Raw genomic sequence first — 144,179 nt, forward strand, 5'->3', positions numbered from 1 at the left:
TTTTATTAGAAGGAAAAGATATATGATTTCTCTTTTAGATTTTCTATCATTATATAAAGTTGAAAGCAAAAGAAGTTTTGAGCTTAAAGCAAAAACAAATAGAAGGCAAGTTTAATTTGAAGAATACCATTCCCTCTGTTCTCTTCCTAACCAAGTCTCTACAATTAAAAAACACTAATATCTAATTTCACAAGTTTTTTTATAATTTTTGAACTAAATTATGGAAATTTGAAAGGGATGTAATTAAAAGCCTTTTTTTAATTTTAAAATTACATCTTAAAAAATAAAAATTTATAAGTATTGGAACTCTTCCTTGCTAGGATATGTGAAATGCGTTTATACAAACTTTCATCCTACTACCTCATACTTTGTTCTCATTTATATTAAATGAATAAATATTTTTAATGAGGTGTACAGTTTTCAGAATCAGGAAAATTCAATGAACATTTATAATTGATCTCTTAGATATACCACAAGAAAATATTCTTGCTATATTAAAATTGACATCTGTTTAAATGACCTTAGCAAGAGTTCTTTTGAAAAGGAAACAGAAAAAAAGGAAGTTTCAAAAACTGTCACGCAAAGTCAGTTGCCATTATGGAAATAAATTTTGAAGCAGAGCATGACTGGGGTAAACAGCAAAATAATCAAGTCCCCCCAATTATTTACATGAGTATCATTATATCTCCTTTGTCAGAGTCCAAAAATATCCCAGGGTGATAAAATTGGTTTTGTTAAATGTGCCATGCAATTGGGTCAATGTTCCTATTCGGGTCAGTTGTGATGATGCTGATACTTGCTAAGGATACTGCAAAGTCATATGGTTTATTATAATGAGTAAAAACAATGTTTTTGTAAATAGATACATACACATATCTACCTACACATTTAACAAATGATTCCTTTTGTAGTACTGTAATGAATGTAAGGCAGCTTCATAAAAGACAGAAAGAAAATGGGGTTCTGACTGTGTAATCTCTCCCTTTTATGAATTCAAAATTTACATTCTGCAGGTACATTTTAGTAATGAATCTAAGGTAATGTCTGACTAAATACTAGCCCCTAAATAAAAACTATATGAAGTACACATACATACTTTTGTGCATATAAATAAATATTTTTACACAGAAAATATTAAAAATAGATTTAGTAATTCAATTAATATTTATTACACAGTTACCATGTGTCATGTGTTCTAGGTTCTGGTATTGCTGGTATTGTCTCATCTTTTAATGTTTGGTACCATTCATCAGTGAAGCCACTTGACTGGAGGTTTTCTGTGTGCAAATGTTTTTGACTACAAATTCAATTCTTCTCACGGATATAGGGTTTTTCAGATTATCCATTTCTTCTTTTTTTTTTATCTTTTGTCTTTTCTAGGGCCTCACCCTCGGCATGTGGAGGCTCCCAAGCTAGGGGTCTAATCAGAGCTGTAGCCTCCGGTCTATGCCAGAGCCACAGCAACATGGGATCTGAGACTCATCTGCAACCTACAGCACAGCTCACAGCAATGCCGGATCCTTAAACCACTGCGAAAGCCAGGGATCGAACCTGCAACCTCATGGTTCCTAGTCGGATTTGTTAACCGCTGAGCCATGATGGGAACTCCAATGGCCATTTCTTCTTGAGTGAGAGTTGGTAGTTTGTGTCTTTCAGGAAATCTGTTTCTATCATCTATGTTTTCAAACTGTTGGTATCAAGTTGTTTATAAAATTCCCTTTTTACCGTCTTCAGGTGTGTAGGATCCATAACGTTGTTCCTTTTCTCATCTTGGTATTGGTAACATGGTCTTCTTTTTTCCTGATCTGGCTAAAAGGTTTATAAAGTTCATTGATATTTTCAAAAAAATCAACTTTTAATTTCACTCATTTTTTTCACTATTGTTTTTCAGTTTTCCATTTTACTTATTTCTGTTTTATCTTTGGTATTGTTTTCTTCCTGTTTACTTTGGGTAAATTTACTTTCCCTAATGTCTTAAGAAGAAAGCTTAGGTCATCATCTGAGACTCATTTTTTTTAACTAATGTAAGTGTTTTAAGCTCTATATTTCTCTTATGCACTATTTTAACTGCATCCCAACAACTTTGATATGTCTTGTTTGCAATTTCATTCAGTCCAAATATGTTCTATTTTTCTTCAGTTGGAAAGATATACTGTGTTCTTGGATTGGAAGAATCAATGTTGTTAGAATAACCATATCACTCAAGGCAATCTACAGATTTAATATAACCCCTATCAAATTACCATCAGCATTTTTCAAAGAACTAGAACAAATAATTTTAAAATTCATATGGAAACACTTAAGACCTCAAATAGCCAAAAAAATACTCAGAAAGCATGGAACTGACTTCAGCCTATACTACAAACCTACTGCAATCAAAAGAGTATGGTATTGGCACAAAAAAAAAAAAAAAAAAAAACATAGATCAATGGAACAGGATAGAGAGCCCAGAAATAAACCCCTGTACTTATGGTCAATTACTCTATTAAAATAAGGCAAGAATGTACAATGGAGAAAAGACAGTCACTTCAATAAGTGGTGCGGGGAAAACTGGACAGTTACATGTTTAAAAAATGAAGTTATATGAACAACTATACGGCAACAAGTTTGACAATCTGGAAGAAATGGACAATTTTCTAGAATCTTACAGCCTGCCAAAACTGAATCAAGCAGAAACAGACCAACTGAACAGACCGATCACTAGAAATGAAATTGAAGAGGTCATAAAATCACTCCCTACAAATAAAAGTCCAGGACCAGATGGCTTCACAGGTGAATTTTATCAAACATATAAAGAGGAACTGGTGCCCATCCTCCTTAAACTCTTTCAAAAGGTTGAAGAAGAAGGAATACTCCCAAAGACATTCTATGAGGCCACCATCACCCTCATTCCAAAACCAGACAGAGATAACACCAAAACAGAAAACTATCGGCCAATATCATTGATGAACATAGATGCAAAAATTCTCAACAAAATCTTAGCCAACCGAATCAAACAACATATCAAAAAAATTATACACCATGACCAGGTTGGGTTCATCCCAGGTTCACAAGGATGGTTCAAATCAATCAGCATCATACACCACATTAACAAAAAAAAAGTCAAAAATCATATGATCATCTCAATAGACGCAGAAAAAGCATTTGACAAAGTTCAACATCCATTCATGATCAAGACCCTCGCCAAAGTGGGTATAGAGGGAACATTCCTGAATATAATCAAAGCCATTTATGATAAACCCACAGCAAATATAATCCTCAATGGGGAAAAACTGAAAGCCTTCTCACTCAAATCTGGAACAAGACAGGGATGCCCCCTCTCACCACTGCTCTTCAACATAGGTTTGGAAGTCTTAGCCACAGCAGTTAGACAAACAAAAGAAATAAAAGGCATCCATATAGGAAGAGAAGAGATCAAACTGTCACTGTATGCAGACGACATGATACTATACAGAGAAAACCCTAAGGACTCAACCCCAAAACTCCTTGAACTGATTAATAAATTCAGCAAAGTGGCAGGATATAAGATTAACATTCAGAAGTCAGTTGCATTTCTGTATACCAGCAATGAAATATTAGAAAAGGAATACAAAAATACGATACCTTTTAAAATTGTACCACACAAAATCAAATACCTCGGAATACACCTGACCAAGGAGGTAAAGGACCTATATGCCGAGAACTATAAAACCTTAATCAAAGAAATCAAAGAAGATGTAAAGAAATGGAAAGATATTCCATGTTCCTGGATTGGGAAAATCAATATTGGAAAAATGGCCATCCTACCCAAAGCAATCTACAGATTCAATGCAATCCCTATCAAATTACCCATGACATTTTTCACAGAACTAGAACAAACAATCCAAACATTTATATGGAACAATAAAAGACCCAGAATCGCCAAAGCAATCCTGAGGAACAAAAACCAAGCAGGAGGCATAACTCTCCCAGACTTCAAGAAATACTACAAAGCCACAGTCATCAAAACAGTGTGGTACTGGTACCAAAACAGACAGACAGACCAATGGAACAGAAGAGAGAATCCGGAAATAAACCCGGACACCTATGGTCAATTAATCTTTGACAAGGGAGGCAAGAACATCAAATGGGAAAAAGAAAGTCTATTCAGCAAGCACTGCTGGGAAACCTGGACAGCTGCATGCAAAGCAATGAAACTAGAACACACCCTCACACCATGCACAACAATAAACTCAAAATGGCTGAAAGACTTAAATATACGACAGGACACCATCAAACTCCTAGAAGAAAACATAGGCAAAACACTCTCTGACATCAACATCATGAATATTTTCTCAGGTCAGTCTCCCAAAGCAATAGAAATTAGAGCACAAATAAACCCATGGGACCTCATCAAACTGAAAAGCTTTTGCACAGCAAAGGAAACCAAAAAGAAAACAAAAAGACAACTTACAGAATGGGAGAAAATAGTTTCAAATGATGCAACGGACAAGGGCTTAATCTCTAGAATATATAAACAACTTATACAACCCAACAGCAAAAAAACCAATCACTCAATGAAAAAATGGGCAAAAGACCTGAATAGACATTTCTCCAAAGAAGATATACAGATGGCCAACAAACACATGAAAAAATGCTCAACATCGCTGATTATAAGAGAAATGCAAATCAAAACTACCATGAGATACCACCTCACACCAGTCAGAATGGCCATCATTAATAAATCCACAAATAACAAGTGCTGGAGGGGCTGTGGAGAAAAGGGAACCCTCCTGCCCTGTTGGTGGGAATGTCAACTGGTATAGCCACTATGGAGAACAGTTTGGAGATACCTTAGAAATCTATACATAGAACTACCATATGATCCAGCAACCCCACTCTTGGGCATATATTCGGACAAAACTTTCCTTAAAAAAGACGCATGTACCTGCATGTTCATTGCAGCTCTATTCACAATAGCCAAGACATGGAAACAACCCAAATGTCCATCAACAGATGATTGGATTAGGAAGATGTGGTATATATACACAATGGAATACTACTCAGCCATAAAAAAGGATGACATCATGCCATTTGCAGCAACATGGATGGAACTAGAGAATCTCATCCTGAGCGACATGAGCCAGAAAGACAAAGACAAATACCATATGATATCACTTATAACTGGAATCTAATATCCAGCACAAATGAACATCTCCTCAGAAAAGAAAATCATGGACTTGGAGAAGAGACTTGTGGCTGCCTGATGGGAGGGGGAGGGAGTGGGAGGGATCGGGAGCTTGGGCTTATCAGACACAACTTAGAATAGATTTACAAGGAGATCCTGCTGAATAGCATTGAGAACTTTGTCTAGATACTCATGTTGCAACAGAACAAAGGGTGGGGGAAAAAATGTAATTGTAATGCATACATGTAAGGATAACCTGACCCCCTTGCTGTACAGTGGGAAAATAAAAAAATTATATTAAAAAAAAATAAATAAATAAAAAATGAAGTTATAACATTCTCAAACACCTTATACAAAAATAAACTTTAAATTGATTAAAGACCTAAATGTAAGACCCAATACTATGAAACTAGCAGAAGAAAACATAGGCAGGGAACTCTTAGACATAATCACAGCAATATCATTTTGGGACCATCTACTAGAGTAAAGGAAAGAAAAGCAAAAATAAACAAATGGGACTTAATTAAACATAAGACCTTTTGCACAGCAAAGAAAACCATTGACAAAATGAAAACACAACTTACTAAATAAAAGAAAATATTTTCACATGACATGACCAAAAAGGGATTAATATTTCATATGTAAAAAGCTCATACAACTCAACATTAACAAAATAAACCACTAGATTAGAAAATAGGCATAAAAACTGAAGAGACCTTTTTCCAAAGAAGACATACAGATGGCCAATAAGCACATGAAAAGATATTCAACAATACTAATCATCAGGGAAATGCAAATCAAAACCACAAAGAGATACACCTCACACCTATCAGAATGGCTATTATCGAAAAGAACAAAAATAACAATGGTGGCAAGGATGTGGAGAAAAGGGCATACACCATTGGCAGGAACATAAATTGATACAACCACTATGGAAAATAGTATGATGCTTTCTCAAGAAACTAAAACTATAACTACTATATGACCTAGAAATTCCTGAGTGTGTATCCAAAAAAATAAAAATTTGAAAAGATACATGCACCCCAATATTCACAGCAGCATTATTTAAAATAGCCAAGATATGGAAGCAATCTAAGTGTTCATCAACAGATGAATGGATAAAGAAGATGAGGTGTGGGGGTGTATAGGGGAGTGTGTAATGGAATACTACTCAGCCATAAAAAAGAACAAAATTTCACCATTTGCAGCAACATGGATGGATTTAGGGGAGGGCATTATGCTAAGTAAACTAAGTCATACAGAGGAAGACAAAAACTGTATGATACAACTTGTATGTGGAATCTTAAAAATACGACAAACCAGTGGGTAAAACAAAAAAGAAGTAGACTCACAGCTATAGGAAATAGGCTAGTTGTTACCATTGGGGATGGGGAGGAGAATTACTAGGGCTGGGGAATGAGAAGTACAAACTATTGGGTGTAAGAAAAGCTCAAAAATGTATTGAAATAAAAAACATGAGGAATACAACCAATATTTTTAATTGAAAGTAAGTATTTATTAATTGAGTAATAAGTTATGGAGCAATTATTTAGTAATCCATTTTTCAATGGAAAGTAACTTAGGCCACTTTTTTATGGCCTTTTGGACATCCCTCTGTTGTATTTTACATGGATGTCAAAAACTAGATTCACCACATTTGTCCACATAGCTATTGTTCTTTCTCCTTTCCTCTTTCACATAGAGGTGGCATTATTTCTCACTGTTATTCAAACAGAAAAGTGAAATAGCATCAAATAAGCTTTTAGCTCATCTACATCTCTGCAAGCTGTCCTTTCTTCTCTATTAATCTCTCTCCCTAAGTTTGGGATTTCATAACCCCAGACAAATACTGCAGTCTCCCTGTTGGTTACTTGTCTCCCTTGACAGTCCATCCTGCATACTCTGGCGCTCAGGCTCTGTACAATGTCATCCACCCTACTGACTATAAGAGAAAGCCACTCAGAATCTATCCTTGTTGTCTCATCTCCCAAACATCCCACATGTAGATCCTCACTCTAGGAGCAAACCCATGAGATACTTGAATGTCCATCACCTCCTAATCCACCTGGCCCACAGATATTTGTCTTTATTTCTCAACTCCAACATTATCTTCTTCTAGAAGTCTCTGCAGACATTCCTTCTCTACCCATTTCCTCTAGCTGGGAGAGGAGAAAGGGCCCCCTATACTGTGTGCCTGTCCCAGCCTGATCCTACTTTAATACTGATGCTGAATTTTTACTGTTCTAAACATTTGTTTCCTTCCTTCTAAAACAACCTATCCCCAGGAGAGGTGATTTTGTTTGCTGTTTTTTTGTTTGTTTGTTTGTTTTATTGCCTATTTTGGGGTTCGTTATATAATAATGTTCAAAGTTACTGTTGAATAAATTGACTTTAGTGTGAAATTGGAAAGTTAAAATTGTGTGATTAAAATTGAAATATTTTCCTTGCTTTATTCATTTCTTTTGTGAGATTCATAAGCTTGTTATTTTATAAGGGAAAAATTTTATAGAAATATACAGCAAGTCATGTCATCAAAACTTGCATATGAAAAGTAAAAATTTCAATTCACGAGCCAGATGTTTTATCTATCTAATGCCAAACATCTGGATGTTTATATAATCAGCAATGATTGGTTAATTTGTTCTAATTTTTCATGGTGTTCAGTATCATGGAGCAACAACTTATATTTCTAATATCATACGGTTTATATACACACAAAAGAAAAATGTGTTTGTGTTTAATAAAATATCAGATGGTCCCATTTTCCTTTTAGTATTTTTAATTCAATAATTTTGACTTTTGAGATGTTATACATAAAGACATTCACGCCCGCCCACATACCAATAATTCTCATCCATATTCTATAAAGGAGGAGGCTAGGTACGTTGCCTTGGCACAGACAAGACTGTGGAGAGCTATGATTTGAAACCAGGTCTCTCTGACTTTAATATCCAAGGCATTAATATCCACATCATACTTAATTTTGGACTTATAACTCTCTATAAAGATCAAACTATTTTTTATTTATTCATTTTTTTTAATGGCTGCATCCTCAGCATATGGAATTCCCTGGGCCAGGGATTGAATCTGAGCTGCAGCTGTGACCTAGGCCTCAGCTGTGGCAATGCCAGATCATTTAACCCACTACACTGGGGTGAGGAATCAAACCCTGCCTCCACAGCAACCGGGGCCACTGCAGACAGATTCTTATTCCACTACACCACAGCAGGAACTCCCAGATTGCTTTTTAATACTGCACTTACTAATAAAGCATTTACAGAAAGTCCTTGACGTCAGCTCATGGTCATCTTCCTGACCCCCCTTTATATTTTAAAAAGTTTCATTTTTACATTCCCTAAATAAAATCTTCACTAAGTTGTGGTCTTATAGTTGGCATAATAGGTCCTAAGGAGCCTCTTCTCCATCAAGACATGATGACAGATCAGAAAAGCTACCGGGTGTGGCCTCTCACAATTAATTTTTGCTAATTTCATAACCAATTCAATTTACTCAACAATGATTTTGAACTTTACTGTATAGCAAATCCTGCATTAGTCAATATGGATTTAAAAAAAAAAAAGACTTTGAAATTTGGAACTAGAGGTATTTTACCTAATGATCCACAAGAGCCTTCACAATTTCTCATTTGATATTTGCTTATGCAAATTCCAAGTTCCCTAGGAAAATTTTAAGGCACATATGCTAGTCTTATTCCAAGTTCTGTATCCCCACATCCATTACTTCCAATTTGTAGCTGACTCCAGTATTTCTGTTAATACAACAGCCCAGATAAAATAAAGCTATTCTGGAGTTCCCATAGTGGCGCAGTGGTTAACAAATCTGACTAGGAACCATGAGGTTTCAGGTTTGATCCCTGCCCTTGCTCAGTGGGTTAAGGACCTGGCGTTGCCGTAAGCTGTGCTGTAAGTCGCAGACGTGGCTCAGATCCCACGTTGCTGTGGCTCTGATGTGGGCCAGCAGCTACAACTCCAATTAGACCCCTAGCCTGGGAACCTCCATATGCCACGGGAGTGGCCCTAGAAAAGGCAAAAAGACAAGAAAAAAAAAAATTAAGCTATTCAGACTATCATTCAAGTATTTAATTGATTTTTTCCTAAAACATCTCCTATTTATTTGCACTATCTTGGAGTCTCTATAAAAAGCAATATTCTTTTAATTTTTTATCTACAAAGTACTCAGGTGAAGACTCTACAGTCACACAGAAGAGGGTTTGGATTCTGTCTCTATTACTTACTAATTGTCGTGACCTTGGAAAAGTTCCACATTTCTCTATGTCTAATTCTCTTATTTCCACTTATACAACCCAAATTTACAGGATTGTTGTGAAGATTAAAGAGGATTTAAGTATGAAAAGTACAGGGCCCTGTGGAATAAATTCTCAATAAATCTTAGCCATTATGATGCTCATGATAGTGATGATGATGTAACCAACTTAAGTCAATATTGCTCGAAGAACTATTAGACTAGAATCAGTGATTTGCAAAATTTAGTATGTAGTAAAAAATTACCTGATGTGCTTATAGCTGGGGCTCACAATCCCCAGAGCCTGACTCAGGGAGAAGTGGTGATTCTGCCAGACAGACCTCAGACAACACTTTGAGAAACACAGGACTAGGAACTCCATGTCCATTGTGTATCTAACCCATTACGATTTTGAATTTACATAACCCCTAACCCTTGCTTACTTTGTCCTTGCTCTGAAGGTGAGGCAGACAGGGGAACTGCAGTTTAACCAGTGTCTCTAATGTCTGCTCTGGGAGCTGCAGCTTCTCAGAGCAGCACTCCTTGTCTCCTTCATTTTTTTTTTTTAGCACCAATTAGCTTATCTACATTCAGAGTGGCTCTGGTTGCTTATTAAGGAATACATTTCTTTGGGCCTGACTTATAAAGGGAGAAAAACAAAGGAATGAATAAAAACTACTTTCCAGATTGTAACAAAGCACTCACAAATAATATGACAGGAGCAAACCAAAACCAGAAATGTATTAAAATAGCAACTCTCATCTTAATTATTCAAAAGATCAAAATTATGTTATTGATCTAAGTGGACATAAAGTGGATACAAAGAAATAATTATAGCTACACATATATACATTATATAGGAATACATTTTAGAAATACATATATATATAATATATACAATAAAACTGTCTGTGTCTTATAAAACTCCAATTGATGTCAGTGCCTATATTGAGACAATTGTTTCAATTCCCCACTTTTGCTTAAGGAGTGGGTTGCCAGTGACAGAAAACACCACTTGATAAATTTGCCTGGAAAGAGAAAGCTGCCAAGGTACTATTTTGCAAATAGACTTTTATCCTAGCTTTTCTTTCATTTTTTTTTTTTTTTGACAAAAGTATTTTCCTGACAACTTCCTTTGAATTTTGATGAACTCCTTTAGGATCAGCTGTATTTTTTCCCTCCTATGTATTCAGAAGAAGAAAAATGTAGACATTGACAAAATGGCTGCCACAGGCAAAGACCCAAATGTGGAGTGTAAGACCTGGCTGATATTACCTCCTACAATTTCTTCTGTGAAGCTCAAGTCAGAGTCCAGCTGTGACAAGAACGGCAGTAAACCTATCCTCACCTTTGACAGCTATCCAAGAGAATGCAAGTCAACAGAGCCCACAGTCTCCTCAGTCTTAAGCCAGGTGGAGGTTAAAGCCCAGAGGGGGAAGAGACAGTCATTCTTCTCAGGGATAAACCAGAGCCTGTGAAGAAAAGATATGTGCCCCCTTAAAGGATAAATAATAATATCTTAATATCAGCATTGGTTATTAAGAATTATGATTTTTTAATGCTCTGTCTCACGATCTTCCCTGAGTAGTAAGAATTCATGTGTTCCCACAGATTGAGTGCCTTGTAAAAGAAAACACTAATTGAGCAGGTCTTGAGAGTCCAGTCATTTCACTGATAATTCCAAGAAGAAGAGCTATCATGACCCAGCAAACATGGAACATAGGAAGCTTATCAATTTCTTTTTTTTTTTTTTTTGGTCTTTTTAGGGCCATACCACAGCATATAAAAGTTTCCCAACTAGGGGTCTAATCAGACCTACAGCTCTCTGCTTATGCCACAGCCACAGCCACACCAGATCAGAGCTGCATCTACAATCTACACCACAGCTCATGGAAACACCAGATCCTTAACCCACTGAGCGAGACCAGGTATTGAATCCACATCCTCATGGATACTAGTCAGGTTCGTTGCCACTGAGCCACAAAGGAACTCCCAGGAATCTTATCAAATTTTTTTATGTGACAGAGATTATTTCTTATCAAAGACAACTTCCAGAATAAATTCAAATTATACACCTGCTCTATGGATTATGTAAAGCAGTCTGGCAATAAGAGCTGTAGGGACTTTGTACTGTTAGCTCAAATTGGGCTCATGTTTGACTCTAAAAGCCAGTTGCAGCTAAAGTTTAAGAGTTTCAGTATTAACGGTGATTTTTCCTAAATGAATCAGCTGTGAAACTCTGCCCCCAGAAAATATATACATCAAAGAAAGTAAGTCTTTCTGGTACAGTGGTTACTTTCTTCAATAGATCATCATTGTGTGGCAAAACAATGTTTCCCTGTGCACTCACAAATCTGATATTTTTCACATTCACATGCTAACTTCAAATCTGTCAGATCTCAATGCTGACTGCTAAGGCATCAAATAAAAGTGATTTGTTGGGAGAGAGCCTTTATTTCTAAGTTTATGAAATTTCAGGCACGTATTCTGAGAGATTGCTCAAACTCACGCACAACATCCCAGATTGTCCCTATGACTCAAATCAAAAGGTCTATATTTATATTAAGCAAGAAAATACATTTTGTGACCATTGCAAATTCATTTCAATTAGTACTTTATGAAAAGAGCTTTATTTTTATTTTGCATCTTTGCTGAATATTTTTCAGACAACTGCACATGTTGAGTAATAAGCAAAGCCTATTTTTCCTTGTAAAAAAACACTGCTTCCCTAATTGATTCTATAGTATGAGGCTTAGTTAAGGCACCTTTCAAGATGTTATCCAGGGTCCAGGTAGACTGCTGATATGCTTACAGAAATACTTAAAAACAAACAAGACTCTTGCATATCGTTTCTCACAGACTTTTAAAATAGACTCAGAAAACCCTAGTGTATCTACTTTGCACATTTTATATAGAGTATTTAAAAATCAAAATCTTCTAAATTAAGAAAACAGCTTAATCAATGAGGCCAGGGGCATCTTTCAGCCCTTTGCTTTGAATAAAATTATTAAATCAAAGTGTAGCACTGGGAGCTATATCTAGGCATTTATGATAGAGCATGATAATGTGAGAAAAAAAGAATGTATACATGTATGTGTAACTTGGTCACCATGTTATAGTACAGTAGAAAAAAAATAATGTATTGGGGAAATAAAAAAAATAAAATGAAACAAACACTAAATTTTTAAAAAATGATAGCATTTTTTATAAACAGACCTAGAAAGATACTATACTTTCTGTTTCAAGTGCCAAATTTTCCTCTCAAGATATTCTTCACAATTCCACAAACTGATACCTTGGGACAAAGTTATAAGTAAAAGAAACAGCAATATATGATATTTTTTAGTGACTCACAGAGGGACAAATGACAGCAAAAGGGATGGGGCTTCCAGAACAGTATCAGGCACAAGGGAAAGCTGAAATGATGACTCCCTCAATAGGTAAAGGTAATTGCAGAAGCACCAGAAAGAAACAAGTAGAAGCTGCCTAAATAGCTTTGGTACCTCTATTGAGGGAACTGAAAGAAATCAGTTTTTATACTTTTCCAATTTCAAATACAATAAAACTCTATTAGATAAATCTTGCTCTTCATTGGGAAGAATGTCCTCAGAAACATATAAAAAGCCTGCAGACAATTTAGAATTTTGAAACACATTTCCTGTAAAGACATACCTGAGGTAATGATAATTCCATAAATATTAATTCATCTCTAACAAAAAGTTCAGGATCCACTTTACTAAGACCACTTTTCCTGTTCATGTTAGTTTGCATGTGGATGTCATTTTGCGAAGAAAAAAAAAAAAGGTAGAAAATTTTCTAAAAGATAATCCTAACTCTAACAATGACAAAAAATTTTGGAAAGCTTCATAGACAAGTTGCATCTACATTATAATAGTATTGAAGTTTACCTTTAGAAATTCAGCTGGAGATAAAACTAATGACACTATATTTTAAAGTGGGGCAGGGCAGGGTTGTCATTTTTTTTTCTAAAAGAAATGCATAGGCTTACAGATATATAGTTAATAACTTGTGCAATGTCAACAGCTGCTACCCAATTTCTCAGTGTTTTTAATCACAGAAAAAAACAGGTCTTCACTTTCTATCACTGTGGAATTCATTGACATAGGATTCCCTTCATGAAAGTGCTCAAGCCATTGATAACCTTAGTCATTTTCTGAGGGTGTTTGTTATAATAATGAACTCATACTTATGACAATCCAACAGCAAATTCTGATCAACACTCAGAACTGTACTTAATGCTTGGATGGAAAAAAAATAGATATTTTATAGTTTTTGAAATTGAGTCATAGATAAATTGACTTACCCAAGAATTTATAATCATTGAGTAAGAGAAATAGAATTAAAATGCATATCTCCTGATTCTCAGGGTAAGACAGTGATAGACAGTCAATTCAAGATGAACAAGAGGGTTTTTTTTTTAAGTATAAAAGAATTTGATGATATCTGCCAAGCAATTATTCTGTTGAAGAAGTATGTCATAAATTTCTATTTGCACTTCAAAATTTTCTGTTAAAATGGCTCTAAAAATTGTCTGAGCTGTGTCATAAAGTGTTTGAAATACCACAAATAAAGTAGTGTTTGAAAAAATGAAACATGTTTTCATAAAAATATAAAAATCTATGGAAGGAGTGGGATGGATTGGGAGCTTGGGGTTAACAGATGCAAACTATTGACTTTGGAGTGGGATTAGCAATGAGATCCTGCTACGTAGCAATGGGAACTATGTCTAGTCACTTATGATGGAGCATGATAATGTTAGAAAAAAGAATGTATACATGTATGTGTAACTGGGTCATCGTGCTGTACAGTAGAAAAAAAATTGTATTGGGGAAATAACAATTTAAAAAATAAAAAAATAAAATAAAATTTTAGTGAAAAAATCTATTAAATGATTTTATATATGCTGAACTTATTTTTTGATTAATGCATCTGCAAAAATAATGACCTTGTTTCAATTGTCTTAATCCTTCCAAGTTTTCTCTCAGATCTTGCCTCTGATATACTATCATTCTAGATTATTAACTGGCACTTGCTGAGTGATCCAAAGAAATTCGGTCTTATATGTCTCAATATTCCAAGCTTTAGAAATAAAGGGCTACACTACATAATTTGTAAAAGCTCCTTCAGTTACATATAAATACAGTCATAAATGAATTGTGCCTAATATTTTAGAGTACCTACTATGTGCCAATCCATGGGCTAAGGACTTTATAAGCATTATCTCATGTAATTGACATAAGAATTTCATGATGTAGGTTGAGACATTATCTACTTTTCATATAATGAGTAACTGAGGCTTAGAAAGATTTAACAATTTAGCCACAGCAAAATAAAAGCGAAAGCTAGAAGTCAAACTCAGATCATCTGACATTAGAGCCCATGGTCTTAATCATTACATTTCATCATCCCTATTGGCCCCAAAATAGGAAGGTCAAATAGCTTACTATAAGAGCTATACACATAATAGCTATCACATAATAGAAACTCAAAGTATGGTCTTCATACCAGCAGCATCAGCATTTCCTGGGTGCTTGTTAGAAAGGCAGATCTCAGTTTCCACCACATAGGTTTGCTATCAGATTCTGCATTTTAACAAGATGCATACATGATTCACGTGCACATTAAGGTTTAGAAAGCACTGTCCTAAAGAACATTTAAGAAAGAACACAGACATGTAAGAAGGAAAATAGTCACGTGTTACCCAGTTTTTAAAAGTGGACAATATCATTCTTTAATGATATTTTTTTTTCCTTAAGCCTTCAATCTAATTGTATATGAGGTAAACAATGAAACTGCCAAATGTGAAATGAAAGCAGTAGCAAACCTCAAAGCATATAATCAACACTATAGGACTTCTGTCAAACTGGACTAATCATCCCATTGCCTAGAAATTATTTGTCTTTAAGCTGATTCTACTATTTAAATCACTGAAAACAGGGCCAAATTTTTAATAAATTTTAATCTGTGTTAATATAGTGTTCAGTATAGAAAAGGTAAAAATAAAAGCATAATTTCCAGTGAATATCTGAGTTATTATCACTTAGATAGCATTCTTCTTTTCCCATATTCAAATATCATGATTTCTAGCCACACAAAAAGGATCGCAAGTACAGGAAGTCTGCTACATTTATCACACTTTTATATGTCATGGGAAATCTAACAAGGGGAAATATAAACGTGTTTGTAAGTGTTGCAATGTTTAGCAATAGTACAACTACAGTAGTTTAATGAAATTCAGATTAAAATATCTGTATTTAGTTTATGACATGTAGAAACCAAGTACACTTTTACATTATTTTTGGAAAAAAAAAGTCAACTAGAAGCAATGAAAATGGTGTAAAGTCTCAGGTAAATCATTATCCTGCCAGTTCAACCATTTTTCCTTACCTTGAGAAGGCCTTATTTAACCTAAATGGATTCTTATAAAAGTTAGAGCTCCTTGCTAATATGTTTTGTTTTTTGTTTTTTTAAGGAATCTCCCTAATTTTCTTGTGGCAGGGTTTGATTCCAATTTAGTAGCAAATGTGCTCTTTCCAGTCAGCTCCAATGCTGCAAGTCTCCCTGATCAATACTCCTCAAGTTGGTTTATTTGTGCCCTTGGCTGTTAAAACTCACTCTTTAATGGGAATCAACTCTGCAAAATACAGTTCTTCTTAGTATAGGTAATATGTTTCTGTGCTTGGCATAAATAATACACTTCGTATTATTAAAGGTCATTTAAGAAAATAACCAAGGTATGATGCCAAAACAGACCTTTTATCTTCCCTTTTCTAATGACCAGAGTAAGGCATTTCCATAACAATGGAGTCCTGTGAAATAACAAAGTATCAAAGCAGCCCATGTGATTTCATCATGTGTTAAAAATATCATTTGAGTCCTCTGGGATTCTTGGCTGCAACGAGAAATCCAATCATCCTAAGTAATAATTCAAAACCAATTCATTGCTCACAAAATATATCAAACTATGACTAATATTTATCTCTGTTCCAAATTAAGATTCTTCTCAAATACTTAAAAATGTCACAAACCATAAAAAATTAGTTTGACTCACACTGTAATTATTGATTCCTTATACAAGTAATTCTCCCACCATGGGCTGTTGCACAATATATGTATTTGTTGTTGTGTAATTAATCCACTTTGAAACCAAAATGTTGGTCTGGGGCCTATCTAGGGAAGTAAAGGTCAGGCTAGGTGTAGATTAACTAAGGCAGCAGTATAACTCATTATTAACTTATAAAGGCTAATGAAAGTTAGGATGGAAATTGTTCAAGGTATAATAATGATTTCATAGATAAGTTTTGGCCTTGAGCACAGTAATGTTAAAGTTGGTTACAATTAGAAGGATGATGTTTAAGAGATATATTGTATCCAGAATACGGATACTGGTCAGCCCTTTGATGTAGAAAGGTCAGAAATAGAGTATCAGAACCATGGATAGCTCCCTGGAGAGCTCTGTAGAGGTAAGGCAACCAATCTTCAAAAATCAAGATGGCCTAAGAAAACCCTTGTTTGGTTGATGTCAGAGAATGTTTTACATACGTTCTCTTTTAGGAGTTTGATGGTGTCTTATCTTACGTTTAAGTCTTTAAGCCATTTTGAGTTTATTTTTTGTGCATGATGTAAGGATGTGTTTCCGTTTCATTGATTTACATGCAGCTGTCCAAGTTTCCCAGCACCACTTGCTGAAAAGACTGTCTTTTTCCCATCTTACATTCTTGCCTCCTTTGTTGAAGATTAACTGACTGTAGGTGTCTAGGTTTATTTCTGGGTTCTCTATTCTGTTCCATTGGTCTGTATGTCTGTTTTGGTACCAGTACCATACTGTCTTGATCTAACATACAGCATATATGAAACCTTCCACAGAAAAGAAACATAGAGACTTGGAGAACAGATTTGTGCTTGCCAAGGGGGGGCGGGGAGTGGGATGGACTGGGAGTTTGGTGTTAGTAGATGCAAACTACTACATTTGGAGTGGATAAGCAATGAGATCCTGCTGTATAGCACAGGGAACTATATCTGGTCACTTGTGAGGGAATATAATGGAGGATAATGTGAGAAAAACAATATATATATGGATATATATATGTATGTATTTCTGGATCACTTTACTGTACAGTAGAAATTGACAGAATGCTATAAATCAACTATAATGGAAAAAATAAAAATTGCATTAAAAAATCAAGATGGAGCACAGTAGCTACTCACCAGAAAATGTTCTTGTTTATAAAAATTTATCTTCCTTATAGTTCAATTATTAGAGCTCCACATCATAAAGGAGGTTCCCTTTAGCCTAACAGAGATCTCCAAAAATATGTCCAAATGCTCTCTAGGCTCACAAGACTGCCACACAATTTCTCAGCCTTCTTGTCTTCAGGTAATTCAGAATCCCTCTCTCTACTAGTCAGTGGACTGATACATGTTCAGTCACCAGTTCCACACAGTAACCCACAATAAGTAGTGTGATATAAATATCATACACTGAAGTTAGATAGAATGAAGAGTTTTTCAAATAAAGTTATAAACATAAATTTCCTTTGAATCCCTCAGAAGACTTTTAAGAGAAATGACTGTATCCCTATTTTACACATGCAGAACAAGGAGGCTAGAAAATTCAATAACTTGCCCAAATCACAAGCCAGTAAGAACAGAGTCAAAATCCAAATCTGACTATATTCTTTTAAACCCACTATTTGTATAAATTCTATTTTTATATGTAACATGTCTCATACTGTCTCATAAATTATGAGACCATATTGTCATAAAATGTCTCAAAAATTATGTTTATTACTAATCTAATTTTGGAAGTTTACTGTCTGTAGATTTCTAATATTTTTTTTTCTTTCTCTTCAGGGTAAATATCTTAAAATGTCTTCTGTCCAGTGGCACCTCAATTTAGTTCCTTCCCCAAACTACTATCAGAATCCCCAATTTAGGAGGCACATGGAGAAAAAAAAAATTCTAGGTTTATGCAGCAAGGAAGGATAAGTGGCCTACCACTTATTCACCCAAGATTTATGCTTCATTCTCTTTTTTTAGGTGGAATAATTGCTTGTAAATGGCAATTATTCCTATATAGAGACTATATTTCCCAGTTTACATTCATCTAAGTGATGCCAAAGACTACTTTTTTCAATGGAATATAAGCAGATAACAATGTGCATATCAATTTCTTCCCAAAGTAATTAAAAATAGGGCAGGGGTTTTTTTTCCTGATTTTTCCATTCACTGGATAGAAAGGACTCTAAGCTGCTAGAGCAAGATAGGTCTGTGAAATACACAAGGCTTATGTTCATTAATTACGTTACAGAAGTCCATCTGGCCAGGAATATCTGCATGTGATGGTAAAGTGAGCAGATGATAAACTTTTACTTTGTTGAGCCACTTGAGACTTGAGCAGTTAGACCATTATATTTAATGCAGTTTTAAAAATTATTCTTTTAGTATAGTGGTTCTCAACAAGGGGCATTGTGGGGAAATATTTTGCAAATATTTCAAAAGATATCAAGTAATGTCTAGTGATATTTTTGGTTGCCGTAACTAGGGTAGGGGAGAATTGTGTTCCTCAAATCTTGTATGTAAAAATCAGAGTTGCTGCTAAATAGCTTATAATGCCAAAGACAGTCCAATGTCCACTGCCCCAGAAAAGAACTCATGCCAAATGTCAAGGGTACCACTTTTGAGAAGCTCCATGTTAGTACATAGGAACAAATGGCAGAAAAGGGAGTGTAGGAGGGTACACAAAAGAGAAAGGTAAGAAAACCACCACAATGAGGATGCTAGATCTTGGTGGCTTTTAATTGGTTTCATCTTATCTGTGAAATGGAGGAGATATCCAGTAATAAACTTAAGATCAGAAGTAGCATGCCCTCCTTAAGGACATATGCTCCTTTTCCTCTTTTTGTCACTGAATTTTATTAAATCAACCCCCATGTCCTTAACTTTTCATTTCACAAGCATCAGATTTGAGCCTAAGAGCAATGATAGAACTGGCTGCTCATCAACAAGCCAGCCAGTTCCAAAGCTTTTTGCATTGCTTGCCCATGCACTTCCCTTCTGGAACCTGTCCAGGAAGCACACAGAAGACCTGTGTCTGTAGAGATACAAAAATAATGTAGAAAACAGAACAATGTTAAGTCATGTTCAGCAACTAGAATTACTTTAACAAATATTTCTCATTTACTGCCATCAAGTATGTTATTGTTTCAGCATTTGAGAGCATGGAAAATGCAGACAAAAGTCTGTATGAGACTTCAAATGCACCTCAGAGGTTTGTTTTTCTAAACTTAAGTGGATATTTTTGAAATATTTTAATTAATAAAGTGATTATAATCATTGATTTTTCTGTTTCTATTTATATATCTTTTATTTAAAGTGTCATAATTGAATAGAAAATTGTGAATGGCAAATGGGCTCGCAAGCCTAAAGTAAAAAGATATCTCATCATAAATGAGGAGACTGCCCAGGCTCACCTAGAGTTGTTTTGTGGCATTTTACATCAAACTCAGAACAAGGAGTATTAAATACCTTGACAGGAACTGAGAAATCTCTCAAGTGCATGGTAAAGAAGGAATATGATAGAGTCTTCAAGAACATTAATTTATTCCAAATAAATGTTCTGGACAAATAGAGTGCAGATATTTTTCAGGATGCATTGTCTCAAAGTGCAGTCCTCAAGAAAAGAGTAATAAATTAAGTAGTTTGGATAAATCACAAAGAGATAAATTGAACAAAGAATGATTTTCTCCCTTTATACTTGCCCATAAATAATATATTCAGATCAGAAATAAATTCAATAGGGAATAATTACATGCTAATAGCGTGTTTTCAGCTGGATACAAAATTATCATTGTATACTTTCTGAACATTTATAACAATACAGCAGCAACTATTTTCTAGAACCTAGACACCAAAGTTCTTATATTATTGAAGCATTCAGGATTTGATGCCATTTTTGGTGATTTTTGTAGGCAAAAGCCTGAGGGCTGAATTTGAAAGAAAACTAATTAATGAGAAGCATGATATGCCAATAAATGATGAAGCTCTGGACGTGGGTAGATATTTCTCTTATTCTTTGGGAGTAATGCAATGACTGGTTTTAGACTAGCAAGTGGCCTGTGGCACAGAAATGAGAGCTGATGCCTACAAATCAGAACAATAACAATTATACTAAGTGGTTATGGAAGTTAGAGAAGAGAGATACATTAGAGGGGAATGTGTGAATAAATTAATATGTGCTCAGGAATACAGTATTGACTTGAAGCTCCAAGGATCTGAAAACTGCAAATTAAATTTTTTTTATTGTCATTTCAGTTACTAGGGAAAATGATGTAATTTCTTAGACCTGCTATTTCTAGTTTAAGTACTGCACTGAGACCATTATAACAACAAAATCTCTGTTAGAAACAAAACACACCAGACCCAAACAAAGGAGCAATGCTGGCTCACTTCTTAACTAAAGCAATAAAAATCAACTCTTCAAAGCACGTAGTGTTTTGACTTTGAACAAGTAACCCCATGTTCTATTGCTCTATCCATGGCACTTGGCTGTTGTTTTTCTCATCTTTAAAGTAATAGCATTGACAAAAGAGAGATAGGTATGTAGGACACAGAAAGCTAGACAGGTAGATAAAATGTTTAGGTGAATAAACTATTTTGGGGTACTCAATATATGTAGAGTTATTACATAATAGATAACATAAAATTACATGATAGGTGCTTATGTAGTATAACTCTTCAGTTCCTTTTTTTTTTTTTTTGGCCACACCCATGGCATGTGGAATTTCCCAGGTCAGATATGTAACCCACACCACAGCAGTGACCCAAGCCACCTCACAAAAACACTAGATCCTTAACGAGCTACACCAGATACAAACTCCTAAATCTTTAGTTCTTAGACATTACTTCGCATTCACACAAACCATTAGAATATAGTCTTAATATTAAATTTTAATTAACTCTTTAATTCATTCCATAAAAATATGATGATTGCCAAAGAAGTATAAGAAATAGCTCTCAAGGAGTTCATGATTTAATCAGTAATTTATAATACAAACCTCTATAAAACATTATGGTAAATACAATCATAGAGGTATGTGCTAGGAAGTTAATAGTAACACAGCAGAGAAAATGATGAATTCTTCCGAGTGGATCAAGGTTAATAGAACACACTGAACTAAGGCTTGAAGAAAGATCAGAACTTTGCTACTCAAGTCAGAAAAAAAGTAGTGAAGGTATAAAGAGTAGATATATAGGTCTGAAGTATGAGATACTATATCAGCTGGAGTCAAAGCTTTTCTGGAGTCAAAGCTTAAGGCAAAAAGATATATGTTAACACTTTGTTGGTGAGAGAAATCCCAGGGAATCAGGAGGGAAGGAAATGGACAGTGAGGTATTGAAGGAAGGAGAGTAAGTAGGAAAGAAAGTATCATAGAGCTGGTCACTGCCTAAAAACCAGCACAACTGATTTTGCTTGATCTAGTAGGTCTGTCTCCTGAGAGGGCATATTCACTACCGCATTTTAAGAGAGCATGTCCAGGTGGAGAAGGGTTAAGAATATATTCACGATCTCCCACCTCTCCTCAGTCAAAAGTTCAAATTAAGGGTTGTATTAGCACATGCCAAGTGAAAATTCTATGACATTTTCCACTGCAGTGGAAACCAGGAATCCCCAGGTGAGAGACAAAATATGTAGAGTACAGGCATGAGAAAGGTGCCGTCATGTGAAGTTAGTCATCACAGCACCTGGGGTAAAAAAAGTGGCCATAGACTAGGGGTAGACGAGGTCACAAGCATTTGAAGGTGTCTGATATGTCTCATTCCTGCATCACTCAAATCCATTCATGCCTTCCCATTTTATCCAGTTCTCATTCTGCAAAATCACCCACCATTTTTAGGAAGATAAAAATGCCCTCACTTTTCCAAAAGGAAACAAAAGCAGAAACAATGTCTGAAAAGACTTCGGCAAGGAAGTTAATAAAACAAGCTCTGGTACTCACTGCTACAACTGGTCCACCACTGGCCTCTATAACTGGAAGATCATAATGCTGTTTCAGATATTCTCTATGTCAGTTTAGAACCCCCATTGAAAAGTCTGGGTAAGTAGCCTCTCTAGGGCACTGTAACCCTGACAAAGGCCACAGGTCTTGTGCTGAACAAAACAATGGACTGGTAAATATATACATATATATGATGTTGAAGACTTAGGACCTCCTTCAATCAATGAACTCTGAATTTGTGAACTGATTTGATTATGGAAATTGGTAGAACATGATTTTTCCATTTTAATGGTTGCTGTCACTGTCTTTATTCCTACAAATCAAGAATGCCAGAGTCTACTGCCAATCTATCTCACACTTGAGAATCTCATGATCTCTTAGCCTTTGTCACAGATCCCTATGACCTGGGCATACCGCTTATCATCCTGGCCATGAATGTCAATTACAGAAATTTCACCCACCCTACATCTGATGAGTGAGTGCTGTCACCTAGTCTCTGAATTTCTGGAATTTATCTTCCTCATATACATTAAGGAATCTAGTCTCATAAGAACCTTTCTCACCATCCTAGTCTGCAGATAATAACCACATCTAACTTTATCAAAAATTCTACTGCCTTCTCACTCTACCAACGACCCGTGTATTCCCTATTATCTAAGAGAGGAAAGTATGTCCTTTAGCAACATCTGGGGAGCCTATCAGATAGTGGTTTTTCAGACCTTTTCAGAAAGTCCATTATGGCTTTCTCATCTCTATTTACCTCTAACATCTGCTTAAGCTCTATACCTAATCTATTTTAGATCATCAATGTACCTAAGCTTCAGAGTCATCACAGCAAATAATTAGGGCTACCTGCTTATCATGACGTTTAATTCTGAGTCATGGATGAGAACCACCATGTAAATAAATTATATTTTTCCAGTATAATATCCTGCTTCCCAGGTCTGATATCCTCAATAATTACTTCTACACCCATTGTCTATGTTCCTGCCAATACATATATAGCTGCATCCTTCAATTCCTTTCATTGAGAGGATACTTTCTTAAAGATCAGGGACCTTACCTCTCTCCTAAGCATATGCTGAGAAACTTATCCCTGATAATTGACCTAAAAGGAATGAGTCTAAGTGGGAGCAGATCACAAGGAGACCAACTAAAACCTTACAAGGCACTTGTCTAGGTTGAAGTCAATACATCCTTTCTAGGTAAGGGAAGGCTGTGCTATTTTGCTGAAAGGGAAAGCATTGCTTTTAATGCTCTTGAGTATTCAGGGGAATTTGGGGATTTAATATTCTCAGGCTTATTCTCACAAATGTCCCCAATCTGGTTTTAGAGTCCTACTTATTATAATTATGGCTCTGAATATAACACAGGAGACATTGGGCCTATGAATTCAGTTTTCCTTTGCAACTTTGGCACCCTATAATCAGATCCTGGGCCTGATTTTCAGCACAAGGATTAGGAATGCCAAAAACTGTATGTTAAAGCTTTTTTTCCCAGTCACAGTGGGGTTATTATTATAATTTGTTTTCATACTTGTTTAAGAATACTCCCATTGAATCTTCCTCAGACATGTCCAGGGGTACCAGTAAACTCTAATTTCTAAAAGGTCAAGTTTGGTTCAGCTGAATCTCATTGTCCTTTCAAATTATCCTAATAATATCAAAGTCATAGATACAGTTTTAATCATGAATATGAAATTGCATTTCTGCCAGTTTTATAGCCAAAGGCTAATCTTCCAAAGAAAACCCTTCCCCTAACATTTGTGGCCTCCAGACAAGAGGGCAAATAGAAGCCTACACACCATATGTCTAAATATTTAATTTTTTTAAAAAAATCAAATAAATTGGTATGCCAAATACATTACATTTTCTTGCTTTGATAAATATATGTTCCAATATTCCACTAACCCATGTACCTGTTCATAATTCTTGAACTCCTCATTCTTCTGAAACATGGTGGGTTGGAAACCCCTGGATCCTGCTCCATTGTCTTAACATGCACAGCTCTCTCTATTCCACAGAATGAAAGCCCTACCAGGAATGCCTATAGAAATCTCAGCCTGCTCAGCCAAGTTCCCTCCACAACACCCTTGGCCAGCTGCCCTTTGGTCCTTCCTCCGTCTTTTGAGTCATTCATGCCAGCTACTCTAAGGGGGGCATACTCAGTGAAGAGGCCATCTAGTCTCTGAAGTGGAGAAGGAAATTCCAGGGTTCCAGTATAAAGAGACGGGCTAAGAAGAGGACTAGTAAGCTCCTATGGAGAGGAGTATGGCTGGAGAAAGTGCAGAACAATGGCCCCTAAATGGAGCCCAGGGCAGAGAGCCTCTCTAGCCTGGATCTAAGGACATTATTGTTTGAAAGTAGTAGTTGTTATATATAAAACTTCATATCCATGGAGCCTGACAAGACAATGTAGTACTCCAATGCATATATTTTAAAAGTGTGACAATGAAGATAATAAGAAGAGATGGCCAAGGGAATCTTAAAATATAGAAAGAGATAGAGTACAGGACACTTGGGCTGTAACACAGCTGTTCACAATATTGATTCTTTCACTAGGTTAATTTGGGCCACCAAAAGCCTTCCTATCTAAAGAAACAAGGTAATTTATTGAGCGATTTTTAAGGCCTGTTTCTAAAGTTCCATAGCTTATTTCAACTCATCCCCAGCACTAAAAAAAAGCACCTCAAAAGTAAAATTGCATGTATCTTTTTCTGTAAAACATGATAATAACATGAAGCCTATGAAAATAAAACATAAAACTTATAACTACATGTTTTTATTGGCTTGGGGTGAGTATGTTTGCTAAAGAATTGTCAGGTTTCACCTGAAATTATACACAGAAAAATCTTCAACAAATTTATACCAGTGGGGCATGAACAACAGGTAATTAAATAAATGTCACCTGTTAAAAAAATTTGATTCTGGTTAGGAACTAGGACTTAAAATCTGCTAATAACGGAGAGGACCCCCAGTAGAATCAGATTAAGAAACAGAAAGGCTAGAAACTTCATGACCATCAGTATAGGCAATGTGAACCATGGAAGCACTCTAGGAATTGCTGTATGAATAAAATGGTTCTTCTGTGCTATAGTTCTGCTAATGCTCACTTCCATTAATCACAGAGATCTCAGGATTATATGCTAAGACAGATGTTCCTAGTATAACACTATGAGCTAAGGTCCCAAGATTTTTAGGTTTTTTATTTCTGCTCATTTGTTTTGGACAGACCTAGAATTGCCAACTTTGTATGTTTCTGTGTAAAAATACTTTATAAAGCTCCTTCATTTACCTTCACCATTATCTCACATGGGATAGATCATTTAGCATTCAACATTTAAGATGGACATAGATGCAAAATAAAGTTCAGTTCGTTAGTACGTTTGGCCTGGGAAAAAATAATAAATCATTATGTTTTTACTTCCTGCCTTTAGACATCAACATTTGGAAACTTTTTCAACACTATAAAAAGGAATTATGTTTAAAAAGCATTTCTTTAGATGTTATTATTCTATTTGATATTGATACACTCTCCAGTGGAGTTTTCTTACAGGTTTTCTTGAGAGCTTAAACTGTTTACTAATTTATATTAAAATTCTCTTTGCTTATCCATTAAAAGGCAATAGTCTGCATCTATTAAGCCCAAGTTCCCAATCCATCCCACTCCCTCCCCCTCCCCCTTAGCAACCACAAGTCTATTCTCCAAGTCCATGATTTTCTTTTCTGTGGAAAGGTTCATTTGTGCTGTATATTAGATTCCAGATATAAGTGATATCATATGGTATTTGTCTTTTTCTGACTTACTTCACTTTGTATGAGAGTCTGGGTCATCTTGCTGTACAGTAGAAAACTGACAGAACACTGTAAACCAGCTATAATAGAAAAAAATAAAAATCATTATAAAATAAAAAAGAAAAGAAACCTAAAGGTTTAAAAACAAATTCTTATATTTCTATGATTGATCTTAGAGTCAGGGAGTAAGCAGGAAAAACGAGTGTCTGACGGTCTTACCAAGGAAGATGAGTGACTTTAAATTTTCAAATCTTTTAAAATGCATATGTGTGTGTGTGTGTGTGTATCCAAGTGTTTTGCTCATTTTTAAAACAGGTTATTTTGGATTTTGTGCTGCTGAGTTTGAGGAGTTCCTGATATATTTTGGAAATTAACTCCTTATCAGTTATATATTTATTTGCAAATATTTCTTTTACTCCGTAGGTTGTCTTTTCACTCTGTTGACTACATTTTTTTTTTTTTTGCAAGTAGCATTTGGATTTTTTTTAATGATTTTTATTTTTTCCATTATACGTGGTTTACAGTATTCTGTCAATTTTCTACTGTACAACAAAGTGACCCAGTCATACAAATATACATACATTCTTTTTCTATTATCCTCCATCATGTTCCACCACAAGTGACTAGATGTAGTTCCCTGTGAGATACAACAGGATCTCACTGCTTATTCACTTCAAATGCAACAGTTTGCATCTATTAACACCAAGCTCCCAGTCCATTCCACTCCCTCCCCTTTGGCCACCACAAGTCTGTAACAGATTACTTTGTTTTTAGTGCAGATGATTTTTAGTTTAATGTAGTCCCACTTGTCTACTTCGGCTTTTGTTGCCTATGCTTTTGTTGTTACCTCCAAGGAAATCACTGCTAAGACCAATGTCAAGAACATTTTACTTCTTACTCCTAAACTTTTTAGGAGTTTTATAGTCTTTTATTATCTTTAATCCATCTTGAATTAATTTTTGTGTATGGTGTAAGATATGGGTCCAATTTATTTTTATTTTTTCTCACATACAGATATGCAGTATTCCCAACACCATTTGTAAATTTCCTCACTGTGTATTTTCTCACCCTTGAAAAAGATCAATTGACTCTATAGGTGTGGGTTTTTTCTGTGTTCTTCATTTCATTTCATTGTTCTATATGTCAGCCTTTTAAATTTTATTGGAGCATTGCTGAGATATATATATATATATATATATATATATATAGTCTTTTTACCTTTTCTAGAGCCACATATGGAGGTTTTCAGGCTAGGGGTCCAATCGGAGCTATAGCCTCTGGCCTACGCCAGAGCCACAGCAACGCGGGATCTGAGCCGCGTCTGCAACCTACACCACAGCTCATGGCAACGTCAGGTCCTTAACCCACTGAGCAAGGGCAGGGATCGAACCTGAAACCTCATGGTTCCTAGTCAGATTCGTTAACCACTGCGCCACGACAAGAACTCCTGATTTATAATTTTGTAATAGTTTCAGGTATACAGCAAAGTGAATCAGGATGAGTGATGCCTCTAGATTTTGTCTTCTTTTTCAAGATTACTTTTGCTATTCTACATCATTTGCAGCTCTATGTGAATTTTAGGAATTTTTTCTATTTCTGGAAGACAAAAATATGACTGGAGTTTTTATGAGGATAGTTTAAATCTCTAGATTGCTTGGAGTAGTCTGGACATTTTAACAATATTAAGTCTTCAAGTCATGAATGTAGGATGTCTATTTATTTGTATCTCTTTTTATTTTTTCCATTTATGTTTTATAGTTTTCAGTGTACAAGTCTTTCACTTCCTTGGTTAAATTTATTCTTAAGTATTTATATTCTTTTTGATGCTATTGTAATTGAGATTATTTTCTTATGAAGTGAGAAATGGATCATTGTTAGTGTATATAAACACAACTGATTTTTGCATGTTGATGTTATACCCTTCGCCTCTACTTAATGTGCCTGTTAATTCTAAAAGAAATAGAAAATTGTGCAGCAGCTGTGGAAAACAAAATGGAGGTTCCTAAAGTTATATATTGAACACAGAATCATCATATGATCCAGCAATCCCACTTCTGGGTACAAACCAAAGGATTAACACCAGAGTTGGAAAGAGATATCTGTACTTCCATATTCATTTGTGACAACATAGATAAAGGACATTATACCAAGTGAAATAAGTCAGTAACAGAATGGAATACTGCCTGAAAGAAAAAGCCAAATACCATATGATATCATTTATATCTGGAATCTAATATACAGCACAAATGAACCTTTCCACAGAAAAGAAAATCATGGACTTGGAGAATAGTCTTGTGGTTGCCAAGGGGGAGGGGGAGGGAGTGGGGTGGTTGGGGAGCTTGGGGTTAATAGATACAAACTCTTCCCTTTGGAATGGATTAGTAATGAGATCCTGCTACGTAGCACTGGGAAGTACATCTAGTCACTTATGATAGAGCATGATGATGTGAGAAAAAAGAATCTATACATGTACATGTAACTGGATCACCATGCTATACAATAGAAAATTGACAAAATACTGTAAACCACCTATAATGAAAAAAATAAAAATCATTGTTATTTAAAAAATAAATATTTGAATTACCAAAAATAAAAATACTGCCTGATTCCATTTATATGAGCTATCTAAAATAGTCAAACTCATAGAGGCAGAGAATACAAGAGTGATCACCATGGACTGAGGGTTAGAGGAAATGGGGTGCTGTTTTTCACAAAGTATGAAGTGTCAGATATCCTAGATACATAAGCTCTAGTTCTGACAAAATAGTATCTACAGTTAATAATATAATTAAACTTCAGATCTGTTAAGAGAATAGATCCCATGTTAATAGTTCTTTCTACAAAAAATAAACAAAAACAGAAGAAAAAAAAAAAGGAAACAAAGGGACACAAGGAAATTTTGGGAGGTGTTTGATATATCTGTTCCCTGCTTATCATGATGACATCCTGGGTGTTTGCACATATGCAAACTCATCAAACTGAACACAATAAATACATGCATTTTTGTATATCAACTCTATCTCAATAAAGCTGTTTTAAAAATTAAAAATATACCAGAGACTAAGATCTAGGGAAGACCTAATTTCTTATTGTTTACTCTCCTCTGTCTCACTTTCTGAATATCCTCTTCTTTCTTGAAATCCATCCCAGTTTCTCTGTCAAATATAATGTCCCTGATTAACCATACAATTCACACTCTCCACAAAATGCTATCACATGAGGCCAATCCATTTGCAAGCCAACCCTCCCTCAAGTTTCACTCCTACTTCATTTAAACCAAAAAGATAAAAAGTCATCAACTACTCGGATTGAAGTTTGAATTGGCAATTGTTGTTTGCTTTCCTTTAATCGTGGTTTCACACATAGGGTTTCATTGTCCATTTGTAGGTTCTGAGTTAAATATGGCAACCTGTCCAGTTTTATTATTTCTTTCCAGATTATATTTTGAAAATAGGGTTTCCACTAAGAATTTCTTTTTAACAAGGATTATTGCTAATATACTCTCATCCTCTTGTTTTTTTTTTTTAATTCAAGGTATATTAAATTGATTCAAAATTGTTTTCTATATGATGTGATCAGTTCCAAACACAATCATAAGAATGGTAGAAAGGAAAGATGAGGGTTCTGGTGGGGAGAGACAGAGTGAATTGAAGTAGAAGAAGATGTAAACAAGGAATTACCTGAGTTCTACAGGAGAAAGCGTTTAAAGCTATTGCAAAATTCCCAGAAATAGCTGATGCAACCACAGTAACTACCACTTCCAACTAGTAATAAGCATATTGCCTCCTGATATTTTCCTTCAATATTTACATTATAATTTTAAAAGTACCCCTCATATGTCACTATATTTTGAAGATGCTAAGTTTCTTAAAACTTTTTTCTTTTTCACAAGAGAAGAGAACTGTGATTTTTAAATATTTTATAGACGACATGAAATATTAAGTTACTTCTTCTAACATTAGTCTTTTCCAAGTGAGGTAACTTCTATAGAATTTAATTTTTAATGTATATTTGCCACATTTTAATTTATAATTTGATTTTATGTCTGAATATTCAGCACTTTGGTGCAATATGCTTTTGCTAATGAGGATATTTGAAAACAATACAAGTTTAATTAAGCATCCTCAAGAATAATAGCAAAAGCAACTTTGGAACTTCAAAGTCTCTGAGAAAATAAAAGGAGGGTTCACCTTATGTTTACAGACATAGGTTTAATTAACTAGTGTGTGAAAGTAGAGATCACACATTTAATTAAACATGTTCAATGACAGCAGAGATTTTTACCATCAAACAACAACCAAAACTCAAAAGCAATACGTAAATTATCCTATCCACCACATAATAAGTATACAATATCAAAGAAAATACCCTGAGATTGAAGGTCCCAGCTTTAAAATTCGTTTTCTTAACTGTTAAGACATACTTTTTTTTTCTTTTACATACTATTTATTGAAATATGTGTATATAATGTTCACTTATAAAGATGCAAAGAAGGAGTTCCCGTCGTGGCGCAGTGGCTAACGAATCCGACTAGGAACTACGCGGTTGCAGGTTCGATCCAGCGTTGCCATAAGCCTCGGTGTAGGTCGCAGACACGGCTCGGTTCCTGAGTTGCTGTGGCTCTGGCATAGGCCGGTAGCTACAGCTCCGATTGGACCCCTAGCCTGGGTACCTCCATATGCCATGGGAGCGGCCCTAGAAAAGGCAAAAAAAAAAGACAAATAAATAAATAAATAAAGATGCAAAGAAGATATTTCATTCAATTGGCAAATATTAACCACCAAATAGATGTGAGGCATTGCATTATTTATTGCTGCATAACAAACTGCCATAAACTTATAGCCTTAAACTATGCATATTTATTATCTAACAATTTCTGTAGATAAGGAATCCCAACATGGCTTACCTGGATCCCCTGCTTCAGTGTTTCTCACAAGGCCACATTCAAGGCACTGACCAGTTATGGGGTCTCATCTGAGGCTTGACTGGAGAAGGATCTGCTGCTTCCACACTTATGAGTTATCAGCAGGCTGCAATGCTTATAAGCTATCAAAGGCCTTAATCAAGTTGTTGGCTATCAGCCAAAGATCCCCTTTATTTCCCTGACATGTGGATCTATCCATATGGCACATACTGCATAAAAGTCAGAAAGGGAAAGAGTCAGTAGTCAAAGTCTGCTAGCAAGATGGCAGTTACAATCTTCTATAATAGCATCGTGGAAATGACATTCTACCACCTTGCCATACTATGTTGGTTGGAAGCAAGTCACAAGTCCTATCCACAGTTAAGGAGAGCAGATCAAGACACCATGAGGCAGGAGAACCATCTTAGAGCCTGTCCATGAGAGCACTGTTCCAGGTGCTGGGGATAAAGCAGTGAACAAGACAGACAAGATACCTGTTCTTATGACAGACATAAAATACAGCAAAAAATGCCATCGGTACATTAATAATATTTCTTTATCACAAATCTTTTCTGCTGACAATAACTATGTATAATATATATATGTGTGTGTGTGTATATATATATATACAGATTCTGCTGCCTGAGTTTGTATGATGAATTGAAAGGGATGGAAAAATTAACTACAAACTAGTAAAATCATCCAAACAATGGAGCAATAAAATTCCACTTTAGCCTAAGAACTGCAGAATAGAAAGGAATTAGCAATTGCAGAAGATATTGGTGCCTGGCTGCTCTTAGAAAAAAGAAAAAAAAGAGAGAGGCAGAAATGATGGCTTCAAAGCTTCTTAGCAACTGGGAGAATAATGATGTCCATAAGCATACTTTGAAAGGAAGTTTATTTGGGGATAAAGATAAAGAATTTGTTTTGCATGTAATAGGTTGAAAGTACAGTAAAAACTTCAGATGAAACTGATCTTTGAAAAGTAAGAGGCAGAACGTTAACTCTCAAAGAGAGATCAGAGCTGCAGAAATAGGAATCTGCTCACCAAAAATAGTTATGCTTTGGTTGAGTAAAAAAAAAAATCTGTTCCATCAAGCCTGAAGAGTACATAATGGGAATGATATTCCTTTTAAAAGGAATAATATATTTTGATGTTAGCAGAGTCCTTAAGAGTGAACTTGGTTTTATCTGCTTCAAATCCAAAACATGAAAAACCTGAGATCTTGAGATTCCTTTATATCCTGTATCTTTCCAACTCTGTGCCTTTGTCACTGTTGGCTCTCTTGGCTCACGTTCCCCTCCTATTGCCCTGCCTAAATACTGAGTGTGGGTCCAACACCTTCATTCTAGCTCTGGTACTAATCATCATCAGTCATGAAACACAGTCAACTTGTTTTATCCCTCCTTGTCTCATGTTATTCCTACTAATGAGGATAATCATATGCATCCCACTAAGCTACTAAGTTTTCACTAATGCCAATGGCCTATTGATATGTATGGTTGTAATCCATTAAAATATAATAAAATTAAATTGTTATTATTATAGATTCTGATAACTATGCTATTCTCTTTTTTCCTTTTATATTTGTTACAAATGTCACAAAGTGTGTTGGTTTTCTAGTTGTTTCACATTTAGCTTAAGTTTAGTTAAGACAGACTTGGAGTTTTAAAGGAAAAGGAATTGATTGGGTTGATTTCAACTGTCAAAAGCACGTTTCTTTTCACCAAGCAGAAGCTGTGGGTAGTAAAAAAAATAAAAAAGGAAAAAATAAGCCACAACTAATACCCAATAGTAAAAGAAGATAAATGGAGTTTGAAAGTCTCTGAAAATGTTATATCAAAGAAGTTGCTATGTTTTATATGTTTCCTCTTTGGCTATCATCACAGATCTTGCCCAGTGTAGACTTAAGCATAGGCTATCATGGATTAATTTTCTCAACAAATATTTAATGAGGACCTATTACAAAGCAAACACTGCGCTCACACATTTTTTATCACCATGCTTGGACTCCATGAGATTATGCATTAATAGTGAAAAATATATTAACATAGTGATATAATATATGACTGGTTCATTTTTCAAATTAATTTATACACAAAGGAAAAGGTGTTGGATTTTCAAACCAAATACATAATAGGTAATGAAGATAATTTTTTGTAAATATGTTAAGTGCCTTTTAACATCCCCTTTTATCATGGCTACCTTGCAACCTTCCACTTAAATGAATCATATTGTTCTCAAGTAGTAGAGTCAGTACTTCACCTCTTTGGCACACAGATAGGCAGATAGCCAGGCTTCTTAAAGAAAGAAATTACTTCATTCCTTTAGTTATCATTTAACAAATCAGGGGGTAAGATGAGAAGACATAGAATTATCACTATAAGGTGGATGAAATTCTAATCATCATTTAGGTTCAGTAATGAGACTGGAGTTTAGTGCAAGGAAAAGCCTGCAGTTGATTCCTGGTGTTATGGGAGGAGGATGGAAAAGGGCAGGCAGGAGAAAAAATAAAGGAACATGTCTCCATTTCTCCTCTTCAGTCTTCAGCTGAGAAAGGGAGAGTTAATGAGGCAAGCAATAACGATACCGAGGGTATCCACTCTTTTTCTTGGAATTCTGAGAAGATAATGTCTCGCCACAGCTGCAAAAAATAATCCTGGTGGCTCGAAATAGTCACTAAAAGGCATTGCAGTTCCATGATCACGAGTTCCCAGATACCCATATGGCATAGCCAGGACCCAGAAATAGCTGGGAATCTGGTTAGGGATCCTATGGGAGACCTCAAGAATGGGATAAAATGGCTTGGATGAGAACTGCAGTTCAGACTCCTGGCTGTTACAGTCAGATCTAAAAGGGGTCTATAGACCAAGCTGGGGCCCAGGGAAAGCTGAATGAGCCAGGACTGGAACGGAGAGAGGACTGTGAGTTATATATCAGCTATGCTATCCAGCCAGGGTTACCAGAGGAGCAATCTGCAACCAGAGAGGAAAGAAGGCCTTGTGCTTGAGACTGAGAAATCAAACAACATTATCCCCAAGTTTTTAATTCTTTCACTCCTCCATGACATCCTAAGTCATATTTCTAACCCTAGACACTTAGCCACCAACTTGGAGGGAAGCTTTACCTGCAAGAAAGAACTAAAATCTGAAAGCCTAAGCATTCTTTCCTAGGTGTGTTGAACAAAATCTGTAGACACTGTATGCATAAACTGTGGGAACAGATAATAACTGAAATAGGAAGTAAGCCCCTCCCCATCCTGCCACACTCCAACTAAACAATGGATTGTTATCGAGAAGAAAAACAAATTATTAATAAAAGAAACTACAATTTCTCCAAACATCATAGCCATATTATTAGTCAGATTTAGAGAAATAGGTATAAATATGGGTTTTAGCTAACACAATAAAGAATGTCATGAGGTTGCCTGTTTGTTTTCTCCCCAGACACATTTTAAGACAGTAAACGAAAGAAAAATTGCCTTTTTGAAATCCTCCACTAGCAGAAGAGAGCTTAACTCAAAGTGGATTTAAGGTCACAGCTGCTTTGATTTGAAGAGTCTCAGAAAGTTCCTTCCACTTTTTTTTTCTTTTCCTCCCCTTTCCTTTGAACTAAATTTGCATCTATTTTTTTCCAGTTACAGGGACAGAAATTCCACTCCTAGATTCAGGTCTTGAATATTAAAGGGAAGAGAAGTGAAATAAGAATTACAGTGATTTTAATATATTCTAAGCTCTCTTATGGGTGATTTAAATGGAAGAACACAACAGTTGGGGTTATTTATGGAGCCCTTACTTGGTGCCATGCATTGTGTACAATACATACATTATCTCATTTTATCTTCATATTTCACACCAACCTAGAAGGCATTTATCTACATTTTATAGATGGAGACAACCTGAGACAAGATAAATGACTTACAAAAAAACAAACTTCTATTAAGTGATAAAATAGAGATAAAAATCCCATCTGTCTTACCCCAAAGCTAATGTCCTCATCTATTCAACTGAATTCATAGCATTATTTTAAATTGCAAAAACCCTTAAAAGGTATACCTCCAGAATTTCTTACCAATAATAACTTATTAAATTCTGGATGAACACAACAAAATCAAAATTCTTGAAGCAAACCATCTGAGAGGAAGGGGACCAGAAGGGGAGAATTGGGACCAAAAAAAAGTTGCTACAAAGTATCGCCTAGCTCTTGATCAATTTACACTGCCTAGAGCAGTACCAGCAGTATAGTAAATACTAAAATAAATTCTTGTTATTCAACAGATTTTACTTCTCTAGTGTTTCCATCCTCATTTGCCCAACTCCACATTTTCCATGCAATTAACTTAACCAGATTTCAAACATGGCCTTGCTCTCTATCCAGAAATGATTATAAAAGAAATGACAGTCTTTTTCCCATTTTATGGTCTTGCCTCCTTTGTCAAAGATTTATTGACCATAGGTGTCTGGGTTTATTTCAAGGTTCTCTATTCTGTTCTATTGGTCTGTATGTCTGTTTTGGTACCAGTACCACACTGTCTTGATGACCGTGGCTTGGTAATATTGCCTTAAGTCTGGGAGAGTTATGCCTCCTGCTTGGTTTTTTTTTTCCTCAGAATTGCTTTGGCAATTCTGGGTCTTTTGTGGTTCCATATAAATTTCTTGATTGTTGGCTCTAGTTCTGTGAAAAATGTGATGGGTAATTTGATAGAGATTGCACTGAATCTGTAGATTACTTTGGGTAGTATGGCCATTTTTACAGTATTAATTTTTCAAGTCCAGGAGCATGGAATATCATTCATTTCTTTACATCTCCTTTAATTTCCTTGATTAATGTTTTATAGTTCTTGACATACAGGTCCTTTGCCTCCTTGGTCAGGTGATTCCAGGTGTTTGATTTTTTGGGGTGCAATTTTAAAGGGTATTGTATTTTTGTATTCATTTTCTAAAGTTTCATTGTTAGTATACAGAAATGTGACTGATTTCTGAACATTAATCTTATATCCTACTACTTTGCAAGAACATAAAATGGCAAAAAAAAAGACAGTCTATTCAGCAAGAATTGCTGGGAAACCTGGAATGCAAATCAAGGAAACTAGAACACACCCTCATACCATGCACAAAAATAAACTCAAAATGGATGAAATACCTAAATATAAGACAAGACACCATCAAACTCCTGGAAGAGAGCATAGGCCAAACATTCTCTGACATCAACCTTACAAATTTTCCTCAGGTCAGTCACCCAAAGTAACAGAAATAAAAGCAAAAATAAAACAATGGGACCTAATCAAACTCACAAACTTTTGCACAGCAAAGGAAATGAAAAGGAAAACAAAAAGAAAACTTACAGAGTGGGAGAAAATAGTTTCAAATGATGCAACTGACAAGGGCTTAATCTCTAAAATATGGAAACAACTTATACAACTCAACAGCAAAAAAACCAACAACCCAATGGAAAAATGGGCAAAAGACCTGAAGAGACATTTCTCCAAGCAAGATGAACAGATGGCCAACAAGCACATGAAACAATGCTCAACATCCCTCATTATTAGAGAAATGCAAATCAAAACTACCATGAGATACCACCTCACACCAGTCACAATGGCCATCATTCATAAGTCCACAAATAACAAATGCTGGAGGGAGTGTGGAGAAAAGGGAACCCTCCTGCCCTGTTGGTGGGAATGTAAGCTGGTACAACCACTATGGAGAACAGTATGGAGTTACCTTAGAAATCTATACATAGAACTACCATATGATCCAGCAGCCCCACTCTTGGGCATATATTCGGACAAAACTTTCCTTAAAAAAGACGCATGTACCTGCATGTTCATTGCAGCTCTATTCACAACAGCCAAGACATGGAAACAACCCAAATGTCCATTAACGGATGATTGGATTAGAAAGATGTGGTATATATACACAATCGAATACTACTCAGCCATAAAAAAGAATGACATAATGCCATTTGCAGCAACATGGATGGAACTAGAGACTCTCATACTGAGTGAGGTAAGTCAGAAAGACAAAGACAAATATCATATGATATCACATATCTGGTATCTAATATACAGCACAAATGAACCTTTCCACAGAAAAGAAAATCATGGACTTGGAGAATAGACCTGTGGTTGCACAGGGGGAGGGGGAGGGAGTGGGATGGATTGGGAACTTGGGGTTAATGGATGCAAACTATTTATTGCTTTTAGAATGGATTAACAATGAAATCCTGCTGTGTAGCACTGAGAACTATGTCTAGATACTTAAAATGGAACATGACAATGGGAGAAAAAAGTATGTATACATGTATGTGTAACTGGTCCCCATTCTGTACAGTGGAAAATAAAATTGCGTTGGGGAAATAACAATAAAAAAATTGAAAAAGAGAAATGACACGTACTGACAGTGCCAATACCAATTTACATGAAAGAAAAGAGGTTCTGGAATTTACATCTCAATTCCTACTCTTGGACCCTTGCCCATTTGGTTCTGTATTTTATTAGATACATGTTTCCTGAGGATTTTATCTCCCATCTACCTTCAGTCACTATGATAAAAATTAGGATAATTAGATGCATGTTCACCTTGGATAGACACTGTGAAATACTTTCCCTGGAAGAATTTAACTTCAAAAGATTTTATTCTATTGAAAATTGTCATGTGTAAAAGTTTGTGCAGGATGCCTACAAGACAAGGCAAGTTCAAACACTAGCCTCAAGCAACTAAACTGATAAAAGGAGGTATATAAACTGAAAACAGTTTAAAGGAAAGGAAAGGAAAAGATTACAATAAACCTGTAGCAAGGACGTGTAAGTTTTCTTGGTGGAACAGTTCTGATTAGACAAGGCAGATGAGGAATTGTGATATAAATTATGAAGCACCAGGGCTTGCCTTGGGTTTCTCCAGCTTTCTTTGCAGTGACTCTCTCCATCTCTGATCCAAGCGCATGCTCACTATCACATACCCGTAGTCACTTTGCCTGCATCCCACTGTCCAGGGCCTGGCTCAAATCTCATACTCTTGTATTTTCAGCCAAGAAAGGCTTAAGGGGTGAGTGTCTCAGGAGCACTTGCATACTGAAGAATCGCTTAAATTGTTGAGTGTTTTAATGATTTAAATGGGTAAATTAACTTTAGAATTCCCAATAGATTAAATATAGGGAGAGAGATGAGAAGAAAGTGATAGAAATCAAGGGAAGGCTAAATTACCCTATTTTTGTTTTTGTTTTTGTTTTGGCTACACCCACAGCATGTGGAAGTTCCCACGCCAGGGAGTAGACCTCTGGCATTGCAGTGACCAGAGCCACAGCAGTGACAACACTGGATACTTTAACTGCTAGGAAACTCCCAAATTACCCTATTTGGTTAGGGAGCATTGGCTAAGAAACATTAGATCTAAATAAAATGAAGATCAAATCTTGTCCCCAGAACTCAGTGACTGCATAGCTTTGGGCAACATCAATAAATGAGCAAAAATTGCCTGGCACATAGTTGGCTACTACGCATTATAACTATAGTTATTGTGCCATGTGATTAAACAGTATCATTAAAATATGTGGCAGTGCCTGGCATGAAGTTTTTGCTCAGTAAATGTTAGTTTAATCAGAATCTGTATTCCATTCAACAAACTCTTGGGAGCATCCCTGGTGCCTAATTATTTAGTAAAAGAAAATGCACCACTTGTGCAATGTGACAGAGTAAGACTTTGTTCTTTTCCCTCTGTGAAAGAAGTTTGATTAAATTTTTCATAAATTGCTCCATTTAGTGCTGCAGTGATGGAATTTTTTGTGAAAGACAAGTCTGGGAAAAGACAAGTACCAAACCTCAACTGCTAAACTTTCTTCTGATAAGTGTTAACATAAGAAGCTGAAAACTTTAATTTTGTATAACCATATATGGAAGCCAGGTGGATGGAAGAAAACTGAGTATTTTTTTTGTCTCCAGTTCTGATTTCCCTAAATCTAGCGACTTTTTTTTTTGTCTTTTGTCTTTTTAGGGCCATGCCCATAGCATATGGAAGTTCCCAGGATAGGGGTCTAATCGGAGCTGTAGGCCAGCCTATGCCAGAGCCATAGTAACACCAGATCCAAGCCGCATCTGCGACCTACACCATAGCTCACAGCAATGCCGGATCCTTAACCCATTGAGCGAGACCAGGGATCAAACCCACGACCTCATGGTTCCTAGTCAGATTTGTTTCTGCTGCACCAGCTGCACCAAGACAGGAACTCCAACTTTTTATCTTTTAAAGACAGAGTGGAGCCCTGGGAGCCCTTTCACATAGTATGCCCATCTATGACAAGAAAGCTTGAATTTTTGTAGTGGGAACAGCTGACAAATCTTCCAAAGGCTCTTGATATCTCTACATAGTCTATGAGATACTGCAGAGGTGGCAGGAGGATAGGAATTATGCTCTGCTGAAGGGAATCCCTTACCACATTACAGTAGATTGTTGAAGAATATTTCAAACCACAAATATTTGAGAGGAGTGATCAGTTCAAATCAAATAGATACCTATATTGCAACTATTAAAAAATAACTCTATAGGAAGAGAGAAATTTTTCCTATTATACCTGTCAAGTAAAAAAATGAGGAGTGAACAATCAGGCAAAAGTAAAACCAGCCTCACAAGACACAGCACTGAATCCTCATGAGAAAGCAAACTTTGAATACATATTGGCTTGAATGTCAAAGATGGTTACATGATCAAAGGCTTTTAAAACTATGAAACTCACTAAAGAGAAGACAAATTCCCAATATTTCTCATTTAATCTTATGTATGTATGTATTTTCTTCACAGTGAAAAAGGAATGTAACCTCATGAGGAGTATGGATGCCAAACCATCCTATGCAGAAGATGCCTTGTCAGATCTTCACCAATAATTTTCCTTAACACCGTAACCACGTGATCACTCTCTCCTCACCACCACTGTAAGAGCAGTAATAATAGTAATAGCAGGAGTTCCCGTGTGGCTCAGTAGTTAACGAATCCAACTAGGAACCATGAGGTTGGGGGTCCGATCCCTGGCCTTGCTCAGCGGGTTAAGGATCCAGCGCTGCCATGAGCTGTCATGTAGGTTGCAGATGCAGCTCAGATCCCGCGTTGCTGTGGCTCTGGCATAGGCCGGCGGCTATGGCTCCGATTAGACCCCTAGCCTGGGAATCTCCATATGCCATGGGAGCAGCCCAAGAAATGGCAAAAAGACAAAAATAAATAAATAAATAAATAAATAGTAATAGCAATAATCAATGCTATAATGCTTCCAGTTAAAGACAAGAGGCCTCAATATTAACCCCAAAGCAGCTATTTGCTTCTCAGCCAGGTGGGTGATATGAAATCCCTTAAGAATTCAAAGTCTTCCTCTCTTGTCTGAGGTTCCCTTGATGGGACAAATCTATAATTAGGGGTAAAGATAAAAATATTGGGGGTGTTAGATGATGTGGTCGATACTGAATTTCAGGTAAATTTGGATTGAAGCTATTGGAGCTTTTATTTTTAGATTGGGGCTAGGGAGATTGCAGCATTTGAAAGAATGATGATAAATAATACCTGGAATCCAATAGAGGAGTGGGATGACCCTGAGAGAGAAAAGGAGGCAACATGGTTCCTGTAAGTACAATTGATGCTATAGGGACTGAAATCAAGAACAAATGATCTTCTAGTTCAACCTTAGACTGGCTGGCTTTGTGCTGGAATAAAGATGGATACATACAAGGTTGCTTTAGGACCTCCACACCCCAAAGATGTGGTCCTGGTATGTGTGTATGTGTGTGTGTGTGTGTTTCTTTGAGAGAGAGAAGTATCAAAAGAGAGCAGCATCAATCTACCAGGTTGGAGACAATCCCCAGTGTACCTTCAGGGACCTCCTACCTGTGTTTCAAATCATAGTATATATTCCAGTTTGACATGATAATCTGATTTCTTTGTCTTTGGGTCTTCAGTCTTCATACCTGGTAGACCTGCTGTTAAACCTAGAGCTCTTGGAACTTCCCAGTCTTTCGGGGCATAACCACTTAAGGAAATCATCTACCTAATTAAAACTCATTTTAATTAATGAGTTTGTGATATTCTTTTTAAAAGTATATATTCTTTGCTTCCTAGTCTTTTAAATGTAATATACTGAACATAAGCTAAGTCTGTTTTGATGACTGAGTCATTGAAATGAGCACCCATTATAGTACTGTAGGTTCTTGAGAGATGTAGAATGATTAGCCCCTGCATTAAATTCGTTGTACATTGCTTTTTTAATCTGTTTTATAACTGCCTTTTTTCTCAATATTAGTCTGTAATTTGTCATTGTGTCAAGTCATTTCACAGTGAGTCATTGTAACTAGTTATTTAAATGCCTTATGAGCTGAGAAAAAAAGACAATCAAACTTTCCAAAAGTACATGTTGAAAAAGAGTCAATAAAATCTAATGAGAATCTGAAGATCTCTTTGTAGAATTCAGTGCTAGGAATTCAATGTATACATTTTATGGCATGATGGATAAAGCATGGTATAACAACTGAGATTCTGCATGAGGTTGTAGAAAATCTAAGAAAACAAATTTAGCATTAGTTCAGCAATATATTGTCCAAAGCAATTTGCTTAAATACACCAAGAAAAAAAGCCCCACTTTCCCCAAGATGTGATTATTTCAATACGATCCAGAGATACTTTTTACTCTTACTCCTTTCAGGATATTTTTTCTTTTATTTGAAAGAGCGGTGGATGAATCTAGGGATGATTCGGAATTAAGGTAGGGGCAACCAAGATAATTCCATGGTTGTGTTCCTTTTGGGTAGGTAGTAGTAAGAAGTCTAAATATGGTTCATTCAAGAAAAAAAAAAAAGGTGAACTTGAACATTACCAAGATTAGCACTAACATTGAAAGTGGGTATGGCAGGAGAAAGAGAAATTTTCTCAAGTTTCGGAGAAGGACCCAGTAGCAAGAATTCTAACAAATGAATTAAATTTAATATGTATGTATGACAAATGTACGGTGGGTACTCTTCTAGGTGCTAGAAAAGTAGTAGTGAACAACTAGACAAATATTCATTCCCTTGTGAAACTTACAGGTGAATGGGCAATACTCAAAGATGGATAGACCCCAACTATGTTGCAGAGCAACCACACTTAGCTTTTGGAGGTAGAATAAAAACAGTCTAGCAACCCTGAAATCTAGGAGTGAAAACAGAAGGCTGGGTTTAAGGCAGTGTTCTGGTACTAGAGCTGGAGTAGAATATCTTACCATATACATCAATTTCCTAGAGCTGTCATAACAAATTACCACAAACTTGACAGCTTAAAACCATCTAAATCTATTATTTCTCAGTTCTGGAGGCCAGAAGTCTAAAAGCGCAGTGTTGTAAGGGCTATGTTCCTTCCAAATTTTATAGGAGAGAACCCCATCCTTGCCTCTTCCACCTCTGGTAGCTCTAACATTCCTTAGCTTGTGGCAGCATAACGCCAGTCTTCTCCTCCATCTTCAAATGCTTCCACCCATCTCCCCGTGTCTCTCCTCCAGGCATCATTTATAAGTACACTTGCCATTGGATTTAGGGTCCACTCTAAATCTAGGATAATCTTTCAAAATCCTTACTTAGACCTGTAAAGACCCTATTTCTACATTAGGTCATGTTCACAGGTTCCAGATGGATTTATCTTTTGTGGGAAACCTCTATTCAAAACACTGTACTGCATTAATGAAATGCCCACTGGGACCCCAAAATTCTTTGTAAATATCTAATTCTCTCAGTGCATTATTACTATTTATATTTCTACCTCCTTCATTTGTCTCAGCTCCTGACAAGTAAAGATGATATTTATAACTTTTCATCCCCAAATACTAGCTCAGTCCTTGACACATATAGATACTTAACTTACTGGTTATGTCAATAAGTTTGTGAGTTTCCCCACTTAAGTTCTTCCATTGGAGCTCTTTTTTTTTAATTACTCAATGGATTTATTACATTTATAGTTGTACACTGATCATCACAATCCAGTTTTATAGCATTTTCATCCATTGGAGCTCTTTGATTGCAAGCAAACAAAATTGATTCTATCTACTAGGAAAAGGAGGAAATTATTATAACAAATTGGATTGAGGTAACTCAGAATCAAAGAAATAGCAAAAGAATCAGGTTCAAAAAATAGAAAGAGCCATATTGTCTGGAAATCCAGATAATATGTGCCAGTGCATGATTTCTTCAGGGAGCTCTGCTAGGAGCTAATACAAAAAATGTGGTTATATAAATTTTAATTAAAACTAAATAAAACTAAAAATTCAGTTATTGAATTACACTAGCCACACTTCAATGATCAGTAGTCTCATGTGGCTAGGGGCAATTGTATTAGATAGCACAGATGTATACTCTTTCCATGTCTGCATAAATATCTATTGGATAACACTGTGTTAAAAAGAGTCAGCCTCTTATATGAATCAACGCCATTCATTTTTCCATCCTGGGTCATTCCACTGAAGATTAAAAATCTGGAATTTCTTTGGCTGAGCCTGAGTTATGCACCAACCATTTACCATGGTTGTATAGAGCACATCAATGGAGAGTAATACCCAGACTACATAAAATGCAGAAATATAATTTCACCAAAGGGAATTACAGTTCAAATATTAGAAGAAGCAGAAGCAGAATCTGGGTGGATGAATAAATACAAATGATTACTACATATACCTATTCTTGTATGTTCATATATTCACTGTAATTTTAAAATGAAAATGAAGATGGCATTGCCAGATACACTTCATTTATCAGCCAGTTAATTGAAAGAGAAGGCAACATCTTTAAAATATCTGTTCCCTCAACAGGCATCTGGGTGGAGGTATGCAGGGCTGTTTGATGCCATGCCAAAAATCCTGGCAGGTAGGGCAAAAACAGAAAGAGCCCTGGAAGCATTTGCCTGGTCTCTTTATGTCTGAACTGTACTTTCCTTTAAGCCTAGTCTGGTGATAAAAGGAATTAAATATTCTTATCAATTTGGGAAGGCTAGCATTGCTGGCTTCAAAGGGTCACTTTTTATTAAGTAGCAGCCTTCAGCTTCAGCAAGGAAGGGTAAGGGAAAAAAGAGGTTTTTGTTAGTGCATAGCAACACAATACATTCATTTTCACGACACAAATTGCCTTTGTTAAATATCTCTAGCTTGATTTATGATTGCCGATCATATCTCACAGTTCCTTGTGGTCTCATAGTAGCGTGTGTGCAGGAAAAAAAATATCTAAACCTTAAATTGGTTGCAGCATGAATTTCTCAGTCAACCTGCCAAGAACTCAGCACATCTTTTTTTTTACAATGGTTTGAACAAGAAAAAGTAGTCATCCAACGCTTGAAAATAAGAGTTAGAAATGGTGACTAGGCTGATAATTAAGAGCCTTGGACTTTGGTTCTAGCTCTGAGCCTCAGATTTTCCTTGCATAAAAGAAAAGAGTTGGATTACATGACCTTCAGGGTCTTTTTGACCACCAAAATTCTTTTTCTGACTGTGTTGGTACATAACCCTTCCGTCTGTCACCTCATCCCACTAAACCATTCTCCCTATCTCTCCTGTCAGTCAGGTTCATAGTACTGGGCCATTTTAGCTTGACACTTTTAAATGCCTTAATATGAATTTTTTGGGGAGCTTTATTTTTCCTTTCCCCTCTCCTCCTATAAGGTAGCCAGGCCCTTAAATTTTTCTTGCCTTTGAGACTTTTTTTCCGGATCTAATAACATCAGAAGCAATGTGAAGTCAAGAGCTATTCCTTTATTTGTCAATACATAAGCTCAATGAGAGGATTATTCTGTATATCTCCAAAGAGAAGGTATAAAAGAAAATTATTTCTAGAAGTCTACAAGAGAGAGAAGAGGAAGTTTTTCCAGATTTGGAAAGTGAGAAAGGATTAATTATTTGACAACATATGGGTCCTGTATTTTTGAAGAGAAGGGTATGACTTGTCATAGCAGTACTGGACATTCAGCAGCAGTATTCCCAGACTCGGAAAATACCCCTGTTTCTTTTTCCTAGGTACAAAAGCAAGTCAGAGAACCCAAGGGATGTATGTGAGCTCAGATGAAGGATGCCATGTGGCTCCATGGTAGTAAATATAGTGGAACAATGACTCCCTGATACAGGGCCTTTCCCCAAAGAAGCCAACCATCCCCTTGAAAGCAAGTTTACCACAGTGAACTTCTTCCCTGGAAGAGAGTGATTCACTTGGCTGAGAGTGATTCACTTGGCTGAAGCAGACATATTCCGTAAAAAAAAAATCCCTTTTTTGCTACCATCAGGTGTTCTGCGTGCACTACCATCAAAGGGTTTACAAAGCATTTTATCCACTGACACAGAATCCCATGTAACATCATCTTAGACAAAAGAACATACTTTACAGCAGAGGAAGTGGGCAGTGGGCACATCACTATGAGATCAGTGGTCCTATCAAAAGCTTACCAACTCGAAGCTGCCAGTCTGACATGGAAATAGAAGGGACTCTTGAAGGCATGGCTGACATACCAGCTGAAAGATCAAGCTCTGAAGATGGGATGCCATCCTCCAGGATTCATTATATACTCTAAACAGTGGCCATCATATGGTGCCATGCCTTTAGGAGATAGAATACACAGGCTCACGGACAACAGAGTGGCACACTTGAGAAATATGTATTTCTCTTCCCTCCAAGTCTATTCACTGCTGGTTTAGAGCAAGTGTTAAATTTAAGATATGGCTGCTAAATAGGCCCTTCAAGATCCTTATTTTGCCAAAGGAACAGAGGGTGAGAAGTGTCATTGTTCTAACAGATTTTATTGAACATTAAAAGAAGATAAGACCGGGTTATGCAATGGGGGAAAGGGAAAAATATATCTGACACTCAGGCCATCCTCTTAGGACTCTCTAAGTAATTACTTGTCCCATTTTGATGTTAATAGAAAAGTGTAGCAGCCATGGCCTAAGAAGGGCTTGGTGACCAGAAGCTCAGATCCCTCAGAAAGGAGATTCTGAGTCACATGGGCAGGTATGCTATTGAGACCAACACAGGTTCTGGCTTGAGGCGGAGGTGAAGACTGAGTGCATAACAGAGGAAAAAGATGATGAAGCCTAGTTCTGATCTCAAGAAAAGCTACTGCAGCAGAATCTGTAGTTATCTCACTGTTTCCTATGCAACTTTTCACAGGAAAGGAGGTGAATGAATATCCAGGACCAGCTGTTCTCAGATATACAGGAAGAAGCATATCTGATGGAGGGCAGACTGGAGTGGGCACTGGACTGCACCCACTGACCCGCCCTCTGGTAATAAAGGCCTGTTTTCCTCGTTGCTGAGAAGCCTGCACTCTGATGGCCCTCAGTTGTCCACCCTGTCCAGGAATTCCCCTCAGCTAAAGGTTATACCCACCTTCAAAGGGTAGCCTGCAAGTCTGCTCCATGTGAGGATGCTCAGGTAAACCCCAAAAATCTGTTCTAGTTTCTGAGATCCCAGTAGATTCAGTTGAATCTTTTGCCATGAATGTATCACATAGCACACTTCTCTTTCTGCCTAATCCTTCTTCTTGCCCTTCTCCTGTACATGTTAATCCCAAGACCATTTTCTAATAATATTTCTGCATACATATCTGTCTCAGAGTCTGTTTCCTAAATGCCTGACCTCAAAGCCTCATAGATAGGATATCATTTTTTCCTCATTAGAAATGACTTTGTGCTTGATTTATACTTTCAGGCTCATTCATCCATTCAATATTTATGCGAAAGCACTAAGTGACAGGCATTGTGATAAGCCTTGGTAACTCCATAACTGTATAAAACACATGTTTACTTCTCCCTTACATGTGTTATAATTTTTGTGTTCCTATGCTAAGTTCTTCTGGTCTAACCTATTTGAAAGGCTTTCCATTTTTTCTTTTTTTTGGACTGGCATCAGTTTCAGTTCAAGGACAGAAAAAATATCATATTTGCATCATTTCCAGAATTATTAAGGAAAAACAGATCAAAAGGCAAAGGAAATTAACTAGTGTTGTAACACTCTTTGCTATGTAGTTTTAAGTAGATCACTTAATCCAGTTAAGAAAAGTATGTTACAATGTTTATTTCTTCTTTTTATACATGAAGAACCCTAGGCATAGAGTACTATATAACTTTCCAAAACCAAAAAGAAAAAAATAAAGGAGAGTCAGGTTTGGGTTCCAGAACTACCTGGCTCTGCAATTTGTGTTTTTTGCAATAAACTCCTCTGTGCATTACACAAAAGAACACTTAAGAGACCTCAGTTAATATCTGATGAATGAGGGAATAAATGGGACAATAAATAAATGGGCAGTTATCTGTAGGTCACCAAGTCAGATGCTAAATCTCTTAGTTTGTGTTTTCTATGCTAGTTTTGGATATTTTTCTGTCTAGGAGAGGGTCACATTTTCTTGTCATTTGTGGCTATTATGATGTGCTCTTCATCAGTGTTACAGAGTGGAAATATCTACTCTATATTTGGCTCTATGAAACTTCAGCTCCAGGGGACAGGCCTAAAATTAGCATTAGAAAATCACCCCTGAATTCAGTAGAACTAATAAAGATGTCTGCTTTCAGGGGACACCACAGCCAGAGGAAAAGCATTCTTGCACAAAGAAATAAATAGCAGTCTATTGCTGAGGATAACTTAAGGGCAAAATCAAAAAATCAAAGAAAAAAGGACCCACATCTACCGGGCTGCAGAGAACCAGAGAAGGGTGCTCCTGACAAGAAATCACTATTCTTCCCAATCCCCCCACACACCACACTCTATCTCCCACTTAAAGGCAAGGGAGTTTACAAAAGAGTGTTTAGCAAGGATTTACTGCACAAAGGAATATGAGGTCCAAACTCCATTGTCAGGTTGGCAGATGGTTGATTTCTAACCCAGACCTTAAATGGGTTTCACTACCAGTCTCCTTCCATATGGTCTCCATGAACCAGCTATAGCATAAAGAGAAAATAGGCATCATTTTTTTTTTCTCTTACCTGCCAAAGTTAGAATTCTTTTTTTTTTCCCCACTGTACAGCAAGGGGATCAAGTTATCCTTACATGTATACATTTTTTCCCCACCCTTTGTTCTGTTGCAACATGAGTATCTAGACATAGTTCTCGATGCTACTCAGCAGGATCTCCTTGTAAATCTATTCTAAGTTGTGTCTGATAAGCCCAAGCTCCCAATCCCTCCCACTCCCTCCCCCTCCTATCCAGCAGCCACAAGTCTATTCTGCAAGTCCATGATTTTCTTTTCTGTGGAGATGTTCATTTGTGCTGGATATTAGATTCCAGTTATAAGTGATATCATATGGTATTTGTCTTTGTCTTTCTGACTCATTTCACTCAGTATGAGATTCTCTAGTTCCATCCATGTTGCTGCAAACGGCATTATGTCATTCTTTTTTATGGCTGAGTAGTATTCCATTGTGGTATATATACCACATCTTCCTAATCCAATCATCTGTTGATGGACATTTGGGTTGTTTCCATGTCCTGGCTATTGTGAATACTGCTGCAATGAACATGCGGGTGCATGTGTCTCTTTTAAGTGGAGTTTTGTCCAGATATAAGGCATCATTTCTTATATTTCACAACAAACTCTTCCTAGCCAGATCTGGAAATATATAATTGATTCCAAGATAAAATAGCTTTTGCAGCCCAGCCCCAGCACCCCTGGCTCAGTCCAGGACATTGTAGAGTGAAATGATTTCACTTTCTAACATTTTCATTATCTTGTATTTATTTTTATTATTTTGATTTTTCTTCATTACATTCATTGTGGTAGCTGCCTTGGCCTATTATGAAATCCCAAAGACACATAAAGAGCCTCTTCTTCATTATATATGCCTCAAAGGTAAATCCATTAAAAATGAGTTTTAACAAGGAATCCTCATCCTGACAAATAGTTCTCTCTTCTTGTTACCAAGAAAGATAGACTACAGTAGAGGAAATCTAAATAGGATGTTAAAATGGGATGTTTCTGATTGCCTACTCTGGGGAACTACTCAAAGTACATTTTGGAAATGTGCCTTCATTATGGAAAGTGGCAGTGAGCCTTACTGACTGTTGAAAATTCTTTAGCTTTCACTGTCTTTGACACATGCTGGTGACAGAAACCATGACTTCCATATTACACTGGCTTAGCTCTCTCTGCTTCCAATGTTTCCAATAAGAAGTTAGCAAAGATAAAGTGTGCAGTAGTTTATCACTGTTTTGCTGGCTATCTTTAAGAAACATAAAAATAGATTATTTCAGTTAAATAAATAAGAAAAAAAAGCAATGGCAAGTCATTTCCACATGTAAGTGGAAAGAGGAAAGAAGAGTAGACAGGAAAATCAAAGCTAATTGCCTACTGGATCAGGTAGTTTACCTGTCTTTTCTTTCATCCTCATAGCAACTATTAAACCCATTTGACAAACAAGATTTCTGAGGTTCCAAAAGGTTAAGTCACTTACTATACACTATAACTAGTATGATTATTACAATAGGCTTTTCACAATCTTTGCTGCCTAAAATTCAGGAAAATGTAATTCTGAGTGGACTTTCTGGCAGACTGAATATGGGGATTAAGGAAAAGGATGTTAGAGAAGGATTCAGGGCAGCATTTTCCAAGGAGTCTCATGTTGTTAGGCTGCTGGTGGGTATTTCTGTCTTTCTGTCCCTCTCTTATACACACACACACAAACACAAAGGGAAGAGTGTCTTCAAATCAGTGTGAAACATCATCAGGATTTCTTGGGATTTAAATGCTAATGTAACTGAGATTCTCCAAGAAAGTGATGGAAGGTGAAGTTTCAAAACTTATATGATCTTGGATTGCAGAGCATCTCAAAGGTTCTTATACAGTTCTCACTGATAATTTCTGCCCTGCGTTGCCAATAAATTACTCTCATTTAAAACATAGACAAAGCAAACAACTCATATATAAACTTTTGGTAAAAGTAAATTTATTGTTTATTTAAAACAGAAATATGTCTAACTTTTTATTAGTTTTTCAATTTTGACTTTTAACAACTATGACAGTAATTAGTCGAAATAGTCTCTCTCTTTCTGGACACATGGAAGTACATATCTCCTCTCACCTGAGCTAGGTGTAACTGTATATCTATTTTAACCAATGACATGGACACATGAGTACTGTGTGCCACTTAAGGCAGAAACTTTCAAAATGTATGAGCTTTGTCATACTTTTTTTCCCTCTGTCATGATGACCAGCCATGTACAAGATCAGGGTTCCTTTGTTGGCTTGGTGTTTTGGATCTAAGAAAGCACAGAGCAGAGCCTGCAGCTGGCACTTGATGGGCAAGTGTGATGCAGATAGACAGTGTTCCTTCTAAGTCATTGAAATTTAGTGTATCCTGACTAATATAGTAACTTAGGTAGCATGCATGGTGTAATGTGCAAAACATAGAGAAACAACAAATAACATTTCTCATCTGTTACTTGCCAGCTTGGTAAAAAGTTGTACAATTCATTCAACCTCTTCAGAGTTTCTGTTTGGGAAAAATAATAAGTGCCCTCCTGGCAGAATTGTTCTGAATATCAAATAAGACTATCTGAGGATTGTATTACAAATTACAGTGTGATTTGTAAGCACACTGCACATGAAAGGTCTCATTCTTTTGTAAATTTTAGATATGACAAAAATCTATAAATGCCAATTAATAGCATATTATATTCTTCTGGTTTCTATCAATTTTAATACTGGTAGCCAGAGGACATAATTTACACCCTTATTTAGTTTACCTATATTTGATTTGTCTCAGAACTTAATAAGAATCAACTGTATTATTTAGTTACCTTTGATTATAACAAATATAAATGTCATTTATACTTATCTGACCTTATCTAGCTACTAATTGTTAAACTATAAAGGCACAAAATGATCATAAAAATAACTTTTATATTCCAAACACATCTTTATTTTTATTCTAAGTTGAATGTATTTTGTTAATTCCCACCACACACTGATCGTAAGTCAATTTCCCCCTAATAGCTGCATTCACTAAGAAACAAATTGCGATTTCAAGCTAGAGGTGAGGATTGGTAGGAAGTAGAAAACGCATTACTCTGAATCTCCAGGATAGCCACAAGGCTATCTAGTCAATGATTTACTGAAGTGGAAGAAGGAATAGACACTGATGATGAAGACGAGTATTTCTATTGAGAGGGCCTTACTGTCCTAAAGAACCCAATGTCACGTTTCCTCAGGATTGCCACCTTCGTGCTCTCTCCATCACTCCTCTAGTCTAGGTCTTCTGCATCACTTGCCTGGACCACTGTTAGTATGTCCTAATGAGGCTTTCTATCTTCAAGCATTTCCTTTACAAACATGCCCCATGCTTGTTCCAGTTATCTTTATGTTCCATTAAAAACATGAAGGTAACCATGCCACTTTCTTCCTCAAAAGAATTTAATGACCCCAAAGCATTAAATTGCAGATGAACTAGTACCTACCTACTCAGCCTAGCACAGTCTGGGTAAACAGTTGTGAAAGTAACTCCATTCCCATCTTACTTTTCTCTCTATTTCTTCTAAAGCACAGTTGATATTTCAAGGACATTAGACTAAGTTCTAGTTTCAAATCCAGCTTGGCCTCTCCTACTTAACACATTTTTTGCTTGCTCTCCCTCCTCTTGAATTGTCTAAACTGCATTCTCAAATTTGCCAGTCATTCCAGATAGAGCTCTGCCTCCCTCAAATTCATGTTAAAATCCCATATCTTTAATTTGTACAAACCTCAAGGATGACTAATGTTGACTTTCTCCCTAGTACAATGAATGGTGATTCAGATTTCAAATTTAACTTAATTATAGGAAATATTTATTGCAAATGAGAATTTGCAGACTGAAATTACTATTAATCACATATTATTTTATCTTTAAAACATTCCTGGTAAAATGTACATTATAATTTATATTTTACATAAAAGAAAACTGAGATTTTAGTAAAGCTAAATAACATTTTCCAAAAATATGCAGAAACTGCTTTTGAAATTGGTAATTTCCACAATTTAGTGACATTTATAAACAAGGCTAAATGAATAAATGCTCACATATGCAGTTGACTTTTATGAAAAATTTTAATGAAAAATTCTAAGCTTTTAGTCCCTAAGTAAGAATGTTCAAGTACGTAAATCTCATTACAGCATTGAATGAGTAGATAAGGTATTTGCAACATAATCCCAGATGCTTTGGTCAAATATCTTGATAGCACCTTAAAACATACAGTTTATTCTATACCCAAGCAATTTAGGATGGCTAATAAATCATAGATCAGACAGACAGACCAATTTAAGCTAATTTGTCAGTAATGATGAATGAAATATCAGGCAATCAGGTTTAAAAAATTAGCTTCATAAGCACCAGATGATGGAGATCTAAGTTAACTCCAGTTCACATGAGGAAAATATAAAGGTATGGGGTTTCAGCTAACTGTACACTTAATGTTATTAAGAATTGAGACATATTAGGGGCTGTGGCATAAAGGTACACCATCTAGGAGAAAATAGTTCCCATATTCTCTGCTCCAATTACTATGCATCTAGAACAGACACAAGTTCATCATTTTGAGTTCAACCTTGATAAAATATGATACATCCTAATGATGGTGAAGATGATGACAAAGCACCTGAAAACCAAGTATTAGAGAGAATTATTAAAAGAACTGAGGATTTTAGCCTGGTGATGGAGTGGGTAAGACCTAGAGAACCCCCACAGCTGAAGGACAGAAGACTCCACATAAAAAACAGTAAATGAAGGCTATGATGGTAGTCTTAACAATAAGAATAAAAAAACCCAATTGATTACCAGCACATGGAAACTGAAACAGCTATGCCTTCCCTGGACTCCCAAGACATTTTTTCCTGGCTCTCTCCCATTGCTAGAGGTGATGCTACTCAAAATGACGTCTTTCACAAGCTAAGAGCTTGCAGTAAACTGAGAATCTCATGCTGCCTCCTTCACACACAAAGTCTTGCTACATGTAAAATGCCTGCTGAAATAACTGGTGTTCTTAGTGACTAGTACATTGATATCCTGATGAAAGCTCTATCTCACAGATAAAACAAAAAGGAGACCTTCTGTAGATCACACCTCTGCCTTCTTGTAAGGTTCTGTGCTCCTTCCATACTTCCTATCCACAACCTCAAGTACAATCAATACAATCTTTGAAATGTATTCCTATCTATCATAACCAAATGTTAGTAAGAATCTGGAGAGAAGGGAACCCTAGTACACTGTCACTAGGATTGCAAATTGGTGGAGCCACTATGATAAACAGATGAAGTTTTCTCAAAAAAATAAAAATAGAACCATTATATAATCCAGCAATTCCACTTCTGGGTATATATCTCAAGAAAATGAAAACACCAATTTGAAAATATGCATGTACTCTAATGTCCACAGCAGCATTCATTACAATAGTCAAGATATGGAAGCAACCTAAGTGTCCATCAACAGATGAATGGGTAAAGAATATACTGCTTAGCCACAAAAAAGAATGAAGTTTTGCCATTCTCAACAACGAGGATGGACCTGGAGGCTATTATGCTTATGATCCAGACAGAAAAAGACAAACACTACATATTATCACTTATATGTGGGCTCTAACAATTAAAATGAATGAATATTAAAAAAAACAACAACAACAACAAAAAAAAAAACAGAAACAAACACATGGACATAGAGAACAAACTAGTATTTACCAGGGAGGAGAGCGCAGTGGGGAGGGGCAAGAAAAGGACGGGGGATTACGAAGTACAAACCACTATGTATAAAATAGATAAGTTAACAAGGATATATTGTACAGCACAGGGAGTACAGCCAATTTTTTTTTTCTTTGTAGGGCCCCACATGAGGCCTATGGAAGTACCTGGGTTAAGGGGTCAAATCAGAGCTACAGCTGCCGGCCTACACCACAGCCACAGCAACGCAGGATCTGAGCCACATCTGTGACCTTTACCACAGCTAATGGCAATGTATTGACTGAGGCTAGGGATTGAACCTGCATCTTCATGGATACTAGCCAGGTTCATTACGGCTGAGCCACAAGGGGAATTCCTCAATATTGTATAATAACTTAAACGAACTATAAAAATCTATAAAAATTTTGAATCACTATATACACTTGAAACTAATATAATATTGTAAATCTTATTAAGTATCCTAACTAGGATTCTATTTATAGAATATACACCAGGAGTATTCTACCCTGGTGAGAATATGCTTTCATTTTAATTTTTTAAAAAACCTTTCCAGTTTCAGTCATCAAAATATGAAAGAATTACATATGTGAGACTGTCCATGAAAGTTTGATCTTCATTTTCATTTACCAGAACATCAGTATTCTGAGCCCAAAGCCTAAAAACCCAAAAACCTAAAATTCAGATGATTCTCTCAGGTTACAAATATCACCATGTGAAGGCCTAACTAACTGACAAGGCAGCCTTCCCCAGATCTCAACTAGATTGGGTACTGAAATTTGGTCTTTCTGCATGTTACAAGATTTTCTAGAAATTCTGCAGATGAAATTTGCCCTATTGTACCCACAGGATAGTTTTGAGATTAAGTTGTATTGTACATATAAAAGCACCTTTTGAACTACCAAAGATAGCAATAAAAAACATAAAGAATTGTACTGACAATTTCCATCATTAACTTAAATCTCATCATTATCTTAGCTTGATAAATAATAATGTCTAATAAATGGGAATATTCCATGAAGAGTGGACTATTACCTCATTGATCTTATTAGAATTCACTTCAATTTTACTAAAGTATTAGGTCAGAAAACTAACTGTACATCAGGCCATCAACAAGGAAGAATATATTAAAGTCCAATTTGGGGTCCTAGGGAATGCAAGTAACTTAGCATGATATGTGAGCATTTATAAAGTTTGATAAGTTTCCTTGGAAAAAAAGATTATTACAGAAAAAGCAAATTATAAACATAATATACAAATCTACATCAATTAATTACAAAATTATAAATATTTATTGGTTACCTACAATGGTTCAAGTATTTGATAAGGCAACCAGAAGAAACATAGCAAATACAAAATTTACCTTCAAGCAGCTAAGTATAATAGCAATAAGCAAATATATATATAAATGATTATGCAGACAAATGAGAAGGGCAGCAATAAAAAAATACGTACAAGATATATAAGAAGTACAGAAAAGTCGGTGATTAATTCTGGTTTGGAAATTCAAGGAAGAAGCTTCAGAGGAAACAGTACCAGGTCATGATTTTGGTGAATTTATTGGTCTTCTCAGGTAGATAAGTAGTGGAGGGGGAAAGGGAATTCCAGATTGAAAAACAAACAAACAAACAAACAAAAAACAGGTATGCAGAGGCAGAAAAATATGAAATCATATGGAAACTTCAGGGAATTATAAGTAAATTTATATATTTGGAACAAAGTACATGTGCTGATATAAGCAAGATAAAGACATTGCAGGGGTCACAATATGAGCGGCCTAACATTTAAAGCTGGTAAATTTTTGTCTTTTACATTAAGGCAATCAGATGACTCAAGGTTTTAAAGTAGTAGAGCAATATAATCAGATTTGTATGTAAGTTGAAGAGGTAACTTTAATTACTATGTGGAGAATGGACTGGGGCAAAGAGTCATAAGGGGCAGTATAACCAGTTACATGTAACCAATACAATTTTTAAATATAACCCCAAGTTTCTCCTCCTACTAGGACACTTATGATCTCAAGCAACTGGGGAGCCAATGAGGGCCTACATGTTAAAGAGCAGAAATTTTGCCTCTCCAGAATTATCCTGCAGGGCTGAATTCCAGGCCCCTTCCTCCCTTATTCACTGCATCTTCCCATTAAACTTGGATTCATTTTCATTCCTCTGCTCTGAGGCAAAATCAAAGACATAATCTAGCGAAACGTCATTTCCAGGCATGTGGAACAGAAAAAACCCAACTAGGCACACCTAGCACTTTGGCATAAATCAGTTAAGTACAGGGAGAGGGCAGGAGACAGAGGGTGAACAGAAGTGACCTTGGAAAAAGCAACTGATGAAAGAAGCTGCATGTTTCATGATTTAGAATGAATAGCAAGAGTCCCTCATAGGCAAGGTTATTTGCATCCATAGCTACGCCCATGACATCTGGCACATAGTAGCACTTCAATGAATGTTGAAAGAAAGAATTTTGTTTGTTTGTTTTTTAGGGCTGCACCCACGCCACACGGAGGTTCCAGGCTAGGGGTCGAGTCAGAGCTACAGCTGCTGGCCTACACCACAACCACAGCAATGGAGAATCAGAGCCATGCCTGCAACCTACACTGCAGCTCACGGCAATGCCAGATCCTTAACCTACTGAAAGAGGCCAGGGAGAAACAATTTTTTAAATGAGAATGAGAGAGTGGGAAAGAAGGTAGGAAAGAAAAAAGGAAAGTGGGGAGAGAGGGAAGGAAGTAAAACAAAAGGAAAATTTCATTGTAAGGAAGATTTACATCTAGCAAAATTAACTAAATTCATGAAGAGACAAATTCAGAAACCTAAAAGATTTAAAGTGGCTTCATTTTACATATAAAATAAGGATTAAAATCACAGTATTTTTCTTAAGTAATACATTTCCCTGATGAACATAGATGTTGACAGTTTAGTCCTCAAGGGAAATTCAGGAAGCCAGGAATTGCTCACTCAGCTGTGACACCACTGACAAAGATCTAAAAAGAACAGAACATTTGGTGAAGGGAAAAAATCATTGGATTCATGAATGCTTTGATGTGATCAACAGTATTTTCTGATATGCAGAGAGCACATGTCAGGGAGATGGACAAGATCAGCTCCCAACAGGCTGAAGAAATCAGCTCTGAAATCTTCTGGCCACTTCACCTTGGCTTTCCTTGGCTGCTTGTTAGTGATCCCCAAGGGATAAATGCATTAAAGTTGATGGAAGCATAATTTGTACAGTGTATATGTTAAAGAAAATACCAAATGAATCACTTCCTCTTCGTTTCTGATTGCTGCATCAGCAGCAGAAGCCTTCTTTATCTGCCCTAAGTTTGAAAGATTTTAGCTTTGTTTGTATTTCTAATGAGCTTGGGGCCTTTGTGAAGAGAGTTAAAAGCATTTGAGTAAATGTCCCTAAATCTTATTGTCATTTTAAAATTCAATACATTGGGAAATCTGAGTTGTACAACATGTCAACTTGAGAGGAGCTAAATTTACGGCTCTCTAGTCAGCCAGTACAGTTCTTTTACAAGTCTACAAGTCTATTGTATCAAGCTCATTAACCTGTAGACAGTTTTAAAGCCTTCTGCAAAAAACCTCATTTATAATATTGAATGAGTTAGGTGTCAAACGCCCTGATCTTGTATGTCTGCCCATTGTCTGAGACTTAGAGGAGGATATTGATACTATTGTATGCAGTCCTCTCTAAACACAAATTTGAAGCAGGCAATTCTTATTCCTCTTTATGTTTCAATCCCATTTAACATGGGAAGTAATTTAGTGGAGGGTTTAAGCTTTGTAGTTGGAGAGCCTATGGTTGAACCCACGTTTGCCACTCACTAAACTGAACAATGTTGGTCAAGTTACTAAGCATATCTCTACTTTCAACAGCACAAATGGAAACATACTACCTACATAATTAAAAGCATCATTGGGAACACTGAGTTAACCCCTGGGACACGGTAAATACTCAAGAAACATCAGGTATAATAATAATACTTATTACTATTGCTATTAATATTCAAACCACTTTGCCAATCTTTGGCTGCTAATATCCCTATTTTCCATGCCATAAGTTACCTATTTGCTTCCAAATTTTCTTGACTCCATCCTAATTTATCTTCCATTTCCAAATATATTATGTATATATTTCAATGCAACGTGCATACGTACACACAATTCCTCTCTCACGCACGTGCACACATGCACACATAAAACAACTTTTCACAAAACAATACGTACCTTTAATTTGTATTATGACATTGATACGGTTTAGTCTGTTAAATAAAGAAATGCTAGTCATGACCCATTAAATTGATTTTAAAACCTAGAAATAGATTATGGCCCATAGTTTGAGAAACAACCGTCTTGAGGACAGGAGCTAATCAGACAAACTTCTATATCATTAAAGGATAATGTTAAGTAATAGGGTTAGTTCTAGGAGAACAGACATGCCCATTACCAGAGGCCTAAAATCACTTAACCTAAAATAAATATGCAGGAATGATTGATAGGTAGGAGGGATATTGCACTGAACCACTCACTTCTATTCCCTAAATCCATGTTAAATGTGATCCATTCCTGAGTCTGGAAAGTACTTCTATCAACAACTCTCTTTTCTGTATCTGCTCATGATTCTGAACTGGGCATTAAAGTAAGGGATATATGTCTATGAGCAGTCCACTAACAATTTAAAAGAAATATATCATTTGAGTAGTGCCTAGTTTCAGAAAAGGCTAACCAAAATCACTCACTTAAGAAAGAACTGACAATGCCAGCAAAGACTCCACTAGTGGTCTTGTGACTAAAAGTTGATAGCTTCTTATTTAGTTTTCTGAATATTCTGTTAGAGAAATTAAAAATAACACTGAATTTCTAGGATAAAATGAGACAATTGCTTAGCTGATTCTATTTAGAAATTAAGCTAATAAATGATTTGCTCCCATGACAGTCAAAAAAAAAAAAAAAGGAATTTTTAATATTGCCACCAATATAGGCTTACATTTTTTGGTGCAGTGAATATCTTTGGATGCTTAAAGAACTCTATGAACCCCTTTTCAGAATAATGTGTTTAAATATATAATATCAATATTATATATTTATATAATATTATATGGGATTAAAAAGGAACACATTTATAGTAAGGTATTGATCAATTTATGAGACTCCTGAAGAGCCCTGCAACCCAGATTAAGAACTATATGACTGTATATATATATGGAAAGAGAGGGAAGAGAGAGAGATTTTCCTATCCTGCTCAACTTCCTTGAAAAGGTAAATAAAAGAACTTACTGTGCAATAAATCAGATGTGGTCTACTAAACTTTAATCCAAGTTGCGTTTTTTTATTATCACTTTTTTCTTTTTTTGATGTAAGGGTAATATGGTCAGATTTGAAGACAAAACACATTTCTGCAGCATGCACTCCACTAGTACCACTACAAAACTAATCATGTTATTTGGATAAATCTATTCACTAAAATGTCAACATAAAATAATCTTTAAACATGTACACTTTTTATTTTTCCTAGCAATAAACTAAAGTCTTCAGAAGATATCCTTAAATAAAATATTTAAATCAATCCAAAAAAAAATAAAGAAAGAAAGAAAGAAAAGAAAAAAGAAGTCAGGTACCTAGCCTGTCTCAAAAAAAGTAAAAGAGGATGCAGGCTTGGACTGAGCCATTACTAAGAAACAACGAGGACTGAAATTGGAAGTACACCTGAACTCAGTTGAAATGAATGTTACTATTATTAGGGTTATTGCCTAACACTGTGACTCAGATGAATCCAGGAGATTTGAAGGCTTCTAAATTAGTCTTTTGCTTTTCTATGTTCAAATAAGCTTTCTTCCTCCTTCAGGGTATTTTTATTTTATCTTCATATTATTTTGATCTCTCATTGCTAGAAAATTTTATAACACTGTGACTGGTATGTTAAGGTCATCGTGTTTCTAAAGTATCAGTCAATCATAAATGTAGCTCAAATGAAGTTCTCGCTACTATTGATGAATCTTTCCTACGTGATCAGTCTTGCTAACTTACTGCAAACAGATGAATGACAGGTATTTCTGAGTGATGGAGACTGGAATTGAGATAAACAGAAGTAGATATTAAAACAGAAAAAAACAATAAAAATTTAAAACATTATTCAACTGCAGCTTCCAGTCACTGTATGTAGCAATCCAATCCATTCAGTTCTATAATATTCCCAGGGGAAATTATCCAATATGAAAGCATGATTTGTTTCAGATGAGAAAAATCAGCCTAACAATTCTCTCTACTTTCATCTTTACAGTCAATTACATGAAATATTCAAGCAGGAAATTACCCAGGATCTAAATCATCCATAAAAAATTCAAATTGTCATCATTTGCCAGATCCACTAAAAGTATCATTTTTATTTGTGAAACAATAGAGAATTTTAATATAGAAAAATATATGTATATAGAAATATACCCAGAGTATTTTACAATAAAGTCTATCATGCTCTTGTGTTCCTAACTGATGTTTCTGGTGCACAGGTTCAGAAACTGACCTTCTATTCAGAGCTAGTGATTAGCAGGTCAGAGGGGATACTTTACTTTTCATAAAGGCATCTAATAGAGGTTCAAATGCTAAATGGCATTTACAGTAATAATTTTACAATACTGTTCAAAAAAGAGAAAATAGTTTATTTTGAACATTAGGCTAATTGATTAATGTCTGGTTATAAAAATGATTTGAGTGCCTGATATCGACCTGTCACTCTATTTGGTGCTTTAGAGGAGAAAGGTGAGACAAAATAGAGTTCTTATCCCAAAGCCCCACTACATTTAAGGAGAGATGTACACTTTTTAAAATGAAATTTACATAAAACCATATGATGTACAGAAGCTTCCTCTGTAAATTATACCATAATTTACTGCCATGTTTCAAAATTCATCACTTCTTTTACTAAACTACTTGTAATCAAACCTTCCATTTTATAATTTTTCAATCTTTTTGCCTATCACTTTAAGTGGAAGAAAGAACAGAAATTAATTTGTCCTCAGGTCAAATATTTGGCATAGGCTGAAGCAGCCATTTATTTAGCTATAAGGTTTTAGTGGGAACTTCAACCAGATAAACGAAGTTTCCTCATGCCATACTGGATTATAGTTAATTAGACCAAAAAGCATAGAGAAGCTGGTTTCATAACCATATAGAGGCATACAAAATTAAGACTTGTAATTTATAATGATGAATTTATCTATTAAATATTGATAGTGAACTATGTGTTGGCATGTGTTCTATGCACTTATAATACAGAGATGAGTTAAAAATGCATGTTACAATGATAGATACAAACATAGGCATTAGTAAAAAAAAATAAGTATTATATTTGTTCTATTATTTTGGATGGTATTTTGAGAGTTGCAGGAAAGCACAAATAATCTTTGAGGGGTACAAGGTGAGCAAGAAATGAAAGGAGAGTTCATTGAGGTATCAATATTTGAGTGGGTTCTAAACAATAATTTAGAAACTGCATTCTAGAATAAGTCAAAAAGTATATTCAATGACACAGAGTAGAAACAACATGATAGGATATCAATTTTGGCTTCAGCATATAAAGAGCTTAGAAGTGTCATTACAGAATCATTGGCTTTTATTGGATCCACCAGAGAAGTGAAATCCCAGAGCAAACTTCCACTTCCATATCTAGAGAGACAGACACAAAAGTCTGAGTCAGAGCTAAGGTGTGCTTACCTGGAGAAGATGCTACTAGAGCCATAATTTAGTAGAAATGCTTAAATGGTCTTTTTGACGAATTGCTGGATGCTGAGGGTGGACCAGCTTTAGAGTAACAATCTCACACTTTGGTGGGGGGGCTTTACCTGAAGGATTCCTACTAGGTTCTCATAGTGAAGATTCAAGAAATAATCTTTTGGTAGTCTGACAGGGGGAGAAGAAGAGAATATTTGTGAAATAAGCTTAAAACCTCCTCTCCAGGCTTAATAAATGCTTACTCTCCATGTGAAAAGGTTTGATTAGAGTCTCATTTCAGCTGGGAGGAAAAAGTTTCTCCCAAATCAGAGAACTTCCTGCCTGTTATCTCAACCCCAACAGGTTGGGGAATGGTCAATAGGGCACAGGGTTTTAAGGAAATAAGGCTGGTTGCTATTCAAACTAATAGAATGTTGACAAAGGAGTGAGGGGGGATGAACAGAAGCTACACCCGTTGAGAAACACTTGTGAAGGTGACAGCCCTAGGACCCTACTAAACCCTGAGATAGAACAAAAAGATTATTTATACATTTCCCCTCCCCAACACTTCACTACCACATTAACAGAAATCCAGTATAACAATGGATTACAGCTGAAAGAAGAAAGTTACAGAATCTAAGGAGGAACTCTTTAAAAGGCCACAGTCAAAGAGATTAAAAACAAGAAAGCCAAAGCATCTAGCACTTATAGGTATAACAAATATTAAGTGCTGCCAAATTCGTAGCCAGATTATCCTAACTCTTCACACTAAAGGCCCATTTACCCCAGCTCCTATTATCTGATACAACATGTTCAGGTTCTAATAACAACAACCAAAGACAAAGCATACCAAAAGGTAAGAAAAACACAATCTAAATAAACTAAGAAATCACCAGAACAGAACCAGATATCACTTAGATGGTGTTATTATCAGAGAGAGAATTTAAAATGAATATTATTGAAGTGATAAGTCTAATAAAAAAGAAGACAAAATGCAAGAATAGATGGGTAAGCAGAGAGAGTGAAACTAAAAAAGAATCAAAGGAAATACTAGAAATAAAAACATTAACAAATATGAAGAATGCCTTTGATGGACTCATGAACAGACTTAACAGGAACAAGGGAAGAATCAGTGGTCTTGAAAACGAATCAACAGAAACTTTCCAAATTAAAATACAAAGGGAAAAATAATTTTAAAAAATAGAACAAAGGAGTTTCCATTGTGGCTCAGTGGAAACAAATCTGACTAGTAACCATAAGGTTGTGGGTTCGATCCCTGGCCTTGCCCAGTGGGTTAAGGATCCAGCAGTGCCATGAGCTGTGGTGTAGGTCACAGAAATGGCTCAGATCCTGCATCGCTGTGGCTGTGGTATAGTCTGGCAGCTATAGCTCCAATTCGACCCCTAGCCTGGGAACCTCCATATGCCATAGGTGTGGCCCTAAAAAAGAAAAAAAAAAAAAAAGGAACAAGGTATCCAAGAATTCAAAAGACAATACCAAAAATGTAGTATCTACATAACTGGAATGTCAGAAGGAGAATAAAGAGAAAATCAGCAGAAAAATATTTCAAGCAATAATGACCAAGAATTTTCCAAAATAAAAGACAGACTCCAAGCCAAAGATAAAGAAACCCAAAGAATACAAAGCAGTAAAAAACAAAAATGTCACCTGGCGTATCTTATTCAACTTGCAAAAAACAAAGACAAACAGAAAAACATGAAAGAAAGAAAAGAACCTTATCTCTAAAGGAACAAGAATAACAATTACAGTGGATACCTCTCATCAGCAACTATGGAAGCAAGAAGAAAATGTTGAAAGGAAAAAAAAAAAAAACCCTCATCAACGTAAAATTATATATCCAGTGGCAATATCCTGCAAAAATGAAGAAATAAAGACTTTCTCTGATGAACAGAAAGAATTTATTGACAACAGTCCTGCCTTGCAAGAAATATTGGAAGAAGTTCTTCAAGCAGAAAAAGAATAGAGATCAGAAAACTGAATCCATAAAACAAAATGAAGATGTAAAATAATGCTTTATATTTTTGTTACTCATAAATGACTTAAAATAATTGTTTTAAGCAATAATAGTAACAATGTATTCATTTATTAAAGCATTTAGATACATGAAGTGAATTACAGCAAGATTACAGGAATAGAAAATAGGAACTGGGACTACTCTTAAGAATAATATAAACACTGCACGTAAAGGGGTACAGGGTTATTTGAAAGTGGAATCAGGTTATAATTAAAATTGTGTGTTGTAAACTCTAAGTCTGCCAATTAGTTTGAAAAAGAAGTGTCATGAACATAGATGCAAAAATCCTCAATGAAATATTAGAAAATCAAAATCACAATGTATAAAAATAATCATACATCATAACCAAGTGAGACTTATTCCAGGTAATACAAACCTAGTTCAACATTTCAAAATCAGTGTAATCTATCAGAGTAACAGGTTAAAAGTGAAAAATTTTATGCTTTATGAACAGATTCAGAAAAAAGTATTTGACAAAAATCCAACGTCCATTCATGGAAAAAAAGTCTAAGCAAATTAGGAATAAAAGGAAACTTCCTCAAATTAACACATTTTTTGAAAATTAAAAACCCCTACAATTACCATCACGCTTAATGGTAAAAAACTAGAAACTGTCTCCTTAAGACTAGGAATAAGGCAAGAGTATTCCCTCACCACTCATATTCCTCATATTGTGCTGGAAGTCCTAGCCAATGGTGTAAGATCAAAAAAAAAAAAAAAAAAGAGAAAGGATATTGGGAAGAAATAAAATTTTATCTTTTTGCCCATGACATGACAGTCTATGTAGAAAATCAAAAAAAAATTAACAACAAAAATTACTGGAACTAATAAGCAATTATAGTAAGGTTGCAGAATACAAGGTTAGTAAACAAAAGTTAATTGCCTTTTCACATACTAGCAATGAACAAGTAAAATTTAACATTAAAAATATCATGTGGGAGTTCCCGTCGTGGCGCAGTGGTTAGCGAATCCGACTAGGAACCGTGAGGTTGCGGGTTCGGTCCCTGCCCTTGCTCAGCGGGTTAACGATCCGGCGTTGCCGTGAGCTGTGGTGTAGGTTGCAGACGCGGCTCGGATCCCGCGTTGCTGTGGCTCTGGCGTAGGCTGGCAGCTACAGCTCCGATAAGACCCCTAGCCTGGGAACCTCCATATGCCGCGGGAGCGGCCCAAGAAATAGCAACAACAACAACAAAGACAAAAGACCAAAAAAAAAAAAAAAAAAAATCATGTGCATTAGTACCAAAAATAATATTTAATTTAACTTGGGTATAAAGCTAACAATATATGTACAAGTTACATATGGGGGAGCTACAAAACTCTAATGAAAAAAATCAAAGAGAAAGGTCTAACTACAATGGGTAGATATTCTATTCTCATGGATAGGAAGACTTAATATTGTTAAATGTCATTTCTTCCCACATTAATCTATATAGTAAATGCAATCTAAATCAAAGTTTCAGGAAATGACTGATTCTCAAATTTATTAGAAAAGGCAAAAGACCCAGATTAGCCAATATAAGATTGAATAAGAATATGGTCAGAGGATTGACACTGACTGACTTCAACATTTACTATAAAGCTGCAGCAATAAAAACAATATGGTACTGAAAAAAGAACAGACAAATAGAATAATGGAACAGAATAGAGAGGCCAGAAGTATACCCACACAAATATAGACAATTGATCTTTGACAAAGCAGCACAGGCTATTCAACAAAGAAAGACTAAGTCTTTTCAAAAAATGGTACTGGAACAACTGGACATCTATACACCAAAAAACGGGGGAAAAAAGATTCAAGACTTTGACCTTACTCTTTTCACAAAAACTAACTCAAAACGTAACGTAGACTTAGAGTGACACATAAAACTAGAAAATAACATAGGAAAAAAATCTAGGTGAACTTGGTTTTAGCAATAGTTTTTTAGACAGAATAATGAAAACACAAGACATGAAAGAAATAATGATAAACCGGACTTCATTAAAATTAAAAACTGTTTCTTATACTTTTATAAGAATGAAAACACAAGTCAGAGGTGGGAAAAACTATTTGCGAAATACATCTGGAAGGAGTTGCTCATGTCCAAAATATTCAAAATATTCTTAAAAATTAGAAATAGGAAGACAAAAAACTCAGTGAAAAAGTGGGGCAAAAGTTCTGAATGGAAACCTGTCCAAAGAAGACATATGAATAACAAAATAAGCATACAAAAAGTTGTTCAGCAGCAAGTGTCATTAGAGAATTTCAAGTTAATACAACAATGATATAGCACTATATACCTATTAGAATGGCTAAAATCCATAGCATTAAAAACACCAGAAGCTGGCAAGGGTGTGGAGCCATAGGAACTCTCATTCATTGCTGATGGGAATGCAATACGGCACAACCACTTTGCAAGGAAGTTTGACAGTTTCTCGCAATACTAAACATACTCTTACCATACAATTCAGTAGTCACACCCCTTGATATTTACCCAAAGGAGATAAAAACATAGGCACACAAAAACCTGCACATGGAAGTCTATAGCTGCTTTATTCATAATTGTGAAAAATCAGAAGCAACCACAATGTCCTTTGTGGACAAGTGAATGGCTAAACAAACCATGACACATACATACAATGGAATATTAGGTACTGATTAAAAAGAAATCTGTCATCAAGCCACAAAAAGACATGGAGGAACCTCAGTTCATATTGCTAAGAGAAAGGATCCAGTATGAAAAGGCTACACACTATATGATTTCATGTATTACATTCCAGAAAACGCAAAATTCTAGAGACAGTAAAAAGACTAGTGGTTACGAGGAGTTCAGTTGTGTCAGAGGAAGAGAGAGGGGTAAGGAAGGGAGAAAAACAAGGGAGATATAAGTGGAGCACAGAGAATTTTTAAGGAAGGATACTAAAATGGTAGATACATAATATTCTGCATTTGTCAAAGTTCATAGAATGTGTGACAAGAGTGAACTTTAATGAAAATAGATTTCAGTCAGTAGTAATACATCAATATTGGTTAATCAGTTGTCACAAATATACTACACCAGTGCAAGATGTTAATGACAGGAGAAATGATGGGAGCAGGGGAAAAGGAGTATATGAAAACTCTGTGTATTTTTTGTTCAATTGTTCTGCAAATCTAAAACTGCTCTAAAAACTAAAGTACACTTATTTTAAAAATGGAGTTGATAAAGAGAGGAGATAAAATAGAATCATATAAAATACTCAGTGAAAACCAGAAAATATAGACATATAAGGGGGAAGAAACAAAAATAAATTTAATGAGTATTTATATGCATGATAGATAATGATCTAAGTATATCAATAAATCACTTTATATATGAAGGTCTGAACACACCAATTAAATGGCAGATAAAATCAGAACAGATTTTAAAAAAAAAGACCCAATTGTATGCCACCTATAAGAAATATACCTTAAATATAAAAGATTCAGATGAATAAAAAGTACAGGGATAGAGGGGAAACTTTGCTATACTAACACTAATCAAAAGTAAGCTGGAGTGATTACATTAATTTAAGACTAAGTAGGGATCATTAGGGACATCACAAAGACAAAGGGGCAGTTCTCTAAGACATAAAAATCCCAGATGCAAATGCACCTTATAAAAGAATGTCAAAATACATGAAGCAAAAACTGATAAAACTGCAAGGATAAATAGATGAATCCAGCATTAGTTGGACACTTCAACACATTTCTGCCAGTTACTGATAGATCAAGAAGGTGGAAAATCAGTAAGAATATACATGACCTGGATAGTATTATCAATCAACTTCATCTAGTTTATATTTGTAGAATAGTTTCATCCAACATCAGAATACACACTCTTCAATCTTACATGATATGTTCACCAGGAGAGACTACATTTGGGCCATAGCATACACCTTAGAAAACTTTAAAGAACAGAAATCATACTAAGTATATTCCCAGATCTCAGTGGAAGTAAACTAGAAATCAATAACAGAAAGGTAGCTGGGAAATCACCAAATATCTAGAAACTAAATAACATACTTATAAATAATCTATGAGTCAAAAAAGAAGTTCCAAGAGAAAAATTTTAAATGTCTGAAATAGCATGACAAGTGCACTGAATTCTAATGTAACTTGCTATGTGAGAGTGATAGAAAGCAGGACTAGAAAATGGACAGAATTCAGAATATTGAAGCCTTCCAGAGTATACTAAGTTTTTATTCCGTAAGTTAAAATGTACCACTGAAGTTACTGAGATCATCTATGCATTTTAGAACAATCTTTACCAGAGGTATAGACAAACAAACAGGAGATAAAAATAGGGTATGCCAAATATTTTCAACTAAGGCTGAAGCAGAAAGACTGGAAAAGGAAGAATGCCAAATGATACCCAGGAGGTCAAAGGCAAGATAAATAGAACTTCATGCTTCACTACAGGCTGGATGTAAAGAAAATGGAAGATGACTTTGCAGTATCTGGTGTGGGCAGCTAGACAGATGATGATGCATTTTGCTGAGCGAAGTGAAAATGTCTTTGTAATGGGTAGATGCTATTTTTTAACAATTTAAGTACAAATGGTCATTTTATTGACCAGCTGGTCACCAATTTGTTCTCATAGTAAAGATTCTAAAAGCCTTATTTTGAAACTTTTACTATTCTATAAAATACTAGAGTATAAAACTATAATTTTAAGTATATTTCTTTATTCAAAAAGCTTTATTGAGATATAATTTATATACCATAGCATTTACCCAACTAAAGTTTTCAACTCAATGTTTTTTAGTATATTCATAGAGCTGTGCTACCAACATTGCTCTCTAATTTTAGAAACATTCATTACCCCAAAAGAAGGCATATACCCGTTAGCAGTCACTCCACATTCCTCTCTCTCCCTAGCCCTAGGCAACCATTAATCTACTCTCTTCCTCAATTAGTTTGCCTATTCTAGCCATTCATATAAATGGAATTATATATGGTCTTTTGTGATTGCCTTCTTTCACGTAGTATATTTTCACATATATACATATATATAAAATGATTTTTTCCATTATAGCTGGTTTACAGTGTTCTGTTAGTTTTTTGACCCAGTTACATATACATGTATACATTAGTTTTTCTCACATTATTATGCTCCATCATAAGTGACTAGACAGTTCCCAGCACTACACAGTAGGATCTCATTGCTAATCCATTCCAAAGGCAACAGTCTCCATCTATTAACCCCAAGCTCCCAGTCCATCCCACTCCCTCCCCCACCCCCTTGACAACCACAAGTCTATTCTCCAAGTCCATGATTTTCTTTTCTGTGGAAAGGTTCATTTGTAGTTTTTGATTTTACAGATTTTGTTCATTCCTCAACTGATAGATACATGGATTGTTTCCAATTTTGGCCATTATGGATAGTGTTAATATGAATATTCATGTACAAACTTTTGTTTGCACATATGTTTTCATTTCCCTTGATTTTATAGCTAGGAATAGACTACCTAATTTTAAAATGGGCGAAAGGGAAGGGAGTTATCATGGCTCAGTGGTTAACGAATCCAATTAGGAACCATGAGGTTTTGGGTTCAATCCCTGGCCTCGCTCAGTGGGCTAAGGATCCGGCATTGCTGTGATCTGTGGTGTAGGTGGCAGACATGGCTCGGATCTGGCATTGCTGGGGCTCTGGCGTAGGCCAGCAGCTACAGCTCCGATTTGACCCCTACCCTGGGAACTTCCATATGCTGTGGGTGCAGCTCTAGAAAAGACAGAAAAAGGGGGGAGGGGGGCAAAAGGGAGTTCCCGCTGTGGTGCAGTGGGATCAGCATCATCTCTGCAGAGCCAGGATGCAGCTTTGTTCCCCTGCCTGGCACAGTAGGTTAAGGATCAGGCATTGCCACAGATGCAATGCAGGTCACAAACTGAGGCTCAGATCTGATCCCTGGCCCAGGAACTTAATATGCCTCAGGGCGACCAAAAAAAAAAGAAAAAAATGGGCAAAGGATTTCAATAGAAGATATCCAAATAGACAAAAAGCACCTAAAAATATGCTCAAAATAATGTTATTAGGAAAATGCAAATTCCAACCATGATAACTTTTCACGTCGACATTTTATAAACATACACACACATTCTTCTCTCACTATATGAATGCTCACTATAGCAAGTTTCTATCCCTTGACATTTGATTGAATATCTACCATAAGAAAACAATACTCAATTCTGCAATTGGTTTCATTATAGCAAGAACATTTTTTTCCTACCTATAAAAAAATATTCTAGTTAACATATAAAAACATATCATTTTACTTTTTAATATTTTGTTTATGTAAATTAACAATGCTAAAATTATCTTTTAAAATATAATCTCAAAAAGTGTATCTATGCAAATAAGACTGTGCTTCTAGCAGAAAATTTGAAACTAAAACCCACATGTCTAACTGTACTTGTGATGTTCATGGTAAGTCTCCAAATGTCAGAGGCCATGATTTACCAGCCATGAAAATACCTCTTGAAACATATACAAAATCTGGAGCTCTGGAGAAAAGATTATTTTAGGGTTTTTTTTTTCCTTTAACTTTTAAACTTTTTAAAAACCACATTCTAGAAAAACAATACTACTAGACTAGAAATTAGTAATTCTGTAATATTATGCCCACTTTGCCTCGTCCTGAGAGCACATAGGCAAGTCATTTAACCCATCTGACTTCCAGTGTCCTTATAAGGAAAACAAAGGCATTGTGCTGAACTGCCTATAAAAATCAGTACTCTAAATAATATGATTCATCTATATTCTTATATTTGAGTATTCAAAGAATTTAAAAATATATGCATCAAAATAAAGGCTCTTCTCTTCTACAGGAGTATTTTCCATGATTCAGAGTACAAAGCTTCTATTCTAGATGATTTTCTGAAATAGATATTGGGAGAAAGGACCAGCAGAACGAATAAGAGCAATGAAAATTTATATCATGTACCTTCACGTGGTTTTTATTACTTTTTATTACTATTATACTATTCATTATTGTTGTTTTATTCACAAAAACCTAAAAATTCGGCCAGTTATAGAAGCTGTCCAATTGACTTAATTAGGCAATAAATGATTTTATGGCTGATAATTTTTAAGATCAGCACAAATATCACCAACTACAACAAGCTTGCTCCTGAAAAGCAGAGTAGAATCTTCTTACTTTGTTCAAGCTGCTGGAAAGCTGAAAAATGCCAATTAAGAAATCATTTCAATCTTTTAGTTACACAGTATATTAAAATACATGGCACTTGGAAACAAATGAGAGCATCAGTGAATAATAGAGTCGTGGATTATCCTAAAATGGGAAATACATTTACTAAAATAAGGACTATTCTTTATGAATCTAAACAATGAACAACAAGAAAATATAAAGCAAAGTGACAATAGAATGAAGTGGTTTAAGCTAAATTTTAACAATTAACCCTGTGTCTTACAAAATCAGAGCATTTTATAAATGTTAGTCACCAGTAATGAATCATGTCAAGTCACAGAAAAGCATTAAACTAATTTAAATCCTTGGCATTTGGCCCTTAACTGAATGTTTCATTTATTCATATGCCAATTAAGTGGCTTTAACTACCTCTCTGGGTATTATTCATCCTTTAATAATGATATTAAGAACAGCAGACTCAGGCAGAATCTTACCTGTAGGAATGAATATATGTACATACAGTGTCTTTCATTAGTGAAAGTCAGTAATAATGTTTGTTACTAATATAGGGTCTATAGTTAATGCTAATTTATAATAAATTTCACTTTGGTCAAAGATTTCCCAAATGTCCCTGGAGTGTCTATTCCTTGAGAGTAGAAATTGATTTTCATTCACACTAGTATTTTCAGCACCAAGCATAGAAAAGTAATCCATATATTGAAACTACTGTCAGAGTCAGAACACAGACAATGAATCCTATAACAGAATGATGTTTCTGTAAAAAGTCTCAGCTTTGGCTATTTGCTAGGAATTTGATCAAGCACAAATAAACAGTGCTATGACAAACTGTATATAACTTTGGGTTATAAATGTGAGAATGAACTGTTCTGCCTACGTTGTGACTTCCTACCATGGCTGAAGACAAATAACAACTTTTTAAAGAGCTCACATCCAAAACTAGCAGGAAATGAAACGACCACGATACAATATGCAGCAAGTTCTGATCAATTAACAGTATCCACAGAAGTCATGCTGGGTTAAAAGTGCCTGTAATACACATTTTTCACCTGAGTTCTTATCAGTAGTGAAAGCCTTGCACATCGCCCTGTTTAGGGCCCTTTCCAGTATATAGATCAGCACATTCTGCAATCTCCAACCAGCATCTTTAGGCAACATCCCTTCCCTAACAGGTGATTCTCAGCTGTAAACACTCTTTCATTCCAATCAGCATTTCTATAGTCCAAAGCCCATATTGTCCATTAGAAGGATCAAATTATAGATTTTTCCTAAACCACCTCATGCCAGCTGCTTCAGTATAAACTGTGAATAAGCCACCTGAAGGATCTACTTCTTTAAATTGAAAAATGTAACTTGGACACTTCAGAAGGAGGCAAGCCATGTCAGAAAATTTCTTCTGTAGGACTCTGTAGCAAAAGCTCAAGGATGCACTTATTAGGATATACAGTGCATCAAGGCATGTTGCAAGAAACGTAAATTGTAAATATTAAAATCACAATCAACATCGCCTTTCCCACAGGTATTTTATAGCAATAGAACTCATGTCATTGTTCACGAGAAGGTTCATGGCAAAAGCATCAGAACAATCCTTGCACCAGCCTTTCCCTGAACTTTCACTTTCAAGTTGTCTCACAGATATCCATTCTACTTCCTAAATGGTTTTCAGATTCACTATTTTCTTCTGTCTGCTACTGCAATGGGGAACAAAAGAGTCATTGGCATCTCACACCTCCTTCTATCTACTCTGACCCATTGTGCACACAGTAACAAGTATAACCTTTTATATGTTTATATGTTTAAAATAACAAAATAAAAATACTTACAGATCATTTACCACGCATGCCTCAGATAAGCAGATGACAGATAGATGATGACTGGCAAGTAAATAGATGATAGATATATGGAAGATGTATAGATGACAGATGATAGATAGGATAATTGTGAAATATTTAAGCCATACAAAATCATAGAAATCATATAATAAATATCCATATAACAGACTCTCAGCTTAAGAAATAAAATATTTCAAACAACTGAAGCCTCAGTTGCTTCATGAATTTCTCCCCCATCCCTGTCCTGTCTTTCCCCCCAGAGATAACACTGTCTTAAATCTGGCATTCATCATTCCCATGCACATTTTTATCTATGACTACTTGTGCATGCATGAATAAACATTATATAAAAGGATTGTTCTTATTTTCATACTTTACAAAAATGGTGTAACTTGCACAACATTGAGAAACATGATTTTTCTGCTGAGTGTCATGATTTTGAGGTGGAAATGTGTAGCCCTAGTTCATTCATTTGAGCAAAGTATAGTGTTCTGTGAGGTAACAGCATTCCTTTGTTCTCTTGTTAATAGATATTTAAGTCACTTTTAGTCTTCCTGTGACAAGCAATATTGCCAAGAACATCTTTTTTATCCTGTGTTATCAAAATCTTCTCTAGGATGTGAAAGTGGTATGAAGGGTGTGACCATCACTGGCATCATTGAATCGTGCTAAATTCTAGTCCAAAGCATTAGTGGACATTCCCACCAACATAAACGGGAGTTCATGTAGCTCTGTACCCTCATCAACTAACTGAATTTTTGAACTGGATTTTATTTTGCAAAATGGTATTTCCCAAATAATCAGTGATTTTGAAGATAGGCTTATGTGTGGGGGTTAGGCTCCCATTTCTGTCCCTGCTTCCTCTCCTTTGCCCATTCACCTGTAGCAGCATTACTATTTTCGTTTTAACTTTTTTTTTTCCCAAGGCAAATGGAGGTTCCCAGGCTAGGGGTCAAATCAGAGCTGAATCTGCAACCTACACCACAGCTCACGGCAATGTCGAATCCTTAATCCACTGAGCAGGGCTGGAGATTGAACTCACACCCTCATAGATACTAGTTGGGTTTATTACTGCTGAGCCGCAATAGGAATGCCACTATTTTCTTATTTATATGTAGGAATCCTTTCTTAATTACAGATCCCAATTCTGTTAGATATATTTCAAATATTTTTAGATATTTCAGATATTAGACCTCAATGTATGGCTTATATTTTTATTTTTATGCTGTCTCTTGAGGACCAGAAATTTTTTATTTCAATATGGTCAAGTTATTAATCTTTTTCTTTAGGATTTTATGCTGTTTTGTTACTTAGTAACTCATTTCTTAAGCTAAGAGCAAAAACCTAATTGTCTCATCCACCTAATTGTTTATGTAGGGTGAAATAAGAATCCAATTGTTTTCACTAGGAAAACTAATTTTCTCAGAACTATTTATATACTTGGTTTACTCCTTCCCTTTAATTTTAATGATACCTCCGGAAAATATTAAACTCCCACATAGGTCCTTCTGCTTCCCTAAAATTTCTCATATTCCTCAACTCAAGAAGCTACTACACTATAGAAGCGTAGTCATTATGCTATTAAATAAGTTTGGTAAAGTCTAGCCACCTTGCACTTTTTTAAAACTATTTTAGCTATTCTTGGTCCTTTGTAACTTCATACTAATTTATGAAGAGCTATTAACATCCCCAATAAGTCCTTTTAAAGTCTGAGCAGACATTACATAGAAAATATAGAATCTAGTATTAATTTGAGGTAAAATGTCTCTTTAAGGTAATGGATATGTACAGTAAAAGTAGACAGAAAATTGTAAATCAACTATAAAAAAACAAACAAAATGGAAAAAATAAAAATAAGTAATGCTGTCTTCCCAAAAAATAGCAGAAATAAATGGGTTATTTATTTTTTAAAAAACTGTATTGGAATACAGGTGACTTACAAAGTTGTGTTGATTTCAGGCGTAGAGTGAAGTCAATCAGTTATATCCCATTGTTTGGAATAATATAATTTTTTTAGTTCTCTATTAAAAGCCATTTAAATTGTTTCCATTCATTTGCAAATACAAATAATGCTACAATGAAAACCTTGCACATAAGTCATTTTCTATGACAAATCAATCTGTAGGATAAAAAAGTATTACACTGGCCTGAAGGACTCAAGTTAAGCTAAATAAAGTCAAATTTTTTGTTTTACTTTTCTAACAACAAAAAACATAACAGATAATGAGTGATTCAATTCCAAAACTTTATCTTTTATTCAAGTCTTATGCACACCAGTAACATTTTGAAATTATTCCCTTTTTAAAAGTGTTACAAAATGCTATTAGATCTATTCCTGAGTACTTTATAATTTATTGTGTAGCATTTCTTTTTTATCGGTGGATAGTGTCTATGATTTTTTCAGTTGATCTTGAATCCAATAAACTTGCAAAATTCTATTATTAGTTCTGTTGTTTTTCTATGTATACTTTGCAGCTTTATATAAAAGCAATCATATCATTGGCAATTTTTTTCTTTTCCTTTTTAATTTGTTAATGTTATATCTCTATCTGATTAGGATCTGCAATATGTAATTATAGGAGTTCCCTTCATGGCACAGCGGAAACGAATCCGACTAGGAACCATGAGGTTGCGGGTTCGATCCTGGGCTCGCTCAGTGAGTTAAAGATTCGGTGTTGCCCTGAGCTGGATGTAGGTCGCAGATGCGGCTCGGATCTGGCATTGCTGTGGCTCTGGCATAGGCTGACGGCAACAGCTGTGATTAGACCCCTAGTCTGGGAACCTCCATGTGCCACAGGTGCGGCCCTAAAAGGACAAAAGCCAAAAAAAATAAATAAATAAATAAAATAAAGAAAGAAAGAAAAGAAAAGTAGGTAAGTCAGGCATCCTTTTTCATTTCTGAACATAGTGAGAGACTTCTAACCTTTTTTCAAATAGTATAATACTGGCTGAAGAATTTGAATAGATACCCTTTTCAAGTTAAGGAGGTTTGCTTCTTTATCAGTTAGGAATACTTCAGGCTGAAAGTAAAAATATATAACCTTGCAATTATTAAAAAAAAATGATAGTTAATATTGTCATACAGCAAGAAATTTGAAGATAAATGTAGGTAGTCCCAAGTTTGGGCAGCAGTTCACATATATCAGTGTACTGGATTAGGATCTTTGTCCTTCTCTTATGGTTTAATATCAAGCATCACATCCAGTTATAACCATGGTCATAGGGAAGAAATAGCAGGTAGCTAGGGTGAAAAAAAAAATTAGGACTGCCTACATTTTACCAGGGAGGACAGTCATTTCCAGAATCCCCCCATCAGAATCTCTCACTTCATTGTCCAAACTAGGTATATAGGCATCTGTACAAAAGAGAGACTAGGAAAGTGAGTAGTCAGATTTTTCATCTTGAGAACGAGAAGTGGATAAGGAAAAAGAGTCAGGAATGAGTACTAGGTAGACAAAAAAACAACAGATGCCACATATTTTGCCTTTAATCTGCTAAGAGATTTTATGTTTTCAGCTATGAAGCAGTTTTGAATTACATTTATTTTTGCTGTTTCTACAGAAATAATCATACAGATTTAATTTGGCACATTAATCATATAATTGTGATAGCTTTTCAAATACAGAAGCATTCTTTTCCTAGGGTCAACTGCACTTGGTCATGTTTCTTTTTTTACGTACTGGTGAAAATATATTAATACTTTTGGAGATGTTTTGCATTCATTCATAAGTGAGATTTTCTGTATTTTTCTTCTTTTTTTTTTTTTTTTTTTTGTCTTTCTATGCAATGGCGGCATATGGAGGTTCCCAAGTTAGGGTTCAAATCAGAGTTGTAGTCATAGGCCTATGCCATAGCTCACAGCAACACCAGATCCTTAACCCACTGAGCGAGGCCAGTAATCGAACCTGAGTCTTCATGGATAATACTCAGATTTGTTTCCACTGAGCCACGATGGGAACTGCCTGTGATTTTTTTAAGTTTTTATTGCCAAGTTCTCGGTATTATACGAGACTCATTAGAATGAATTTTCTAATTTCCTTCATCTGTTCCCTGGAGGGAAATTCCATAGATATTGTTGATTTGATATACTAATTCACCAATATATGCTTTCCTACCCTTTTTTTTTTTCTGGAATTTAGTTCCCATTAGTTTACAGGACCCAGGTTCTTATGCCACCACTGACAGTATCCTGTGTCAGACACAAGCAAGTTCATGGCTTCAGCTTCATCACTATTTGAGTTTCTGTTCTGTGTTTGGTCTGCAAAAATATTTTTTTTTCTGGTGCCCAACTATGTATTTTTTTTGCTGCTATTTTCATATATTATATATCATTACTATTTGTTTAAAATTGAAGAACTTGATATAAACTCATGTCTAATCTTGATCAAAAGCCCAAAAACATTCTTTGAAAATGGGGTCGGGATAGAGATAGGTCTTACCTATCTTTCCATCCTTGTCTCTCTATCCATTTTCAAAGAATGTTTTGAGAATAACTATATAGGTCTACATTTGGTTCCTAAATTGAACATCTTTCCAGCTTAAGAATATTTTTATATTTTCTAACCTAAGCTGGAATCCTCTCCCAACCACCCATACAGTCCTATCTATCAATATACCATACCATCTTACTAAACATCACTCAACTTCAATATACACCTCAAATCCCATGTCAGTTTCTTCCCCACCCATTCCTGCTTAGTTCTAATCCCCATTCACATGTCATTGCATCATCATATGCTTTCACGTTACAGAATCTAACACAATTGTAATTAAATAACTATTTGGTTATTGATGTCTACTTCCAAAACTAGACAGCAAGCCTGGTGAAGACAGGAATCCTATTTGTCTTGCTCATTTATTTGCAGCCCCTAGCATGTTGTCTACATAATGAGAACACAGTAAAAATTTATCAAATTAGTGAATGACTTAGTCTTATTTCCATTCATAAGTTTCATTATGAAATATTGATTTAAATCCTCACGTTAGATGGTTCTATAAAATTAAGGCTAAAATATATAGGGAATTTTAAAAAACAAAACAAAGAAGGACTACTGATAGGAAATAGAAAAAATGAATCATCACTTTCAGGCAAAGAAATAAGAGTTTATTTAAGAACTCGGCTTTCTATACATACTACAATTATATCATCATAGATTTAGAGCCATCATTTATACTTCTCATCAGATAATACGAGATAGAAGTAGGTTGCATGCTATTTTTTACCAAAAGTATGAAAATTATTAAATTATTTAAAAATGAATTAGAAAGATTAATGATTAGGAATAGTAAAATCACTCTCATTCATTTAAATTATAACACACATTTTTAAGTGGGAAAGAGATGGATACACAGCTTAAGAATGAACTGTTTCTACCATATGACCCAGCAATCCCACTCTTGGGCATATATCCGGACAAAACTTTCCTTGAAAAAGACACATGCAGCCATATGTTCATTGCAGCCCTATTCACAATAGCCAAGACATGGAAACAACCTAAATGTCCATCGACAGATGAATGGATTAAGATGTGGTATCTATACATAATGCAATACGACTCAGCCATAAAAAAGAACATGGATGGAACTAGAGATGCTCATACTGAGTGAAGTCAGAAAGAGAAAGACAAATACCATATGATATCACATATCTGGAATCTAATATACGGCACAATGAACCTTTCCTCAGAAAAGAAAATCATGGACATGGAGAACAGACTTGTGGTTGCCAAGGGGGAGAGGGAGGGAGAGTAATGGACTGGGAATTTGGGGTTAACAGATGCAAACTATTGTCTTTGGAATGGATAAGCAATGAGATCCTGCTGTATAGCACTGGGAACTATGCCTAGTCACTTATGATAGAGCATGATAATGTGAGAAAAAGGACTGTAATATGTATGTGTGACTGGGTCACCTTGCTGTATGGTAGAAAAACTGGCAGAACACTGTAAACCAGCTAAAATGGAAAAAATAAAAATCACTTAAAAAAAATAGGCTGTTTCTACAATGAGATAGAATGAATAAGAAGTTTCTACACACACAGCCAGAGCAGCGTGGGAACTGAGCTGCATCTGTGACCTGTGCTGCAGCTCACAGCAATGCCGGATCCTTAACCCACTGAGGCAGGCCAGGGATTGAACCCACATCCTCACGGATACTACTTGAGTGTGTTACCACTGAGCCACAGCAGAAACTCTGGATTTAGGTTTTTAAAAACTACTTCAGTACTGAGGACGGGGTTAAGATGGCAGAATAGAAGGACTGGAGCTCAACTTCTCTCCTAAAAACAACAAAATTCACAACTAAAGACTGAGCAATCTCCACTCAAATGGACCAGAAACCTTAAAAAAGATACCCTACTCCAGAAGAAAAAGAGGAGGCCATATCAAGAGGTAGGAGGGGCAAATTCACAATATAAACAACCCCATACCTCCTGGGTGGGAAGCGCCACAGACTGAAAACTAACTGGTTCACACAGACTCACCTACAGGAGTAAGAGTTCTGAGCCACACATCAAACTCTCACATGTGGGGATCTGGCACAGGGAGAAAGAGCCCCGGAGCATCTGGCATTGAAGGCCAGTGGGGCTTGTGCACAGGAGCTCCACAGGACTGGGGGAAACGAAGACCCCATTCTTAAAAGGCACACACAGACTTTCACGTGCACTGAGTCCTAGGGCAAAGCAAAGTCTCCATGGGAATCTGGGTCAAACCTGACTGCAGTTATTGGAGGACATCCTGGGAAAACAGGGGTGAATGTGGCTTGTTGTGAGGGAAGGACATTGAAAGCAAAGCTCTCGGGAATATTCAGCAGCAGTGCTTTCTCTGGAGGTGGCCATTTTGGGAAAATCTGGCCCCACCCATCAGCCAGCTGCTGAGAAGCCCCAGGGCAAACAACAACCCAGGTGGGATCACAGCCCTGCCCCTCAGTAAACAGGCTACCTAAAGACCCCTCGGGCACACAGCTGCCTCTAATCCCATCGAGAGACTAAGCCCCACCCACCAGAGGGATTAGAATCTAGAATCGGCTCCTCCTACCAGGGGGCAGGCATAAGCCCCTCCCATCAGGAAGCCTACAGCAAGCCTCCATACTGACTTCAGACACAGGGGGGCAGACATCAGAAGTAAGAGAGGCTACAACTCTATTACCTGTAAAAAGGTCACCACACCAAAAACCTATAAAAATGAAAAGACAGAGAACTATAACTCAGATGAGGGAGAAAGAAAAAACCCCAGAAAAACAGCTAAGCCATGAGGAGATTCTCAGCCTCCAGGAAAAAGACTTTAGACTGTTGATGCTGAAGATGATGCAAGACATTGGAAATAAACTGGAGGCAAAGATGGATAACTTCCAGGAAACACTGACCAAAGAGATACAAGATATAAAACTGAAACAAGAAGAGATGCAAAATACAATAACTGAAATAAAAAATTCACTAGAAGCAGCTAACAGCAGAATACAGGAGGCAGAAGAATGAATAAGCGAGGTGGAGGACAGATTAGTGGAAATTATGGATGCAGAACAGAAAAGAGAAAAAAGATTGAAAAAAAATGAAGAGAGTCTCAAAGAACTCTGGGACAATGTAAAATGCACCAATATCCGTATTATAGGGGTGCCAGAAGGAGAAGAGAGAGAGAAGGGGACAGAAAAAATATTCCAAGAGATAACTTGGAATAATAAAAATATTCCAAGAGGAATCACTCACTCAAATCCAGGAAGCACAACGAGTACCATATGAAATAAACCCAAGGAGGAACACCCCGAGACACATACTAATCGAACTGACCAAAATTAAAGACAAAGAGAAAATCTTGAAAGCACCTAGGGAAAAGAAACAAATAACATACAAGGGAACCCCGATAAGGCTATCGGCAGATTTTTTCAACAGAAACTCTCCAGGCCAGAAGGGAGTGGCATGATATACTCAATGTGATGAAAGGAAAAACCTCCAGCCAAGATTACTCTACCCAGCAAGGCTCTCGTTCAGATTTGAAGGAGAAATCAAAACCTTCACAGATTAAGCAAAAGCTGAGAGAATTCAGCAACACTAAACCAGCCTTACAACAAATACTAAAGGAACTTCCTAGGCAGAAAAGAACAAGAGAAGAAGGAAAGGAAAAAGAGCAGCAAAAACAAATCCAAAGTAATTAATAAAATAGCAATAAGAGCATACATATCAATAATTACTTTAAATGTGAATGGACTAAATGCCCCAACCAAAAGACATAGACTGGCTGTATGGATACAAAAACAAGACCCATATATATGCTGTCTTCAAGAGACCCACTTCACTTCTAGGGACATATACAAATTGAAAGTGAGAGGATGGAAGAAAATATTCCATGCAAACAGGGATCAAAAGAAAGCTGGAGTAGCAATACTCACATCAGACAAAATAGACTTTAAAATGAAGAATATTAAAACACGTGGAGACTCAACAACATGCTACTAAACAACCAATGGATCACTGAAGAAATCAAAAAGGCAATTAAAAAAATACATAGCAGCAAATGACAATGAAGATACAACACTCCAAAATCTATGGGATGCAGCAAAAGCCATTCTAAGAGGAAAGTTTAGAGCAATACAAGCCCACCTCAGTAAACAAGAAAAAGCCCATATAAACAAGCTAACTTTACATCTAAAGCACCTTGAGAAAGAGGAACAGACAAGACGTAAAGTTAGTAGAAGGAAAGAAATCATAAAGATCAGAGCAGAAATCAAGGAAATAGAAACAAAGAAAACCATAGAAAAGGTCAATGAAACAAAAAGCTGGTTCTTTGAAAAGATCAGCAAAATTGATAAACCCCTAGCCAGACTTATCAAGCAAAAAAGAGAGAGGACTCGAATCAATAAAATTAGAAATGAAAAAGGAGAAGTAACAACGGACACCACAGAAATAGAAAGGATCATAAGAGACTACTATATGCAACTATATGCCAATAAAATGGGAAACAGAGAAGAAATGGACAAATTCTTAGAAAAGTACAATGTTCCAAGACTAAACCAAGATTAAATAGAAAAGATGAATGGACCCACCACAAGAACTGAAATTGAAACTGTGATTAAAAACCTTCCAACAAACAAAAGTCCAGGACCAGATGGCTTCACAGGAGAATTCTATCAAACATTTAGAGAAGAGCTAACACCTCTCCTTCTGAAACTATTTCAAAAAATTGCAGAGGAAGGGATACTCCCAAATTCATTCTATGAGGCCACCTTCACCCTGATACCAAAACCAGAGAAAGATTCCACAAAAAAAGAAAACTACAGGCCAATGTCACTGACGAACATGGATGCAAAAATCCTCAACAAAATACTAGCAAACTGCATTCAACAATACATTAAAAGGACTGCACACCATGTCAGGTGGGATTTATCCAAGGGATGCAAGGGTTCTTCAATATCCGCAAATCCATCAGTGTGATACACCACATTAACAAACTGAAGAAGAAAAATCATATGATCCTCTCAATAGACGCAGAAAAAGCCTTTGACAAAATCCAACACCCATTTCTGATAAAAACCCTTCAGAAAGTGGGCATAACAGGAACCTACCTCAACATGATAAAGCCATATATGACAAACCCACAGCAAACATCATTCTCAATGGTGAAAAACTGAAAGAATTCTCGCTGAGATCAGGAACAAGACAAGGATGTCCACTCTCACCACTACTCTTCAACATAGTTTTGGAAGTCGTAGCCACAGCAATCAGAGAAGTAAAAGAAATAAAAAGAACCCAAACTGGAAAGGAAGAAGTAAATCTATCCCTATTTGGAGATGACATGATACTATACCTAGAGAATCCTAAAGACTCTACCAGAAAACTGTTAGAGCTCATCCATTAATTTGGCAAAGTCACAGGATACAAAATCAATACACAGAAATCGATAGCGTTTCTACATACTAACAATGAAAAAGCAGAAAAGGAAATTAGGGAAGCAATCCCATTTACCATCGCATCCAAAAGAATAAAATACCTAGGAGTAAACCTACCTAAAGAAACAAAAGACCTGTACTCTGAAAACTACAGGCCACTGATGAAAGAAATCAAAGATGACACAAATGGATTGAAAGATATACCATACTCCTGGTTTTGAAGAGTTAATATTATCAAAATGACTATACTACCCAAGGCAATCTACAGATTCAATGCAATCCCTATCAAATTACCAAGGACATTTTTCACAGAACTTGAGCAAAATATTTTAAAGTTTGTTTGGAAGTACAAAAGACCCAGAATAGCCAAAGACATCCTGAAAAAGAAAAATGGAGCTGGAGGAATCAGGCTCCCGGACTTCAGACTATACTACAAAGCAACAGTCATCACACCTGCATGGGAGTGGCACAAAGACAGAAATATAGATCAGTGGAACAGGATAGAAAGCCCAGAATTAAACCCATGCACTTACAGCCAACTAATCTATGACAAAGGAGGAAAGACTATACAATGGAGAAAGGGCAGCTTGTTCAATAAGTGGTGCTGGGAAAACTGGACAGCCACATGGAAAAGAATGAAATTAGAACACTCCCTAACACCATACACAAAAATAAACTCCAAATGGATTAAAGACCTAGACATAAGACCAGACACTATCAAACTCCTAGAGGAAAACATAGGCCAAACGCTCTCTGACATAAAAGACAGCAACATCTTCTCAGATCCACCTATCAGAGTATTGACAATAAAAAGAAAAATAAACAGATGGGACCTACTCAAACTTCAAAGTTACTGCACAGCAGAGGAAACCCTAAACAACACAAAAAGACAACCCACAGAATGGGAGAAAATCCCTGCAAGTGAATCGACTGACAAGGGATTAATCTCCAATATTTATAAACACCTTCTGCAGCTCAATACCAAAAAAAATGAAAAACCCCATCAAAAAATGGGCAGAAGATCTAAACAGACGATTCTCCAGAGAAGACATACAGATGGCCAAGAAACACATGAAAAGATGTTCAGCGTCACTCATTATTAGAGAAATGCAAATCAAAACCACAATGAGGTACCACCTTACACCAGCCAGAATGGCCATCATCAAAAAGTCTACAAACAATAAGTGCTGGAGAGGCTGTAGAGAAAAAGGAACTCTAGTACACTGTTGGTGGGATTGTAGATTGGTGCAACCACTGTGGAAAGCAGTATGGAGATTCCTCAGAAAACTAAACATAGAACTACCATTTGATCCAGCAATCCCACTCCTGGGCATCTATCCAGAGAAAACCATGACTCGCAAAGACACATGTACTCTGATGTTCATTGCAGCACTATTTTCAATAGCCAAGGCATGGAAACAACCTAAATGTCCATCAACAGAGGAGTGGATCAAGAAGTGTGTTACATATACGCAATGGAATATTACTCAGCGTTAAAAAGAACGAAATACCAGCATTTTTTAGCAACATGGATGGACCTAGAAATTATCATGCTAAGTGAAGTCAGCCATACAATGAGACACCAACATCAAATGCTTTCACTGACATGTGGAATCTGAAAAAAGGACAGAGGGAACTTCTTTGCAGAACAGATGCTGACTCACAGACATTGAAAAACTTATGGTCTCCAGAGGAGACAGTTTGGGGGGTGGGGGGATGTGCCTGGGCTGTGGGATGGAAATCCTGTGAAATTAGATTGTTATGATCATTATACAACTACAGATGTGATAAATTCATTTGAGTAATAATAAAAAAAAGAAGTTTCTACAATGAGATGTAACTTCACATCCATCAAAATGGCTACTATCAAAAATAAACAAAATAAATGTTGTTGGGGATGTGAAAAAATTAGAACTCTCGTGCACTCTTGGTGGGAATGTAAAGTGGTGTGGCCACTATGAGAACAGTCTGGAGGTTTATCGAAAAATTAAAGCCAGCATGAACATATGATCCACCAATTCCACTTCTGAGAACATATCCAAAAGAATTAGAAGCAGAGTCTTGAAAAAGTTTTATACACACATGTTCATAGTAGTATTATTCAAAATAACTAAAGGGTAAAAACAACCCAAGTGTTTATCAATGGATAAAAGAATAAATTAAATATGTTATATACATATGTTATGGACTAAATACTTGTATTTCCCCAAAACTCATATGTTGAAACTTTACCACACCAAAAAGAACTCAAATAATCCAATTTAAAAATAGAAAACCTAAATAGAGATTTTTCCAGTGAAGACATACAAATGGCCAATAGGTACATGAAAAGATGCTCAACATCACTAATCATCAAAGAACTGTAAATCAAAACTGCAATGACATAATCACTTCAACCTGTCAGATTGACTATCAAAAAGACCACAAACAGGAGTTCCTCCTGTTGTGGTGCAATAGAAACAAATCCAACTAGTATCCATGAGGATGCTGGTTTGATCCCTGGCCTCACTCACTGGGTCAGGGATCTGGTGTTACTGTGAGCTGTGGTACAAGTTTAAGACACGGCTCAGATCCCACATTGCTGTGGTTATGGTGTAAGCTAGCCACTATAACTCCAATTTGACCCCTGGCCTGAGAACTTCCATATACCATGGGTACAGCTATAAAAAGAAAAAAAAAAAAAAAAAAAAAAAAAAAAAACCACAAATAAAGGTTGGTGAGAATGTGAAAGGGAACCCGTTTACAATGGATATACATCTGAGGAAAATGAAAACAATACTTTGAAAAGATACATGTATCCTAATGTTCACAGCTGCATTCATTACAATAGCCAAGAAATGGAGGCAATTGAAGTGTTCATCAATAGATGAATGAATTTAGAAGATACGGTATGTCTGTGTATGTACATATATTACTTAGCCACGAAAAATAATATAATTCTGCCATTTTGTCAGACCTAGAAAGTATTACACTTAGCGAAATAAGTCAGTCAGAGAAAGACAAATACTTTATCACTTATAATGAGGAATCTAAAAAATTAAACAAATGAATGTATATAACAAAGCAGAAACAGACTCATATCTAGAGAATAAACTAGTGGCTACCAGTGGGAAAAGGGAAGGGGGATAGGCAAGATAGGGGTATGAGATTATGAGATACCAACTACTCGGTATAAAATAGATAAACAACAAGGATACATTGTACAACACAGGGAAATATAGCCATTATTTGGCAATAACTTTAAATGGGGTATTATCTATAAAAATATTGACTATGTTGTACATATGAAATTAATATTGTAAATCAAATATATTTAAATCAAAAAAAATTGGATGGTATTAGAAGGTGGAGCCTTTGGGAGATAAATAGGATTAGAGGAAATCATGAAGATAGATGGAGCCCTCATAAGTGTCACAAAAGAGCTTGCTTTCTCTCTGCTCTGTGCTATATGAAGATACAGTGAAAAGTCACCAGGCTGCAACCCAGAAGGACTCCCCTCACTGAAACTTGACCATGCCTGTACCCCGATATCAGACTGCTAGCCTATAGAAGTGCAAGAAATAAATGTCTGTTGTTTATTAGCCATTCAGTCAATGGTGTTTTTGATCTAACAGCCAAGTTGTCTAAGAAAGATATTGAAACCAAGAAGTGGATGTGCTGCTGTGACAAACACCTAAAGACATGGAAGTGGATTTGAAACTGGTAATAGTAAAAGCTGGAGAAGTTTTGAGGTACTTGCTAGAAAAAGCCTACATTGCCATGAATTAAGGGAGATTCTGGTAAGAGCTCAGAAAGAAAGGCTGAAGAGAAAGCTTCAATCTTTTTAGAGAATACTTAAGTAATCTCAAACAGAATACTGGAAGAAATATAAATGATGAAGGCCATTCTGATGTGGTTTTGGACAGAAATGTGAAACATGTTATTAGAAACAGGAGGAAAGGTAATCTTTGTTATAAAGTGTCAAAGACTTTTGTTGAAATGTATTTGTGTTCTGGTGTTTTGTGGAGGTAGAACTTGTGAAAGATGAAATTGGATAGTAAACTGAAACTATTTCTAAATAAAGAGTTGAAGGGCAGCCACAAGTGGGGAGAGGGAGGGAGTGGGAGGGATCGGGAGCGTGGGGTTAACAGATGCAAACTATTGCTCTTGGAATGGATTTACAATGAGATCCCGCCGTGTAGCATTGAGAACTATGTCTAGATACTTACATCACAACACAACAATGGGAGGAAAAATTATGTATACGTGTATGTGTAACTTTGTCCCCATTCTATACAGCTGAGGAAAAAAAAATTGAAAAAAAAAAAAGAGTTGAAGGGGAAAGCTTAGGTTCTCTTGACTGCTTATAATAAAATGTGAGAAAAGAGAAACGGATTAAAGATGGGATTGTTAAGCAAAAAGTAAAGCAGAAGTAGAAAAAATTCTCAGCTTATTCATGTTGCTAAATATGAAAACACTAAGAATGTAGGCAGCAATCTTTTAATAAGATTGGTATGAGTTTCCATTTCAACAGAAGTCAAGAGTTATTCCTCAGGACAATAGAAGAATGACCCCAAAAGTGAATCAGACATCAACAAAGCTGCTACTCATCACAAGCCTAGTGTGGAGAGGCCTGGAAGGATGGGGGTGGGGGGATGGGTGGATTTGGGAAGAATGGTTTCAAAGGAGGGGGTCATCAGGCAGGCCAGGATTTCCCCACCTAATGCCTCAAGGGTTGGGCCCCTGCAGAGAACTTAGCATGGGCTGTACTCAGCAGAGCCATGGACGGCATGGTTACCTTTACCTAGATTTCCAAGGATGGGGCCAGAGGCTCAGGACCCCAGTCTAGGAGAGCCATAGGCACATGGCCCACCCTAGAGAGCCATAAAGCCTAGGGGGTGAAAGCTGCTATGGGGCAGACCCCCTGCAGAAAGCCACTTAAGGCTGTCCCACAGAGTCATGAGGGTGACATTGCCACCTCAGTGGGATTGGAAGGCAGACCCTCAAGCCAAAGAGGATTACTCTTGAGCTTTGAGATTTAACCCTATTTTCTTTATAATGTTTTAGATTTACTTGGGACTCACTGCTCCTTACTTCTTTGCTATGTTCCCTTTGGTATGGGAATGTCTACCCTACGCCGATTCTACCGCTGAAACACATAATAGAGAAATTTGCCTCAGGATGACACATACCTTGAGTCTTACCCATATCTTGTTTAGATGATATTTAAGTGAGATTGTGGATTTTAGACTTTAGAGCTGATGCTGAAATGAGGTGAGACTTTAGGGGATGTTAATATGGCATTTTTGCATATGAAAAGGACACATATTTTGGCAGCCAGGGATGGAATATTATGGATTGCATGTTTTTGTGCTCCATAATGCATATATTATCATCCAATGGGATAGTATTAAGAGAACTTTTGGGAGGTAATTAGGATTAGAAGAGGTCATGAGGTGGAGCCAATATGAAGCTAATACTGAGAATTAGAGTCAAATGTCAAGGAAGCACTGATGTTGTCTAAATCCAGATTCCAGTTATCCCAGAGCCACTGCCGACACTTATTGATATTGGGCTATGTGACTCAAAACTTTTTTTAATCTATAATATCACTTGAATTAGAAGAATTAACAATTATGACTTCCTTTTTCCCTGTCTAGTGTCAGGGCTGGAAATGTTGCTGTGATGGTGGTCAAACAACTTACAAAGGGAAACTAGGGATTCTCCTCCCCACATTCACATCTGATGTGGTTCATTGCTACATTCTCTTAATTATTCAAACTATTAATGTGAAGTAATAAATGCACTTCATATCTATGATTCACTTTAGTTTTCAAATATATTTCATACTTATTCCCTAAAATACCCATAATAATCCTATAAACAGTTAAAATAGATTAATGAATCAAGACAAAAGGGTCTGAATTGAAATCCATTGTTTCTCCACCATCCATCCAATCTATCCATCCAAACATGCTTTTTCACAGAAGAATGCTTCTGATCACTGCTCTCCACAGAGATTCAGAACACTGATTTCTCAGTACATGTTCTTCAGGTTCATATAGACATATTTTATTTCTTGTATAACTCAAATATCAATAGCTTTCTTTAAATTCAAGCACACTTCTTTTCTTTTCAGTTGTGTAAACTTATTTATTTGGGCATTTTCAAAAATTTGATACATATTAAAGATAATATTAAATAGTGATACTTTTGTTCTCCTCCAAAGTTGGAAATAAAGGCTAAAATAAATTTAACCCAAAAGTTACTTTTTTGTTTGTTTGTTTTTTAGGGCTGCACCCACAGCATACAGCAGTTCCCAGACTAGGGATTTAATCCAAGCTGCAGCCGCTGTCCACAGCCACAGCAACACAGGATCCAAGACACGTCTGCGACCTACACCACAGCTCATGGAAACACCAGATCCTCAACCCACCAAGCAAGGCCAGGGATCAAACCAGCATCATCGTGGATCCTAGTCGGATTTGTTTTTGCTGTGCCACAATGGACCTCCCGCAAAAGATACTTAACATTTAGATAGTGAAACGACTTTTCAACTTCTCACGGAAACTAATCCCTTGGTTGCATTTAAACCACAGGCAATTAATTTGGCTGAAACAAATATTCTTTGATGACCATCAAGCATAAAGCAGAGTAATTTTGATATAATAGAATTATTATTGACTGGGGAATATTATGCAAAATTGGTATAGCCAAGTAAGATCAGAAAGGTTCTCTGATTATAAAACATCAAAGGTTTCAGGCAAGTCCTTCCTCAGAGACAGGTCTAAAATATTGGAAAACCCATTTATACCAATACATTAAGGAATGATTTTAATGAAGGTCCCCTTGAGATGATATACTGAGGTAAAACTTCTAAATTGCACACAATAAACTCCAGAAACTGCTTAGTTAGAGAAATGGTTTACACTAAGCATCTGTCACTCAAACATGTACACATTATTTTTAAATGTATGGCATTGGGAAAAGTATGATTTGTACTTAGTCCCAGTTTGGCCACTTACTAGACATCTAACCTCGAGTTATCCTCAATATTTCTGAACATTTTTCTCCTTTGTGATTACATTTTTATGAGAACTAAAGATACAGTAATATGAAGAAACTGTCTACATTTATAACTATAAATTTCTATACCAATGTTAGTTACTAATATCTGGGGTATTTTTTTCTGAAGTAACAGATAGGAACTACTTTCCAAAATCTCTTTATTGGAGTAAAACAAGTTGAAACAGTATTCTAGAACTTCATTTTAAACAATAATCAATAATTTCTGGAGTTCCCTTTGTGGCTCAGTGGTAACAAAGCCAATTAGTATCCATGAGGATGAGAGTTCTATCCCTGGCCTCGCTCAGTGGGTTGCTGTGAGCAATGGTACAGGTCACAGATGCGGCTGGGATCCTGTGTTGCTGTGGCATAGGTCAGCAGCTGTAGCAATGATTAGACCCCTAGCCTGGGAACTTCCATATGCCACAGATGCAGCCTTAAAAAAAAATTAATTAAAATAGTAATAATTTCTTTAAACACACACACATAGAATATTCAAACTAAACTTAATGTTCAAAGTAGAAAAAGCCCTGTTTACCATTTTAGTCTCTCCCTGTATAGCTATAGAAAATTATATTTTTGCCATTTAATTTCAAGTCAATATATATCTCCCACACAATTCTCCTAGTCTTATGTGAGGCCACCATATTTGAGAGAAGCACACAAGTACATTTGGTATTTATTAAAATCAGTGTGATATTGAAGGTAACTGTAACTAAATGGAAACCCTGTATCTAAATGGTAACTGCTGACTCCACCACACTGAGTCTTGTTAAGGAGCAAGGACAAGGATAAACAGGGTCAAATAGGACTTAATGCTTCTGTTTCTTATACCAAGTTCTATTTCTAATTATTGAGAAAGAAAAACAGATATAGATTAAAGTGGGTCAAGGTGTGGCATATTATGTAAGTAAACTATACCTACACACACATACATACATTTCTGTTTTATTTTGTAATAAAATGTACACACTGCATTAAGATATTGATATTTTCATTTGAATTCTCATTAGTAGATATGCTAGATGTTATAATTTATTAAAACACTGAAGAGAATATTGTTAACAAAATATGGCATAGTAATAAAATATAAAAGTCCATCCCACCATAAGATCAATAAAAACACTGGCGAAATCTATCAGAATTAGCATTTTTGGAATTCTGGAAAATAACCAGAAGCTTGAAACAACTAATGCTTAATCAAGAAATGATTACATTTGGAATGGATAAGCAATGAGGTCCTGCCTTATAGCACATGGAACTGTACCCAATCACTTGTGATAGAACATGATAGAAGATAATATGAGAAAAATAATGTGTGTGTATATATATATATATATACACACATATATATATATGACTGGGTCACTTTGCTGGACAGCAGAAATTGACAGAACATTGTAAATCAACTATAATAATTTTTAAAAAAGGAAAAGAAAAACTGGTGGGATTGGTAAAAACAGAGAGCATTCTGGTGTTTTTACTTACTTTTTGATCCCATTAACCAATACCAGGTTCAAATGTGGCCTTGACTTAACAGCTCACATGCCCAATACAGAGAGCACTACTAGAGGGACTAGACTAGCATTCATTCGCAGAGATGTGGTCGATCAGCAGAACTGTCTGGTGACTCCTTGGATCAAAGGGCTTGCCTTCATCTTGCCTAACCCAGAACTTGTCCAATACCATGGTGGCTACCTAAAGAGAGGTATTGGTCAAATTCACAAGGAAGGATATTACTCATGGTTGCCTAAGGGTAAGGGATGACAATTGGCATAAATAATAGACTAATCAAAATCTTGGGAAGAAAGAAAACAGAGTGAGATGATTTGTAGAATAATTTTGAAAAGCTCCAACATAGTTCTAGGAATCCAGAAGGCCATGTCTGCCTGTTCAGAAAAGACAGTCTGGCTGATCTTTAGTCTCTGCACAAGCAGGAAGTGAAGGCTAAGGCAGAGCCATAAACTGCCTGACTGAGTACTGAAGGTTTCCCCAAATTACACACAGAGCCCATGTGAAAACCAGGAAATTTTACTTAAGTTCCAGGCATTTAAGACAATCTTTGTCCAATCACCACCTATAATTAAGGCAATAGCATGGTAAATTCAGTGGCCAAGCATAATAAAGTGTACAGGTTTTACAAAATTAGTTCAAAACAGTCACTAAGTGTATAACAACAAGCAACAACAAACAGCTAAGGGGAGGATTTTCATAAGCATGATATTCAAAACGTCAAGTTTTCCACAAAAATTATAAGGCAATAAGGAAACAAGAAAGTATGACCCATACCAAGCCAAAAAAGAAATTAATAGAAACTCTCCTTGAGGAAACTCAGACACTGGAGTTACTAGACAAAAATTTTAAATTGCTATTATAAATATGTTCAAAAACTAAATGAAATCATACTCAATGAAAAGAAACCAGGAGAATGATTGATAACATCAACAAAAGGAAATAATTATAGAAGGGAACCAAGTAGTAATTAACTAACAATGAACAATCTGAAAGGAAATTAAGAAAATAATTCCATTACAGTTGCACAAAAGGATAAGATACTTAGTATCATCTAACCAAGATAATGAAAAACTTATACACTGAAAACTACAGAATTTTGCTCAAGCCAAAGACACAAATAATAAAAAGGCAGGTTGCACTCATGCATTGAAAACTTAATATTGTTAAGATGTCCAGACTACCCAAACTGACCTACAGATTCAATGAAATCATAATCAAAACCCTAATATATTTTTCACAAAAATAGAAATATGTATCCCATACTCACAAATGGCATGACCTTATATGAAAACCCTAAAGAATCCACAAATTAATTTTTAGAATTAATAAAAGACTCACCAAGATTATAGGATAAAAGATCAATATAAAAAGCAGTTGCATTGCTATATGCTAGCAGTGAGCAGTCTTAAAATGTAAACAACAATTTTATTTTCTAAGATATAAAAAATAAAATAAATAAATAAATTTAACCAAGTTGTTCAAGATTAATACACCAAAAATACAAAACATTGTTGAAAGAATTAAAGTAATGAAAAGATATCGAATATTTATAGATTGAAGATTTAATATCACAAGATGGCAATAATCCCCAAATTTATGCACAGATTCAATGCATTCCCTATTAAACATCTGACTTCCTTTTTCTGCAGAAATGGGCAAGCTAATTCTAAAACTCACATGGAACTGCAAGGAACTCACAGCAGCCAAAACAATTTTGATAATGAAAAACAAAGTTGAAGGACTCACACTTCCCAATTTTAACACTTTCTAAAAATTATTGGTATCCAAACAAGGTAGTACTGGCATAAGAACAGACATATAGATAAATACAACATAACTGAGAGTCCAGAAATAAACCCATATAACTTATTTACAATAAGGTAGCTAAATTTATTCAATAAGAGGGGGAAAAAAAGTTGTTTTTTTTTTCCATAACAGACCTACAGTAGTTGGATATCCACCTGCAAGAGAAAGAATTTAGACCCCTACATCATACAATGTACTAAAATCCATTCAAAATAAATGTGAGACCTAAATGTAAGAGTTAAAACTATAAAATTATTAATAGGAAACAGGTATAAATATTAATGAACTTGGATTAAATAATAGTTTCTTAATCATGACATCAAAAATAGAAGCAACCAAAACAAAACAAAAAAACAGATAAATTGGACTTCATCAAAATTTAAAAGTTTTGTGCATCAAAGGACACCAATTCAGTGAAAAGATAACTCACAAAATGGAATAAAATATTTGCAAATAATACATCTGATAAAGGTCTAGCATCCAGATTATCTAAATAACTCCTACAACTCAGTAACAAAAAGACAAATACCCCAAATTACAAAAGAGTCAAGTTTTTGAACAGACGGTTCCCCCAAAGAATACAAATGGTCAACATGAAGAGATGCTCAATATCTTTAGTCATTAGGAAAATGAAAATCAAACCACATTAAATTACTACTTCATATCCCACTCAAGGAATTAATCTGCCCTTTTTTTAAAGTTACCTATATATTAAAAATGCTGATTCTCTGTGAAATGTGAGGTTAAAATTGTTCCTACTGATGTTGTTCTTTAAATGAACTAGTCTAAGAATTTTAGCATTTCCTAACTCAGACACAGTTAATACGTGTAGCATTTTATTAGATGGCTTCCATTATTATTGTCACAAGACCTTCTAATATCACAAAATCATAAAATTTCTAGAAAAAGACTCTATATGATGAGAACTAAAGACATAAATACAGGCATACTTCAGAGATAATGTGGCTTCCATTCTAGACCACTTCAATAAAGTAAATAGAGCAATAAAGCAAGTCCTAAGAACCTTTTGTTTTCCCAATGCCTTTGACAATTACATTTACACCATACTGTACTCTAATGTATGCTACAGCATTATGTCTAAATAATAAACATTGTACATACCTTAATAAAAAAATTGCAAAAATCAATGCTAACCATCATCTGACAGTGCAGGGTTGCCACAAACCTTCAATTTGTAAAAACCACAATATTTGTGAATCACAATAAAATGAAGTGAGCACAAAATGAGTTATATCTCTACTTGCTTAATTAAGCGTAATCAATCATATGAATGGAATTTTTCCACTGCTAATAATGTCAAAGAACATCTTTTCAAATATTATTTCCCAAGGTCATTGCGATTCATACTGTAGACAGTGAACCTCTTCCTGGATTCTTAGACATATCCTATGAATATCATCTTTATCTTCCAAAAGAAATCATATGAGCAACTCAATTTATCTGTCAACAGATCCCTCTTTCTCCATAGCTTATCCAAAGGTACAATCAGCCTAGTTTCAATTATTTTACATTCTCAAGCAGAAGTTAAAACAGATGCTAATGTACACATAATTAGTCTTTGTGAAATATCTTGTGGCTTCTCTTTTTTGTCAGACTTCTTGCTCATTGCCTAACTCCCCAAACACATCAGGTGAATGATTGCTAGGCAACCAAGCAATACCATCCAGAGAATTCTCCTATCCACCTCAACAGATGCCATCTCATTTGGATACAAAGGGGTTTAAAGCTTCAGAATTTGTTAATATGACCCCATAAGCCAATGCTATTTGGTGGTGAATTTCTGATAAGTAAACTATAAAAGTGGATTCCATTGAAAATGCTCATATTGAGACACATTATTATCAACACTTTATGACTGTATGGTACCTGCTAATAATGAAAAATTTTGGAAAATAGGTAACCAAAATTTAACTAATTTTAAAACAGCACTTTATTTATCCCTGACACGAAAGCTAATACCATTTAGGTTCCACTTTACTTGTTTGGAATCAATGAATTGATAAATTAAGAAAATTGATAAATACTATGTTTTATAAGGCATAATGCACTGCATAAAAAATATTTTAAAACAAAACACTATCAGCATCAGAGACCTCAAAATAACTATTAATGCTTTTGTAAAATTGTGGTTTTTCCCAGCTGCTCTTAAATTTATCAAATTCAGCTGCTACCTCTAATATGATTCTACTCTTCGTGTAATCTGAGATTACCTTCTGTGAACAGTTAATCAACTCTTCTATAATTTTTTTGACATGTCAGGTCCCTTTATAGACATCAACTGATGTTCAGATCAAAGAGAATTCAATAAAAAATGTCTTTTGGTAGTATTCTTTTCATAAGTTATTTATAGCAATCCATTACAAAGATTGTTAAGATCTGTTAATATGTGGCAGAATCTTTTACCACATCAAATAAGCAACCATAAAATATTATATTAAATGATGCTATCCTAGTGAAAGATGACAAGCTTAATATTTAATTTTTCTCCCTCTGGCTTTGGGATTTCTTTTCCAAATCGGTACGGACTTTGTGTTTTTAAAGCAATTGGTTGTCTCAAACATTGGTTTCATTCAGCTCAACCAGAAGTTACTCAAGTAGATGACTGAAGCTTAAGAGTTTCCCAAAAAAAAGAGGACTAAATAAGCAGTGACCCATTATGAAGAGCTGACATTCAATTAAAATGGAATGAATTAGCCAGATCTGAAAAATCTTGCCAAGCAAGAAAAAAATTTGGATACTGAAAGAAAAGTGGAAATGTCTTTCTGGCTAAACAAAGTTTAAGTTAATAATTGTATGTTCATTATGAAAAATAACTATGATAACTAAAACTTTCATAATAAGGATACTTTGCAACATAATTTTTTATTTACTCAAAACATCCACATTATAAAGGCGCAGTTTTCTATTTTAGGAAAGAATAAAAGTTCAGAGAAGCATAGACCTTGGGATTAGAACCACAGCCATCTGACAAATCAGTGGCTTTTGCTTCCGTGCTTATATTCTATCAGAGAAGGGCATGCACTTTAGAGATTATTATGATTTAAATTATTTTTATTAAAAAAACTCTGAAGCATTTTCAATGTTTAACATAATCTGAGTGCTAAAGATATTAAATTGCATATTACAGCAGATATTGGACTCAATCAAGCAATCATCACCATATCCAACATATACTAAGATACTTTGGAAAGCAACAATTTGATCACATCAAGGGCTTCTTGCTTCTCTGTAAAGAGTCACTAAGGGAAAATCAAATTAGACATGCTCAAAATAAACTCCAACAGCCAAGCAGTTTCATAAGTCATAAACCTGACTATATACTTTTTGCTTGGGGATTTGTGCACTCCTATTCAAATGTCCTGCTGCAAACAAAAGTTATTTTTTGAATCTGAGGCTTATTCCTTTCCTGCCTTATGCCCCCATGTATATTACAGATTTTATGAAGTTTGTGTATAAAACCACCTGAATTTAGTCTCTTCTAGATAGATCCACCTTGAACTTAGAAAGTGTTTACACTGGCCTAAATATTCATGGAATTAATGTGCCCTTTTTTGAAAGTAATCTATATTTTTAAAATGCTGATTCTTTGGGAAAGGTAGGGTTAAAATTATTCCTGCTGAGGATGTTCTTTAAATGAACCAACCACTGGAAAGCCTATCCAAACAAATTTTTTTTTCTCCCTCATTCTACACAAAACATAATGTAAGCACTAACTAAAGTAGTGATGATCTGCATTGAACTGGGGAGGAAAAAAACGCTCAGCTGACTTTCTAAAAAGCGTTTTCTTACAATCAAAGAAAATCACCATCACATGATTTCACTTTTATACAGTTATACGGCTGCATCATAAATCTTCAGAGTCCTATTCATTCATACTGAATGCAGTTACTTCAGAATTTTGTATAGATTTCTAAGGTATCTCCAAACTGTTCTCCATAGTGGCTGTACCAGTTGACATTCCCACCAACAGTGCAGGAGGGTTCCCTTTTCTCCACAGCCCCTCCAGCACTTGTTATTTGTGGATTTATTAATGATGGCCATTCTGACTGGTGTGAGGTGGTATCTCATGGTAGTTTTGATTTGCATTTCTCTTATAATCAGCGATGTTGAGCATTTTTTCATGTGTTTGTTGGCCATCTGTATATCTTCCTTGGAGAACAGTCTATTCAGGTCTTTTGCCCATTTTTCCATTGATTGATTGGTTTTTTTGCTGTTGAGTTGTATAAGTTGCTTATATATTCTAGAGATTAAGCCCTTGTCAGTTGTATCATTTGAAACTATTTTCTCCCATTCTGTAAGTTGTCTTTTTGTTTTCTTTTTGGTTTCCTTTGCTGTGCAAAAGCTTTTCAGTTTGATGAGGTACCATGGGTTTATTTTTGCTCTAATTTCTATTGCTTTGGGAGATTGACCTGAGAAAATATTCATCATGTTAATGTCAGAGAGTGTTTTTCAGACACAACCTAGAATAGATTTACAAGGAGATCCTGCTGAATAGCATTGAGAACTATGTCTAGATACTCATGTTGCAACAGAAGAAAGAGTGGGGGAAAAACTGTAATTGCAATGTATACATGTAAGGATAACCTGACCCCCTTGCTGTACAGTGGGAAAATAAAAAAAAAAAAAAAAAAGAATTTTGTGAACCTCTAAAGTACCACAGGAGTTCCCATTGTGGCACAGCAGAAATGAATCTCACTAGGCACCCTGAGGCTGCAGATTCGATCCATGGCCTTGTTCAGTGGGTCAAGGATCCAGCATTGCTATGAGCTGTGGTGTAGGCTGCAGACGTGGCTCGGATCCCGCGTTGCTGTGGCTGTGGCATAGGCCAGCAGCTGTCACTCTGAATGGACCCCTAGCCTGGGAACCTCCACATGCCACAAGTTTGGCCCTAAAAAGCAAAAATAATAATAATAATAATTTTAAAAAATAAAAATAACAGATAAAAAAACTATCATGGAGAGGAACTTTAAAATAAAGGAAAAAATGAAATACAGTACAAGAACATGTATTGAAAAGCTATCGTTTTTAGTTACAGCCAGACATTTGTTATTTATAATATGGCTATTTGGCTCACAATTGATAGTTTTTTTTTTTTTGAAGTTTTTTATTTATTTATTTAGTTGGTCAAGTTCACAGCTATGTGGAAATTCCCAGGGTAGAAATCAAACCCACACCACAGCAGTGACAATGCCAGATCCTTGACCTACTGAGCCACAAGGAAACTCCCACATTTGATTGATATTAAAAATATTTTAATTGAATTCATTTGGCAAAAATTCAATCAAAGCCATCATTTTAATTCTGATGTATAAGTGGGTAGGTTAATTGGTTTATATATGCTAACAGGGGTTCAGTATGCATATTTTCCAAAAGAGCAAAATTTTAATCAGTACATTTTTTTTCAAATGTGTACAGGAAAAACACATTGAGTAAATTTACATAATTTTGGAATTTTCTATCAAATTTACAAGTAGGTTTTTCGGGGTTTTTTTGTTTGTTTGTTTTTTTGTCTTTTTAGGGCCTCACCCATGGCACATGGAGGTTCCCAGGATAGAGGCTAATTGGAGCTGTTTCCGCCAGCCAACGCCACAGCCACAGCAATGCCCAATCCAAGCTGCATCTGCGACCTACACCACAGCTCACGGCAACGCTGGATCCCCAACCCACTAAGCAAGGCCAGGGATGGAACCTGCAACCTCATGGTTCCTAGTTGGATTCGTTTCCACCACGCTATGAAGGGAACTCTTCAAGGAGATTGTTTAAAGGAGGAGATATACAAGAGAAGAGATAGAAGGTAGACTTTGAATATGGTAAAAACTCAGGATAAGCCCAAAGATTTTGTCTTTACCATTCTTTTAGCAATTAATCATGTACTGCCCACAATATTTCTAGATTGTTACAATGAACTATGATTTAGTCAATATGCTTTTTTTTACTTGTGAAACTTAGAGAGGAAACAGGCTACAGTGGCAAAGAGAACAAGAGCCAGCATAAGACTGGGTAGAAATTCCAGCCCCTTTACTAAATAACTGCATGATTTTGATTAAGCTTGTTAAAATATTTAGGACTTTGTTTTGTTGTTAAATTGAGGTGATAACTATATCTACTACAAAAGGTTTTGCAATAATTTAATTTTAACAATAGATATAAATTCCTTGGAACCGTGTCATACACATATATTAACGTATAATATTGTTGTCATTTGTCTCAAAATTAGGAACAATAATAGTGGTATTGCCTTGACATTAAACTATGAGAATACTGGAAGCAGGGACTCTTTCTAATCAATCTCCCCCAAATGTACTCTACATAGTAGGAACTCAAAAATACTGACTTACTGAGTCCGGGAATCTGCTATTGTAACTCTTCAGAAACAAGAATTATAAGCCCAGTCCATACAATATGAGGGCAAAAAGTATCTGCTTATGTAATATAATTTGTATACATCCAATATCAATCCACTCCTTAGCGAATTTTGGATCTTGATATGATGAAACCATGGGGTTAAATAGCTCCTATAAGCAACAGAAATTTTGGGGGTACTTTATCTTATTTTGTTCAATATTTCTTGCTTAAAGATTTCCCCACTGACCATGTTTCAGCACATTTTCAAAGAAATTTATAGTAGATACAATTTCAACATGGAATATAAATGTACAGAATTACATTTTATAAACAAAAGGCATTTTTCTATAGCTAAAGATTGGTAGCCAGTACAAATCTCTAACAATTTTTTTGAAGTTAAAAGATAAATCCTATGTACATAAAAGTCAGAAACATTTAAATCCACATACATCTATAGACCACATGTGGTACAATGTTAGAAAATCCAGACAAAGAATTCATTGATGAGTTTAATGCATTGAAAATAATTAAAATAATCAAAAATAAAGAGAAACCAAGAATTAAAATAGAACAAATATTGCAATGTATAATAACACGAAAACAAAAAACCAAAAAAAAAAAAAGATACTAACAACAAGGATTTATTGCAAACTTGTCTCATGAAAAGGATTGCACAAAATATATATTATATTTCATTTAATCACGGGCAACAAACAGTAAGAGCGTAAATTAGATAATGACTGACTCTTCTGGATAAACTTTACTTACAAGTGTTAATCTTATGGGCCTTGGTCATAGATGTAGGTAGGAATTTGGGGGCTTAAGGGATCATAGTTGTGTGCAGCATCCCACTCAGAGCAGTGGAAAGCAAAAGAAGGCAATGGCACAATTTAACCAAAGTCTTAAAATGGTACCTAGGGTCAAGATAAGGAAATCAAGATCAATCTCGAGTCAAAAATACAGGAGCATCTGTTTGTCCTTTGGAGAACTGCCTTTAGATCTTCTGATGAAACCTGAAACTAACACAACTTTGTAGCCAATTATACTCCAATAAAAAAATTTTAAAAGGTACAGGAGCATGACTGAAAATAAGAGCTACAGCCAATGAGGAGTGGGTCAAAGGATTCAATAGCAGTCTTTTGTGGACCCTTAGCCACAGGATGTAAGGTTGATGGAAGTGCAGCTAGAGAGTTATGACATTTCAGTACTTCCTGGAAATCTATTGTTTGTTTCTAGTTTAACTTCTCTAAGGTCTAAGAACAAATTTTGTATACTTTCTATTATTTTAAGTACGTTTTATTTCATAGCTCAGAATATGGTAAATTTGGTGATTATTCCTTGTGCATTTGTAAAAATGTGTATTCTGCTCTGTACGTGAATGAGTGAGTGTGGTGTGCGCATGTGTGTGTTTAGAGGAGAGTGGTCTATAAATGTCTATTAGATCAACTTGGTTGATATTATTTAGGTCATGTTTATTTTCTGTCATATCGGTTAATGAGAGGCATGATGAAATCTTTAACTAAAATTGTATATTTACTCTTTCCTCCTAAGTTCTGTCAGTTTTTGCCTTTTCTTTTAGGGCGTACTTATTTATAATTGATAAGCCTTCTTGGAGAATTGACCCATTTATGTCATGAAATACCTCTTGATTTCTAATACTATTTCTTGTTCTAAAGTCTTATTTATCTTATATTAGTACAGCTACTCTAGCTTTCTTTTTTTATTATTTGTATGGTATATATTTTTCAATCCTAATATTTTATCCTTCTTATTTTTCTATTTTTAAAGTGGGTTTCTTGTGGAGAGCATAGAATTGGGTCTTTTTGCATAGAGCACAGACTTGTGGTTGCTAAGGGGAAGGTGGATGGGGAGGGAAGCCTTGGGAATTTGAGAATAGCAGAGGCAAAATATTATATATAGGATAGATAAACAACAAGGTCCTACTGTTTAGCACAGGGACTATAGTAAATTTCTTAAAATAAAACATAATGGAAAAGAATATAAAAAAGAAAGAAATATGTATATATACATATATATATAGAACCACTTTGCTGTACAGCAGAAACTAATGCAACGTTGTAAATCAACTATATATCAATAAAATAAGTTTTAAAAACAAGACATTGTTTTTTGTTATATCCAATCTGACAAAATATGTCTTTTACTTGATAAGTTTAGAGCATTTACGTGATTATCAATACAGAGTATGTGTTTTAGTAAAGTCTGCAACTTTATAGATGTTTTTATTTGTTCCATCTATTTTTTATTTCCTTTTTGCTTTCTTTGACATTAACTGAGCATTCTTATGATTCTATCTCCCGTCTTACCATATCAATTACACATTTTTATTATTTTCAGTTTGTACAATTGTGAAAAAAGTTTTGCATGAACCATACCACCTTCTTTCAGTGATTATTCCAACAACTTTGACCCCCTAGTTGTTCTTTCATGTGGCAGGCATGTTCCTCTCTCGAGATTTTTCCACTTTGTGTTTCTTCTACTAAAATGTTCTTCTCCAGATTGACATGTTCCCCACCCTAGCTTCCTTTGTACAGATATTACCTTCTCAGTGAAGCCTTTCCAGACTACCTTATTGTAGAGTGAACTCATTAGTCCCTACCACCACCTGCTATATTACATATTTACTTATTCTTTAACTCCCTCCTCCACTCACCAGAATCTAACGTCCATGGAAGCATTTATCTATTTCAATCAATACAGTATCTCCAGTGCCTAGAAAAGAGCCTGTCATCAAACGGATTCTTAATAACTAGTTGTTGAATAAGCGAATATTTATAATGAGTGGTAGGGAAGAAAGTTAGGAGAATTTGTTAGGTTGATCCTATTTTCCTTCTGACATAGGGTCATTTGCTGAGATTTGGGCCAGATATATGAGTGGTGAAGGCCAGGGATTTAAAAGGTCCACATATAAAGAGCCAGGATCATCCTTGCATTGTCCCGAGTTACGTAAATTCCACTTAATGAGGAGTACGTACAAGTTTAAAAAACACTATCCATGAAGTGTTAAAGTAAAATTCTCAAATGATTGGCAATTTTATTTTCATTCTATCTATAACCTGAAAAATATGAAAAAAAATTAGTTTTGTGTTACTCAAGCCTTTAAGTAAAATCAAAGCTTTTCAAAGTTTTCAAGCTTAAACACTGTTTTAAGCAGCAAGTTTAGTTGCATTCTGTATACAGGTTTATCTACTTAAGTTTATCAACTATTTACTTTGCATTATCTATCCACCATCTTAAAATGTAAAATATAAATTCAGCTATTAATGGGAGGGAGAATGACAAATTAATTTAACTTCTTTGTTTCTGAATTCTCCATTTTTCATTAAAGATTGGATTTGGTCAAGGCTGGAACTGACATATCAAAATATCTCAAAATCAATAATTCTGCTTTCTTCCACTTTCAAATCATTCTAGAGCTGTCATATTGGTGCAGCTGGAGAATTTCTAGTTTTCTATGCCCCGCCGCAATACTTTTGGCAGGTGGACACAGAGATAACAGCACTTCCACTCTTAGAAGTATAGTATTAATATTCCTTGGCAATTATGAATGACTTCATCCTTCAGTCATGCCTGATTCTGCCACAGATATGCAGGCTCTGCCTTTGTATAGAATAAATCCATATGTGACTTAATGAGAAAAATATTAGTAAATCTTTGTTATATTTGATGTTTTCTCAAGAGGACATCAAGGAATCTGAGACCATTGGTCTTTCATTTATTAAATGCATATAAAATAAATGTGTCTGCATTTGAAGTTAAACAATAATGCTATAAAATAACCTGTGCAAATCATATTTCTCTTTACTATACCTGCTAACCAGAAAACCGATAGCATGGATTTCCTGACAGTTGAAATGGATAGATACATATTTACAAACCCTAAATCAAGCAGACATGTAGGCTAAAGTAAAGCATGCAGGCTCAGCATAAGAAGGATAAACTAATCAAGAAGAAATGAAGATATTTTGGTATTAGCAAACAACACAGACCCAGGAATATAATACATTCCATAAGAATAGAATCTGGTATCAGATAACAGACAAACTGAATAAAGTTTTGTCATCATAAGCCTCTAGCTGTGTGACTTAACAAGCCACTAAACCAGCCTAAGACTTTGTTCCCTCACCTGGTACATGAAGATAAGGGAACCTACTCAACATGACTGCTATGTGGATTAAATGAGATAAGTACATATAATAATAGTCTAACATCTATATTGTACACAGTATGTGTGCTTTGTCAACAAATATCAGTTGCCTTTTTAAGACTCAAAAACTTGGTTCAGATACCATCAATCATTTTCTGAACAGATATTTCACACTTATGTATTAAAACAAGACTTTCCTTGCATTATCTAGTAATAGAGTTCTGGATAAAACTTAGCATGACATGGGACAAATTATTATAATTTTATAGATAAAGACACTAAGTCAAGAGAAGTCCAGGAATTCACTGGAGGTCACAGAGGTAGTAAAGAGCAAAACTGGAATTTCTGACATTAAAATCAAAGGCTTAAGTTCAATACAATATCAGGAATAGACCAAACGTATCTTTTAGACTTGATTAATTTAGGCATGGCCTTCTTAGTCCCTAACAAATGAACAGTTGAGTAAGAAGCCTCAGGATCTTACTCCTCTTCACACCCAATACCATATGTGCCTCCAGTATATAAAATTAATCAGGCAGTGTAGTCTATAAGGCAAATCTCAATATGACCCAAGGTGCATAGACTAGCCTTTCAGAAACCATTAATTTCCTTATTAGCTACTATCACTATCTTCCTGAATATATGACCAAAATTTAGAAGGAATGACCATTCTCTTACTGTTAGGGAGGGTTTTTTTTACTGTTTCTTCTATTAAAATATCTAACAAAAATAAACCATCTAACCCTTAGGGGCTTCTGCTTTTTAAACCAAAAGTGAAGGATATCTGTTGAGTAGCAAAAATCACAGAACAAAGACTTAACCCTAACAAAACATTCCATCTGACATTAACCAAAAGTGCTCAAGACAAACATTGATTGAAATAGTGTGACTATTCCAGAAAAACACCTTAGTTGTCTATTGGTTAATGACAATAACCACCATTTGTAGTATAACTATTACTTGCCAGACACTGAAAAATAACTTGAAACGATGAAAAGAACACAACTACTAAGAGCGAGAACTGGGAATTGAAACTAATGCTGTACAACTCCAAAGCTGATGCTCTCCACAAGGCAATGCTGCCTGTATAATGATTCATCTGATGAACTCTACTCACCCACTCCTGACACTGCTACAGCTAACATCTATACAGATGGTTGATTTGGTTTGGTTTGTGAATAACTGCTATGATGATATTGTTATCATATACTGCCTCATTTCATCTGAAGTTACCCCAGTTCTCCATTTTAAGACAAAGCAATAAAGTATTTCTTTCTGGATCCTCCTCCACCAGACTGAAAGCACAGAGCCATGAAAATTAAACATAAAATGACATAAAATGCTGCAACTTTGGCACACATTCCATTCATTTTCCACATAACCAAATTACAACAATGTCTGCGAGGAAGCACCACCAATATTCACCAATCATTCATCTCTAGAAGAAATCCTCAAATTAAGTGAATGCATTCTAACCTAGGAAAGAAATTTACTAGAGCCTAAAGCAATTATTTGACTTGGAATTTGACCAGAATCCTCAGGTTAACTAGAATTCAATAAGGAATTTTATCCTTGCAAAATGACCTTGACTTTGCAATCATTTTGGTCTATATTTAAGAGTTTCTATGAAAACTCACTTAACATTTTTAAAAAGAATTCTGTAGTTTCTAATGTTCTGTAAGCATATTAGAAATAACCAAAACTAATCACCACTGGCATTTTTCAATCAAGAATTGTCATCCAAAATCTTCAATGAGGTTGGAAATTTTTTTTTTTTTAATTCAGGGCAATCTTCAAAAATTAAGTAATAGAAAAGAAAGAAAATCAACCAGCAGCAAGAAAGTAAAGCTCTATAACAATTATTTTGGTTGAAATATGGGTTTAATCTTTAAGTCAGATGAATAGAAAGCCTTATAAATAATTGTCACTGAAACAAAATTAGCTGCTTCACCATTTTTGTTATAAATTTGATGCACATCAATTTATATGACCCTGTGCTATCCCCATATGCACATCAATTTAAAGGACCTTGAGCTATCACTACTGGTCATTAAATCAAATTAAAACATTGAGAAATAAAAAAAAAGATTTAAAAAAGCAAATTAAATGAAAAAAATTAAAACACTGAATTAATTATGCTGTGGTCCATATGTTTTGAAAATGTTTATTCAGTCAGTCAGTCAGTAAGAATTTGGAGCCCTATTTTATGCAAATACTATTCTGGAGATACAGAATCAGATATGTTTAGAGCCTGCCCTCAAAGAACTCACAGCCTAAGGAGACACATACATAGGAATATAGCTCAACCTTCACTCTTCTAACCTGATTAGCTACATCTCATAAACACAAATAATAAAGTACATGAATTACAAGACATTTATTACCACCCACAAAACAATGTTCCCTTAGTCTGCACCAGGCACAGGTAGAAATGAAACCACTCATATTCTTTCCTTCCTTTGGTCTCAAGAATTTAAACAATATATTTTAAAAGAGTAAAATAATAGAGGACTATTTTAGACCTAGCACTCCATTGTCTACATCAAAGACCAAGCATTGCATTTACCTGTAACCAATCCTGTTGACATGATTCAAGCCCCTTTCTGGGGACAAAAGGCCATTCACAAATACAGACAACCTATGCTTAACATATCTAGTTCTAGCATCCAGCTGTAGTTAGGGGCAAAGAAATAAAACAGATTGAGATTCTGTTCAAAAAGTATGATAAATTTTGTATGATTATTATGTATGGCTTCACATGAAATCTGCAAAATGAAAGGATCAAGGACATTATTTTATATATATTGTATTACATGTTTAGGTAGAAAGAGAAGTGAAAGAGTTGTACTAAACATTTAAAATTATGAGCTTATGTATGTTTTTTAGGTGTAATGGAAAGTGGATAAGAAAATATGCTTGATATAGTATCTGTTTAAAAATTCTGCATGCTTCTGACCTTTCTCTTTTTCCTCCTTTTATTTCAGATCTCCCAGTCACTTAACTATGCATTTCTGGATTTTTCCAAAATGTGTCTGTTGACCATGTTCTTTCTGAAAAAAAAAAAATAAGTGGAGGGGTAGCCAAAATAGGAGACATAGGTCATCTTGAATGAGCCCAGGTACTTGCAGTCAGACAAACAGATGGACATATATCATAGTCTGCAAACTCTGGCTGCTAGGAAATCTAAAGGTCAACTAGAATACTCACCATGAAAACCCAGGAAATGTTGCTATGAACTGAACTGTATCCCCCTCAGTGTATATGTTAAAGCTCTAATTCCCAGTATAATGGTATTTGAAGATGAGGCCTTTGGGAAGTAATAATTAGGCTTAAGTGAGGTCATGAGGGCAGGGTCTTCGTTATGGAATCAGTGCTCTTATAAGAAGAGACACCAGAGAGCCTACTCTCTCTGCCTGGTGAAGACACAGAGAGATGTCCTTCTACAAGCCAGGAAAAGAGTCCTCATGAGATGATGATCGTATAACACCCTGATCTAGACTTTAAAACTCAGAAAATAAATCTCTTTTGTTGAAGCCACCTAGTCTATGGTATTTTATTATGGCAGCCCAAGTAGATGAAGATAGTTATCTAACTTTTTTCACATTGAACTTAGAAGTAAATAATAAGTATGCTATAAATTGCTGAACATAAATCTTTAAATTTATGTTTCTAGATGGGAGGTTATTTAAAAAGAATATAAGTATGTATTCAATCTATGCATATATACTTTCTGAACACTCAGCTTCCTAGATATCAACAAGAATAAAATCTTCTATATGTGCAATCAAATAAAAACATAGATCTTTACCCATGCCTAGGGAAACAAAGAAATGAATCTGAGACCACTTCACAAGTTACAAACATCATAAAGAATTTCAGTTATAGGGACATAATCATGATTACTTCAGAGAAATAACCTGCAATACTCCTAAATGTCTACAGAAGTACTGAATTTCCTAAAGAAATTCTATGGAATCTTAAGCTTTCTTCTACTCAATGATATTTGAAAGAATTTAATGGATGTACTGACATCCATTTGCCTAATTCCTTAAGATCCATTCCTGTATTAAACCATCAGACAATAAAGCACATTTACCACATTATCTCAGCCCTTCAAAGAACTGCTTTCACTAAGGCACAACTTAATGTAATGTTCTTTGCCTCTACTGAAGGTCAATATCAAAACCATTAGTTTGGGCAATGTATCTTTAGGTTTGAAGATTTTATTCCTAGTTGTTCTCTGTACAAAATCAAAGAAACAAATTTCCACATTTTTCGCAAGGAAAAAAATTTATACTCACATTTTCCTTTTGTCAAAACATACAAATAAAAGTAATTAAACCCTCTGCATTTCTATTTTTTCTTTTCCTGAACATCTGAAAATTTAAAGCCAAATCTAATTGCTGTTATCTTGTTTTTGCTTAACCCAGGATATGAAATCTATTTAATTAGGGTGCAAAAAAATATTCTACTTTGAGATATATAATACAACATACCTCTTAATGATATGGGTAAACATTTTTTTAAGAGACAAGATACAGTAGCTGAAATGAAGTAATTTCCTTTACCCAAGGGTTAAAACTTAATATATTTTACCACAGCTTTTCACTGATGCCTTTTGGAAATAATCGAAAATCAAATGCAACTATTTATTCCCACATGGCATTTCAAACACCATGTCATCTGAGAAGTACCTTGCACTTAACGGGCAGATATTGAGCTAAGCTGAGGAAAAGTACAAAATACACTATGGATTAAGCATAATCTAATTAATAAGGCCATTATCACTAAATTTATGATGGAAAGCATGTTGCAAAGTACCTGACAAGTAAGGCAATGTAATTCTTAAAGATAACTTGAATAGGAAAAATCTTCCATTTCAGTCATATATTAGAAAATTAGAAAAATACTCTGACCACTGCACACCTATTCCTCTCTACTCTTCTCCTACTACTCCTGCATTTCCTATCAATGCTATGTTGTGCCAGTGAGATGTAACCTGTTCTTTGAAACTTCTTTACTTAAAGGAATTATGTGGAAGAATACCCCCAAAATGGAAATAAATAAATTTAAAAAAACAGATACAATACAAAGACAAAGTAAATGAAAGAGCTAATTAGAGCACACAGGTATATCACCAAAGATGTAGATGATGAAAATAAGATCCGTCAGTGGCAACTGACCTAGCAGGGGAGACACCTGAAACCGATTCCAGCCAGAAAACCCCTAGAGACTCAGTAATTGGCTGCAGGTACATGTGTAAGCTGGTATATAGGCAGAAGTAGAGAATGGATCTGAAGAAGGGAGGATTTGTTTGAAGTCTTTATAAAGAGACTTTAGATCCTCAGACCTACTCCTCAAACCTGGAGTAAAATTTCTGAAAAATCTCAACTTAAGAACCTGTGGATTTGAGGCTGTATAAATGAGGACATGCACATCCTTAAAGAAGGTTTGCATGCCAGTTTTCATGTTCCCCTTCCAGAATACTACCAGCCATATTTATACCCCTCTCATGGACAATGGGTTAGAGTAGCCTCTCACAGGAACTCTGAGCAGAACTAGAAAACACCATATATATATATATATATATACACATCAAGTCATTATGTCATACACATTATACCCATAAAATATTATATGCCAATTATATCTCAATAAAACTGGAAAAAAACATATCTACAGATAAAGACTTTGGATTATTTCCCAATGAAATGGCAAAGTCCCTATCAATCAGTGCTATATAAAGATGAGGAACTATGTACAAAGAGCTTCCAATTACCAGTTAAGCACCCCTTCTTAAAAAGGAATAGATTAACATATCATTACAAGTTATTTGAGGAATGTCCCTTAATGAAAATTGAAAAGAAAATACCAAAACATGGAAAAAGCACCTTGCAGAAGCAGAAGAAAATACTAATATTTATCATTAATGGTCTCAGAGAGATGAGAAGTTATTAAAATAATGTTGTACAGGAATTCCCATTGTGGCTCAGCAGAAACAAATCTGACTAGCATCCATGAGGATGTAGGTTTGCTCCCTAGCCTCACTAGGTTAAAGATCTGGTGTTGCCTGAGCTGTAGGTCCCAGACATGGCTCAGATCTGACATTGCTACAGCTCTGATTTTACCCCAGCCTGGGAACCTCCATATGCCACAGGGGTGGCCCTAAAAAGCAAAAAAAATTAAAAATTAAAAAAATAAAATCATGTTGTACAGATTGCTATAAAATAGAAACAAAGAACAAAAAGAAAAATATAATTGGACAGCAGAAATAAGAAATTTGAGATAAGAGTTTGAAGATAAAATTGAAAGGAATTATCAGACACACAGAACCAAAAAGAAAATAATTAAAAAATAAAAGAGGAAAAAAAAAGAGAAAATATAGGATCAATCCAGGTATTCCAACATTCAACTAATTAGAGCACTAACATACAAAATCAAAGTATAGAAAAAGTAGAGAAGAGTAAATCAAAGAAACATTATATTGTAAATCAACAGTACTTCAATAAAATTATTTTAACTTTTTAAATGAGAAAAAAATAATTTTTTAAAAAGGAAATATTAAAAGAAAATTGTCCAAAAGAAATTGAGTTTCCAGATTGAAAATCTCCTCTAAGTGTTCAGCACAATGAATGAAAAAGATTCAAGCCAAGATGACTGTCATGAAATCTGAAAAACAGTAAAGATAAACAAAAGATGGTAAAGCAACCATAAAGGGGGGAAATGAGCATGAAAAATCAAGAATCAGAATAACATGTGGCTTCTCAGTAGCAACACTGAAATCCAGAAGACAACGAAGGAATAGTTTCCATACGTTAATCTAAGGGAATAGGATTTCCAACATAAAATTTATACAAAATCAAACCAAGTTTTATACAAGAACCCTTTCATCTTCTCCTGACTTCTTCCTGTTTCTTGCTTTGAGTGCAGATGTAATGCCAGAGACTCAGCAGACATTTTTGGACCATCAGAATTGTGCGTAAGCACGGTGTAACAGAAAAAGAGAAGAAGCCAGGAGCTCTGACAACTTCTGGCACTACCATAACTCCCCAGGACTAGCTCTCTACTACTTTCATATCAGCAAAAAATCAATTTATTGCTTCTGTAAGCCACTGTTGTTTTGGTGTCTTTTATGAGCAGCCAAGAGCAATTTATGACCAATATATACATATTCAGGAAATGCTATTTATCAGATTAGTGAGGAAAATGAAATTCTTAGTATGTCAAGGAGAAGTTGTAAGATGACAATAATATATCTGAGAGAGAAAGCAGTTCACACTGTAGGAGGAATATGGAGGTACCACCCAGAGAAAACTTAATTGACAGAGTAACGGTATCTTTGGCATATTAAGAGGTATCATGACTCTGTCAGTGAATTTACGTATATAATGAAGCAAAGACACACACAACGAGGTTATTAACTTCAATAAAAACAAAAGTTATATGATAGAACTGTAAAATAATTATATAACATTATTTCAGTAGTGAATAATACTTAATAGCAAGGGTCATCATTCACAAAATGAAATTAGTGGTTATCAACCAGAAGCAATTTTGTCCTCAGGAGCTATTTGGTAATGTCTGGAGGTATTTTTGGACATTACAACTAAAATGTGTTAAGATCTAGTGGACAGATGTGAGGGATACTGCTAAATATCCTATGGTACACACCCCTCACAATAAAGATCATCCAAATCAAATGTCGACAGGGCTAAGACTGAGAAACCTCAGGTAATAGTTTTGTATTAGGCACCAAGAAAAATGGTTTACACAAAAAATTATAATTTTAAGGAAATATAGATGTTCATTGCGTGTATGTGTGTGTGTTAACAGTGTTAAAAATCTAAAGCCTGCCTTTCTTAGCATAAAATTGACTTATAATACCTAAAATTTGAAGATCAAAAAGATAGATGTTTAAATACATTATTTAGAAGTATATAAGAAAATAACTGTTCCAATAAGTGAAAGTTATGAAGGTGGCTGCTTCTATACAGTGGGACGAAGGATGGGGAGGAAGAGGGCAGGGCAAACGGCTGTTTTCAGTTATAAGTTGCTTAGTATTACTTGAATTTTTTCCATATATTCACATACTTATAATTAATTAACATAAAGCAAAAGATGGAAAATATAGCAATAAGAATTATAGAGCCAGATTACTTGCTCTAAAGTAATGTAAATAAAATTTACACGTTTTAACCTGTCTCAATTAAAACAGCTTTTTGGGTGTGAAATTCATCTCTCCTTTTCTTCTGTTTTTCCTTGGCTTGATCATTAAATAAGTCACTCAGCTCATCTGTCATGTCTGTCTATTTTAGTGCCCTCCACTAAACAGAGCACTGGTCAATAAATAGTTTTATAATTGTGAAATTGAGGTTTTAATATTTTTATGCCTAAGGTGTATTCATAAATAAGAATAGATTGAAGACATCAAACAATAATATGGAAATTATATGATCAAACAATTCACAAATAAATGCATTTTTCCATAAAGATATGAAAGTTCAAAATTTTTTGCAACTATACACAATAAAACAAAAATTATGAGTTGCCATTGAGAGCAGTAAAGAGTAAAAACAGAAGGGTGACAGTGGCTGGAGAATTAATTTCATATATTGTAGGATAAAATAACCCTTTATGAAGGGTTATTTGATAATACCTACTAAAAGCTTTAAAGTGTTTATTTTAAAATTGGTAATCCCACTTGCAGAACATGCTTTAAAGTAATAGATGGACCAGATCTAAACATTTAAGTACATAAATATTTGTCTTGGAATTATTTATAGAAGCAAAAGCATCTTAGATATCTAAGAATGTGACATAAATTATAAATGAATATATTAAGGTATATTCATATACCAATGCAATGTAACCCTAGATATGCACTGGCATAGATTTATGTTCACAGTATATTAAATGGGAGATACATTTTAAAAGTGTATGTACATATACACAAACATTTATACATATACCACATACATATGCATATATACATTTAACATATACAAAATCACATACATATAAGTCTGAAAATTCAAAAGTACCATAGCAATTTTTCTCTGGATATAGGATTGTATGCAATTTTTATTCTCCCCTTTCTTTCATAAATTTTCTGATTTATATTTTCTAACAGAAATATATTTGTGTATAGTCTTTTAAAATGCAATTTGTCCTGACAGAATATAAAAATGTATATGCACCAGGGGACCCACCACCAAGTTTCCAGGCTGAGGGACTATTGATTCTTAACAAAATTGCAGCTCAGAGACCACTGACTAAAAAAAAAAAACCTAGTTTTTCCCACCTCCCCAGGCCTCCGCTGATTTCCTCTCTGCCTCTTCAGGACATTTGCAACAGCTCTGTAGAATTTTGCAACACTATAATAACTCACACATTCAAAAACAAAATTATGAGGGATGTTCTGATACAGAGGTAGTAAACAGTACTCAAAAATAATATTTTCACTGGTTAAAGGTGCCTTTACTATGAAATCATTACAAATTTAAATATTCACAAAAAAGTGCTTTCTCTTTACTTTGCAATTCTACATTATAAATTTATCTCAAACTACATAAGTGGACAAATGTTCAAGAATATATTCACACTAGATCCACTACCAAAATTTGCAAAACCCAAAGCAAGAACTCAAAGTCCATAAACCATTCTAAGTGTGTAAAAGTTATAAACCAAGTAACATATTGTTAAATAAAAATGTTTTCTTTTCCTTTGACAAATCTACTTTCAAGACTTTTTGAAATGAAAAACATTTATAAAACTATGTTTTTAATGTGACTAAAATTATCAATATATTGAAGATGATTGAATTTAGTAAATATTGCATATGTATGGACATTATCTTGTTGAGCTTGCAGTGTTTAGAGATGTAATAGACGAAGGCATACCTAATTCAGAATATATTCCAAAATATTTTTTTCCTTTATTTCATCAAAATCACAAATTATTTTTAAGCAATATTATGGTTTTTTTTCCTACTGACTGTAATGATCTAAGAATTAAAATTTTAAATGTTATTGTATTCAAAGCATCCAAATTTTGAATATATCTTCATTGAAAAACATAAACTTAAAAAACAAGTAATTTAAAAATCATTATAATGACATGGTTTGTTTAACATTACAAAAATAATTCTCAGCAGCCATGCAAGTGCTGCAAATTTTGTACTATTTTTGAGTGCCTCCAGAATCAGGAATTGGAACACAGAGGACCAGAGAATGGACATTCAGAGAAATACTGGGATGGTACTTCCTTATGAAAGAATCTATAACGTTCTTCTATATGGAAGGAAAAATTTGACTATTTAGTTAACAAGTTCTTTTTTTCTTTTACCTAAGCATTTTTGATGCTTAGGTCATTTCTGCACTTTGAAGGTATATCCATCCATTTGTAATCTTGACATTGGCCTGACACACAAATCTTCATGACATTCAGACACTGTTACTTTTTGTTTCAAGGACATGGTGCAAGGGATAAAAAGAAACATTTCCCTGAAGACTGAATGGTGTGTCACAAAAAAAGGATATTTAAGATCACTACATGTGTTATAAAAGCACTGTAGTCTAGATCCCTAATAACAGCACTACCTGTGTGTTCTTTAATAAATTTGTGAGTCAATGTGCTTGTGGTATGTGTGTCCTTTTATAATGCTGGTAGGGGCCACTCTTTCCCAGATGTAAGAGCAGTACTGATAAGGATGCCACATCTTCAACTCTTTACTTCCATCTCACCCCACTTACCTTCGATCCATCTGAATTCGGCTTGTACTTAATGAACCCACTGAAACTGCCATCTTGAAAATTATCAGTAGCATCCTAAATAATGAATCCAAGAGAATACTACCAAGACAAAATCCCTCTGTATCAATGCCCTGGATGCTCCCAGCTCCTTGAAATCCTTCCTTTCCTGTACTTTTATGTCAATACTCTATTTTCTTCTACTCTCTCTCTCATGATTACCTTTTATGTTTCTTTTACTGAAATGGGTTGATAATACTAGTTCATACTTATAAAGGTCAATAAACTTAACTATATGTATGCATGTAAGGATGGGGGGACCAATGGATCAACAGGTCAGTGGGCTGATAGATCAATGCATTGATGGATCGATAGATCAATGGATGGGTGAAACATGATAATGCTTTGAACTGAGACATCAGGTTTTGTTTCTTTGATTGACTCATTGACTGCTGGATGTGCATATTTGTGTGTGCTTGCATGTGTATATAAGTGCTTGTGTTTGATTATTTTTGGTGTAATTAACATTTTGGCTTTATATATCCCAAAAATAGAGTACATGAAAACTAGGGATTAAAATTCAGGAGCAAAATAAGTGAAAAGAATAAATTGACTATCTGATTAAATACTAGAATAACATAACTCTATTATTTCTCTGTCATGTAGAATACTATAACAGAACTAATATATCCAGTTTTGAAAAGGATAGTCACTTTATATTAAACACAACACACAGACACACATATATGAATGTCAACACTGCAATATTTTTACATCGTGAAAGCACTTCCCAAAATATTTTCTACATACTACTACACAAGGTTGATTCATTAGCTATTCAACAATTATTTTGTGGGCTATGAGTCCAGCACTACTCAAAACATTAGGGATGCAAAAGAGGAAAAAAGTAGACATTTATTTCATCCACAGATCTTAAATTTGCTCATATGACACATTTTTGTTGAGATTATTCCTAGAGTTTCATACTTTATCACTTCACTGTAATTTTTGGTCTTTTTTAAGGTTTATTATTGATAAAGCTATTTGATTTATAATATTTATTTTGCAAAGTCACTTTACCAAATGTTCTTAGTTCTAATATTTTTCACATTGATTTGATTTTCTTTGCTTCAGAGGCATTAACAGATATTAATATCATCTTCAAACAGCATTTGTAGATACTAAAAGCTTGCAAATGCACTTTTTACTTTACTGAGAAAAATGCTGTTCCTTGTCTTTTCATTACTTTCCAGCAATAAAAATTATTCCTAATGCAATATTTTAAAAATGGATATATTAGTTACTTCTATTCTCTCTCAGATATTTTGGGGTCAGAATTCAATACAAAACAAATTTTTACCACTTTTTAACATGCATGCATTTTTTTAAGTTAAATTTTTCTCTGCCCTGCCTATGCACTAATAAAGTGCATATAAAATACATTAATATTTAAATATTCATAACAAGTGAAAAAGAATTTTTAAGAATTCCCTTTTTCTTAGACAAAGGAATTATCTAATTACACACTGAACTTATAATACTAAGTTCAGATAATTTAATTAAGGTGCCAAACAAATTACAGTGTTATAAAGTATTTTATTTTAAACCTAGTTTTTATTACTTCATTTTACATTTAGGATTTTTCTAGTGCTTATTAAAAGACTTTATTATTCCACTATAAGCATCATAATACAATTTATACTATTCAGATAATATTATACTTATGATCCACTATAGAATTTCATGCTACTAAGACCCAGTTTTATAAGATTATAGTAAAACATGCAAACAGACACATACAACTTATTTATTGATGATACTGAAATTCTATATTCACCTTATCTTTTCTACTTTCTTTTTATTCTACTTCTAAATAACCAGACTTGGTAATTAGGAAGGATAGAAATGATTAAAAAATAGATATCTTTTCAGAGAAATATGTTTGACCTACCTTATCTCTGATTTTTGATCAGCACTTTTCTGTACCCTTGGGTTTCTTATTTTCTTTCAAGAATTGCATCCTGCCGTCAAAGGCATCAGTGACAACCTAGGAAATTTTTTAAGAATGGTAGGAACATTGTTAGATGAATCAGGCAACTGACTGATGACAGCTGGCTCCTCCCCACCCACCCTGTACAATCACATCTACTTTCAATTCTAGATCCCAAATACTTTATTCAAGAACCTAATGCAGTAAGTAATCTTGCCTACACAGTGACATAAGTCACTGTCTTGGGGTATTAACACATAGGAAGGAAGCTATTGAGGTTTTGCCTAAAAGTCACCAGTTTAAAGAAATATATCATTAATTAAATCAATTACTCATTTCCTCTTCTATGATTACAAATAATTGATCTGACTTTTGCTTGACTAAATTGACTGAATATCTCCAGGACACTGAAATATCAACTCATTCAAAAAAAAAAAAATTGGTCGTAGTCAAAAATTCATATTAAAATATAAGGCTATCAATTTTCACCCCCCCAAAAAATAAAATAAAATAAAGGCTAAACTAATTTAACAGACCAAAAACTCTGTACTCTTTTTTGTTTTTTTTTTTCTTGTCATTGTCTGAGAAAAGATCTCAGACTAACAATTTGCATTTAGGTATTTGGGGTACAGTTTAAGAGCCTTGAAAATTTCAAAATAACATTCACCTAAGTCTGGGCACATATGAGTCACACCTGCAAAAAAAAGTCAAAATTCACACCAAAAAATATATTTTTTTTAAATTTACTCTCCTTGCATTCCACAAACCTCTGTATCATTCTTTGACAAAGCTTCAAATCCATCTCAGGTTCATATGCATTCTTGTACATACAAAATAAATATAAATACTTATACTAATATGTTCAATTCATTAAAATAACTCATTCACCAAATAAAATTAGATCATTCTATCCTATACATAAAGAGAACATTAAATTGCATTCTCAATAATTATAATAGGAATAACTAATATCAATTAAACTTCTTACACTCAGTTCATCAAAGCAACACTAGGAAGTGGGCATATTTGTAATCTTAATTTTACAGTAAGGGAACTAAGGCACAGAGAATTTAAAAATTTCCGTGTATTAGTCTTCTCAGGACACTATACAAAAATACCATTGATTAGGTAGCTTAAAAGAGCAGAAATTTATTTTCCTACAGTTTTGGAATTTAGAAGCCCAAGATCAAAGTTCCAGCTGCCTTCACTTTCAGGTAGGGCTTCCTTCCTGACTTGCAGATAGCTGCCTTCTTGCTGCGTCCTCACCAGGTTTTGCTCTGTGTAGGGGAAGGAGAAGGGTGGAGAGGGTGAAGGGGAAATGGGAACTCTTTTTTTTTTTTTTTTTTAACGGCTGCACCTGTAGCACATGGAGGTTCCTGTTCCCAGGTTTGTGACAATACTGGATGCTTAACACAATGAGCGAGGCCAGGGATCAAACCCACATCCTCGTGGACACTATATCGGGTTCTGAACCTGCCGAGCCACAATGGGAACTCCAGGCATCTCTTACATAGACACCAACCCTACTGGAAAAGGATTCAACCTTATGATCTCGTTTAAATTTAATTACTTCCTTACAGGTCCCATCTTCAAACAGAGCCACACTAGGAGTTAGGGCTTCAACACACAACTTTTGAGGGGACAAGAACAGTCGGTCCATAATATTCCCTAAGGTCACATAGTTAATAAGTTGTAGAATCCTGACTGAAAACCCAGTGGTCATACTCCAGAGACTGAACTCTTAACTATATTACCCAATTTATATTGAGCACCTTACAGCTAAGCTTTCACTAAGGCACATTAAATAAATTAAAATTAACCATAAGTATTTCTCCTGAAATTATACATACAATTTACAACGATGGCTTCTTGTTCCATTAGGATCAAGGAAGAAACTGAGGAAATAAAAGTTGTTTGGAAAAATCCAGGCAGAGTTGTTTTGTATGTTACAAGGAGTACAAAGTTTGTAGCGAGATGTTAAAGTCCATCACACCCTCAGTCAGCCTCATACCTCAGCCTCAGACTTTGTCCTGGAACCCGGGCTGGAGAAGGCACCACGTTCATTCCTGCTTCTGGGGGTGTTGACGACTACTGAGCAATAGAGAACAAACAGAGCGACAGGGCCAGCAAGCCAGCGAAGACCTCGAGCTGCTTGCCGGGAATCACGCACATGGACTCTAACAGCCTCCTAACAAACTAGAGGTTGGAGACCAAATGGGAGGGTTGGAGCGCCAGCTGAGTACCAGGCACTTCCGGCCATGCATGCAGAAGGCCAACAGCCTCTCTAGCCCCGCCCATCCCACCTTCTCTCCGCACAGCCTAGCCTCTGACATCTAAAGTAAAAAGTGCCAGTGCAACTTCATCTTGTTCTTCTCTTTCTGAAACAGCATCTCAGATGAGACTTGAACCCACAATCTTCCAAGTGAAACCACACAACTCATCTTAGGACTTAGAGGCTCAGGTTCTTTAAGTCTTGGCGCTGAAGGAATTGAGTAAGAGGCAAAGTGATGGGTGGGTAGATATAGTAATACGAAACACTTGTGAAGGTTACAGGGGCACAGCCCTGAGGGCTCAGCCCTGAGAACTAAGTAGTCTACATTTTCATTATCAAAAGCGGTGGGGGGGGCGGGGCGGGCGAAAAAGAACACCTCATGTCCCAGAGACAGGCCCATAAGTGAAGGTCCTTGGCTTAGTGCAGGAAAGAATTCAAGAGTAAGCCATAGTAAAGCCATAGAAAGCAGGTTTATTTAGAGAGGTACATGTTCCATAGACAGAATGCAGTCTGTATCAAAAAGCTTGAGTGGCCTGGAAACATGGGGTGGTAAATTTTTATGGGCTGGTTAATTTCATAGGCCAACAAGTGGGAGGAATGTTCTTTCCTGGAGAAGAGGTGGAGATTTCCAGGAAGTGGAAACACTTTCGTCTTTCACGGTCAGCCTTGGAGCTAATGTATTACACAATGAGCAGAGAGTGAGGTTTCTAGATCCAGGGAAGTCAAATCTTCTGCCATGCTATAGTTGAGACTAATCAGTTTATCTTGTATCCTCAACAGCTGTGTTATTCTTTTAATAGCTGTGCCCTGCCCCCTTCCCTCCTGTCTCATTTGCAATTTTATTATACTAGGGAAGAGAATGTTCTTTTTTTCTTTAGGGGCACACCTGTGGCATATTGAAGTTCCCAGGTTAGGAGTCAAATTGGAGCTACAGCTGCCTGCTGGCCTCCACCACAGTCACAGCAGTGAGGGATCCAAGCCCTGTCTGTGACCTACAGCACAGCTCATGGCAAAACCAGATCCCTGACCCACTAAGCAAGGCCAGGGGTTGAACCTACATCCTCATGGATACTAGTCGGATTTATTTTCGCTGAACCACAGTCAGAACTCCCAGGAAGAGAATGTTCTATTACAATTTTGCCTAACTTGAAAACCTTCCCACTTTTTTCTTTAATAAATTCATAAATACTCTACAAGTGTTCACAATGAATCCACATTTCTCTATATCACTGGATATGTGCCATAGATAATACGAAACTGGACGTTTTGTGTTTTAAACATGGTGAACACTATATCATAGTTTCTCACACTGACTGAAATCATTATCATTGGACATAGAAGTACATAATTACCTTTATTTCTATCTACTCTTTCAGTCTTAAAACCTTACCTACTTCTACAATTAACACATGTCAATTCTCTCGTATGAGGAAAGCTTTTAACAACACATAAATAAGTTTATTTCCTGTACTGTTATTGAAAAATGCTAACATTCAGTGACTATTTTTGTATGGTTAAATCAAATTGCCCTTCATATTTCTGCAAATGTGATGGCTATCTTCATCTCCTTTGATGATTTTGGACATGTTCTCTAATGTAATTGGAACTGACATTAATTTCACAAATAGAACTATCTCATGTAAAGCAGTTGAAATACTAACATATTTTTGAGATCATTTTATTAGATCCTGTAAAACAAGCATATGGTTCTAGAGAAGGCAGTAGATTGGATTTCAGCAAGAAAAATTTAAAGTAAATATGATATTTCCTGATGGATGATGCTATTTTAAAATTTAAATTATAGAAGTTATAAAGTATCCTTTTACTGAAGTGTTAAAACTTTCCTTTTTCTTAGTACACAGCCATCTACATAGTGTGAACTGGGGGTATCAAAAGTAATACAGTATTTAAAGAGATGTATCACCAAAGTGGGCTGGTCTTCAACCATATATATGTGTGTGTGTGTGTGTGTAGTGAAAATACCTTAAAAACTCCTAAATGATATGGTTCAGAGAACTATGAGGTTGGTGAACACATCCAGATGTGCGAAGATATTGTGCCCAAAGATGGCGTGGGAGCTTTGTGCCCTCTTCCCTATAAATTTCCCTGTGCATCTCTTCCATTTGGCTGTGAAACTAAGTTCCCCTAATGAGTTTATAATTATAAATAACCTCTCTATCCAAAACTGTATTCTCTTTCTTGCCTTACCCCGTTCCCCTCAGGATTGAGGTATATCAAAGAAAAAGGGAAATTGAAAGAGAGCAAGACCTTATGGGATCCTCCCAGGTACAAAAGCCCTTCTGCGCCCCCTGTTTCTTGTTTGGAAAAAACAGCTTTAGTCTTCCAGACTTTCCTGAGTTCCAAATAGCAGACTCAAGTAGTTACTGATTCGGGAACTGAGGGAATGCAGAAAGAAAGAAGAACCAGTCAGGCAAGAAAAGTAATGACAGCTTAAACAATAGTTCAGAAATAAAACAGAGTCCTGGTTCCTCCTCAAGAGATATACATTATAATCTGATGCATATCTGTGAGTTGTTCTGCAGAAACTAAGACACCCCCCCCCACCCAGGTGGAGGATGGTTTCTTTATGCTGACCACAAGCATGTAGACCCCACACTGGTTTGAACCAGAAGGTTGATGACAAAGATCCCCAAAACATCACTGTTACCTGATTACCAACCAATCAAAAGAAAGTCCATGAATTGCAACCCTTACCACAATTGTTGTCTTTAAAAACCCTTCCCTGAAAGCTACCAGGCAGTTCAGGTTTTGGGGGCATGAGCTGCTTGTTCTCTTTGCTTGGCACCCTAAATTTATGCTATACTTTTCCTTCACTACAACCCAGTGTCACCAGATTGCCTTTGCTGCAAATGGGAGAGCTGTTCCTAGTTATATCCTTTATAATAAAACAGTTATAGAAAGTAAACTGTTTTCCTGAGTTCTATAAGCCATTTCAGCAAATTGTTGAACTTGCGGGTGGGGTTGGAAACCTCAATTTGCAGCCAAGTTGGACAGAGCAGGGGTAACCTGGGGACTCCATACTTGTGACTAGCATCTAAAGCGAAAACAGTCTTAGGGGTCTGGGCCCTTAAACCTGTAGCATCTGGTGCTAACTCTGAGAAGTTAGTACCAGAACTGAATTGAATTATAGGATATACTTGGTGTCCAGAGAATCAGAGAATTGGCTGTTGGTGTTAGAACTTTTAAACTTATTTTGAACACATATATCATGTGATGAGGTCGAAGTACCATTACAGCTACGCCAATCAAGGCCATGCTGGCCTAGGCCACCATCACCTTTCACTTCTCAACCCTCTGCTTTCGCAACTCTTTCTTCTCCCCAGAGCAGCAAAGGTGGTCATTTACAATCATAAACCACCTGCTCAAAATTCTCTCTCCATGACACTAAGAATACAATGAGCACCTTACCATGGCATAAAAGATCAGATATTCTCTACAATTTTAAACTAGTTTTTTTTTTTTTTTTTTAGTGCCTTTCCTCTTTCCTCCTAGTTAGCCACTCTAGACTCTTGTTTTTCCACCATAAATGCCTCCTCCTCAGGGTCTTTGTATTTACTGTTCCTGCAGCCTGGAAGTTTCCCCCTCAAACTGACTTCCTCCTCACACCCTTCAGGACTTTGCTCAAATATCTCACATGAGAGCCCTTTTCAGGTTACTGCTATGAAAACAATACCCCTCCACCAATATATCTCCTATTCTTGTCTTTCTTTTCTTCATAATGAAGATATAAGGTACAAAATAGTCTCTGCCTCCAACAAGAACACAAGGCCTGTGCTTGCATGTACTTTGTTTTGCCCCCTACCATCCCTCCAAATCCTGGACAGAGGCTATATTATCTGAGTGAATATCATTTGGAAAAAAATATTTGGCAAGTGTGAAGGTAGTGTATTTTGTTGCCCCTTTTTCATACGTTTAAACCCACCAGAGTTATATGTACAGTGACAATGTATTACAAGACCTAAGTCAGTGTTTCTCACTGGGGAGCAGCTACACACCACCTGAATCTGTAATTGTTAAGATCAAAATTCTAGTCTCTACCCCAGGTAGAAAAATCAGAACTGCAAATCAGGCCTGGGAAACTACATTTTAACAAACTTCAGTAAAAATGTAATAAATAGAAACATCAGTTAGAGTTGGGAGGCCAGACGGGGCTCTCTCATGCCCTGCAATGACAGCAGAGCCCATCAGGAAGAAGAGAGATGCCTCTTCTTTCCTGGCAAGGACTCAGCCAGTGGAAAGCCATGCACTTTCCTATACGAAATCCCCAGTCCTCCCTATAAAATTGTTCTTTTTCCTTGCCTGGAAGGACACATAGGAGCCTGGACATGGTTGCAGACTCCAAATTGTAATTCTCTACTGATCCCCAGTGAACCCATTTTTGCTGGAGAAATATCTGGCAGTTATTTGTGTCAGGTTCCACATTTCCTTGGAGATTGCTTGAAACTGCTGCCTTGGAGAGTGAGTTTCAGAAGCAAGGCCTTTTCAAGGCTCACTATGACCTAGTCTTAAATCCCATCTCCATTTTTCACTCGGGGCATACTCTTTGCTAAGTTCCTACAAAACCAACTCCATAATTTCCCTTGAAGAAATCCTACCACACACCCTTCCCTGAGCCCCTTCATTCACTTCAAATGTTATGCCTCAAAAATTTTCTAGACGCTGTTGAAATTCAAATTATCCTTAGCCAGATCAAATGCCCCCTTCTCCAAAAGAAGAAAGGAAGAATTCATCAGTGCTCTCACAACATTTTCGTTGTAGTTTTGTATAAGTTATTTATACAGTTAGTTACACCTCTTGGATATTATAATAAGTTCCTAGAAAGTAGAGACAGCTTCATTCATCAGTTAATAATTTTATTTTTATTATTTTTTTAAAAATCAATTATGCAGATTAAAGATTTATTCAGTAAATATTTGCTGAGTTAAAATTTATTGAGGCTATTTCTTTGGGTTTTTAAAAGATTTTCACTAGCACAATCCTGATATAAGCTTGTATGAAACCGTATGTGAGAAAATGTGACACTGAGAGTCAAACAATCTGGCTTATAAATTCTTCTCTATGCTTGAGTAGGTGTCTTTAGGCAAGGCATTTAACTTTTCCATGCCATAGTTTATTTTTATATCATTTAGAGATGCTAGTTCCTGACCATTCCATAGTCATCTCCTCAGGATAAAATTAAATAAGAATGTACAAGTGCTTCAAAAATATTATAGAGAACTGTACAAATTAGAGTTTTTACTACTTTGGTTAATTTCATCTGCAACTAAAAAATAATAATAATCCCTGATGATCCTTGATTGCAAATATCTGAAATCTATTCTAATTAAATGGAAAACAAATTTATAGAAGGATAATGGAAAGATGTAAAAAATGTGAAGAAATAAAGGAAACAAAAGTGTAGTCAGGCTAGCACATCTGAGCAGTCTGGATGGATGCTGTCATCTCTAATACCCACTTAACTATGAACACTGCTGCCCCTGAAAACTCACTGTAACAGCTCCAGGAGTAAGCTCAACCCCCTTGTCTTTGAATCATTCCCTTAATATTAAATGTTCTATTCATAGCATCAACCTAGCCAAGCCTCTGACACTTGCCTACACTTTAGCTTCCGGAAGTCAAAGAATTATCTACCCATTCCACTTCGGCAGTGAGAGGTAGGGCCCTACTTACCACCACTGTTAGGGTTATCCCATAGTAAGAAACACTCTTGAATCCTTGGATGCTGAGCAGCCAGAAACAATACATGTCCACTATAAGATTCATTTTCCCTATAGGAAATTTGAAATATTGTTAAATGTTCTATTTTGCTTGAAATGATTAGAACTTATTATTGAACTTTACCTAAGCACCTATCAGGTCCCCAATAAATGTACTTGAATGGAATAATGGAAATGTATTAAAGAGTAAATCTAAAAAATCTGATTACAGTAGTATGACAGAAATAGTTATTACACAGATTGATAGGCTGGACTATGTGGAGAAGTAATTTTAAATAACATAAAATCTGGAAATGTGTAATGAATAAATCTCCAATGTATCAGATATCAAATTAAAAACTTTTTTTTCACAATTGGAAGCTTGACTTAAATCCCTGTCCCAAACTGGGAATTTTATTTAGCTTAAACATAGGAGAGAGAAACATCAAAGATATTACTAGAAGTAAAAGATGATACCAACACAAAATTATTTTTTCTTGCAAATTTATGTATTATCTATGCTAAAGAGTGAGATATTTAATTTCATGTATTTTATAAGAAAATTCAAATTATTTAAATGGCTTTATATGGACCTGGGAAAAATTTAAAAGCCCTTTGTTAAATAGGGGTATGGCCTAGATTTTTTTCTTTCCAGCATCTTTGAAACTACGGAAAAGCATAAGTTGTCATGTCTTCATTGCAGTATTAAGGCACGGTTTCAGTATTTGTGAATACAAGGATAGAGAATATGCCACATCACCCAACACTGAGTTAATAAGTAAGCTTAGACACATATAACCAAGAATTTGCATCTTCTTCAAAATAATTTCTCTCTTTTTAAGAATTTTCCCCTGTGAAAAGTGAAACTTTTCTTCCAGTTCATACAATTCAGGTTTGCTTGCTTTCAAGTGAGCAAAAAGTAAAAATATTCAGTCTTTGAAGAAAAATGCTGCTAACACAAACCATTGGAAAGTTTAATAAGTATTGTCACTCTCACTTTTTCCCTGAAGAGATTCAACACAATTATTGCTAGAATTTGCCCTAGATTTTCAGTCAGCTGAAGCAAGAGGAAAATAATATGCCAATAGAGTTAATTAAAACTTGTGTTAATAAAATACAGCAGAGTTAAAAAAATGGCCAATAGTTTTCAGATATTTATCATTGGCAGCAATTACATTTATTTTAAACATGTGTAACCCAGGTGACACAATCCATAATTTTCGTATTGGCTTCGCTTTCCAAGAAAATCTTTTAACTTACTTCCTAATGTTCACAATATGTCAATCCAGACAGCCTAGGAAGATGGGCTATGTTAGGACCTAATAATGCTTCCTTAAATTATAACAGTTCTAGGTATTTTGCCCCTCAATTTCTTTTTATTAATTTCAAAAGTAGAATTCTGTTTTATTCCTCCTTTTTTCTGCTTCCTACTTTTTTCTCACTGTCTTAGTCTGCTAGGGCTGCCATAAAAAATGCCACAGATGAGTGGCTTAAATAACATTTATTTTCTCACATTTCTGGAGGCCACAAGTCCAACCTAGTTGAAGGCACCGCTTTCTGGTGAGAACTCTCTCCTTGGCTTGCAGACCCTCTCACTATGTCCTCACATGTCCTTTCTCCTGTGCAAGAGGAGAGGGAGAATGAACTCGGGTGTCACTTCCTCCTCTTCTAAGGGCACTGAAGCCCGATTAAGTTCCCATCCTTATCACCTTTAGGTTAACTTCATTGCCTTAAAAGGAAAATATAGTCACTTTGAGAGTTAGGGCTTCAACATATGAATTTCAAGGTTACACAAATCAATCTGTAATATGCGATTCTTAGATTTGTTGAAATTCTAGATTGAAATCTTAGGTTTGGTTGAAATTCTAGAAATGTTTTCCACATAACAAGAACCTTAAACAAGTTACATCTGAGCTTAAAAGTGTTCCTTTTATGAACCTCAGGAGTCTTCAGCAGAAACCTAATAATAGCACAGAATTGTGTGTTACTTTTCACACATCAAAACATTAGAATTTAGAAAGTTAAAAAAGTTACTTCCCAATACTCATGGTCATTTACATGACCAACATTTCAGAAAGCTGAGTTCTCTCCATTCTGAATTCTCTTTTCCAATATTAAAGCAGCTATTGATATGCATAGTAGAGGAGTTCCCGTCATGGCTCAGTGGTTAACGAATCTGACTAGGAACCACGAGGTTGCAGGTTTGATCCCTGGCCTTGCTCGGCGGGTTAAGGATCCGGCATTGCCATGAGCTGTGGTGTAGGTTGCAGACACGGCTCGGATCCTGCGTTGCTATGGCTCTGGCATAGGCCGGCAGCTACAGCTCTGATTAGGCCCCTAGCCTGGGAACCTCCAAATGTTGTGGGAGCAGCCCCAGAAGAGGCGAAAAGACAAAAAAAAAAAAAATGCATAGTAGAAAGGCAAGAAAACAACATTTGATAAATTCCCAGATATCTACAAAATTAAAGTCAAATCACTGTGCCCAAATCCAAGGTTGTCACAATTTTTTAAAATTTAATTTACTAAAGTATAGTTGACTTACAATGTTGTGTTTTCTACTGTACAGCAAAGTGATTGTTAATGCATATATATACAATCTTTTCATATTCTTTTCCATTATAGTTTATCATAACATATTGAATATAGTTCCCTGTGCTATACAGTAGGACCTTGTTTTTATCAATTCTATGAATAATAGTTTGCATCTACTAATCCCAAAATCCCTATTCATCCCTCCTCTATCCCCTCTCCTCCTTGGCAACCACAAATCTATTCTCTATGTCTGTTAGTCTGTTTCTTTTTCACAATTCATTTGTGTCACATTTTGTACTCCACCTATAAGTGGTATCATATGGTATTTGCCTTTCTCTTTCTGACTTACTTCACTTATTATGAGAATCTCTAGGTCCACCCCTATTGCTGCAAAGGGCATTTTTCATTTTTTATGCCTGAGTAGTATTCCATTGTATATATATATATATATATATATATATATATATATATACACACCACATCTTTTTCCATTCATCTGTCAATGGAAATTTAAGTTGTTTCCATGTCTTGGCTATTGTTAATAGTGCCAAGATGAACACCGAGGTGCATGTATTTTTTTTAATTAGAGTTTTGTCCATATCCATGTTGAGAAGTAGGATTGCTGGATCAGACGGCAACTCTAATTTTAGCTTTTTGAGAGGCCCCCAATCTGTTTTCCATAGTGAGGGCTACCACAGTTTTAATGTGTGCCATCTTACTTCCCATCCTGGGGGCTCAGGGTCAGATTTCCCAAGTTCAAATCCCAACCCTATTTACCCTATTTATTTTTAGCTGAACAACTGTGGAAAAGTTACCTGATTTCTAAATCTCCTTCTTGTCTCCAATTCGTATTTCTCCTCTCAGCCTCTATCATTTGCACTCATGACAGTATAGACGTTATACCTTTGCTCCTGTCACTTCCTTCCCAGAGTGTTTCCTCCTTCTACCCTACTCTACCAGCTTGTCATTCTGAAAGCACCAGTTAAAGTTACTCCATAGTCCTTGATTACTCCCAATTTTCTGTAAGCAATCTCTAAACATTTATTACCTACTAACCATAAATCTAGCTCTGTGACGTCCTCTCATCAAACTCTGATCACTTGTTTTGGTCCCTACCAGCTTAATTCTGTGTATAAATGTACCATCTCCCCAGTTAATTCATGGACTCCACATACTTTTTTTTTTTTTAATTACCTACAGCACCTAGAAGAGTATAATAGTACATAATAGATACTCAGTAAATATCTCATTATTCTGTATTGTGTTCGGCTTATGTATCCAAGTTATTTATTAATACTTTAACTAGCCTCCCTTTCCAGCTCTTGGTTTTCAGGAAACAAGAATATTCCATTTGTTGACATCTAGCATAGTGCCTTGGAAATAGCAAACACTCAAAGAAAATTGCAGAATGAAGATTTGCTCTTATCAGCACCTTAAGTGGCTCAGCAGACCAGGGAAAAAGAGAAAAGCTGTTCAGTGTTGTCTTGTCCACTTTAAAATGTGTACACAGAGTTCCTGGCATGGCTCAGCAGTTTAAGGAACCCAACTAGCATCCTTGAGGATGCAGGTTTGATACCTGGCCTCACTCAGTGGGTTAAGGATCTGGTGTTGCCGTGAGCTTGTCGTCTAGGTCACAGATGCAGCTCGGATCCCACATGCTGTGGCTGTGACATAGGCCGGTGGCTACAGCTCTGATTGGACCTGTGGCCTGGGAACCTCCATATCCCGCGAGCATGGCCCTAAAAAGACAAAAGACAAAAAAAGTAATAAAATGTGTGCAAATTCATGATTATGGCTCAATAGAGATAGGAGCAGTAGTTTCTCTGTTGAGGAAACTGGAGACTCCTCAACAGGAGGACTGACCAAAGGCTTCAAAGGAAGGTAGTGAGAAATCCTAGCATAGGTTTTGGGTTTCATGGTGTCTAGGCTCCTAAAAGGAAAAGGAAGTTGATGGCGCAATTGGAAAAAATATCTAATGAGAACAGAGTTGTAAATAGTTTAAGGAAAACTGTCACATTTAACTGACACTTTATGAATAATGACTTTCTCACCAATAGGACTAAGCCTATTGTACTTAATCTTACAATTTAAAAATGCATTTTTTGAGCTTATGTTTCTCATAGGCATTGATTTCTGGCATTTTTCCATTATATCCAGTGGCTCTAAGTGGTATAAGAGAATCATGAACCCCGTCTTTAAGTATAATTAGTCAGTTGGTATTTTCTGAGCATTGTATGTGCTACTGTCTTGTGAATGGCGAAGTCAAACATAAACAAGAGAAGTATTTAGAAGGATGTCTTCAAGCATAATTAAATATATATATATATATGCCCAAGTTCTTTGTGAGGGAAAAATTATCACAGTGCAGTCCAGTGCTAATTTAGCAATTATTCCCAGCCATCTATGAGGCTAATATTTAAATAATAGCCATAGCTCTAGTTACAAAGTTGATAGCCAGCTTTAAGTGTAAGTAGTGTAGAAAGGCCAGAGTACACATACATAAAATTGTCATCACAGCTGGCTTCTGAGTGCTCCAGACTCAGCCCATACCTCTCTATTTCTTCCAATTTTATAATACTTTTTTCCCTTCCATCTAGTGCATTCTTATTCTCTTTACTCTTCTATCCATCAAAAACTGCTCTTGGGAAAAGATTGTTTTAATACCTTAGTGTGAACTTGAATCAAAATGGCCCCTGCCCCCAAAGACATTTATATTTAATTCTCTTTTCTCATTACAGAAGAAAAGTTTTTCCCATATGAAAATTTGGAAAATTAATTTCTGCACCAGGGATGAGGTGGTGGTATTTTCTTTATACTTAGTAAGTAAATATGCATGTTAAGGCTTCAGAAGAAAAATGGGCATCCTTTCAAACACTGTTTGCTATGAAACTCTATCTCTCAACCCTCTTTCTCAGTAAAATCCTCCTAGAGAGCTTTAATCTGCTGAGATCTCTCAGCACACAAAGATTCTGTTAGTCTCTGAAAGAACAGAGTACTTTTAATAAAAACGGAAAATATAAGCCCTAGATCTGGTTTCCTCTTTCTCTGGGTCAGTGATGTTCTCAAGTATCAGGTATTTTGCTGAAACACTAACACCAGCAGGAAAAGTTAAGAAACTTTCTCAGGTCGCTAAAACTTTTAGGAGTCCTAGAAGTATTTTTGATCTCACCTCTCAGACTATGCCACAATCTCCTTTCTTAAATACAGTTTCCAAAATGCAAAGAAAATGGCCAAGTATATAAAATTCCCTTCACAGCATATCATTAGCTATTAGGTGACATAGACTAACTGGCTATTTCATTTTTCAGTGTGATGATTATTGCTTCTTAGAAAATGCATAACTAGGACTCATACCCTCTAAGAGGATATAAAAGAGACTTTGACAAAACAAACAAACAAACAAAAGATTTCTTTTCCCTTAATTTATTTTGATTTATTTTTCCATCAATGTCAACATCAAACTGTACCTGGAAAGAAAAAAAAATAGCATATTAAATGTTTACCTACTCTTCATGTATAAGAAATTTATGACTAAATCTGGTTTACAGGCAAAAGAATTGTGTTGTGAACATGAGTTTAAAACCATTGCAATTTTATCATTTCTTCACTTTGTTCAAGGACTTCCCATGCCCTTCTAGCCTCAATCGCAAGTTTAACTGTGAAAAGAACAATACAAATCCAGAGGCTAAGGGCTAATAAGGTAAGGCAGCATCTAATATAACATTTCTGTAGCAACATGCAAACATCTGTGTTGTCTTGAATATATACGTACACACATACACACATGTGCGCGCACATACATACAAAGCCCTGCATAAAGTCACAACGATGAGACTTTCACAAACAAAAAAGACAAATGGAAAAATGTATTCTCTAAGTACCCGAAGAGCATATAAGACATTAAACAAATCTGGCTTTCCTCCCTGCACGCTTTACAGATGTAATTGCTGTTTCAGTGCAAATCCTTTAAAAAGCCAGTTCAGAGTAAGGATCTCTGTATCTTAAAGATAAGCGTATAAATCATCTCTTAGAAAATAATACAGTCCACTCAAATATGTCAAGTTTATAGCACATCAAGTTGTGCAAATGTGATTTCCTTTCAGTTTCTCCACTGAGAAATGCCTGGAAGTGTACTGGCTTATAATTTCAGAGTAGAAAATGGTGTCATCTACTCCCAATATAGAAATACAGTTTCTATAGGGATATAGTTTCTATACAAGGGGAAAAGATTTTCAACACTTAGAATCTGATGGGGTGTTGTTGGTATTTCCAGTTAGTTTTATAGTAATTTACTTGCAAATGCATAAATGACATTTAAAGTGAAATGTTATATATTATTTAAAACTATATATATAATTTTACATTTTATGGAAACGAAAAGACATTAAATTAATTGGACCCATTAAATAAAGTTTCTTCTTCTTACCATTTGATTTGTCATTATTTAAATGTATAGTTTCACATAGCCATTTCAGATCACTGCCATAGGCTAAATGAGAGGAAAGTGGTTTAGAATCTAGAATTTAGAATTTTTTTAAACCAAAGTGTCTTTGGCAAAATGCATACCAAGAATGAACTCAGATTTAAAAGTAAATTTGTGTACAACACAGAAGTCATATAAACTACCTAAGAACAGTCTTCTCACAGAGTAGACTGTTTTGTAATAGCACACATTTGAGTGATAGCAGATTTCTTCTTCAGCAAAAATACTTCCTTTATGTTGTATGCATTCATGCATTTATACCCTTTCAACATAACATGTATTGACCCCTGTAATTATGTTATGTGTCTAGTGGAGGAAAAGTGACATAATAATCACAATATAATTTGATGAGTTTGATAATAATGTGTGAGATGTTATGGAGAAAGGAGAGAATGATGTAACCTGCCCAGGTTGGAAATAGAGGGAAAAGAGAAAAAACATCAAGGGGCTTTTTAAGATGGGTTATGAAAGATGAATAAGGATTTTCTGGTTAGAAAAGAAAAAGAAAGTATTATATGTGTAGACAACAGCATATGCAAAGACCAAAGCATAGGAAACTCTGGAAAGGGCAATACCGTGAATGTGAATATCTTGACTGCAAGGGCAAGAGATAAGGTTGGAAAGATAGTTGGTGAAAGATTGGGCAAATCTTTCATACCATGATAAGGAGTTTTCTGTTTATCCATTGGGGGAACAGAGAACTGTCAGGAGCTTTTTTACAGATGAATAATGATAAGATCTTTATTTAAATGTCATGGACTGGGCCACGTTGATATTGCAGTCAGAAGGACCAGGTCTTTGCAATTATCTGACTGAATAGCACCAGAACCATAAACAAAGCAGAAAGAAAACATAGACTGTGAATCTGGAGGTAAGTGATAAGGCTGAAATAATAAACTAAACAGCATTTGGGAACTTCTTAGAGAATATTAAGACAGGATTAAATGAAAGGTGATTCTAAGGTTTGTAAAAGAATAGGAAGATAAATATGATATTAATTGAGATGGAAGGCAGAAGAGATTTTTGAGCGTGATAAAATACTGCCTCCAATTTGTAATCTACAGTGTTTATGGTATTCCTGAAAGGACTTTGAGGCACTTGGATAAGCCAGTCCACAGGAAGAGATCGCGTACTTAATAGGTCTAATTATTTTTCTAGCAGGCAGTTGAGCTGATGGAAAGTCCTAGCTGATGGAGAGTCAATGGATGGGGAAGTATACCCAATCCTGAATGAATGTCATCAACAGGTAAGATGAAAGCCCTAAAGATACATTTTACCACTGTCACAATGCTCATCCGCAAAAAAAGTTTTACACAAATTTTTAAAGTACCTGTATTTTCAATTAGCCAAAACCAGAAACTATCCAACTGTCCTTCAAGTGATGAATGACAAACTATGACATTGCCATACACTGAATACTATTCAGCAATAAAATAGAATGAGATCCTAATATATGCAACAATATGTTTGATTCTCAAATGTTTTGTGTGAAGTGAAACAAGCCAAATGCAAAGGGCTAAATATTAAATATGGTTCCACTTAAATAAGATCAGTGGTAAGCACAAGAGAATTTTGGGCTGTGGTTGTAACATAGCTTCACGCATTTACAAATTACATCTCCATAAAAATGTGGGAAATGAAGTTTTAGATTAAAAATAATTACCATACCTTTACCCAAAAGCAACTATTATATAAGTATGTTAGAAAATTTTGTTTCATAGAAAAAAGATTCCCCGCATTATAAAAAAAATTATTAATGTAATTAATTTTGAAGCCTTGTCTATTTGATGACTCTAATACAGACCATTTAATATCAGCAGACTTCTATTTATTTCATACTAAGAGTACCTTAAATCTTTGAACTTCAGAGTAAAGAACGAGGCATTTTTCCAAGAAGGTGTATTTTTTGTTGGAGATTGACATTTAGAAACCAAGATGTGTTTGAGAAGTGTGCTCATTTGTGCTGGTGTGTCATTGCTTCTAGACCCTTTCAAGGACAGAGCTAAGAAATATATGAATACCGAACCCATGAATCATGAGTTTATCTGATTCCTCCAATTCTAATCTACTGAAGATGGCCCACCACTCACAGTGAGGCATTGTTATTCTCTTGTTGAACATAAACAACCTTATAGAATACAAATATCAGAAAAGATTACTCTGAGACCATGATAAAGTGAGATAAAACAAGACCATTTCATAAATTTTTCTTTACACCAGACAATAAAACAAGGTCACTGTGTCACCCCCCCCACACACAAAATACCAGATCTCCCTCTCTCATGGCTGAAATACACGGCTGCTACTTCTTTTCTAATCACAGATTTATTCCTACTCCAGTCTGCCTTCCCTAGAAATACAATTGAGATACCCAAAGATGGAATTGCTCTGTTTTCTGACAGCATCCAATCTAGAGTGTACCCCCACTTCCTTTAGACGTTCACTCAATCCACCTCCACCAAATGCCCAAATCCTATAATAGGTTCTTTCTCACATTCTCTGAGACACCCCCATGATTCCCTATTTAGTAAGTATTTTCCCTTACTGCAGCAAATAATAAACCAAACTTGTTAGTTACAGGAATGTTCCTAGTGTGGTCTTTGGCTGAAGGGATCTGACAGCAACAAGATTTATTCTAGCCTTCTCTCCTTAACAGGGAGAAATCTGGCTCTCATTATGTACAATACATTTGTTTTTTCACTTAAGTCTAGAATACACACCCAAGAGAGTTTCAGAATTGCTTACCTCTACATTTATATATTTCTACTAACTGGAGTTAAATATTTGTGCATAGTTCTTTTTCATTTCTAGCTTTTTTTTTTTTTTTTTTGCCTCTTCTAGGGCACACTCGCGGCATATGGAGGTTCCCAGGCTAGGGGTCTAATCAGAGCTGTAGCAGCCAGCCTACACCAGAGCCACAGCAACATGGGATCCGAGTCACGTCTGCAACCTACACCACAGCCCATGGCAATGCTGGATCCTTAACCCAGTATTAGATTCTGCTTTCTTTTTTTTTTTTTTTATCTTTATCTCTAGACTCAAAGTACATTTGTCCAATGCTGTGGTTTTAAGTTACTTAGGTTAAGGCTTTTCTTCCTGTTTCGCTCCCTCACCATGGTTATGCTATTTACCGTAGCATATTTAGGTTCATTTGTTTCTGTTGGGTTTCCATGTTGGGTTCCTTGTATACATGTAAATTTTAATAACTAATTTACTTTTGAGTATATGAGGCATTGATCCATTTCTAAAGGTCAGAACTGAACCAAAAATTATACTGTTACCCCCATTCCTCCTCCACTATTTTAATTGTCCCTTCCTTTCTATGCCTCTTTCATCTCCTTTCTATAACGTCTGTATCATTAGGTTTCTTTTTTTTTTTTTTATGTCTTCAGTGTTTCTTCTTCCTCAAGTGAATAAACACACACTTTTTTTATTTTCCTTTCTTTCTTACATGAATATAGTTTACAAATTTGTAGACATACCAATTTTAACTTAATAATGTATCCTGAAAGGGTGGTGTTTTTTTTTCTTTTTAAAAATTTGATAATATATCCTGCCAATTGCACAGCAGCTTTAGAGAGCTTTTTCATTTCTTTACAAGTACTTTATACTCCACTGTATTGATGTATTGTAGTTCATTTAACCAATTTCTTATGTTTTCATAGTTTGTGATTGCAAATAATGCTGAATAACTTTGTGTATACTTATCTTTATATTATTGGATGTGTATCTTCAAGGAAATGTACTATAAGTGAGATTATTGAATTCAAAAGTAAAGGAACATATAGTTTTATGACATGTTACCAAATTCCTTTCCAATAGAATTATATCCCTTTGCATTCCTACCAGCAGTACATGAGAGTGCTGGTTGATTCACAGACTTGCCAACAGAATCTGGCCATACTTCAAAATTTTCACCAACAGAGAAAGGTGATAAATGGTATCACAGTGTAGTTTTTTTTATTATTATTATTTCCCCAACACAATTTTTTTTTCCACTGTACAGCATGGGGACCCAGTTACACATACGTGCATACATACTTTTTGATCTCATTGTCATGCTCCATTGTAAGTATATAGACATAGTTCTCAGTGATACACAGCAGGATCTCATTGTTAATCCATCCCAAAAGCATAGTTTGCATCCCTTAACCCCAAACTCCCAATCCATCCCACTCCCTCCCTCTCCCCCTCCAGCAACCACAAGTCTATTCTCCAAGTCCATGATTTTCTTTTCTGTGGAGAGGTTCATTTGTGCTGTATATTAGATATCGGATAAGAGTGATATCATATGGTATTTGTCTTCTTCTTTCTGACTTACCTCAATCAGTATGAGAGTCTCTAGTTCCAATCATGTTGCTGCAAATTACATTATTTTGTTCTTTTTATGGCTGAGTAGTATTCCATTGTGTATATAAACCACATTTTCCTAATCCAATCGTCTGTTGATAGACAAATGTTTTCTCAGGTCAGTCTCCCAAAGCAACAGAAATAAAAGTAAAAATAAACGAATGGGACCTAATCAAACTCATAAACACAGAAAAGGAAACAACAACAACAAAAACAAAAAGACCACTTACAGGATGGGAGAAAATAGTTTCAAATGAGGCAACTGACAAAGGCTTAATCTCTAAAATATGGAAACAACTTATACAACTCAACAGCAAAAAAAAAACCAACAACTCAATGGAAAAATGGGCAAAAGACCTGAAGAGACATTTCTCCAAGCAAGATGAACAGATGGCCAACAAGCACATGAAACAATGCTCAACATCCCTCATTATTAGAGAAATGCAAATCAAAACTACCATGAGACACCACCTCACACCAGTCACAATGGCCATCATTCATAAGTCCACAAATAACAAATGCTGGAGGGGGTGTGGAGAAAAGGGAACCCTCCTGCCCTGTTGGTGGGAATGTAAGCTGGTACAACCACTATGGAGAACACTAATGGATTTACCTTAGAAATCTATACATAGAACTACCATATGATCCAGCAACCCCACTCCTGGGCATATATCTGGACAAAACTTTCCTTTAAAAAGACATATGCACCCACAAGTTCATTGCAACTCTATTAACAATAGCCAAGACATGGAAACACAGTGTACTTTTTGTTGTTGTTGTTGTTGTTGTTGTTGTTGCTATTTCTTGGGCCGCTCCCCGCGGCATATGGAGGTTCCCAGGCTAGGGGCTGAATCGGAGCTGTAGCCACCGGCCTACGCCAGAGCCACAGCAACGCGGGATCCGAGCCGCGTCTGCAACCTACACCACAGCTCACGGCAACGCCGGATCGTGAACCCACTGAGCAAGGGCAGGGACGGAACCCACAACCTCATGGTTCCTAGTCGGATTCCTTAACCACTGTGCCACGACGGGAACTCCCAGTGTACTTTTAATTTAAGTTTTTCTAAGTATGTCTGAAGTTGGATGTCTTTTTTTTTGTTTTGTTCTGTTTTACTGTTTTTTTAACTTTCCTGAGGTATGATTGAGAAAAAAACTGCACATACTTAATGTATACAATTTTGTGAGTTTAGACATATGCATGTGCAAGAAACTATTACCACAATTAAGGTTATAGCCATTTCCATCATCTCCGAAAATTTCCCTGCTTCCCCTGGGATTTTCTGGTTGTTTTGTTTTGTGCTCTGTGGTAATACTTAATAAAAGACCTACTCTCTCTTAACAAATTTTTAAGTGCACATTACAGTATTGCTAACTATAGACACTATACTAAATAGCAGATCTCTAAAACTAGTTCATCTTGCGTAGTCGACAGTTTATTATGCTCACTGACCAACAACTGCCCGTTTCTCCCATGGCCCCTGGTAATCACTGTTTTATTCTCTGCTTTCATGAGTTTGACTAATTTTTAGTAAATTATTCAGTATTTATTCTACTGTGACTGCCTTATTTCATTTGTCATAACGTCCTCTAGGTTCATTGCTACAACTTAATAGCAATAATACCAGTACCACTGCTACTACTACAATAATAATTTTAAAATAAGCAAAGAACTTAATATTTCACCAAAAAAGACATAGAAATGAATATATGAAAGTGAAAAGATACTCAATATTACTAAATATTAGGGAAATGCAAATCAAAATAACAATGAGATATCGTCTCATAGCAGTTATCAAAACAAAATGTAAATGTTGGCAAAGATGTGGAGACATCGGAAATATTTTTATGTTTAGGGACTATTTTTATCTGTTTATATCTCCCTAGTTTCTACTAGTTTTTTACCCCTTCTAATTTTTTTTTTAAGAATATTTATTGTTTTGTCTCTTTTTTTTGTTTTTGGCCTTGCCCGTGGCATGCCTAAGTTGAATCCAAGACATATTATGACCTGAACAGCAGCAGTGACAACACTGGACCCTTAACCTGATGAGTTACCAGGGAAGACACCAGCCTCCCCTTCTAATTTTAAAAGCTTACTAAGAATTAGGGACATTAGGTACATTAACCCATTTTATGTGCTATATCTTAAAAATATTTTCTCCAAAATTGTCAAATGACTTTGATTTTGCTTATGATTCTTTGTGGATTTTAAATTTTTCTTTTTGGTTTTGTTTTGTTTTGTTTTGTTTGCTTTTTAGGGCTGAACCTGCAGCATATGGAAGTTCCCAGGCTAGGGGCCCAATCGGAGTTGCAGCTATTGGCCTATACCACAATCACAGCAACACAGGTTCCAAATTGCATCTGGGACCTACACCACAACTTGTGGCAATGCCGGGTCCTTAACCTACTGAGCAAGGCCAGTGATTGAACCCGCATCCTTGTGGATACTAGTTGGGTTCGTAACCCACTGAGCCACAATGGAAACTCCAGAAAATTTTTATGTAGTCGAATTTATAAAGTTTTTCTTTTTTTATTGCCTATAATTTTGCAATTGTTGGAACTCTAGTAAGCTACTCTGTTGGACAGAAGTCAGGGTTCCTGACAGCTTGACCAAAACTACGAGATAGAGAAGGATTAGGTATCAAAATGAAAATATTTTGAGCAGAAAGGGGCAGCAAATAATCTATGACAGAAAAACCCCAGACTGGGGAGCTCAAGCTCCTCTCTTCCTCCCCTAATCCACACCCATTCTAGCCCCCTGTGCTTATTCCATTCTTCACAAGTGAAGATTTCCAACCTTCCATTTGTGCCAAATGGCAATATAATATTTACACAGCTGTGCAAAGACATTCATCAGTCCCTGGAGTAAAACTTCAATGGGGAACAAACCCAGGATTTATGTTAATGCTTTTATTACTTGAAGTGTTACAGAAACAAACAGCCAGTGAAATCAGCACTTTGGTTCTTTTTTACCACCCAAGAACTGAAAATGCTTCCAATTCTGAATCAACCCATTTTCATGTCCACTGCACACTTTTATGATCTCAAAAATTGCCCCCTGAAGAGAAAATGGCACATCAATTTGATATCTGTAAGTTGAAAGAGATAACAGACTTGTAATAGCTAATACATCCTAAAAAGTGAAATTGTGTGTGTGTGTGTGTGTGTGTGTGTGTGTGTGTGTGAAAGAGAGAGAGAGAGAGAGAGAGAGAGAGAGAGAGAGAGAGAGAGCACCCTGACCTTTCAATGTTTAAACTTGTTGCATTTATTTTCTCTCTTCATCTCTAGATAATAAGGCCGTATTTAAAAAGAAATGAGAAATAAGTATGCAGTAAAGCAAGGAAGATAAGAACATATTTAAAAGAAAATTAAAAGCTTATAATCAACAATATTGCCATTACAGTAAACAGAAGTCAAAATAGATTTTTTTCCTTTCATCTTTTTAAATATCATAAAAAGAGATATTAGGCTGTGGTATATGAATTTTTACTACAATATTTGGATAAGAGGATGTTTTTCTTTGTTCATATAATTTTTCATTTTACCGTAAATTTAACACTAAAATTATTCATGAAAGCCCAATATTCTTCATTGAATCTAATGAAATTTTACAATATTTTTATTCTGATTTTTCACCATTGATACCAATCAGCCTATGTGTATAATTTGCATTAAAAAACGGAAGAAAGTAGTTCAGGAATAAAAATGAATTAAGTAAATACAATTTTCCAAAAGAAAGAAAAACTAAGAATCATTAAGTATCTAATCCATACCTGATATGTGTATGTAGGTACATGTTTGTGTGTGTCTGTTGTATAATTCTTCCAATAATTCCATGAGGTATATGTATTTATCTCTATGGTACAGATTACAATATTGATGTGTAGTAATAATAACTAGCTTCCCCAAAGTTAGACAACAAATAAGCAGCAAAACCAGGACTATAACCTAATTTATCTGATTCCAAAATGATGTGTCTAATTTGAAAGAGCGGACAGTTTCTTTTTCTTTTTCTTTTCTTTTTTGTCTTTCTAGGGCCACACCACAGCTTATGGAGGTTTCCAGGCTAGGGATTGAATCAGAGCTGTAGCCACCAGCCTACAACACAGCCACAGCATGCCAGATCCGAGACGCCTCTGCAACCTACACCACAGCTCACAGCAACGCCAGCTTCTTAACCCACTGAGCAAGGCCAAGGATCAAACCTACGTCCTCATGGATGGATGCTAGGCAGATTCATTTCCACTGAGCCACAAGACGACTCCAACAGTTTCTTTTTAAATCTTACTTATAATTATTTTGTCTTATACATAAATGATAGTGTCAACCAGTATATTTACATTACCATTTTAAGGGAAGATAATGTCATCCTGTTATTTATTGGTAACTACCAACAGCCAAATCATTGCTAGTTACCAACTGTATTATACACAGATATTCCATGCCAGTCTCCTGATTTCAGCATGGCTTTAATGGACAGTTTCATACTCAGTGCCTTAGTCCCACCTCCAATGCAAAATTCAGCATCTCTGATTTTTCTGCCTTATGGAGAGGCTGAGAACACACCTTAAACTGTGCATAAGCATAGCCTAGAATTATTGGAAGTTAATTTCCCCAAGGTCAACTCTCAAGTAAGGGTAGTATGAATCAAGGGAATCAGACTGACCCCACGCAGATTAAGCGCCATTTTCCCATGGAGGTAAATAACCTTTTTTAGCTTTTCTCTTTTCCCTGCCTCATTCTCCTCACTCTCTCATTTCTGCTTCCCAGGATCTTCTATGAAATTTGCCACTTGCATGAAAATCCTTATTTCAATATATGCCTTTAAGGAAACTCAAACTGAGGCATAAATGATATTAAGGTTTTTATAATAAGAAATATCAAATTAGGGAGTTCCTATCGTGGCTCAGTGGTTAACGAATCCAACTAGGAACCATGAGGTTGCGGGTTTGATCTCTGGCCTTGCTCAGTGGGTAAGGATCCGGCATTGCCATGAGCTGTGGTGTGGGTCACAGATGTGGCTCAGATACGGCATTGCTGTGGCTCTGGCATAAGCCAGCGGCTACAGCTCCGATTAGACCCCTAGCCTGGGAACCTTCATATGCCTTGGGAGTGGCCCTAGAAAAGGCAAAAAGACAAAAAAAAAAAAATCAAATTAGGCAAAACATTAAGTCCCCTATATAGTAATCTTACGACTCTGTGAATAAATAAGTTGTAAGCACCTACCCTCTCCTGTGAGAAACCTAGGGAAGATGAACCACTCAAAATCAAACCACTGATGCTTTACCACTATCAGGGCAATACTATTTTGGATTTAACACCAAAAACAAAGGCAACAAAACCAAAATAAACAAGTGTGACTACCTCACATTAAAAAGCTTCTGCACAGCCAAGGAAACTATAAATAAAATGAAAAGGCAACCTACTGAATTGGTGAAAATATTTGTAAATCATGTATCTGATAAAGAGTTAATATAAAAATATACAAAGAACTCATATAACTCAATAGCAAAAAACAACAAAAAAATCTGATTAAAAAATGGGCAGAAGACCTGAATAGACATTTTTCCAAAGAAGACCTACAGATGGCCAACTTGCACGTGAGAAAATACTCAAGATCACTAATCATCAAAGAAATGCAAATAAAAACAATGAGATATCACCGCACATCTTTTAGAATGGCTATTATCAAGCAGATAAAGGTAACAAGTGTTGGTGAAGATGTAGAGAAAAAGGAAACTTTGTACATTGTTGGTAGAAATGTAAATTGCGGGAGTTCCCATTGTGCCACAGTGGAAATGAACCCAACTAGGAATCATGAGGTTGTGGGTTCAATCCCTGGCCTCACTCAGTGGGTTAAGGATCTGGTTTTTCCGTAAGCTGTGGTGTAGGTCACAGACGTGGCTCAGATCTGCCACTGCTGTGGCTGTGGCATAGGCTACAGCTCTGATTAGACCCCTAGCCTGGGAACCTCCATATGCCTTGGGTACGGCCCTAAAAAGGACAAAAGACAAAAATAAAAAATTAAAATTAAAAATTAAAAAAAAAGAAATGTAAATTGGTACATACAGCTACTGTGGAAAGCAGTTTGGTAGTTCCACAAAAAATTTTAAATAGAATTACCATATGATCAAGCAATTCCATTTCTTGATATATATCCAAAGGAAACGAAACCAATGTCTTGTAAATATATCTTCATCCCCCTGCTCATTGCAGCATTGTTCAAAACAGCCAAGACATGGAAATAACTGAAGTGTCCATCAGTGGATGAATGGATAAAGAAAGTATGATACATACCTACATACCATGGAATAATTTTCAGTCATAAAAAAAGAATCAAATTCTGCCATTTGCAACAATATCAATGCACCAAATGTGCAATGGAGGGCATTATGCTAAGCAAAATTAAGTCAAACAGGAAAAGACAAATACCATATAATCCTGCTTATTTGTAGAATATGACAAAAAAAAAAAAAAAAGAAAACTCATATGCCAAGACTAGCTCAGCAGGTGAAGGCTGAAGAGCAGGTGCTGTGAAACTTAAGGAAAAAGTTAACATAAAACAAGACACAGAGACATTTATTTTAATTAAAGGTGGGAACAGGGGACTCAAGGTCTCAGGGACCAAGAGCACCGCCTCAAGAAACCACACTATTTTTATTGTGCTCTTTAGGATTACGTCAAGTGAGGAGGGGGCTATAGAAGCAGGATATAGTTTTTTTATTATTATTATTTTAAAAGTCACATAGCTGGTAGATGGTTTTCTCTGACCTTTAGGCATTTAACAATCATTAGCATTTGAGGAAGCTTGGCATTAACTATCTATGCATAGCATCTAGAGAATCATCACTGTGCTTCCACAAAGGGCATGCCTATCTGAGGCAACCCAGCATGCCTAGGTTTGCACCTCGGTTCTCTTTGCTGACGCATATTCTAACGACTGCTCATAAAACCACTTGGGGCCATAAGGTTCCTCTTTCTCTTATTTTAACAGGACATATCATGCTGTGCAAATGGCGTGCCAATCTGCACAGGTCAGCATGCCTAGACCAACATAGTATGTCCTCATTCAGCTGACCACATGAATTGCAGGGAGCCGAGAAGATACAAGGAGCTGAGCAAGGGAGCTTGCCTTAATGGTACAATTCCAAGGGCTAGCTCCTGATCAAGGCCTGTCTGAACAGTGCAATTCCAAGGGCAGGTTCCTGAACAAGGAAATGCCTGCCTGTATGGCACAATTCTAAGGACAGGCTCTAGAAGACAATAAGGCTCACCTTCTGATTTAATAACAACAAAACGAAGGGGCTGCTTAACAGCGCAAGAATGGAAACTATTTCTTGGATAATTCAGTCTCTCCTGTTATTTGTTTTTTATTTTACTTTCCTGTATTGATTTGTGACTCAGTGAACTGAAATAACAATGGAATAATGAGTTTCACCCTGATAGAATTCCCCCCCCTTTAAATCTAATTTAGTTAAAGTAAGAAATTATATTCATTAGTTTGTTATATGTCACAATATGTCTTAGAGTCAGGTATTTTGGAGTACACAATAGGTTGAAAATAGGTATGCATTATTCATGTTAAAAAACATAATAATTATAAATCTTGTTTTTAATTTCCTAGGAAGCTTTTAAGTTTTAATAAATTGGTTGATTTAGAAATAAAAATAAATTCTTATTCTGTCCCCTTGCCATAATACTTTGAAGTTTTTACCCTTGGTTTTAATTTTAAAATGAACTTTGTTAATGTCAGATTCTTATGCCTGTGACCTTTCTGGCTGTTAATGATTAACTTAACATAATAATAGGTAGTAACCACAAGATGCTTTGTACCAAAACTTCTTATTTTTATCTAATGTTTTTTCCACATGATGTTTTGTACCCATTATAGTACAAAACATGATGTATTGTATCCGTTGGTTTTAATTAAAATCCTTAGAATACAATGTATATCTACTGTACCATGTCATCTAAAAGTTTAACCTTTAAAATATGATTTACGCACTGTGATGTAAGTTACAATTAAGCTGTCTATGTAAACTGCTACCTATGCTAATAAAATTTAGGCAGTCCAGCTCCCTGAAAGAAGGGACAAAGAGGCTGTCTCCATGTGCATCCACCGACACCGTCCATCCCCACAGGAAGACCCTGGCTGCTGGAGCTGGACTCTGGCAACGAATAACTTATGCCTTTAGGTCTTTGTTCTTAAGCTTGTCATTTGCCAGCATTGTGACTGTTTTTCAAGCAGAAATATGGAGTAAAGTAAAGTGGGACAAGATGGAGTTTTCAGCATAGAAAATAGAAGCAAAGAGGCTAAGAAAATATTGTAGAAACATGTCTCCTGACACTCATAGACACAAAGCACAGATTATTGGTTGCCAGAGGTGAGGGGTGAGAGGTGGACAAAATGGGTGAAGGCAGTCAAAAGCTACCATCTAGTTATAAATGACTAAGTTCTGGGCATCTGATATACAGCATGATGACTATAATTAGCAATACCATACTGTATATTTGAAAGTTGCTGAGTGAATAGACGTTAAAAGTTCTCATCTCAAGAAGAAACAAATTATAGCTATGTGAGGTTATAGGCATTAACTGAACTTCTTGTATTAAACATTTTGCAATATCAAATATATTGTACACCTAAAACTAACACAATTGTATATAGAAAATATATCTAACTAAAACCAGAGGAGGAAAAAAGAGCAAACACGCTTCTTAAGCATAGAATTGAGCCTAGTCACAACTGGAGGCAGTTGTTGTCAGTATATTACAT

At 35.6% G+C, this 144,179-nt stretch overlaps 1 long non-coding RNA gene across 3 annotated transcripts; it reads right to left on the bottom strand.

The window, feature by feature from the left end:
- Window positions 1-55,066: 55,066 nt before the first annotated feature.
- On the bottom strand, window positions 55,067-118,231 carry LOC110260141 (uncharacterized). 3 transcript variants are annotated; one of them, XR_002342991.2, is made up of 4 exons: window positions 118,064-118,231; window positions 116,014-116,109; window positions 106,271-106,364; window positions 55,067-56,779 (listed from the first exon to the last, which is right to left on the bottom strand). It is a non-coding gene; the product is annotated as an uncharacterized LOC110260141 (long non-coding RNA). The 3 variants fall into 3 exon arrangements; XR_014841913.1 differs by lacking the exon at window positions 55,067-56,779 and adding an exon at window positions 98,918-102,223; XR_014841912.1 differs by lacking the exon at window positions 106,271-106,364.
- Between the last annotated feature and the right edge of the window lie 25,948 nt (window positions 118,232-144,179).

This window comes from Sus scrofa, chromosome 3 (genome assembly GCF_054392235.1).
Source record: "Sus scrofa isolate SSC_HxYL_T2T_F1_AM1 chromosome 3, Sscrofa_HxYL_maternal_Yorkshire_Landrace_v2.0, whole genome shotgun sequence".
NCBI classification, from domain to species: domain Eukaryota; kingdom Metazoa; phylum Chordata; class Mammalia; order Artiodactyla; family Suidae; genus Sus; species Sus scrofa.